Below are 144179 nucleotides of genomic sequence, written 5' to 3'. Positions count from 1 at the left end.
GATCAAATGGACATTCAGCAGATTAATTCAAGCAATCGGTAATAATATGGAGAGTTTGTCGGCAAGACAGGAAAACATTTTCAAATGAGGAACACTTACCTTGTCATCTGTCCACACAGGGATTACGAAACTTCAGGTGTGTTTCTTCAGTACGGTTTGGGCTACGCTAACTGCCTGCTGCTGTCGGGAGGAAAAGCTTCACTCTGTACCTCCACTTGTGTTGCTCTCTTCCATCCACCACATGTGCTGTGTTATCTACTCGGCTCCATGTTAGGACGGTTCAGGGAGCTAAACTCGTGGAAAACAATTCTTTTTTTTTTTCCCCCTCCTATTGTAAATTTTCTGAACAGGCTCACTCTGAGGTCAAACAAACGCTGGCAATAGGAGAACACATAGCTGGCAGTAAGACTCAGTTGATTGTATCATAAAACTATGCCCTACAGTTGATCACATGCTCACAGGGTTCAGCCAGCTCTGAGCAAATTCCACCAGTGACTCTCTGTGTTGAAAAGGATGAAACTGCTCCTACAAAATTGGCAACGTGTGCTCAAAAAGATGTGATGACCTCAGAAATGAGAAAAGGAACATAAGGTAGAACCTAACAGGTGTTTCTACAGCCAGAAAACATGCAGCAGGCTGTGGCTGATTATTTTATTTCTGCATCTGCTTGCCTCTGCTAAACCAAGGAGATCAAAATTGGAGAGAGCGAGAAGGAGGGGCAAGAAATAGATAAAATCCTGCCTAGGGAAGAGATTTTCAAAATGAAGGTGAATCAAGAAGTACTGTCCACACTATCACTATCTTAATTTTTGTAAGAAGAATGTGTAATGTTAAGGTCTGCATGTACAGTTTCCCCCCATCCAAAACAGCCCCTTTATGCCCCTGGAATCTGGTTGATGGGAAAAAGAGAACACACGCTAAATCACTAATGATTTAGTGAAAGACAAGATGATGGATGAGAGTTAAGAACTATCACTGAGATCTGTAACAAGGATAACTTTAGACATTTGTACCTGTGCTCTCCAGTTCACAGCCAGCTGACGTAATGCAACCTTGGTAACTGTGGCAGCAGGCAGTGCAATGTGAGACAGTTCTTAAATAGTTCCCCAGGATTTTGAGTTAGTTTTTTAAGCTTTTAATGAGCACCGTGTGCCTGTGGCTACACTACTGGCAATAGTCAAGCCAGTCAGGCAAGTCTGTACAAGCACACTCAGCTTCTGGTGGAATACTGCCAAGAAAACACAACCCTGATCTTAGGAGCACTGGATTAAGGAGAATGTTTTAAGGTAGTAGTAAGATCTCATATGCACAGAGCACGAGTCACTCATGTTCAAGAAAAATTCTTTCAAATTAGGAGAGGAGAAAAGAAAGGTCACCAAGATGAGGTAAAGGCTCTAAAGGCTATTTATTAAAAAATGACTGACAGAACTTGGCTGGTTTGATGTGGCAAAGTAAAGATAGAGACAGAAAATGGAACAGGAACTTACATGTCCCTGTAGAAGTAATGTATGTCTATAAATTCAAAAGAGAGCAAGCACTGCAAAGTCCAGTAGCTGTTTAGGTTAAGAAACAATGCTGGAGCAAAGGTTAGAGCAGGCAGAAGCAGAACGCAAAATCAAGCAGTAAACTAAAAGGATACTAAACATTGGAGTATCAAAATTTGGAGCAGACTTTCAATAGGATAAAAAAAACCCGCATAGGTACTTCTAGCATAGAGCCTGGCCAGTCTCTGAAAGGGATTATCAATTTGATTCATTCCATGTCATCTAACTTTAGAAATCTGGTTTAGGTCAGGATCTTAAGCTGCCCATATATTCAGCAGAGAAATATTCTTCTGTGGCTGATCTAGCAGCTCAGTAATTTAATTTCCAGAGTCTGGTTTACTTAGAAAAGTTTGTAGGCTTGGAGTCTGTTAAAAGAAACTATTAAACTCCAAACAGCAGTCCTTAACATCAACAGATTATTTATGGAAAGGAAGGTTTAGTAAATTAAAAGAGCAAGGGCCTAACTTTATTTTCAAGATAATGACATTTGTATCAGTATTACCTCACCAACCTCAGTGAAATTATTCTGCATTAGAGATCCACCAAACATATGACATTTAGGCAAAACAGAATTACACTGTAGAGCAGTATCAAAATAGGAGGCACACAGGGTTGGGAGAAAGGCAGGAAATAAGATACAAGTTGGAGGAACCAGTCAGAAGAAGCCATAAGATTTCAGGAGAGGGGTTTTCAGGTGAGAAAAATGCTAAAAGGAGCATGTCAGGCAGTGAGATTGGAAGGGCATAGAAGAGGAGACTGGAATCTGTCTCTTTCCCACAGCCATTATCTACCAAGAACCTCCACCATTTATCAGAGAAGTTTAGGTTGGAAAAGACCTTTAAAACCATCACGCCCAACCATTAACCTAACGCTACCACATCCACCACTAAACCATGTCCCTAAGGACCACATCTATGTGTCTTCTAAGCATCTCCAGGGATGGTGACTCCACCACTTCCCTGGGCTGCCTGTTCCAATGTTTAATAACCCATTTTTGTGAAGAAACTTTTCCTAATATCCAATCTAAACTTCCCTTGGTGCAACTTGAGGGCATTTCCTCTTGTTCCATTGCTTGTTTTTTGTGAAGAGACCAACCTTTCAGGTAGTTGTAGACAGTGATAAGGTCATTGCCCTTCTCTGAACTCTCTCCAGGACCGCAATGTCTTTCCTGTAGTGAGGGGCCCAAAACTGAGGTGCAGCCTCACCAGTGATGAGTACAGTGGCACGATCACTGACCTGGTCCCGCTGGCCACACTGTTCCTGATACAAGCCAGGATGCTGTTGGCCTTCTTGGCCACCTGGGCACACTGCTGGCTCATGTTCAGCTGCTTTCAATCAATACCCCCCAGGTCCTTTTCCTCCAGGCAGCTTTCCAGCCACTCTTCCCGAGCCTGTAGTGCTGCCTGGGGTTGTTGTGACCTGGCACTTGGCCTTGTTAAACCTCATACAGCTGGCCTCAGCCCATCGATCCAGCTGGTCCAGATCCCTCTGTAGAGCCTTCCTACCCTCCAGCAGATCAACACTCCCACCCAACTGTTGTCTGCAGATGAAAGCAAGCTGGGCAAGCCTTTGTTTTTAAGTGTAGAGGGAAGAACATGAGAAATAAAATAGGAATAAAATTCACAGAACTACAGAGAGAATGATATTCTGCTGCTGTCTGTTTTCCTTACCTTGACCTCCTCTGAAGAAGCAGCAGTGAAAACCCTCTGATGTGAGTCAGACAAAATGTACTTACATGACGTGTCATAGAAAAGAAGACATGGGAGGTGCCATGGCCACTCACTCACTCTCACATCACCCATGTGCCTTAAAAATTCTGCCCGTTTCCTCATCACACAGCAGATAAAGAAATACAGCAATGACCCCTAGGAGAAGGATGTCCTTAGCCCATGGTGGCCAGCATTTTGACAGAGCCATAGCCCCTGCTATCTGAAAACGGTGTATGATGGGCTGGCAGCTGAAACTATGCCTTCTCATTTACTCAGAAGTACTCCAAGGCCAGCAAGTCCAGGACATTTTGCATACACTCCATCTTATCAAAAATACAGCCCTTACCTGTTTCTGGAATAATGGTCATGGACAAAAAGCACTAACGCTTGTTTATTAAGAGCTGTTCTTAACACAGACCACATTTCCAGCCATTACATTTACATTTGTGAGTGTTTGCCACATATACCCTTTGCACCTCTCAAAAAAAGCCCATAATCACTTTAATAGCCAGGGCTGTGCACCACTGCAACCATTCTCCAGACCTGCACAGCAGTCTGCACTTAGGCCACCTTATTCTTGCACTCCTGTTCTTGGGATGTGTGAGACGATTGCCATTTGCTTTATCATTGTCTTTATCACCTTCAGACATGCTGACAGTCTTTCTATTAATACATAGTAGATGATCACACAATGAGATTTCAGTCAGTGTGACCTGTGTGCAAGGACCACACTGGCAAGCAGACATGGCTTCAGGAGCCAGTTGTTCATGGGAGATCATGCAGGTGTGACTGATGGCAGCAAAGCAGCAGCTGACATGAACAAAGGAAGGGAGCACTGCCTGGTCCGGAGGGACGTGACACTCTTCTGATGTAACACTGCCACGTGGCTGTGGCAGGCAGGACTTCTGCCAGAAATGAACCCACTTCTTATCTCGTGTGAAAGTTGTCCTTTAACTAGTCACAAAGTATCCCAGCTGCCACACTTGCTTATGCCAGCAGCCAGTGCAACTACTTACCTGCGTTGGTGTAATAGAGAAAACTGGGCTCCTACTACGTGAAGTACAACATGAAGACCTAACTAGCTCTAACTGTGCTGAAGAAAACCGAAAATCTTATCAGGTCTGAATGAACTAATGAACAAAGTAATTAATCATGTCTTCTAGTTTTACAGAAGTTGTTTCCATATGTTTATTGTTGTTTTGAAATGATGAACACACCTTTGATATTTATGTAACTATACAGAATATGTATTTTATCACTGAGACCTGTTCTTCAGGAACAAACTTTGTTGCGTGATGTCCAATACACATACAAAATACTTCGATATATTTTTAAGAAAGACTGAACATTAAGTGTAACTGTATCTAATTCAGCCTTGTATGACTTGCCCCCGTAAATTCATTTTCAGTTGTAAAAGGTTGGCATGTTCAGATGGGTTTATCTGTTGATTAAAAAAAAAAAAATTCTTGGATGGGATCATTGTACAATGTGGCAGCTTCCTACCTCATTAAGTCATGCTTGATCACTTGACTAACTCCTAAAGAAATTAGTGAAATGTAATAAACCCATAGCTTTCATGGATGCCTTCACTGAGCATCTCATTCTCTCACAGTTGGCACATAGTTTAATTATTATTATTATTAAAACAGAACTGGAACGTGGTGGAAGGAATGGGGATTACATGTACTATCTGTATTTCAATTCATTATTTCTTACAATGCTGTGTCAAAAACTTTTTCCCTCCAATACAATCATGCAGAGAAAGGGAAAAACAGTAAAGTCCATCTATTGTCTATAAATATGTTTTCTTCTCATGGCAACATTGATGAAATAAAGGTGATGTTCATCATGATTGACTTTTTTTGGTTAAATTGTGTACCATAACAGCTTGGTTGATGTGAACTGCACATACACAAACACTGGGTTAACAACACAGGACCTCAGTGACAAACCGATGCCATGAACACAAAGCAGCATTTACACACTAACATAGTCTCTCTCTACAAGTGGTAAGTGACAGACCAGCCAACCCTTTCAGAGTTTAACTGTTTTCATCTCTTTGATCCATTACTAAAGTTACACTATCACACAATGAGTAACTTCTGATTGGATGTATATTCTGTTACAAAAAGCCTACCTAAACCAAAATGCATTTCCACAAAACTCTACATCTAATTAACACAATATGTCGAACAGAATCTCATGTTATCTGAAAAGACAAATAGTAAAAGGGGTGGTAATAAAAGCAGACTTTCAAAGGACATGTCTCCTGGTTATTTACAACCTCTCTTAAATTGACTCAGTCTCCTAAAATATTCGAAGAAATGGTCTCATCCATTATTGTAGTGCATCATTTTAAAAGACACTAACAAATAATTAATTTCTAATTTACATGAATGCCATATGAGCATTAGCTGTAAAAATGTTATTACTTTTTTAGCCTCTCCAAAGACACAAGAGTTAGAACACTGTCTGGAGTCGTTCATTCCCTAAAACAATCAGAAATTCTTGAAGTAGATGACATGTACCTGAAATCAATAAAGTACGTAATATGTAAGAGTTAGAACTATGTAATGATGATGAGATTCCTCCTGATTCTGTAATCTGCTCAATTACAAACCTGGCCTAATGTACTTTTCCCTGCCATTCTACTGATGGCTATCAGTGTAAGCCCTGTGGCCAAAAACAGTGCCGCCTGAGTGATGTCTTTTCTGAAACGTGTTTCTTGCTCCAGAACAATTTCATGTCTCTGCTTGAACTTCTGGGCCTGACAGCTGTCATATCCAACAAAGGTGAAATATCCTTTGCCTTTTTACATTCTCCCTTAAGAATTATTTCCAATAAGTGTATAAAATCCATTAGGAAATAGAAAATAATGCTTAATCTAAAAAGAAATATATTGGTATTAAAAATAATTAAGAATAATACTGTTGTATGTTGGTGAGCAGTATTTCAGTGCCTATTGAGTATTCTTTATCTTAACAATAAAGCTGCTATATTTTGCCTCAGCTTGAATTGATGTGCTATAAAACAGAAATACATGTTTGCTTTATATTGTTCTATTTCCCAAGTAACATTTATTGGCCATGGTTGAAGAAGGGACAGTGAACCAGATGGACCTTTCATCCAAACCAGTATCACTGTTCTAACAGTACTTGGAAGAGTTTAAATCAAGAAATTACAACAAAAGGAAGTATGATGCATCTTTTCCTCCCACACATGCACATTCTTAAACCTCTTCCATGCGGTGAGCCTAAAGGAAGAGGTCTCTACCATCATTAACTATCTGATGTTTCAGAAACCAGTGAAAAAAACAGCTGGATCCCAAATAGGAAATTTGGAAATAGATCATCCCTGTCAAGGCTATCCAATTTTACACTTAATTATGTTCAACCAAATTAAATTATTACTTAGGATATTGGGGGGGACTGATTTACCTTTTGACCAGAATCATACTTTTTATTTAGAAGAAATCACATAAGGACCATCAGCATACTGAGAGCATTCTAGCTGATAAGTTTAATACTGACCTAATGACTAATGATTAACCTTTACTTAGCTATCCTTTTCTCTCTCTCCTCCCCTGCTCCTGCCCCCCTTCTTTGTGCACTATGAGTGATGGATGGATGGATGGATGGATGGATGGAAGGAAGGAAGGAAGGAAGGAAGGAAGGAAGGAAGGAAGGAAGGAAGGAAGGAAGGAAGGAAGGGGAAAGAGAGAGAAAGAGAGAGAAAGAGAGAGAGAAAGAGAGAGAGAAAGAGAGAGAAAGAGAGAAAGAGAGAGAGAAAGAGAGTGAGAAGGAGAGAAGGAGAGAAAGAAAGCGAGAAAGAAAGAAAGCGAGAAGGAAAGAAAGCAAGAAAGCAAGAAAGAAAGAAAAAAAGAAAGAAAGAAAGAAAGAAAACCACCACAACTTGTCCATAATGATAATTGTCTCTTTCCTTGGTAATTACAAACTTTTCTTCCTAAGATTCAATCAAGTTTTGTATGTGATAGTTTGTTAAGAAACAAATAGTTACCATGCCTAATGCATGTTTTTAACTGATTCTGCCCTACTGTAGTAGTTCAAAACTGGAAGAATGTTTTATTAGTAGGGTATCTCTATTTCAATTTTGAGCTTTTTTCTGTGTATTAATAAAAAGAACTAAATTCTGCAAAGACACAAAAACAGCTACACAGTAGAAAACTAACAATGAAAATGGCTGTGACAATTTTTTACAAGCCACAGACTGAAAAGAAAGAATTAACACATGGAACTTGTACAACGATATGACCTGAAGAGACAGATTCTAGAGACTGGAAGAAAGAGTAACTTTACATAATTTGCTCAAATTACTTGTGAGACACAACAGACTAATTAGAAAAACTTCCATGGAAAGAAAAATAAAAAATAAAGCATGTGGCAAAAACAAAGAGTATAATGTACACTCAGTGCAGTCTGACAAATAGAACTTGGATATGAATTATGTTTGTTTTCTTGGTACTTGAGTTTTAATATCCCAGTAAGACTGCCTATCTGCAGGGAGAGCAGCTGGTTTTTATATTTTATTGTTTTCTTTAGTCTAAAATAAGAATTTTTATTGAATGTACATGCCTTGCACTTTGTGCATAACAATAAATAGATTTTTCAACAGAAGTACATACTTGAAAAACCTTCATAAATACTTGCAAAATTCTGGGCAAAATTATTAAAAATACAAAGCCTTGTAAGATTATTTGTGAATCACTTTCACTTAGAAGCAAACAGAAAAAATAATGCTAATTTTGTCTGCTCATGTTGTTTCTCACGGAAGTATTCCTGACAAATAGTAAGGAACTACCGTCACAAAATTACAGAAAATGTAGTGCACAGAAAATAAAGTGTAAAGGTAGCAAAAGCAATTTCTTCAAATCAAATTATTGCTATACTCCCCTAAGGCTAAACAGGCTCTGCACAATTGAGGCACCCATTTGAGACACTGCTTCTCTAACAAATAAAATCTAAAATCAAACTCTGACCTTAGGAGCGGAATAATAGAGGATAACACCCTAATTTCTCATGAGTCAGTGGAGAGAGGTGCCATTGAGAATTACAAAGAAAGATATTTGAACAGTCCCTCTAGCTAAACCAATCCAGTGTTCAGCCACTCTCTCTTAGTTTTTTTTCCTAATGTCCAATCCAAATCTCCCTTGTTGCAACTTCTGATCACTGCCTGCTGCCCCTATACACTTTTTAGAAGATTGTGGACTTTTAAGCAGTCGAAGAATATAACCAGATCCTCCCTTAACCCTTTCATCTTCAGGCCAAACAAACCCTTTTCCATCAGCCTCTCCTTGTGCATCATACACTCCAATCCACTCACTGTCCTAGGGGCCCTCTGCTCCAGTTTGTTGACATTTCTCTTGTACTGGGGAACACAGCAGCACAGATGTGGTTATTAATACCTTCCCCCGAAACAGCACAATGTGTGGTTGCCTGTTTCGCAGTATGAGCACACTGTGTTCTTATATTCAACCCGGCATCCATTATAAATCCCAGGTCCTTTTCAACAGGGTTGCTACCCTGCCTGCTGGTTTGCAGCCTGTACTGATGTGTGAGGTTACTCCATCTTAGATGCAGAACTACACAAGCCTTCTTTTGGCCCACTCCTCAGGTTTATTAAGTATCCTCTGGGCTGAAACTCTGCCACTGGGTCCTCTCAGTCTGACCTCACCCCCTAATTTACTACCTTTTGTAAATTTGCTAATGCTGATGTGTCACCATCCAGGTCACTGATTGAAGTGTTTATGTTAGACCACCACTGGATGGTCAAGAAGTAAAACTAGCTCTGGAAAATGGGGTAAGAATGCTGCATTGTCTACTAATACCACCTGAGCTATAGATACTAGATGTTACCAACAGAAGAAAAAGTAATCTCTGCAGAACAAACACATCTAAACACAGTTGGGTGTGTGCAGCTACGTGCTGAGGGAACTTGTGGTGCTGAGGGTAAGCACCTACACATTAGGATGACGGAGAGTATATGGCCACACGCCCTGTCAGGATCTACATGAGCTTCAGGGGCTATTGTCCTAGTTTAGGCAAGAATCCAGCTGACAGTATTCCATTCAATGGGTATGAGGAGCTACAAAAATGATTCCCAGGTGCTCAGAGAAAGTGGCAGCATATAGAAACAAGTCATATGACCTGAAGAGGGTTTAGGTGCTCAACACCTGATAGAATTTGCATACAAACATGGAATTTCTATGGTAATAGTTCAAAACTGTATCTTATTATTATGCAGAATGTTTAGGTTTCTAGAACCGTAGTTTGCTGTTACAAAAGAAGATTTTTTTTTTTTGGTAAAGTTTATTTTCCTGAGAATGTTTCTTGTTTCTTCTTCTTTTTATAGCTTCTTACTTCAGGACGGTAAAGCTAACAGCCTAATAGCCTGATCTCGTTTACAACAGGTCTGTTGCATAGAAAGATTTTCTTCGTATGTATGTGAAAATGGCCAAGAAAAACAAATTATACTTATGTAGGGACACGCTCTTGTTTTCAAATAAAGTTTGGCATCTCAAGTTTCACTCTTCAGTGCCTGTCTATGGTAGGTTATGTTGCTTTTCCAGTTTTACATAATCTTTCATTATTGTGCAATCAGAAGCTTTCTTACAAAATAAGCAAGATTCCTTGCAAAAAGCTTGTCTGCTGCAGAAGGTGCTTTAGTTGTAGATAATTAAAATACTGGTTTCTTAGCAAAACCCTTTGTTGTTATTAGTTTGCTGACATGCACAGATAATTAAATGGAGAAAAATACATGAATGCGGTTTTGTGATAGGTTTGCTCTGGTGCTACAAACCAGAGCTTTACATTCAGAGTCTCTCAGTATTTTTGAAAGACTGCAACACGTTTTGTTCTCAGCACCCTTTAGAACAGACGTGCAGTATTTGACATATGCACACCAACCTAGTAGCAGAGAGATGACTAAATGAAGTTATTCATGTATGAAACTGGCTGCCTTCTCCTCTTACCCATATATAAAAGAGACAGGAAATGCCTTTGAAATGCAAGATGCAAGGCCAAATATATAGGCCAAATCACCTTGTGAGAGGAAATAAGGAGCTACCAAGCTTTTAGAGAATGCCCATTTTGTTTCTTGCTTTTTAAAGCAAAAAGTCAACCTATGGAATGGGGTAAAGTTTTTCATTTTACACAATTAAGCACAGAGCACAGCTCATATTCTAAGGTCCCTTTAAACCACTCTTCAGTTCTAAGGTATCATCAAGTATATCAAAGTAATTTATAAATAATATTTCTCTAACCTGTTCTCAAAGACATCTAGTAATAGAGGTTCTACATTTCCAAGCAATGTTGAAGACAGTTTTTCCCACTGTTCCTAAAAACACTTGCCTTTTACTATAACATTAAGGCACCTGATGCAGACAATTACAGTTGCAATTTTTTATTTTAATTATTCCACACAATACTTACATAGGTAGTCTACATATCCATCTATCTACGAAAGTAGTTACATGTCTATGTCGATTTGTAAATCTGCCTTTACAAGTGTAATATGAAGAGCACTCTGCAGAAAATGTGCATTTTTAACTATATAGAACTGCACTCCTTCATTGTGTATTAAATATATGAATTTATTCTCTGGAGTCATCTATTTTAAATGCCTCATAGAAGTAATGATTTGGAAAATATCCTTATGAGTTCATTTTCCTGCTAATAGACTAGACAGCAGTACCTCTCAAGCAAAGCACTACTTTGAGATATTTTAAAAATGTACAAAGACACACAGATTTTTCACTAGTTCCTTTCCTCTTTTCTGTACATGTTTTTAAAAATACTATTATTTTTTCTAACAGGAATGTAGAATGTCTATGCGAGATTCTCACAGAAGATGTATTTTTTCCCATAAATTCTGCTCATTTTGTTTTTCCCTTTCCCGGACAGGCTGTCTACAGTGACTATTTAATATATTGTTTTTCAGTCAATCATCTTGAATCATTTAAAAGGTTCCATGTAGCACCTTTGTTCTACATAGATTATGCTCAAACTACTTAATTTTCATTATGATAAAAATATTTATTTGCAAAACACATCAGATCATACTGATTGGAAAATACTTTAAAAACCAAACCCCCCAGAACAAGAATGGTTCTTTTCCTCAGGATGTAGGCCTCACATTTTGAATTTCTTTGACACATACTAGCTGAGAATTGTTTTATACTCCTAATGCATACCATTCCGTTTTCAAAAAAAAAAGCCAACTTTTAAAAACAGGATCTATATTAATAGAAATATTACGGTGAAATAACAGCGCCTTTTTGGACAATGAAACAGAGAAAATGAAGACCTTCTTGCTTCAATCAGTATTAAGTAGCTTACAACTTCTGCATACCAATACAGCCATCCTTGAATAAAAAAACTCCAAACAGGCCCTGCATAGAATTTTGCGTGAAACAATCCAAATACTGAATAAACATAGAGGAAAAACATAGATCTTGTAAAAAAAACAAGGATAAGGAGTACTGAAATACAAAGAAACACTAGAAAATATGTTGCAAAAATGAAGACATATAATACCCCTGCTCTTTTGCATACAGTCTAAGGTAACCAAAAACGTTCAGAATATTGCAAGTGGAATTCACTGCATTTCTGTGGACAACAGCACTTTTTGCTGCATTTTAATATAATGCAGATTTCCCTATTTTTTTTTCTTTAAGTCAAGACATTTCACATAGTTTACAGTAAATTTTAAGGCACAGTTTTACTGTATAATAAAAGGTTTGGGACTTGAAGTAATGGAGTATCTGTAAGTCTGTGCTGGATACTAGGAAGACCACAGGGTCTGAAAGTTGGCTACTGGCGAGCCTAGAAGGTTCAAACCAGCTCATGGAGAAATCAGTGAGACGGTAAGTTTGAACCAGATTAGTGAAGAGACTCATTTGTACTTGTGTGTCAGTGAGTGAAGCAGGGGGATCCAGCAGAAGCTGATTACTGACCTGCTACACTACTTACAAATGCAGAAATCCATGGGGCCAGATGGGATCCACCCAAGGGTACTGAAGAATCTGGCAGAGATGCTCACCAAGCCACTTTCAATTATTTATCAGCAGTCCTGGCTAATTGGCGAGGTTCCAGTTGACTGCAGGTAAGCAAATGCGATAACTGTCTGCAAGAAGGGCTGGAAGGAGGATCTGGAAAATTACAGGCCTGTCAGTCTGACCTTGGTGCCAGGGAAGGTCATGGAGCAGATCATCCTGAGTGCCACCATGCAGTATATACAAGACAACCAAGCTATCAGGCCCAGTCAGCACAGGTTTCTGAAAGGCAGGTCCTGCTTGACCAACTTGATCTCCTTCTATAATGAGGTGACTCACTTACTGGATGAGGGAGAGGCTGTGGATGTTGTGTACCTAGACTTTAGTAAAGCTTTGACACTGTTTCCCACAGCATTCTCTTGGAGAAACTGGCAGTTCATGGCCTGGGTGGATGCACTCGTTGCTGGATAAAGAACTGGCTGGGTGGCTGGGCCCAAAGAGTTGTGGTGAATGGAGTCAAATCCAGTTGGCGGCTGGTCACGAGTGGTGATCCCCAAGGCGCAGTATTTGGGCCAGTTCTGTTTAATCTCTTATCAACGATCTGGATTAAGGGATCGAGTGCATCCTTATTAAGTTTGCAGATGACACCAAGTTGTGTGGGAGTGTTGATCTGCTGGAGGGTAGGAAGGCCATACAGAGGGATCTGGACCAGCTAGATCGATGGGCTGAGGCCAATTGTATGAGGTTTAACAAGGCCAAATGCCAGATCCTGCACTTGGGTCACAACAACCCCAGGCAGCGCTACAGGCTCAGGGGAGAGTGGCTGGAAAGATGCCTGGTGGAAAAGGACCTGGGGGTGTTGGTCCACAGCAGCTGAACATGATCCAGCAGGGTGCTCAAGTGGCCAAAGAGGCCAACAGCATCCTGGTTTATACCAGAACTAGTGTGGCCAGCAGGACTGGGGAAGTGATCATCCCCCTGTATTCTGCACTTGGTGAGGTCAAACGTTGAATCCTGTGTTCAGTTTTGGGCCTCTCACTACAGGAAAGACATTGAGGTGCTGGAGAGAGTTCAGAGGAGGGAAGTGAAGCTGGTGAGGGGTCTGGAACACAAGTCTGATGAGGAGCAGCTGAGGGAACTGGGGCTGTTCAGCCTGGAGAAAAAGAGGCTAAGAGGAGACCTTATCGCTGTCTAAAACTACCTGAAAGGGGGTTGTTCACAGAAACGGGTGTCAGGCATTGGAACAGGCTGCCCAGGGAAGTCATTGAGTCACCATTCCTGGAGGTGTTTAAAAGATGCATAGATGTGGTGCTCAGGGACATGGCTTAGAGGTGGACTTGGCAGTGTTAATGACTGGACTGTTTGGACTTGATGACTCTAAAGGTCTTGTCCAACTAAATGATTCTAGGATTCTATTATTCTACTGTATATGCAGTGTATATCCCACAGTTGACTAGTGCGTTATACTGAGTCATACAACTGTACAATATCTTTCCATAGAAGTATTAGAGAAAATACCTCTAAGGAAAACTAGGTTTTAAGACATGAAACTTCAAGCTGTAAAAGAAAAGTTCTAAGATAAGGTATATAGCTCTACGTAACTGAGAACCCTTTCTTAAAAGGTTTAGCAGGGAAATGAAATTACAGAGATGTACTGTTCTTTAAATGGATGAGCAGCAAAAGTTCTGATTTTTGTAAAGAAAAACAATTTTAAGTTATTTCAAATAAAATGTTGGTAATCCACTTGGGCAGATGGCCTTTTTTAGTTAATCCAAGTGAAGACAACAGTGTAGAATCAAAGTGAAGAAGAGAAACAGTATTAAAGCAAAGTAGTTTTCTTTGACAGTCAGAGTGCCAAGCAGAGGTCACGTTTACAATATGAGATGCTGACCATCACATGTCCAGCTGACCTAGAAAGTGGATGGACCACACACGAGCAAAAAGTAGCATAGTGACAGTACCGTGACACTCAGTTTGAGCTGATAGGATCCACTTCTCTGCCTTCAAGTACTGAAAAATAGAAAGGTTTTACGCCAGTACTGCTGTTGAATTTAGAACTTTACCTTAAGAATCACTGCCAAATAGCATCAGAAACAGCCCTAAACCAGCATCTGCTCTAACTCCAATGCCAAAATGCTTTCTTATTCCTGAAGGATATTCTTCTAACCTAGTCTTAAGGATTCAGTGAAGGATTTCCACAATTTTCCAAGAAACCTACAAATCTTAATAAAAAAATCTGACTTCTCCATAACCTCTTTGAAACTCTTACTTAAAAGTCTTCCTAATCTCTCACCTAAATCACCTGTTCCGTGATTTGGAACTATTATTGTTTGCTCCGTGCAACACAGACAAAGAGAACAGATTAACCTGTTGCTTTTTGCAGCAGCTTTTAAGTATCTGAAAATTGTTATAATGTCCCTCTTCTCTCATCTTCCTATCTTATCTTCTCAAGATCAAAGATTTCAACTTTTTCCCCTGTCACAGATTTCTCTCATTTTCTGAAAAGGCTTGCTGTTTTGTCCTAGATTCTCTGAAATTATTTTACTTCTTCTTGAAGCAAAACACTCCAAAAATGAATGATGTACTTCAATTTAGTCATTAACATTACTGAAGAGTAGAAGGCAAAATACACATCTTATGAACTGTACTCCTCTTTGCATCCAACAGAATACTTGCCTGTATCTCACAAATTATAGCTCTTCCTAGCAAACCAGGAAGCAGCCATATGTCTAACTCAGATAAAACGTTTGTCTGCAAAGAACAGCTGAAACATATGGCAAAACAAAGTCTTTCTTTTGCAAACAAAGCATTATTTCAATGTGCAAATAAATTCTATATTTGGATACTTCAAGTGAAACACACCAAACCGTATTCAACAGGTTTAACTCTCTAGCTTGTGCTGTGCTATATTCTACAGTTCCTTTCATTTTTGCCAAATCAGTATTTAGTTGTTCCCCATCCTATTACTGTATGGCTATTTTTCCTACCTGAATTCATAAGTTTCCATCCTTTCTTGTTAAGTTATCTCTTGTTTTTTAATAATATTATTTCAATTTTTAAAGGCTCCACCACAACACACCAATTTCCTTTCACGTATTTTCTTTTAAGTTGATGTTTAAGGATGCTAATCAAAATCCTGAATAGTACTGGATACAGGACAGATGCATATAGAATTCCATTTGCTACAGACTTTTAATGCTGTACCATACATAACTACCTCCGGTTTGTTTTTCCAACTTGTTTTGTTTTCACCTTAACAGAAATTAATCTCGACCATGTTTCCCTGCTAGCTTATGAGAATGGCATGTGATACAGCAATGAAAGATTTATTAAAATCAAAATACCTAATATTCACAGTTTCTCTATCTACAAGGCCTGCTGTCCTCTCAGAGAAAGAAATGAAACTGGTTTGGCATAATTTGTTCATGACAAACCTGTTCAGTTACTCATGTCCTTGTTCCCCTCATTACATTTATAGGTAAATATTTTGATTACATTGTTATATTTCTCTCCTTCAGAATTAAACAGATACCATTATGACTCCCTTTTGGTATTAACAGCATTCAGCAGCTCATTGAAACAGACTTCTTTAATGAAAGCTAATTAAAATATTTGGCCTTTTTACTTGTTTACAGAAAGTACAATTAGCCTGCTATGAACTGATATAGCAGAGAATCAGTAGGATAATTAATACATATTAGTATGAAATAGTGTAGCTTCTTTGTGAAGGATGCAGAGGGGTAAAAAGGTGGTGTTTACTTTGACATTGGAAACAATGCAATCATCATTTGGAGGAAATGATCTGAAGCTTAAGTTGAAGGAGCAGAATTGTACACATGAACAACAGTGAAACAGGTGCACATTAGTTTGGAATGCATCAACCTATATAAACACACTGTCTGAAGAGACAGAAAGGAAGGCAGCCTCAGCATGCAAGAACTCATGAATTCTCTTCAGTCAAAATCCAACTTACGGAAAGCTTCCAGAAGCTTGTGATAGAACATTCTCATGCCCTGAAGCTCACTGTAATGGAAAGCTGTGAGACAGAGGCTGCAGTCCTGGATGAAAGAAAAATAAATTCAAATTAAAATGCAGTGGTGTAGGCACTAAAGAGAAATTGCATAAATGCAAAAGAACAAGGAAGGTACAGATCACAGACAACTCAAGAGGTCTACATTGTAATAAAACCAGCAGGTCTGAGTAATGCAGCAAAATCTGAATGGTTTAAAAATATTTTTAGTAGAAAAGAAACATAAAAGCACATTATATATGTATAATGAAGTACACAGTTGTATAAGAATTTCCCTAAATAATAAATAATTTCAAAAACATAAGCAAGAAACAGCTAGAGTTAAAAAAAAAACAACCACAAACAAAAAACAACAAAACCAAACCAAACCAAACCAAAACATGAAAAGGAAAGTAATTTGATCTGTATCTCTCAGTTAACCTCTCAATTAACGGTATGCTGCCTGCTTGCAGCATTAACTCTTCAGCGCAGAGATCTCTGTCTCTGCATGTCTAAAAAATTCATAAACTACATCAGTAAATTACACTTACATGTTTTTAAAGTGGTTGTTGATCTTGTGATGGAATCTTACAGCTCTTGAACGGGAAAAACTGCTATTTTTAAAGTTGTAGTTATTTTCCATTACAGATCTGCCAAAATGACTGGCCTAGAATAGAATTTTTTTACAGAAATATCTCCTGTAAGCTGATAGGTATCTATCCTTCGCTAAATACTGACTGGTATTAGCTACTACATTGCTTAATATTCACGTTGTTAATGTACAACTTTTCTAAAATAAGTGCTGCCAAAATTCAGAGGTCTTATTTTGTTTCCCAGTCAAGATTCTGCAGAGACTGTGATATGGTGCTCAACTACTGAGATGATGATGAAAACAAAACATTTCACAATGTATTTGCTAATATATCAGAATGCATCATGGGTAGGTAAAATCATTTGCACCCATTGAAAAAAAGTTTGTGTTGCATTTTTTTCTATATGCGCTAGTAGAAGTAGTTAATCTGATCCATGTTGAAGGTTGCAAATGGAATATATGAATTTCTTTTTTCCTCAGAACCTCAAGGTAGTGTAGAATTCAACAGAGATGACAATAGCACTGAAAGAGTGCACTTTAGTGTGATTTAAAACACATCACGTATTACTCAGGTGCTGATAAGATCACATTGAATTTTACATTATGAAACTACTACGTGTTAGCTGCAATGACTACATCCAGGCTTGTAAATCCAGGATCATGTGAACCTAGGAACATTCCTGAGTACTGGAATGTGATTGCCTACACTGTTAAATTTTTGGAATGGTCCCTGACACAGATTTGGTGTAAGTCATGTATTAGTCTCTCAAAGAACTGCAGATTTGAATACAAATCTGGTGCTTGCACAAGGGACTAATCCTAGTAGGCGGTCTGCATGCAACTACAGTGTTTTGGAGGGCAAGGCAATTTAAAAGTAGGGACATAGAGTATTTCACACCAGTTGGCCTCCAAGGCAGTATTCCTGGACATATTTAATTTACTGAAAAAGATGTAGCCATAGTGACTGCCTGGCAGAAAGGAATGCTGAAGCTTTTTAATATGCATAGGAAGCCTACTGATTTGTACTTAAAGTATACATAAAAAAGAATAAACAAGTATTTTACTTTCATAAGTATATCTTATGACTAGTAAGCTCTAAGTGGTGTTTTATATAACATCAAAGCTCCATATGCTAATAAAGTATGACAATCTATAAGACATGATACTTTACTGCCTGTTAGTTTACATATTTCGGTAATGTAAACTTCCTAGCTGTCCAAATGGTTAGCTGGTAAAACGGAGGTAAACAATTAAGAGGGCAGCAAAGAAAAGTGTCAGTGTTTGGTTTTGATTTCTTCCCCCTGTATGCTCAAGCAAAGTCTCTTTAATTCTAAAGCTGCAGAGGTGGGGGGTGGAGAGGAAGGGACTATTCCTTGAGCTTAATGTTCATTACTGCTATTTGCCGTATTTTCTGTGTACTAAAGGAATGGGATTAAGGGAATACCCTCAGAGTATAAAGTACTCTAATATGATTGAGCTAATAATCTGATTACAGAATGAGCTGTGCACTGCTCAAGACACACAGTGAATACAGTATGAATACAAACATGCATATACATGCATATCATCGTCCAAAAAAACTGTGTCACAGTACTTCTGATATCATTTATTGACAGCCTAATCCATTACTACTATAATTTTAATACCCTCTAAAAATACTTTGGGTCTGACAAACATACCACACTGTACACTGGATAAAGAAAAACAAGACCCTGAGTAATCCCATCTAATTATAGTCATGTAACACAGACATATCCATTCTAAGCATAAACTTTGCGACAGTGAAGTGGGCAAAATGCCTTCCCCAACTTCCTTTAAAATTGTTTCAAGCATCAAAACAATGTTCTTGGAGAGATTCAATATTTACAGTTATGTAAGGAAAATCTGACAAATTTCTCTTAGAAGAAAACAACACTTCCATGAATAGCCTACTTACTAATTATGCACCCCATTTAGGGTATTAAATAAAGTAACAACAGGAAAGGCTGTGGCAAGTGCCAGATGTATATGTAAAAGTGTTGGTCAGCCTATTAACAGCTTCAGTGTTGATGTAAACTGCTATCTGGGCTTCTTTGCCTACTTAATTGTGTCTCTAAGAGCTGAATTTTATGATATTTTGTAAAGGGAAAAAGATTTGGAATTGTATTTTATTTTGGCTCCTTATGATTTATTGAGGAAATCAGAAGTTCTTTTTTTTCCAGCTTAATGTTAAAGGTGTAATCATAGGTAGTCTCAAATGACACCTCAAATGATGGCATCACATGAGAGAAGACAATGAAAGTCAGGGAGCTGAAAGAAAATTTGTTTGCCTTTTGACATTAGAAGAGCTGGTGATTTTTAAAGAATCCCAGTCTGACGTATTAGCGGACATAAGGTAGACAACGTGTCATTTAACACGTATTAACTAATTAAGATAAACACCAGTGAGCTTCAGCTTCAACAAGATTACTTAAAAGGTTAAAGTATTTCTCAGTGGAGTCAAAACTTTCAATAAAGCCATCTTGGTTTGGATTAAAAAATCTCCCTTAATTCAAACTCTTATAGAATATAAATAGTTGCCTGAGACTGATTTATAGTTTTATTGAAGTAACTTCTTATTTCACCTGGAAAACATGGAAATAGAAAAATGCCTTTAAATTTATTGACACAGAGTCTAATCCAGATTGTGCACTAGAAATCTTAACCATTTTAGCTTGTTGGAATAGAAATGTAGAAAGATTACAAATACAAGATCTTGAGAGAAATTCAAACCAAATGCCAAACAAAGAAATAAAAAGGGAAATTTTGATTTTGGGTACTCATTGTACTTTCTTCATTTGTAGTCTATTTTTATATTTTTATTTGGGTGTTCAATTGTTCATAAACTTCTAGTATCTTAATATAGCCAAAATTAGAATAAACATGCACCTAAAATGTACACCACTGTCAAAAGTAAAAGAACAACAAAACCAATAAATGAGTTGTATATGCACATGGGAATTGGAGAAAGTTAGGTAACAGTTTCTACCTTAGAGAACCACTGCCACTAAGAGACAATTAGTCATAATTTAGTCATAAACAAAAGCTTATTTTGCCACCTGGCCTCTTCTAGGTTAAGCAGCTGGCAGTTAGTAAACTAGATTGAACCCGAAATGTAACAAGACAACGAGCATTTGCCACAGTGATTTATGACTTCTTAAATGAGACTGGAGAAGATAAAGGAAATAGCATAACAGCTTAAAGAAGTGAAACAACTGCTGAATTAAGTGAAAACATGACAGGCAAGAAACTGGAAAAATGACTGAAAGTGACCAGAAGAGCAAACCTGTGAACACTCAGAACAAAGAAAAGCTGAGTCTTGTTCTGAGTTACTAATTTCCAAGTTCCCCAGACTCCCAGGACATTATAGAGAACAGATATAAGATCTCATTAACAGGACTACACATCATGGGTGAGTTTTGCATAGTTATATATGTACAGCCAGTAAACCTTGTCCATTATGTTCTCATGGTCCTTTGGTCATTCTCTGCTCAGCTACCCAATGCCCAGAGTGACAGTTTGGACTACAGATTTGACATCCATGGTTGGGCTCAAGGGTTGAGTGAACCAAAGTAAGCTTTTGGATTGAAAGATGAAGACCTTTCAGCTCTCACTGATCTCAAAAGCTCTGCTTAATGGGGCCTATAGAGTAATTCTGTATGGTTAATTTGCTACCTTCTTCACAAACAACTCACTTTATCTTGGAAAGAATGACCCAGAAACATCAACTTACATGAATTCTTAGTTCAGCATGTTCTGTATGTAACAGTTTTCATTCACCCTTGAAGAATCATAGAATCATTTCGGTTGGAAGAGACCCTCAGGATCATCAAGTCCAACCATAACCTAACTCCAGCACTAAACCATGTCCCTGCAAACCTCGTCTAAACACCTTCTAAACACCGCCAGGGACAGTGACTCCGCCATTTCCCTGGGCAGCCTGTTCCAATGCCTGACAACCCCTTCTGTGAAGAATTTTTTCCTAATATCCAATCTAAACCTCCCCAAGCACAATTTGTGGCCATTTTCTCCCGTCCTATCACTACCTGGGAGAAGAGACCAACACTCTCCATGCTACAACCTCCTTTCAGGTAGTTGTAGACAGTGATAAGGTCTCCCCTCAGCCTCCTTTTCTCCAGGCTGAACAGCCCCAGTTCCCTCAGCTGCTCCTCATCAGACTTGTGCTCCAGACCCCTCACCAGCTTCACTGTCCTTCTCTTAACTCTTTCTAGTACCTCAATGTCTTAAGTAACATGCATGCAGTTTCTGGATAAGAGGTGGAATCAATGGGAACCAGGTCTAACGCGCTAGCATCATTGCAGACAAAGTTCCTGTTTGAATCACAGTGCAAGACACTAATGAATTCAGAAATTACAGTGCAAAAGACTCCAGCAAAATGAATGAGACTTTCTTTTTTTTTCTTTGCGGATCAAAGCCTCAGCTAGTCTAAAAAATTGTTTCTGTAAAAAACACACTACTTTTGCACAATGTCTGTAACCATCAATAGGGCCCAGGGATAGTCCCAGAAATAAAAGAAATTTATATCTTCTTTAATGCCTCAAGATAATTTTGTAGAAGTATTTAATTACACATAGCCACTGTTACCTAATCATAGTACTCTTTATTTTGCTAGCACAGTGGGGAAACTGGAATTGGAAATTACAAATATATAAGCAAATTAGATCCACTAAAAAAGCTTGCTCAACCAAAAGCCTAGCACCAAATGCAAACCCTGCATTCTCCACTAAATGCAATAAAAAATATTTTTCTGCAATGGAAATAAAAAATTCTAAATTACTGCTAGCCTACTGAAGTCATACCAAAGAAGAAATAGACAGACTAGTATAGAAAAGAATACCTGTGCATTTAAGAATTCAGTTGGGGAAGGAATTTTCCATGTCAGCTAAGCAGTTTGTGGGAAATAACCCTCTTTTATTTTACCATGGTTGTAATAGGAAATATTTATTTCTTTGTTATCTTTTACAGACTTTAACTCCTCCAAAAAAAGCAAAGGTGACACATGGTTTCAGAAACAAAATGCACTATAGGTCATCATAATCACAGGAAGAATATTTCCATGAGGTTTTTGTAATCTCTTACAGGTTTTGTAATTTTAGTCATCAGATTGGAGTCTGAAATCTCCTACTTATGATATCTCCTACTTAAGCTGGCATAACTGACAAAAGATTTTCTATCTCTGGTTTTGTTGTTGTTTTTTAAGGGACTAAATGATTTGGAAATAAATACCCCAAAATAAATTAAAATAATCCACTCAACAAAATACTAATAGCCTGTTTAGATGATTACTAAGCATAATAAAATACTTTTTTTCTGTTCTAATCTTTGCAATTTTGTAATATTTCAATTAGAATTTTTTTAGGAACACATCAGGAGGAGATTAAGATGACCTTCTAACTGCAGCAACTTGTGACACAGTGAGTTTATCTTAGACCTAAAAATTCTACATGTAGAATAATATCACCAGAGAATATGCTTTATTTAATAGGAAAAAAATTGTTTTTTCCTTGAATTCTTTTTAAACCTACTAGGGATAGTTAGGTTTTCCGTGTAGTTCCACATGTATTCATTAATTTCTCAGAAGAGTCTTTAGCCAGTTTACAGTAAAATTTACTAAGAGGTGAAGAAAAGCAAATATATGAGATCATTCTTAATTATAGTTAATTTCTCACCATTTTCACAGAACCAAAAACTACGGAATTGTATTCACACCACTGATAAAGCTCAATGTTTACATAAATAATATTTCAGGTATACCTTCTCAGTAACCTTTAATTATAAGACTTTATCAGAAGATCAGTTCATTGAAATTACCTAAAAATGGGGGATGCAAATATTGTAATTTAAAATGGATACAGAATATCACAAATCACACGTGAAATAAGTACTCATGTGAGCTAAGACACAGGCACACATCCTGATAGCAGAATAAGGAACTGCAAATTACAGCAAAATTAACTTCAGTTATTATATGTAGTGAAAAACACCTGTATTAAATCAGGAGATGACAGTTCACTTAATGAGTGGAACAAATCAGCAGTTTGACAGTGGTTGCTTCCTTACTTTTTCCCTGTTCCTATTGCTTTTGAGTCAGTTCCTTCCTTTTGACCCTCAGTAATGCAGTTCCCCCACCATGTCTCACTGTCAAGGACACAGTGTCCATTTGACCTCGAGACTAAAGATTTAATGAGTTAAAAGGCTTCTGTTTTTCCCAAATTAGTTTTCTGACATTTTAGTGAGAAGGCTATTCCCATGTGCAAGGTCAGCAACACATATTTGTGAGCAGAACTGGGGAAAGAGAAACAGGAGAGGGGATTTCTCATCCTGCCCTGGAAAGATTTTGGTGTGTGTACATCTATTTCTCGTAACCTTGTCCTATTAGCATATTTCAAATAGGATATATATTGTTCATTCATACAAAGCCCATACCAAATTTTTAGGCTCTATTAAAATCTGTGGGCAAAGAGAAATGAAGACAAAAGATTTTCTGTTCAATAAACGTAAAAAAGGCAAACCTGAAGATTTAGAGGAACCTGTAGTTGAAAGAAGTGATCCTAGAAGTACAGGCAACCAGAGCAAAACAGTCCACTCCAGCAAGTAAAATACGCACTGGAAAGGTCACTGTAACTTGCCCATCTTGGAACACAGAAGCACTGTTCCCTCTTTAATGTGACTGAGCTGAACTTTGAGTTGACTGTGCACTGCCTAGGAGATAATACTTTCAGAATGACAGATCAGGATTCACCTCACTTAGCCAGATGCTTATATCTGAGCTTGTAGCTGAGCTATATACGGTCCCTGTATGGTCAATGAAAAGAAACAGGCTCCTAGAGAATGTGACTCATCTTACCTTCTTTTAGGTAAAGAATAAGACAAACTTCTCTGAGAAATGCCTATTTTTTCACTGACTACGAGGAAGCAGGCTGTTCTAAGTATCCACATTTCGAAGAATTGCAATTGCTGTAACAAGTGAGACTCTTCTCCCCAACCAGCATAACAATAAAGGGAGAATCTTGATCATCTTGATGAACTTAAGATTTGGACCTAAAATCTGAATGAGATGTGGAGTTACACGTCCTTTTAATAAAATTGTAATGAAAGACTGAGGACGGCTAAAAGAAAAATACAAATCTAAAAGGAAATAAATACAAGCTGTAAGGCCAGCATGCCATAAAAATGATTTATGTGAGAGTCTTCAAAGAACACATAAGACAGAAAGGGAAGTTCAAAAGAAAATTAAAGAAATCACTGCTAGGCAATATTGTCTGATAAAATAATTTAACTACCCTTCAGTTCCCCCCTTACATAACATTTTATTGTTCATTATACCCTTAGGATGAATATTAAGATCTCTAAGACAACAAAAATACTGTGAATGCATCCACAGAACACCTACGCTATATGCCCAATTTGAACGCAATCTTGTTTTTGCTGCCAATTTTTATTAATAATTTTTGGTAACTTTCACAGTCTGTTCAATTTTGCTTCTCCAATTAAGTTCACAACCTGATACATGGAATGCACACACCTGGGGATGAAATGGCAACCCTGTTCTTTATGATTTAAAGGCTGGGAAACAATGAGGCAGAATACACCTGGGTTTAAAAGAAGCAGGTCAGCAAGCATGGAAGGCAGAACCAGTCTGAAAGTTCACATTTACTAATGTATAAATAAAACAAACCCTGACAGCAGGCACGCAGTATACTGGCACATGCCTTCATAATCTGTAAAAACAGTGTGTTTTTTTTTTTCTTCTAATCATGCTGATAAATGTTCTTCTAAATCACACTGACAGAAAAAATTATTTTGTATTATTAACTGTTTAAAATGTCATAAATGATACTTTTTATAAACTAAATATTAGTTAAGCTATTAATCCACTTAATATTCCTAACATAATCTCACTGATATGTGAAAAGAAATATTAAGAGCTTGCAGTTTAACTTCTCTTGTCAATCAGGTCAAGGTCAGGGATAAATATACTTGTGAAAAGAAACAGACAGGAGTGCTAAAGGAAAAGAAACATCAACCATTTTAATTCCCATGAGTGACTAAAACAAAGCTCTTGTTTTTGAGAAATTCTTATAATTGTTTTGCTTTAGACAACACCAATTTCCACTTTCTATTATAACTCTGCATGGAGAAACTTTCCTTACTATATACAGAGTACAATTTTATGTGAAAGATGGATGAATTGAATGTGCTGGCAGACTCTCTTAATTTTGTTTCCTGAAGTGCTTTAGAACAGAAATGATGGCTTTTTCATTATGTTAATGACATACAGATTTTTTGAAAAAGTGTAATTACATAAATTCTGGTTTTGACACAAGCAAAGGCTATTGCATTGTAATTGGGCATCTGTTTATAATGAAAATTCATGTAATTTGATTTCTTCTATCTCTGTCAAGATCTATTGTCTTGTATTGATGTTTTCTTTTGCTATGAAATAGAACAAAAAACACAATCAAAAAATCATTTTCTGAATGCCCTAACCTTTCCACTCAATAAAGAAAACAAAGCAAAATAACTTCCAGAAGGCTGTAATCAGGCTATATGAAAGGAAACTGTCCGCATGAACGTAAAGGGGGAGTTTCATGCATCCAGCACCTTTTTTTTTTCCAGATATTTTCAGTCTAAAATAACTAAACAGTGACTGTGTGGTTCATCATTACCTCAGATCTAAAGTAAGGATGCTAAATAAGCATGAAAATCAGAGTACCATTTAATGCAAACAGTCTCACACTCTCAGAAGAAATGGCTGCTACAATATCTAGAAAATCAGAGGAGGTTTAAAGTAGGATATTAATAAATATTTAGCAAAACAAATTCCTGCATTTCTCTCTAATATTTTGTGGAGTCCTTTTATCATTCAGTATTGGAAATCCTATTCTTTCATAGTCTTTGCAGTTTCTTGAAAGTGTAGAACAGTGGCTCGAGATACCAGGCAAAAAAATATAGAAACATGTATGATCTATTGCATAATTAGAGTTCTTAGTGCACCTAAAAAATAATATTAATTTTTCCCTACTATGCATTATGAAAATTGCATCCTTCTCCCACAAAACATACATCAATCCATAAGCATTTCATATTCATATCTATGTGCCTCTCCACTGAAACTTTAGAATTCTCATCTGTTTCCCATTAATGTTTGTATTTGCTTTTCTTTTTAATCTTACAGCAATAAAATATGGTGTAATTTTGTCTCGGAAATACTCAACTTTAAGACAGCAACATTATACTGTTTTTATTGTACCAGTGGAAGTGAAGGGCAAGTAAAAAAAATTAAAAAAAATATTTACTGGAATTGTTTTGTAGATATGAGAGAATTCAGTTTATTGGTTAGTTAACAATAAGGTCCCATTTAAACAGGGTATGGTAACTAAAAAAATGCTACCAAATGTATGAAAACACACAAGCACAAAAAAATTAGGAAGTAAAATGGAGGATGCAGAATGACTGGTTTTAAATTAGCTTAATAACATTGTACATATATAAATATACGGTGGAAGAAAAAGAGTAAGCGGAATGCTTATTGTGTTCAGTACACAAAACAGAGGAAAAAGTATTGTTTGCTCCAACAGAGGAGTAGTGTTCAAAGCTAAAATACCTGAAACAGATCAGATAAATAAGTTCAGTGCATTAAGAAGGAAAATGGGGTCAATATGGATTGGGATTCCTCATCTAAGCAGGCAAGCACAGGATTATTAAGACTGTTATAATGATGGTGGGACTAGGATGATGACAGTGACTGTGATGTACCGTGGGAGACCAGGAAACCTCAGAGCAAAAAGCAAGCAATATCATAAACCAGGAAAACTCCACAGAGGTACATTGCTGAGGCAAAAATTTATAATACTACAAAGGGTTATTTCAGACAATCCAGCCAGGAAATCCACAACAGGAGAAATAACTCTTGAGTTAGTCCTCCACAAAGTACAGGACATGATTCACAATTTTGTTAGTAAGGAGCTAATCTGTAACTGTGTCCACCACATTCTTAATTTCATGGACAAAGTAAGCAAAAAACAAACAAACAAACAAACAAACAAACAAATCCACCAATCTAGGGTTTAACTTAAAAAAACCCCCAGTAAATAACTTTTAAATGATTTGCCTTGTTGAAAGAAATTAAAAAGCAAATTTTAGATCTTATCTACTTGTAAGTGCCATGAAGACTTTACAGTGGCACCACAAGAGGGTTCAAAAAAACCCAAAAAAAGATGTTTTCCTTACAGGACACATACTGTTTCAAATGTTAGTGACAGTGGAAGACTTGGAGCAGAACAACAAAATGAACTGTCACAAATTGCCAAAACTAAATTTTCCCAAAATTAGTTTTCAAGGAACACACCTTCAAAGTAACTAAATTATTAGTGTAGATGTGCAACATATCTTAATTCCAGTGTTTTCCAAAGCAGGTTGCTAGTGTGCATGCGTGGGTTCCCCTCCTTTTGCCCTGAATATAAGCTAAGTACTAGTTCTGTTTCCCACTCATTTGCATTCTGACACTGCAAATGAATTCAATTCACTGTGGGAAAAGCTGCAGAATAGGACAGTCACAGCAGCAAGAGATAAGTCAATATCAAATGCCAACAAACAAAGAATTTTATTAAAATAACAATTATTATTGTAGTATCTGAGAAAAATAACAAATTACACCAAAAAAAGGAAAAAAACCTACAGAGAATCAATGGCATCCTGAGATTTAGTTATCTTACTCTCACAGATATTGCTTTTGCTCTTGGTTCAGACTGAATTAATGATCTTAAGGGTCTTTTTCAACTCAAATGACTCTATGATTCTAATATTGTGCCTCTTACTTAACTATTAGAATAAATCTAATAGCATTTCCTTTTTGCATCAATAACAATATTTGAATTGTATCACCTGTCACTACATTTGTGAGATGGAGCTTAGACAGCTTCATGAGTAATTTATACTTGTGAAGTAATCCACAGAATGGAACACAAGGAAGTCAAGAGAGACAAGGAACATAAACAAGAATCAAATAACCAGAAATAAGATACAGGTAGGAAACACAATGAACTGTCACAAAGAACATAATGTGTACTGTGACCTTTGGTCACTTAAAACTTCAAAACTGCAAAATGCACAGTATTCTAGGTCACAAAAATGGAAAAATTCAAAATACAAATATTTTTTAATTGATCGAAAAATGGGAAAATATGATAAACGTAACTGGACAAAGAATACAGAATTATTCTTTTAAAAAGCCAACAAGAAGTCACAATAATAAATACTAAATTTGTAACCAAAGATTATTTTATTAAATACACCTGTTTTTCATACCTAAGGAAGCAGAAGATTTTCTGCTAAGTATCTTCCAAAAACAGACATGCTTTTTGTAAGATTTTTTTAAACCCAACGGAACAGTTTGACTGCACTGACTCAAAATGACTTATGGTGATCTAATAACAGTTGAAAATCCAGACCAATAAATTTAGACTGTCTTCCAATAATATTCCTAGTTTGAAATGAACAATGAAAGTCAATACACTGAAGGGGCAAAACTTCAACACAACTGCAAATCCTATGTTCAGTGATCCTGGTATACTCATTCTTCCCTTAATAGCAGAGTTTTAACCATATCCTCTCAAGTCACATGGAGATACTCAAAATCAGGACCACAAACCGAAGTCTTTCTTCAGATAAAATAAAAATTACTCTTACTTTACATAATGTTCTGTAAAAGTTCGTTTTATATTATTAGACTCCATATGAACTGCAACTTATCACTACAGAATCCAATTACAAAGTGTAAGCAAATCAGTATGATCAGTAGATGGTTCATGCTTAAAGAAAAAAAAATCATCAAAACCCAATGAAGAGATTTCATGGTGACACAGGAACCCCTGAAGAGTCCTAAGAACATGAATCAGTTTTGAGTACCAGTTGGATGAGATGATCATTGTTGGTCCTTCCCAACTGAACTATTCTAGTCTTGTCTACTAAAGAATTACAGATCTTGAAAAACAAGCTTGTTAACATTTCTGCCCATGGATTGACAGAGATTTGCAGCCTGACATGGGATGAATGTCCTACCCAATTCCTTTTGTGATGGTACCACACAGAATAAATTTACTGCAGACATGCCAATAAGAAGAAAAATTAGATATCATTGAGAGGGAATTTTTAATTGGAATAAAATAATCAGAGACATTAGCACTCCAGTATGGGCAAGCAGATTTGAACACTATATATATATATTAAAAAAAGTAACAACCTAATAAAATGGATTAGTTTGAACACTACTATAAAAAAATTTTAACGACATGATAAAATGCATTTGAATATTTTTTAAAATCCTGACTGTCTGTTTGTGGCATTGCCAAAATGTCAGCGAAGTGATGGGCTATGTAAACCGAACCTTGTTAAGAAAATGTAATGCAGCAGAGTCACGTAGATTTGCCAAATTACATTAAAGGTTTATGTGAAGCTCACGTTGTCAGCAAAAGAGGAACTACATATGTAATACCTGCCATTCCTGAAGACCTAAACCTGTCCTAACCAGTTAAAGTTACTGTCTTAGCCAAAACTGAAGTCTGATACTTGAATGGATTTTTAGGAAAAGCATTTATTTAAGTTGCAGAAGTAAGGGTGTTGTTTTGGTTTTAGTTGGGTTTTGGGTTTGAGTTGTGTTGTTGTTGTTGTTGTTTTGTGTGTGTGTGTGTGTGTGTTGTTTGTTTGGTTTTGGTTGGTTGTTTTTTCTGCTGGCTTCTGCTGAAGCTTGCACATAACTATATTTTTAGCAGATTTAAAAGATAAGCAAGTTGAAAATTCCTGGAAAAAGTTCAAGGGGAATATTAAACCTGCAGTTAATTAATGCCCTCCTAAACAGTGTGAGACGTATAGAAAAGACCCAATAGCATAGGCTAAGGAATTGAACACTGCTTAAGATGGAAGCTGCAGTCCAGGAAATCCACAATACCAAAGACTCAAGAACATATCAGCCATCTGATTAAAGGGACCACTGGATGACAGAATCAGACAAATGAACAATAGCTTTGATCCAGTACAGCCATTTATAAGTTCTTGTGTCTGAAAGGACTCAGATCTCTTAAGGAAGCACAACAGCTTTGTGTTAGCAACCACATGCCTCAGTATAAATCCTGACCAAGAAGCACTGAAATAATAATCTCCTTGTACGTGAGTCTGTTAATACCCTTAAAAAACAGAACTGGTAATCCAATGATCCTCTCTGTGTTTTTCCCAGCCAACCTGAAGGTCTGTTAACAGGACGAATGTTATTACTTCCAAAATAATATTATACCTCTCAGTGGAATTATCACTAGTATTTACTCTGTTTTTACCAAGACTGCAGACTGGAAATGGAGACATTTGTTAGCAAATCAGTTGAAACTGCTTTCTATATTATTCTAGTAATAATTTTCTAAATTGGGCTCTATCACTTATAAATCTTTAAACTGAAACACTTTGTGCTTTAAATAAAAGTACTAATGAAAAACACACGTTTTGCATTGTTTCAATAAATAATCTGGAAAAGTGCACAATACTTATCAAGAGATCTTAAAACACAATAGGGACTGAGGCTTCTCTGAAGACCTCCTTTCTTGGGGTGAATTCTTAATGCTGAAATGATGAGGTAGGAAGTTATGCGTTGCTGGCAAGTATTACAGAGCAAGTTATTAAGCCAAACTACCTTGATTCTGAAATGAAACACTTTCCTTGTTATACAGACAGGAGACAGCTGTGAGAGCCACTCTTCCTCCAGTGCAGAGATACAGCTTCACAGTTCTGTACTCCTGCAGCAGCCTTCTTGCTCCCTGAAGATATGCACAGGCACCGCAGAAGGCACTCAGCTGCTACTTAGTACTTGAAAGCCATTTGCTACCTCCTGAAGAGGCAGTGAGCCATAGGGGAGCACTCTCAGGCACAGTCCGGCTTGTACACTGCTTGTTGGATCACACTAAGCCTCAGTAAAATTACCTTTAATCTGATTAACTACTGCTGCTGCCAAACAGTTTGAGTTTAGAGAGCATATGGATTCAAACATAATGATAACAGTCTTACAATTGAAGTTTTGGGTTGGTTCTCCATCTAAATTTAAACTGTGTTGTAAATCGAAAATCAGTATGTAAACCATACATACTAATGCAAAAAACACACAGTGAACTCGTTTTTAAAAGTATCTATAGATCTTAAAGCCTACTGCTGGGCATTTTTCTATTTGTTTGAGAAAAAAGACACATAATATAAATACCAAAGGAGCAAACAACAAAACATGCAGCAAAGTATGCAGAGGAATACAAAAATATTGATGTAAACATTTTGCATAACTTTCTATGTAACAAATATCAGTTAGTTTCAGGAAAACAGGACAATTAAGTTGCAAAAGCGTGAGATACTTTGGCTAGTTGTTAGAGCAGTACCCTCAATTTCTGTTAGGACTATCTATTGCTACCTATTACTGCAGTGATACAAATATACACACTACAAATGTCTTTAGTTGTCTTGTTCACAGATAGCTACTCTGGCTGACAGTCTGACTTAAAAATGATGGATGACAGTATATTGCTCTGTGTATGCATGTATATATATATATATATTTTTTTTTTTTTTTTAACTGCACACGTCTGTTAATATACCCACAAAAAAATCTGGATTTCGTAACTTTAACAAGTGTGTTCAAGTTTGAATGTTTCACTCATCAAAACCTGTTCAGAAAGTGATTTACGGCTACTAAGTTACCCTCACAAGAAACTTTAAAGTGCATAAGTCAGATGTTCAAAAGTAGATTAGGGAGAAAAAAAAAGCATCCAACCTACAGATTTGTATATATGTGTGGTGCACCAAACTGAAAAATTACAATAGAGTGAAAAAATAATACATTATAATTTATTCCAATAAACACATAATCTCATAACAACAATGGAATTAATGTACCATAATTTAAGGTGATATAATTCACATGCAAAGTATTTGAGAAGAACATAAGACTAAATAAATGTGACTTGGCACTTTACACTTTCATTTGTTTATGTTTAAACTACAGTTCTCTGTTCAGCTTTTTGACAATAGTAACCTAAATACTTCAGGTCTTCCGCAGCCTAATTTTTTTTCTGGGGTTTTGTTGTCAATATTAAACATATACCAAATATGAACCGTTCGATTTGGAAAAACTGTTCTTCCAGCTTATGGCACTGTGAATAGTAACATAAGATGAAAGATGAAGAAAAATTAGACCTAAGTGGAGTGCTGTAGGTCTAGTTCTGGATTCCCTCAAACTGGTACTACAAAATTAATCTGATTTCACAGGAATATGATTACTCTTGAATCCATGTCTGAATTTGATCAAATAAATTAAAACTCTTGGGTACAAAGCATTTAGAATAGATGTTACACCAGTGATTTAAAATGGAATGAGAAAATAATATTTGCCAGCATTTCACATGTCTTCTAAGAGATCTGCTACTCAAGTTGGAACACCTGGACACACGGGTTTGGGACATGCACGGGTGGTCCGCTGTAAATCCACAGCATCTGAAACGCCTTAGGCTTGGTATGCACGTACAGATCGGTTGCACAGCACATGCACAGGAAGGATGACATGTCCTGGATGCATCTAACTCACTCCATGAGCAGGTAAAGGATGATCTGCCTATTTGTCCACAAATAACCCAACTGAAGAGACTGCTGCTGCTCTGTCTGTTGTTCAGGGTTGCAGATTATCCCAGAAATTGGTAGGGTAGTAGATAACTTGCAGTAATTTACTGGCACACTGTTAAAGCAGTTGTTTGGGTTAAAAACAAAAAAAAGTTGGGTTCTACCTGTTGCTCCCTAAAGCAGTGATAGCTGGTCAAGGTCATTCATATTAGTGAGGTCTAGATTAAATATTAAATTTAATTCAAACCAAACGCCTTATAGAATCCAAACTATTTAATAAAAGCAAAGATTTTAGTTATTCAAAGGCAAAGAAAAATGACCATAAAGCTACAGATAGAAGACAGGCCAATAGAGAATAAAGACAGATGTATTTGTATAAAATCAGGAAAAAAGCAAGCAGGGAGAAAAGGTTCAACACACCGACAGTAAATTAGGAAAAGTATCCAGCTCTGCACTTGAACTTCAAAATCACTATTAGACCCATAAGGAATAAACGGAAGCATGAGAAGATGAAATGACATGTGAGACTAAAGGCACTAAATATGACAGTAGTATAAAACCACCTGAAAAGTGAAAGTAAAAATGGACAAGGAAAGAAAGAATGGGAACGGGAAACCTGTAGGGAGGCACAACACAATTCCTAATCCTTCTGTTTTGAATATGAATAGCCTGTTTCTCTAAGCATCTTTGGGTCACAGTGGACTTTTCTCCAGGGACTAAAGTCATGGGTTTTTAAGCTAACTGCTGCATGTATTCTAACAACTTTGATTATGCTCTTAAATACTTAAGCATTAAATATTTAAAGCACTGAATATACTCTCTTCTGTAAGATTTCTATTGCACATTTTACATACTTAAGATGACTGACATAATATTTAGCTCACAGAAGTGGCTGAGTCTTCCCTGTCCTTTTTGCTTCATTTCTTCCCCTGATGTGCTGATAGAAAATATTCTCAGGAGACTGGCAAGTCTCAGAAATGAAGCAATGAGATCAGGTCAGTTTCGGATTTCCTGAAAGGGTCTTAAACATGCTGCAAAAATTTCTGAACTCTCTTTAACAGGAAAAACCTTATACAAATAATTTTTCCGTAACTTAGATGAAATGGTAAAAACAGTAATTCTGAAGAAAAAAAAAATCAGGTATTTTAAACAATCAGATATAAAAAAGAAAGAAATGCAGAAGCACTCTGAAAAGAAGTCAGATGCCAGCAAAGAATGAACAAAATCTGACAAAGTCCATTGGCTTTGGCAGGTTTAGATTAACTTCTGCAGAGAAAAAAACAAACAAACAAAAACCCCTAAAACAAACAAAAAACCACCAAACATTAAAAAAAAACAACAAAACAAAACAAAAACCAAACCACACAACAATCACCACAATCACCACAAAAGCACCAAGAAAGAAAATAAATCACAAGATAACGTTAGAAACAAAATCATTATGATAATCAGATGTGTCTCGTTTTACAGTTTGCTCCAGTTCCTCTCTTCTCTGCACAAGACACGGGACAGTATCACTATTGGAAAAAGTTCATCTGGCATTATCTGCAGATAAACTAACACTGACTTTTTTTTTTTTTAAATGAGCATTTTACACCACAAGAGATACTGAAACAAGAAAAATACAATGGTTAATACATGCAGATTAAAACGTAGGGCTAATTAAGAAAGACATTTAATCACCTTTGATATGATGTGGCAACTTAAAAAAGCAAAGCACAATAAACTCCAGAGATTCTGCCAAAGCACGTCAAATGTAGTTGCTCATTTATTATTATTTATTATGAAGCTTCAACTAAAGTGTAACATTTTATTTTGCTTCAAAAACAAAAAGGAAAAATATTTTAAACAGAAAACAATAAACTTCTGACAGTAATGTAAACAACTTTTTCAACTTCTTTCCTCACCCAGCAAAAATCAATTAGGTGTTTTGCTCTTGCACTTATTTATCTCAGTTCCATTTGGATTTTTATTCTTTTATATACAAAAAACTGGGATGAAATAACATGTGTATGGTATGTTGCAGTGTGAGTTTACTTCAGTGACACACACATTAATTCTTCCTACTAAACAAGAAAACTGTGCTTGAAACTACTGACAACTATTCTGCATCTCAGGGTTCTATAAACTTTGTTTCTTATTACTGGGAAATTAACACATTTTATATAGTGGCATACTTGCGTGTGAATTTTAGCCTAATTACAAAGCTACAACAAAGATCAAAAAGACTTCCAGAGTTCATTATAGTTCAATTACCTCATTTCATAGCTTACAGAAAAACGTCACATTACTTTCTTTTCTATTATTTAATTTTATTTTATATAAACATTTTACTTACACAAACGGAGCCTTTTAATCCATCTAACTGGGAAATGCATTCACTTGTTAGAATAATCCAGGTCTGACATTTACATCAGGTATATTGCATGTATGTTTTTGCCTGTGCATATCTCCGTCACTCCTGAGGGACACCTGCACAGTGAAGAACAGACAGATCTTGTTGATCCCTGATAAGGTCACAGAGGCTTAGCTATAATATAGCCTTGCTTAATCCTCATTGGTTTTGCCTATTGAGCACAAGGCTGTTTCCTTGACAACACAGCTGCAGTTGCCACAGCATCCAGAGGCACATGTGATGTCCAGGTTTAGGGTATGGCCCAGATGAAAATCTATTATTCAGCGCTGTTTTCTACAAGTCATTGTAGGCTAAAAATAAAATCTGATACATTCTATTTCTTCTGTTAATATTAATCCCTTTGCTATTACTTACTTACAAACATATTTCCTATATGGCATAGGTACTTATAAAACTCGGATGATAGGACAATTCTTGTCTTGGTGAGCATGCAGTCTAAGGGTACGTTTTTTTCAAGGTGCGTTATTCACATGTGATACACAAGTAATAATCAACATCAGCCTGTGATGTAAGAAGACAGATGGAATTAGGAAACATACAAAAAATGCAGTAATAATATGGAAAGTTGAAATATGATGAATGACATCACAAAAAAGGGAGGCAATTTTTAAATATTTTTTTACTTTTTGAAATGTATGTTCCAAAAGTGACTGGCATTCATTATACCCAGTGAACTAGTTCTGAAGTTGAGAATCATATTTTTAAGCCTCACCTCACATCTTAACCAATGTAGTCAACTGTCTATCCTCTTGATGCTAATCAGAGATTGGGCATCTAACAGTATTGCTATAATGACTTTTTATTAAAATCATTTATCATCTTTCTCTGCTGAAATACCTAATGCATTAGCAAAAGTGACCCAGAGAAGTTCCTTTCTGTTGTTTTATTATCACTGAATTAGAGAGAGGTTATCCAATTTATAAATGCTCACAGTGTATTTACGGGTTACATGACATAGTAAGCTTGCCTAACTTGTGCTCCAAAATATTCCTGGAGCTCTTACCCATGACTGTAATTCATCCAGATTTAAGTACTTCCTGTAAATTTCATTGAGGTGTTGAAACTGCTAAGTGTATATGTACATAACTGCTGAAAACCATCTTGATTATCTCATGGAAAGTGGATGCTGGGTAGTACACAAACATTTTAAAGGAGTAGTATGATTAGGTCTCCAGTTAAAGCTGAAGGTAGGCAAATTCAGGGGAGCAGTTAAGACCCAGAATCTGGCATTCTCGCAGCCATGGTTCTCTAGCCCAGGGCTCTGGGGACCCCTGAACCCATCTTTGGTATTGAAGACTAAGGCAAAGAAAGCATTAAATGTGGCAGCTTTGTCTATGTTCCTCTTTATGAGGTGACCATGCTCTTATCAGTCTAAACAGCAGGACCAAATAACTTCTACTGAATTCAGAGCTAATATGAAAACTAGTATCTTTCACGCATAGGAAATAACAACAATAGTGGCCTACAGTGTTTAGCTGCAACCAGAAATCCCCAAACGAATTAGTCTGATGGAACTGCAAACTGAGAAACAAACAAAAAATTTAAACTTAGAAACACATTATTTGCACAAGGAGAAGCCAGAAATCCTCCATTATTTCATAAGTCTCTGTGCAAATTAGTGCCCTAAGTCATGATTGATCAGTTGAATCATCTCCAGCAAAGTAAGTTAAGAATTCCAAACTAGCCTGGAATATGATGATTTCACAGGAATATATATACAGGTCTCTTTCTGAGGAGGAGGAGCATTACTGCTACTGTAAATTAATAGGCCTTTTATATTTGTCCTAAAAATATTTCAGAACATGTATGGAGTAAGGGTCAGCAAAAAGTAGTTGAGATTGTGACAGCTCATCTATAAAGCTACTTGTACTACCTGAAAATATACAGCTGTGAATAATGTATGAAATATATAAAATTAAGAACTACATGGAAAGGCCGAAAGATAATGGTTAATGCCCGATGAGTACACAGCCATACAGCACTAACTGATAAGTGCAAGATGTTGCAGGCTGTAGTTTATAACGTTCCATCAGTTTCAGCTGACTTGATACATTTTGGATCTTCTCTGGCTATGTGAGTTGTTCCAAATGGTTAGATTTAGATATTGGATTAAAATTCTAGTTTCACATAAATCAAGAGCAAAACTACTATGAAAGACTAGAAATCGATACAGACAGGTGAGGAAGAAGGAAACAATGAATACAGTGATCAGTATTACAGGCTGTAATCTCAGCAAAACCTTGATCAGATCATTATGAACTTTGTGCAGCTAACAGAGCAAAAGTGATAGTAAGAAGCCATGGGATATAAGGAGATTACTGACTGTTCACACAAATGCCCATCAAGTGGGAAAGAACATGAGAGAAAGCAAAAAAATTACCATTTAAAAATTTAACAAGTGGGCAATAAGGGCTGGCACGGAAAGTGAGGGAGCATTGAGAGTCCGAAAAGAAAGGTTTAGGAACAAGTTTAAAGGTCCGTATACAAATGAGACAGTGGTAAACTACACTCTGATATTAGATAAATACACATAGAATAAGACTACATTTTTCAAACATCAGAAAAAGGATTTACGATTATTAGGATAAATGGTGAAACAAGAAAACAAATGTATCAGTTCTTTAGCTGAATAAGGAAGGTTCTACTTTAGAAATACACTTCAGCAAGCATAGGCAAAATTAAATTATACAGTAAGTCCTGCCAGATAGTTGCTTGTACTATATCAAAGGTATGCAATACTACAATGCATAGAATAGATCCTCTGTAGACCTAATTTATTGGTTTAAATTTGTTCAAACAATGCTGACAGGGTAACTTTCTAGTGGCAGATTTTTTGTCTGACCACATTTCAACTATATCAATATAAAACCAAAAAGTATAAAAACCTTTTCTTGTGTGCACTGGCTCATTTGAGAGAAATGCACTGTGTGCCCACATGTGTTTTAACCCAACTTGTGCTGGATAAATTCAGGACTAACGACTGTGGAAAAAGAATGGGCTGAAGATGGCATCCAGACTCCAGTATGATGTGACAGATGCATTTCCAGGATCAAGGCAAGAAAACAGGAGAGGGAGGGAAGTCTGGAGAAACAGGAAGAGTTTTGTTTTGTCCCTTGTTGAACTGGAACTTCACACCAGATGTTCACAGAGAGATGTCGGAGTGATTTTAGTTTAGATGGAGCAAGACTGAAGTAAAGAAGCAGATAATAGCTTGACGTCATGGTTAATGGATTTGAGAAGCCCGAGCCTGAATAAGGCATTGCAATGTACCTTGTTGCAAAAATACTGAGAAGGATTTAATCAATTGAGAACATAGTAGTTTGTTTCTTAGCAACACAGGTCACCAAGAATACATCACTTCACTAATGTAATTGTTTTCTTACTGAATATAGTTAAATTTTTCCATTTTTCCTTTCAAATATCTCAAGTATACAAGCTGACATGATAGAAAGGATCAGGTTAGTACAACTACAAACACAGCCTCCTATGACAATGACCTCCTGCCTTCAAGAACTGTAGAGCTGAAAATGCAAAGAAAGTTATTGTGGGATTTGGGAGATTTTGAGGGGTGTTTTGTTTGGCTTTTAAACACTCAATACAAAACAGAAAGTGTTCTCCATCTGTCTGGCCCATATTTGTCAATTTAGCCCTGGGAAGTCAGAAAAACTACGAATTCTATCACTTCCAGAAGAAAATGTAGAATGTATAATCTGACTTATTTTCCTATGGATGACATATCAAATAACTAATAAAAAAACCTGAGACCATTGAAAGAATGCGGTAAGAGAGACAGTATCAATTTTCTAAGATACTAATATAGGACAGTGACAAGTGAGATATGGTAGGCCTGGTAAAATAACCACAGTTAAAGTAAAAGCATTTTGGTGAATACTGTCTGTATCCTCATGTTTCATAAGTTAGAAAAAGGCTAAACCCCCAAATTTTCTGTAAACTTGTGAAAACTTATTTTGAATAAAATATTCCCCATGCAAAACTGTTGATAATTATCTACTCATTTCAGTTCTGAAAAAGCTATTTAAAGTATTGCTAAGAAGACTGTTCTGTCTGTAAAGGCTATGAGCACCCTGCATTATCAATGCTGTGAAATCACTTTAAAAAATATTTTACACATTTAAAAGTAATGTTAATACACAATCGAATCATTAATTAGCCATTCCAAGCCTTAATGACACAGAAGCATCAGTCTCATCTAGGAGTGAGACTTTTATAAGAAATACAACTACATTTAGAAAGACATCTAACATTACTAGACAAAGAAGTAGCTATAGGAAAGCCCCAGAGTTAATAATTAGAAATTCTGAAACAGATGACAACTGCAAACATGGTTTCATTTGCATCATGTATTTTACATCCATAATAGGCAAAAAAATCTATACTTAGGAAATTAATTTTAATAACAACCTTTAAAAATCAGCTGAAAATCACAGCAAATAATAACTACAAATACTTAAAAAAATAATTACTAATGTGCTGAATAAAAATTTTAAATTATTTAAAAAGAGTGACTAGTGAATAGAAAAGGCTTCAAGTTCACTCGTTTTGGAGGCTGGCACATATTGGGCAAGATAAAAGCAAGAGCAAAGTTAAGTGGATATAAGGCTTTCTGCAACAGAAGTAGGAATAAAAAGGAGAAAAAGACAGTAATTAATGGAAAAGAACACAAGCATACTCAGGGTTAGTTCATGTTTAACACAGTTCTTACATGGTAGTTCATGTTTACACCCACTTCAGAAGAACCCTGAATCCCTAAGTTCTTACAATAATATTCACTTAAGAATGAAGATACAAATTATGTTAAAATACATTTATGCTACGTTTAACGTATGTAAAACAATGCTAAAAAACAATTTACAAATAAAATAAGATGCTGATCACAACTGCTATTTTATTACAGTGAATGGCTTTCCTAGCGTCCTGGTTCAGCTGAGATTGAGTTAATTTTATTCCTAACAGCTGGTATAGTGCTGTGTTTTGGATTTATTATGAGAAGAACGTTGATAACACACTGATATTTTAGTTGTTCCTGAGCAGAGCTTACACAGAATTAAGGCCTTTTCTGCTCCTCACACCACCCCACCAGCGAGTAGGCTGGGGCTGCACAAGAAGTTGGGAGGGGACAGATGATCCCAGCTGACCAAAGGCATATTGCATGCCACATGACCTCACACTCAGTATATAAGCTGAGAAAGAAGAAGGAAGGGGAGAACATTTGGAGTGATGGCCTTTGTCTTCCCAACTAACCATAACGTGTGATGGAGCCCGCCTTTCCTGGAGATCGCTGAACACCTGCCTGTTGATGGGAAGTAGTAAATGAATTCCTTGTTTTGCTTTGCCCATGTGTGTGGCTTTTGCTTTACCTCTTAAACTGTTTTTACCTCAATCCATGAGTTTTCTCCCTTTCACTCTTCTGATTCTTGACCCATCCCATGGGAGGCAGTGAGGAGGCACTGAGTGAGTAGCTGCATAATGCTTATTTGCCAGCTAGGGTTAAGCCATGACAGGTGGTAAAATGTATCTTGCCAGCTAACTGAACGATGCAAGAGCTCTGAACACCATTTAAATATGAGCTACTCAGGATTCCCAATCCATTCCCCTCTTCTAGTCTTTAAACAATGTATTTATGTCCTCTTTAAGGCAGAATGAGCTATACCATCCTAGCTCGCCAAGAAATTCCTCTGAAAATTCTATTTATTTCCCTAAGCTATTATGAATGTACATTAATCAGATTGTAAAATAGATCAGCTGAAAGATGCTGATATTCTACTTGCAAGGCAGACTCTCTTCTAAATACTGCATTAATATGGACATTGGACTGAAACTTGTCAGACTTTTCCAGTTCACACAGAGAATTAAGTGTTTCTTTTCTCCTAAGAACTCTCTATTTGATATTTCCCTATATTCTCCATGTTTTATAGCTCAGAACTTGTTTCATGAGATTACTTATTTTGTTAAATCCACTAGTGAATAGAATGCTTCCCAGATCATTGGGACTTAAACACTGAAATCATAATTCAACAGCTCCATAAAAATGAATGATGTATACCACAATTGAGCACATAACAAGATGATAAAACTGCAGCCAATAACACTTACTTGCTAAACAGATATATATATATAATGCTCAAAACATTGTAAAACCATTAAGTAACAATCAGCAGTCTCACATACGTCAGGCTTAGGTCAGTTGAAATTATTTGTGAAAGAATTACAAATATAATTAAGAGTTTTAGCTTGAAAGTAATCACAGAATACCAAGTTGGAAGGGACCAGAAGGATCATCAGGTCCAAGCTTAATGCAGTAAGGTTTCATTTTATAATTTTTTCAAAACAGCTTTACTGTACTAAACTAACTTCAATTTTAAAACAAAATATTCACCACATGGGTAGGGAATTTAACAAAAACTAAGCATTCCTAAAAATCCAGAAAATAGTGAATTTTCATCATCTACAAAGGAAAAATCAGAAATAAAATGGTTAAATAACTTGCATCATGTTGCATAATCAGGAGCTCAAGCAGGAGAAGGACTTGTTTCACGCTTCTTGTTTCAAAAACTCTATAGATTCTTTCAGTTTCCAGTACCTGAAAGGAGAGATTATGTACAGGTTAAAAAGGGAGCAGCAGGACAGGTGCTAAAATCAGACAGAAGATTTTTCATTTCCTAAAAACTACCGTAGCTTTCAGCATTAAAGAATATATTCTTTAATATGATGGTGACAGGCTTTTTGTAATACTTAATGATGTCTTGTCAAGTGTGTTCAGTTAATTACCAGAAGTCTAATAGCAAACTGAAACAACTCAAATTGCCAACATCTGTCATACAAGTTTTCAATCACTGCAGCTCCAATTTCAATTTTTGTATCATAATTATCCCTCATTACAGCAGCAATGTTAAGACATGAAAGTAATTTCCACCAATCTTAATTGCTTTACAGTAGTAATTCATGTTTAACTACCTGTCTCTATATTCCTTGTTTATACTTTTCCTACATGACAATATTTTTTTGATTGCATAGTTATAAAGCATTGCATAATTTATCCCTTTTCGTTAACAGAATGAAGTCTTAAGATGTGGCCAGCACACCGTACAAGGAAACACAGACGTCTAGTGACATCTTTTGATCTCATCTTTCTCCTGGTAAAGTAAATCTTCTAAAAACAGTGCTAGCAGAGTCTCAAACTCTTCAATGATGGTATATGCCATCTAAAATTTGTAAAATTTCAGCATCCCTCCAGATAGAAATGGAGAACTAAAATCTACACAAAGTCTTACATAGTCTCTAAAGTGTAACAGATCAAGTGTTCTTCTCTGGTTGATGGAATTAATCATTTCAGAAAACATTACTAATATTATAATTCAACTGATTTAAAACAAAATATTTATACAATGAACACATTTCAACACAGTGCAACAAATATATTACAATTTCTTATTAACAAATGAGAAATTTTCAACAGTACCTAACATCTTTTATCTTTTTTTCTTTTTTCATAGTTAACACAACAGAATTCCATGCCAGGAAATTTATTCTTATAGAAATTTCAGTGCTCCTAACTCAAAAAGGTTCTTTCGAGATTATGAGTTAAGCAACATCCAATGTCTGGATAGCCCAGGAATACAGTGTTATATGAATCAACCAACTCTCTTTACAAGGTAGTAGTATTATGACCTGAATACAGTCAAAGAACTGTGTATTAGAACTGAAGAATTAGTCATAGTCATATAGAACAGAATATTCATAGTCATAAAGAACGGAATATCAGTCATAGCAAATTTGAGGACAAAGTCTGCCAAAAAGATCAATACTGAGAAGAAAGAAGGAAAAAGAAGGAAAAAGAAGGAAAAAGAAGGAAAAAGAAGGAAAAAGAAGGAAAAAGAAGGAAAAAGAAGGAAAAAGAAGGAAAAAGAAGGAAAAAGAAGGAAAAAGAAGGAAAGAAGGAAAGAAGGAAAGAAGGAAAGAAGAAGGAAAGAAGGAAAGACTATGTGGGTTTTTATTTCTTTTTTAATTCTTGAAATGTTAAGCAAAAATAACTAGTAGCTTGATAATTATTTGACAATCACTGAAAATGTGTTTGCTGGTCAGAAGCTTTCACATTAGTTGCAATGATAAATAAAATATATCACCAGGAATGGAAAATACTTTAAAAGAACTATTTTAGATTATATTCTGCTCATTTTCCAGAATTCTTAGACTGGTAAACCAGTTTATTAACTGCACATCACTTTATACAGTCCAGCCTTTCAACAAGCAGTGACAGCTGATACAACTCAGTGGTTGTTCACTTCCATTTACTAACAACCAACCAACAACTGTTCCTCTAGCTTTTTGTATATTTCTACATTTCTGTGTATTATTGCCTGCTAGGTTCTGTGCTACTTCCCTTTCAGTTTTTCAGAAATGTCAAAGTTCTCATTAACAGATTACATAGTTCAATGATCTTAAATGATATAAAAGACTTCATAATGAAAAATATAAGTCAACATGAATGCTTAAAATGAACAAACATACCCATTTTTTTTTTTTAAATTTTACAGAGTGTGTAGCAACTGGATTTTTTTTTAATCTTGAGGTTGTTACTGTCTATAAAATTCCAGTAGTGACAGATCAGAAAGACTGGAGCTAAGGTATCTTTCAACAATGCACTTGTTTCCTACTTCAGTCTTCTGAATGTTATTAGATAGAGCAGATCACCTTTACCTAAGCAGAGGAATAAAAATACTATCAACTGCTCAGTAACCTGCTCATCTATAAGAAGTTTGGTGGGCCTAAAGGCAAGACTCATAATGATAAAATACACGATGTAATAAGAAATTACAGTTTTCTTAACATGAGTGAAAAATTAAATTTTAAGGATATTTAGGGAAAATAAAATCTTATTACTCCTATAAGTTAATCACAGTGGGGCAATCATAAGGAAATACATTATTTTCAGAGTCTCTTTGCCTAGATGGTTTAATTTCAGTCTCCACAACCAATACAAAACTGTCTCTTATCCCTTTCCTCTGTTCTTCTACCTTAGTTATTGTTGTTTACATCCTTTCAATCTGTCTAGCAAACCCTAGCTTCCCCGTTCTTTCAACTTTTATCAGTGCTGCCACTTTCTCAAACCAAGTGACTCTCTACCACCCTCTGGCTTGTTTCCTGTCCCCTGTAACCCTACCCTCCTCATTCACTCTGTTCTCAAGCATGAAATAATCTTCCCAGTTGCATGGAACCTTTTTTTTTTTTCCAGACAAAAATGCTATGCTTTTAAGGGAAAATGGCTTAACTTTCACTTTTTAAAGTGGCAGTGTCCCTCCTGCCTTATACATTAATTTTCGTATGTGCAGTATATACTGTCTGACTACCCATCCATTTTGTATTTTTTCTTCGTCATTTAATAGTAAGTGAGGAAGTTAAGTTTTTAACAGGCCTGAATTTTGCAAAGGCTTGCAGCAACGTCCAAGTCAACAAAACTGCACTTCTAGAAGTATGTAAAGAGGTGGCTTCCCTGTCACAGGGATCAATTTACTGGAATTACTGTGCCTATCTTGGAGGAGGGATGGAAAATGTGAACAGAAAAGGATACATTGATTAAAAAAACTCACACACATACACACACACACACAAAGAAGATGCAAGAAAGGAACAAACTGTTCCCCAGACACCTTCTTTGTGAAGGGTACAAAACAGATTATTTGCCATTTCTGGTTGCTGCAAAAAGTGTTTAATAATTTATCATGCTACAACATATCTTGGGGTTTCTACCTCCCTGGGATGGCTAACAGCCAAATCCCTATCCCAGTCATACACTTGGAAGTATAACAGTGACTAATCTACTGTGTAATCCACGCAAAAACTGTCATTCTTTGTTTGTCTATTATGGTATAATTATGAATACAAAGACAAAGTTGTACAGTTTTTCTCATTCTTGTCCCAAAGACAGTACATGCTTAAGCAAACCAGAATTCAATGGACCATAAAGAATCAAAAATTTTGTGATTACATGTGCAAAACCTTTGTTTACTCTGGCTGGTGCAGAAAATCTTTGCTGCATCTCAAGATTCAGCTGCTTGCATGGCTGAAGGAGCTTCCCTTCTTTTAACCATCCACCATCCACAGTTCCTCTGGAGAAATGATATAGGGATTTGAAGTATATCCACCCTACCAGACCTCATAGTAACTGAGCTTTCCACATTTACGATATCGGCTTTCAAACAACCACGCTCAGTAATTTGGTAGGCTGTGTTGGCAGCCAAATAAAAAAAAAAAAGTTTAAGCAATTCTACTGCCTTGCAGTTCAGTCCTCAATAACTTTTCACAAAAAAAAAGCACACAAATGTAGATTTCCATGAAAATCTTGTTATCTCACTCAAGCTTTCTTTTTGGCTCCCTATACTTAGGCCCCTATTTATAGTCAATTTCCTAAACTCTGAAAAGTTGATGTTCTATATTCTCAATAAATACTCTTGCAAAATATTGTCCAGATTTTATCTATCAGCAACTGGTTAAAGAATTTTCAATTGTACTTATTCAACTCCTGTGTTATTATACAACACATTAAGTAATGATGCCTGCAAATTATACATGTTGTTTTGCTTGAGATGTTACTATTAATTTCTACTATCTTGAGGCAAGACAGGCATGCCAAGTGGGTTACTGCAAAAAGTAAGGAAAATAATAATAGAATTAATGTGATTACATGAATAGCTGCACTAGATAAATAAAGAGCTCTGGAAAAATTAGGCCAGGCACAAGGTAAGATCTAGAATACAGCCAAGACAAGATAAGTTGGAAAATACTTTGTAGAGATGCAGAGAAGCTTAATCATTTCAAATGGCAGAATAACAGAGATGATGGAAAAGGTGCAGCTCTTTGTTTTATAAGCAAATCTATCACTAAATCAGTTAAAGATTTAAAATAATATGAACCAGTTCTAAGCTTAACTGCCACAAGGTTTTATCCCAATTGATATCTGAAGAGAAACTGGCATTATCTGCAGACCACTACTGATATGATTAGCATATCAATAACTAAAATTGCTGGAGAGGATTAGGTGAATTATACAAATGCTACATGTTCCATTGTTGGTTCTGTTGTTACTCCAAGTAGGCTTAAAGAAGACAAAAGGAAGGAGTTGAACACAGGAAGAAAGCTATAGTTATACAAAGCAAACTCTATATCTTACATAGAACGCACATCATATATACCAAAATCATTGCTGGTTTTACACACACCTATTCGGGCTTTCATTGTTCATAAAATAAACCTTTCTTGGTACATTCAGTTCATCATCTAGATGATACTCCATAATCCTTTGTAAGTCTCCAGAGGCAGCTGCTCAAGACATAGTGTACCCATATTTTGCTATATCTCTTTAAACTCCAGATCATATACTTCAGGCACTGAGATCATAATCGTGATGCTTTCCTATTTTCAAGTTTGTTTTTGACTATACAATTGCAGAGATAACTTCTTCAGCTCACTGAATCTCAGCTGATTCCAAGAACAACTTCTGACTCATCACATACAGTGAACGTTTGAACCCCAGCAGCAAATCTCCTCTTACTGGTCTATACTTTATTCACACACCCAGAACTGGCTAGTGATGCTCTACTATCAGTTATGAACAATCCCATCTTAATCATGAGTTCTATACGTTTACATACATACATATACAGATACACATAACAATAGATATATTCACTAAACTTTATTCTGAAATATAAGAAAAAAAAATACATGATCCATCAGTGTTTAGAAAATCCCCACCACAATGCAAATACAAATTTGCCTTTATAATCATATCACCTTCTTCCAGAATTTAAAGTTACCTCACACACAATAACGAACAGCAAAAGTACAGGCTGTATAATGAAAAAATCAACTTTTCAGGCTTACTTTTCTGGTGTCAAAGTGAGAAACAGATAATACACAAGAAGAGAAAAAACAGGAGAGCACTAGACTGATAATTTCTCTTACAGTTTAATTTCTTTTAAGAAAATCTTACAGTCTAATGTAGAATTATAGAATATTGCTTTAAAAGACTGTAATACCAGATCCACTTTCAATGCTGTAAGCCGTACGCCAATTTAATATAAAATATTCAGAAGATGTGCTTGAATTAAGAAAACTTGACATTCACTGTATCTAGCAGAAAGGACAAACACATTACAATAAAGTTAAGACTAAAGAACAGCTTGTTGGGCAAGACCAGCAAAGCAGTACAGTTGAGGTAGCAAGAAATCAGGTCTACATCTGCTAGTCTAAGCTGTAGTGATTTCCAGACATTGTCTTTCAGTTAAATGAGAGACTACATGATGTTTTCATAGGGACAATAAAATCAGTGGACAGCTCAGTATCCAGCACTGGATAGCACACTGAGAATTGGTCCCAAGTTATATTAACTGATGAGCTGCTACAAATAAAACACGTTGAACATCAAATGCTAAACTAAAGAAAGAAGAAAAAAAGTCCCAAACTACAAAAGATGTAGTTTTTAATCTTCACCTCATACATGTTCTCAGGATTTCTGAGTCATGGTGAGGCAATAAACAGTAATTACTGGCAGTAATTACAACACATGATTTTCTGTTCCATTTAAACATATAGTCTGCCTACACAAGCCATCAAAAGCACCACACCTGTCACAAATGAGATCCAGTATATTGATGATACTGTCAAGTCAGACTGTTTCCTAATGATTTAGCAGTAGGCATTTTGTTGTGAGGACTAGTGTTTTGTGTCCAAAAATTTGACTTTATTTTCACTAAATATATGCATAAAATGGATCTACCACAAACTGAATTAAACAACAAACAAGTTCCCAAAATAGGGGGAGAAAAAAAAAAAAAATCAACCTATACCTAAGTTGAAATTGTGAATGAAAAGTACAAAGCTGTGTAAGAACAGAAATGAAACCATTCACATACATGAAAAAAAATCCCAAGTTTACAACTTCATTGAAAGTAAATATTTAAATTAAAAAATTAGTGGTATAGTACTCTATCCAAACTATTAAAGGAAAAAATAATCCTAGATCCTTTGAGTGGATTGTGTTGTATCTCAACAACAAATTACTATACACCTGTTCCGACCAGGAGCTATAACAGTATAAACAGGTGTCTTACTGGGGCATAAAAGACATAGGCAAGTTAAACCTCTATGTGTGTGTGACTGGGATAGATAAAAGGTAAACTTAGTCATCTTTCCATTAAGTATTACTCATCATTAAATACTTCCTTAGATTTTTTAGATAACTAACATTATAAGGGTTGAACAAGGAAATATACCAACATGTTCCAGCTAAGCAAATAGCTCCCACTTTCTTTTAATTCTCTTTTCTCTCTCAAAACACTTCATTTTCTTATCACTTATGAATGGACTCTGAATTGAAAGATCTGTGCTTCATTTGTTTTATTATTCTACTGATTTGTTTGTTCTACAACTTCACACTTAAGATTCTAGTCAAAACAGTCATAAAACAAAATGTAATGTAACGTAGCGTAGCATAACGTAACGTAATGTAGCGTAGCATAGCGTAACATAACGTAACAAACATAACCTCTTTCTCTAAATTTTGCACATTCAAGTTTACTAGTTATTGCTTGCATTCTTTGGGAGAAAGGTGTTCTATAAAGTATGGCCTATCCACAAAAATTGCTTGAATGAGAATTGCTTCAGTAATGCAATCACCCCATCCCCAGGTTGGATGGGGCTTTGAGCAACCTGGTCTAGTGGAAGGTGTTCCTGCCCATGGCAGGGGGGCTTGAACTAGATGATCTTTAAGGTCCCTTCCAACCCAAACTGTTCTATGATTCATTATTCTATCAATGATTGTGTAAGCTCTCTCCAGAACCTGGTTATTAATGATTTTATCTTACTGCTTTACATACTTGCTAGCTTGAAGGTCTTGAAATACTTGCAGGCTTTCAATATGCTAGCAATACAGCATGCATATGTTTCATACTACATAATGAAAGTGTTTATCATACATCAGTAGTTTATGAGAACACTGTGATAAATCCAGGTTAAGTAATCCATTTGCTAGCAGGTTTCTGTTTATCCTAACAAAATTCTATGTTAACAAAGTATGCGGTCATGATACACATGCCTTTTTAAGCTTTTAAGCTTTAAGTTATATCTTGCTCAGTAATGACAATAATTCACAAAATCGCCTGTGATAAAGATGACATTTTAGGGCCTTCATCTGAATTTCTTCAGTCACAAAGTTAAAACTTACACATATTTTTTCTACGTAAACCTATTATTTTCTTCTGGCTGCTGTAAATCAGCAGATTGTTAAAGAGCTGCTGACTTGCTTGACTTGTCTTCTTAAAGCTGGGGCAAAATTATTTCCTTTAAACTCACACATTCTCTTTCATTCGTGGTAGTATCCTATAAATTCACATTAGGAGTTTTACTTAGATTTACTGACATTAGTGACGTGAACTCATAATACAAAACATTTGTGGAAAAATAATGACTTTTACAGACTAGTTAAAATGCAGAAGAATTTTAAACCTTCTAGAACAATTCTTCTAGAAGGCTTAAAATACACCATTTAAAATTCAGAAAAAAAAAAGTGATTACTTAATTTTCATTCAAATATGTAACTATATGGGAAAGAAACTACTTCGCAGCAGTAAATTTATTACTAATTTGAAACAGTGAATTTTGCGTTTGCAAAAGAGCTTTCAAAATCATTGGATGGTATAAAAAAAATTAAAAGCATACACATGTGTGCTTGCACATCCACAGACAACCTATACATAGTTTTTCTGATGAACCTTAGAGATTTCTGTAAAGCTGGGTGTCACAAGGCAGATAGCATAGAGTTTCACTTCCTAAAAAACTCCTTTAATTTTCTCCCCAAATTGCTTTGTGATGGTTGTGACTACCAAAATCCACTCCCACCAGTAAGGTGTTTCCATATTAACATTCCAGAGCAAAGCAACTTAATTCCTTAGCTTTAGGCAAAAAGGATAACGAAATCTTGAAAAAGTTGAATCAAAATTCATATGAATGTAACTCCTGCACTGTCTGATTTTCTTTTAACGAATGTCTGGGTCTTCAATAAATGAATTACAATGTCACAATTTATCTTGTTTGCTTTTTGGTTATGTTTGCCATTCCTGGGATTTCCATATCTGGTTCCCCTCTTACCATGGAACAGAAATGGTTAAAAACATTGCTCAAAAGGGTTTGTTGAACAGAGATTCTCAAGGCAGCTAATCACAGGGAGCAGTTGTATAATTCCAGAAACAGAATTATATGCATCTTAAGTTCCATGTATCATATTAAGCAGTAAACTATTACATTTTATTTGCATGGCCTATTCATATCAATTAGGTTAATTTGATGCCATATAAGCAGTAAAGTCTGTCAGGTACAGTTATTTCTTGTTTTGAAATTAAAACTATTTTTCTGTGCTTCACCTGGCCTATTCAAATATTGTCATGCATTAATTTGTAAAAAAAAAAAATAATAAAAATTCAAACCAAAGGATAGAGTTTATTTGATCTAAAAACCTTAATAAACAGCATGCTGCCCTTGCTTTTTATAGTCTTGGGCCTTTGCTTATTCCAAATATGATGAAAGATAATTATAAGCCCTTAGAAAACAAAAATTTACACCTAAATTTTAGAGAGGTACCTTTCTCTAAATGAAGGATATGGACAACTCTGTTTCTATAAGATTATTCTGATGTGTGCAGAATATTTGTATTATGTTTCTGCAGCAGGTATGAGCTTTAGTGAAAGAATTTTCTGCTGTTCTCCAATGGTGAACTGACCAAAAGACATAAAAAGTTGCTTCCTTTATGTATTTTTTTATCTAACATGTAGGTGAATTCTTGTCACAGAAAATGTGTCAATTTTCATTTTTAAGACGGAAATGAAAGGAGAATTTATTAAATTGCTATGAGCAGCACAGATTCTGTTCAAGGTTATACTAAATCTTTAAATCCTCTAATGAATATAATTTCAAAAAAAAAAAAAGGGAAGAAATTCTACTGTTGATTTAGTACTTGTGTAAGAAAACATTAAATATCAGTAAGTTTCCACTCTTACAACTGAAGCTGAAATAGCTCTTTTGAATAATGCAGCCTGAGCATCTGTATTTGGTATTGCAAAAGAGCATTTAACAGTATGGTGAGAGATAAAACATGAGAAAGGACAGAATGAGATTTACTGTCAGAAATTATTAGTGAGAAGAAGAGAAACAGTGATGTGGCATATCACATCTTTACTGACACTCAAAACAGGCCTACCTGAGTATATAGCTAGACTAGCACTACTTCAAACTCAGATTTTCAGAAGAGGCAGGAAGAAAACGGTACATTCTGGATATTGTTAATGATTCAGTCTGACATATGCTGCTGCTATGATGTTAAAAAGGAATTTGTCATTGATATAGTTTATTCGGGAGTATTAATTCTGAATAAAATGCTAAACACACTGAGAACTAGCTGATCCTAGGGGAAGTAAGCAGCTCTTGAAACCCAAGGGCAGAAAAAGATGTGCCAGACTTAGAACATAAATTGCGTAAAATGAATTAGAGCTTACGTCATAGGTTCAGAATAAGACATATACATGAACAGAGGCATAATTATGTAAACTTGAGGATACACAATCAATGGTTCCCCAAGATACTTGGGAAACAGATATTCTGACTAGTCTCAGGTCCCTTCTAAAAGTAGCATATTCACCAACTGGTTTTGTGCATAACTGACAGTCCAAACACAATTTTCCTTGGTTTTAATTTTAAATCTCATTCATACAACATTTCTCTGGGATGCAGCAGGATACCTACCATCCTTCTGGGGAAGGAATTTCAAATCTGTAGTTTGCAAAGACATTAAGCTGTCTAGATCAGCATGTGCCAAACACCCATATGCCAAATAGCTTACAAAGTACTTGTACAAAAGGAATAGCTGAAGGATTTTTTGGCCTAGTGTTCTCCCCATGTTTTAAATGGCCAAAACAGGCAAACTCTTGCCATTGAACCTACAAAGTCATTCTACCAGTTTCTACCATCACTCTGGAGAATGAGGAGAAAAGAGAATGATCAGAGTTGTTATAGTGAAAATGTGACATAACATATAATTCAGAATGTGTATGTACTCAGAAAACAAAACGCACTACGATCCGTGGTAGGAAAGAAGGATTAAGGCAGTAGATGTAAATGCAAAGAAAGACACATCATCAAGTGTGAAGACCTGAGGAATATGAGGAAGGAAATAAATAGAAATATATGGGTAAGAGTAATTTTGATTGCAGAAGAAAATAAGAATCAATGGAGCAAAAGGAGTTGGAAATGAGAATAAGTGGTAGGACAGCTCGAGAAATTCAGAGGCAGAGTAGCACATTATTTTAGAGTCTTGCTACTGGTTTGACCATAGCTTTTTACGTTGTTATATAATTTGAAGTCAACTATCAGTAATAGTAAGGCAGTCATTGCTCCACCACATTAAGTGTCTAACAGTTATAATTTTTGTCACTTCTTTAAAATGTTTATTTGTGCCACAAATTAAAGTGCAAACAGTTGGATGAGTTTTTTCGATCTTTCACTAGCGTCTGTATTCAGTCATTCTACACAAAATGAAACTTTTCTACAGAATTTCACCTATTTTAAGGCAGAATGTGTATTCCTGTGAATTTTATAGTCAGATTGCATGTAGTCAACAAACTGTTTCTGAATAAGCCAAAGACATTGTTAAACAAAATTGTATTTCAGTAGCCATTTGTTCCTCATGTTGGAAGCATTTTGTCCTGTTTCTTCTTCATAGTGTCAAAACTTCTCTGCAATTCTCTTCCTTTAAACTTGTCTAGAAATTTACTGAGATTTATTCAAGTTGAACCTACATAATAATCCATTTTGCAGTACAGAAACAATGTACCCAGTTACAATACTTCCCTGCACACAGCATACCTGGTGCTGTTTAGATTGGAGAAAGAGGTGAGGGGAGACATGGAAGGTGTTGGTCTCCTCTCTCAAATAACAAGCAATAGGATGAGAGGAAATGTCCTCAAGTTGTGCCAGGGGAGGTTTAGATTGGATATTAGGAAAAATTTCTTTATGTATAGGGTTGCCAGGCATTGGAACAGGAACCAGTTGAGTCAACATCCCTGAAGGTGTTTAAAAGACACGCAGATATTGCACTTAGGGACTTGGTTTAGAGGCAGACTTAGCACTGTTAGGTTAACGGTTGGACCTGATGATCTTAAACGTCTTGTCCAAGCAAAATGATTCTATGATTCTATACATTCTTATCAGTATTTGAGCACAGGCAACACACTTGCTTAAAATCTGAAGAAGACACCTTATATAAAGAGTAGTAACTGCTGTTCTTGGATATATATTGTATGTAGCCACATCAGCATTGCCAAGTGTTTTTTCTACAACTACTTACATGGGGGACTTTTTTTCACAGTACTTGTACAGCACACTCACACCTGGCATTCTTCATGCAGATAATAAAAAGAGCAGAATAAGCCACAGGAACCAGCTGTTGAGAGACACAACACCCTAACCACAAAACAGGGAAGGAGAATAGAGATAGACAGTAAACGTACATATAAAATCCACCTATTATACAGCTATTGGAAGCAAGACAGCACTTGAACCATCAGTTCAGCCTGCAAGTCAGATTACTAATGTTGTTGTTTAAAAATAACAGAACTAGAGTGCTGAAACCAATAAGCAGAGAATGCAACTTCAAAATATACAAAGCATAATGAAGAGTAATATAATATATTCATATAAAGCCAGGTTAAGCTATGGAACTCCTTACAGAGACCACTGCCAATGTTAAACACATAGATTCAAAACTGCAGGTGTTCATGGAATCAAAAGTTAATTGTACTAGCTTCTGTGGATGCAGAAAGTCCTTCGCCACAACTCCCATAACTGGGAGAATGTTCTGTAGGGCATTTTAGTGTATGCTAACAGGTCATAGTATATGCTTTCCCCTGGTTTCTTCCCAATAATTTGTTATTGATCATTAGAAGCAGAAGACTGGACTAAACAAACATATGGTCTGAATCAACATAGCTGTTGTCTTCTGGCAACAGTGAAGACTGAGGTAGAAGTTGGGACAGGGTTCCAGAGTTGTGGTGTTCTAAATGTCATTACGGGCAATGGAACTGAGAGATGTAGCTAGAAAACAGCCACGGAAACCTGTGGTGAGCACAAACCTCAAGGTCATGACTTTTTGTTTAGGGCTTAATCCTCTTCTGTCCTCAGCACAGACAGGAGGATCCAAAGGTAACGGAAGGAGAGTATTTCTGCAGGATGTATAATAAGTAACATTATGTAAAATGAATAACCAAATTAGAGAGGGAAAAGTGGAAAAGAAGCCCTGTGAGAAGTGGAGACTATTTAGACTCATTGTAACTTTCCAGGAAAGAGACAAGACCTGCAAACATAAAAAACAAAAAAATCATACTTGAGTACGTTTATAAACAATCTTAGCAACAAATTCCAGTGCAAAAAAAGGAAACTCACGAACCTACACACTGTTTACTCTGTTATCAGTTTAGTGCTATTACTAAATACAATTTAAGAATTCAGGTGCTTCTCCATTTGACTTTCTTAATCTTGGTTGTATTAAGATGACATCATTCCTCCTAATTAGCTCCCCCTTCCATTTAGTGTCTTGAACATTTAAATGTATTTTGATTGTCCTTTTGTGATAAAAAATTAAGTTTATTGATACTGCCCTTTTATACTTTATATATAGCACTATTATGTCCATGTTATTCAAAACTAACATCCACAAAAGCTTGATTGTGGCATAAGTTCTTCTTTTGTTCTTCATAAATGCAGTTTCTTTCAGAAGGGCAAAAGGAATTAAATGTAACAGATAATCCCTGGCACAATTTCTGTGATCAACAGGTTACTGTTTGATGTCTTCCATTTCTTTGACCACTATAAAGACAACCTACAGACAATTCTCTCCTCTTTCAAAGCAAGTCCACAGGAAGAGACATTAAGTTTAAAATAAACACAGAGTTTTAGATGAAAAATTCAGATGCATTTCGCAGCCCAGTATCAGTATCTAAAAGCTACATTATGCAAATTACAGTGTTCTGTGTAAAATCAGTTTGGCATTTCCAGGACATTCTCACTGTCATTCCTATAAGACAAGTACAAAATTAGCAGAACACACAATAAATAACCTTATTATTTAAAAATACTGGTGTTTTCATCAAGGGTACAACTGGGGAAACAGTTACCTTACTTGTCTGTAAGTATTTTCCTTCAAACATTCTCTGGACTCAGCTTTCACAGTGCAGAACACAGACATCTTTCCAAGTTCTTCAATTCAGGGAAAGAATGAAGTAAAAATTGATTACTACATTATTCCATCACTACTCAGAATTCTGTAAGGAAGCTATATTACTTTGTTAAGAGCTAAAACAGATGAAACAGCAACCCACTACTGAATTTAAATACCAGAGAAATTCCACATTTTTCTCACAATTCTACCTTATCTGAGTACGATTTTATTATGTCCATTTCAGCAGATAGAAAAAACAATGATTTTTTAAACAAAATTAGGTGTCTAGAAATCCATTGAATATGATAACGAACTTGAAGGAATACATTCCATACAAAATTCTAAAATTACAAGTAGTACCTGCTTTTGGAAGTCAGAGGTGACATGGAAAGAAGCTCTGGTTTGCACCTTTTAAATCAACATAATCTTCTGTTAATGACTACTTACAGCAACATTTAAGTATATGTAAACAGATACAGATTGATTTCTGGAGGTCAGGCAAAAATTCCATGATAATGCTAAAGTAGATTTGTTCTTTGCACTCTGATATACCAGAAACACACTGCCAGTAGATACTTCTACTGCAAATGTTGTCGTAAAAAAAACTCAGACATGGGATTTTCTTCCCCTAAGGTATGGGTATTTTTATAACCTAAAATATGCACACACACACAAAAAAAGGAGAAATCTTTAAATGATAGAAATAGTGATTTGAACATCAGCCTTGAAAATACCTTCCCTCTTTTGAAGTTTCCCGTTACTTGATTCATTCACATGCCACTAATTCTACAATGACCTTCTGAAGATATAAATGACACACTTACTCTTAAAACAACTCAGTAATTTATTTTGATTTAAAGCACAGTCTTTGTAGAAACACAGGGATTTAACGTGAAGACTTTTAGTGGATCAGATTCTACAATATTAGAAGTTGTTTATGTCTACTGTTAATCATTGTCCCTTTCGTAAATTATGGTTAGTTTGTTGTCTGACTGTCATTAACCACTAGATCCTCTTGTTTCTGTCTTTTCTAGATGAAATAATCCTTCAGGATTCTGTATCACACTTAAATGTACTTGAAAACTTAATTAAATCAACCATAAATCTTCTCCAGAAGAAGAAACTCGCCAATTTAAATTCCCATGGTGTACAGAAGTAGTCCTCTTCTCTGTGGTCCACATATTTGCAACATGCTTTTGCAAATGTGGGCACTGACCCTATGCATGATTATTTCAGTGTGATTCTAAAACAAAGATGACCTAATACCAACAAAAGGAGAGCAAAACCGCGTATCAGTGAGGCCCCTTTCAGTCCAAGCTTGGATCCCCAGACTGGCTTACTACAGAGTCACACAAGCAGACATACGGGTGCACAAATGCTTCTGAGTCTTCTCACACAAACACCAATGTTGAAAAACACCCTTATAAATGTCTAGGACACATACAAACTGGCAGACCCTTTTCCGGCAGTTTTTGCACTCCTTCCGCCTTTCACACGGTGCCAACGCGTCAGTTTGTGCTGTTGTGTGAAGTGATTTGGGAAAATTACCCTGTATTAACTTATTCTCATTTTTCTTTTTCCTGCCGGGTTGTTACTCAGCCTAAGAGCCCTCTGCCTTACACAACCTGCGCTACAACATGAACAAATTCAGCAACGAGCCGCGTAAGGTCGTCCTGGAACGAGGAAGCGGTGATTTAAACACACACTAAATGAGCTGGTAGACAGGCGGCCGCGCAGCCGTGGGGGCTGGGGCAGGCGGGGGTAGGGCTGGGCAGGGCTGGGCCGGCAGCCCCCGCGCCGCCACCCAGCGCTGACAGACCTCACAAAAAACTGCAGGGGGTCACCGAACGGGACGCCTGTGGCCAGAAGGGCCCTGCCGCTCCCCGGCCGCGAGCTCCCTCGCGCCCGGCCGCCCCTCCTCAGCCCACGGCAGCCCCGCGCTCGCCGCTCAAGGCCGGGCGGTTGGGGCGAACCAACGCCCCGCAGCGCGCTCACCTTCCTCCGCGCATCCCCGCCCCGGCCAAACGCGCGGCCCCGCCCCACCTGGGCCGCATGCGCAGCCTCCGCGCGGAGCCGCGCGCGCTCGTGGGTCTCGGCCGCGGCGGTGGGCGGGGAGGGGAAACACCACCTCCCAACTCCACTGCGCATGCGCCAGGCGCGGTCGTCTTGGCAACGGGACGCCGTGCCGGCAGGGGGTGAGGGCAGCTACCGCCGGCTGTCATGTCGGCGATTTTGTGCGAGTGGCTTAACGAGGAGGTGAAGCTCTCCCGGAGCGTGGGTGAGTGGGGGCCCCGCTGCGTGCGGAGGGGGCTGGGCCTCGGGGCAGCAGGCTGGCCTGTCAGCGCGGGGCGCAGCCGCAGGGTCAGGCCTTCGTCCCGCCGCGGGATGGCGGGGCCTCACGGGGCGAGCCCCCCCTCAGCTATCCAGAAGACCTCCCGCTTCCTCGTGTCCGGGTACAAAGCCTCCTCAGATACATTTTCATTATTCTTCATGCGCAAGACAGTCATTTTCCTCAAGGCGCAAGTCCTCTCAGGAGGTATGAGGAGCTCAAGCTTCATCTGCTAACAAGGACTCCAGGGGATAAAAATATTTTAATATGTTTGCAAAGTCCTACTTTACTTTGAATGTTAAGTGTCATGATGGCTTTGGAGAAACATTTGTTCTATCAGGAGGGAGCAACTTTCCATGGATGAGAAGCACATTAGATATAGGGTTTTTGGTTAGCATTTTTTTACAGGTAATTTAGTAATTATCATTTATAAATATTGCTGTGATCTTAATAACAATTACCACAATGCTTACTTTTTAACACTGCGAATGACAATTAAATGACTACCCGAAGTTTATGTTGCAAAATGATTACACTGAAAGCTAATTCATTTGTGACTTGAAAACTAGTTACTGCTAGATTAATCTCCTAAAATTCCTTTAAATTATGTAATAAAGTTTGGACTTAGTTTTGTTATAAACATTTTTTTTTTTTTTTTTTTTTTTAACCAACCAACCAACCAAACCTCCAGGTTCAGGGTCATTTTCAGAGGAATTTTCTACTGGCTACCTCCTAGGAGAACTCCTATACAAATATGGTCTTCAGGATGACTTTAATCAATTTTCACAGAGCAGGTTAGTACGTATATGTAACGTGTCTCTTACAGAAATTAGAGAAAATATTTATTTTTCAGTTAGAATTTGCTAATGCAGGGTGGGAAAGATATCTAGCAGTTATCAAGATTTGCTATACTTATCAGTTAGTCACAAGCTACCTGTATTTGATGCACAGATTAGCTTTGTTTTTCCAGAGAGATTGATTGTACTGCTTCATGAAAATTATGCATTTTGATTGTAACTAAGATAGTTACAGTAGCAGGGTAGACCAAAAGCTCAACAAGCTCAAGGATGTCTCTACGATTGTAGATACGGACCCTGTCCCTATGAGATGTGTAGATACAGGAATCCAGAGGTGTGGTGTGACCATTACATCTTCACTAAAATGAAAATGGTGGAGATTCATTGTGAGGCTCTGAGGGAAACCCAGCCAGAAGATTATATGAGAATTCATAACTTAAAAGTAAGCTGATTTAATATCCGCAGTGAAGAAGAAAAACTAACAGGAGGTTGAAAAATCTTCTGCAGATCTATGAGTCTTGGTATGTTCATGAGGCAGTTCTTGGGGTTCCTTGGCTCCATTTTGGCAAAACATAGAACTTGGTGCACATGTATCTCAAGCATGCTAGTGTGTACATGGTCTTCCTGTTTCTTCTGAACTTCTTTTTTATGTTTTTTATGCTTCTTATTTTTAACACTCTTTCTTACCCAAGTCTCACCAACTTGTAGGAGAGCAGCTTGAGCACAGCCAACAAACACACAGACAACTTGCACAGCAGTTTTTGGGCTCTCCTTCTAGGACTTCAAGATCTTTCAGGAATCTCTGGGGTCATTGGAGAACTCCTGGTGACTCTTCAAGGAATTTTAGGGTGCCTACTGTTGCTGGGAAAGAATATCTTCAGGAAGCTGTAACTTCTAGTGAGCTCTAGCAGCTTCTAACAAGTGCTGTCAACTCTTCCTGATAAAATTGTGCTTTGAGCTCTTGTTTCCAGCTGACTTCCTATTAGGGAGGTGCAATTTGTGAAGACACACTTCAGCAGGTGCAAGGAGAGGTTACAAAACTCTGCCGAGACTGTGCATTCATTTTTAGCAAAGGTGATGTATGACAGGATGTGATCCCCAATACTCACAGGAGCAACTAGTCAGAATGTCGGAGGCCTCAACTCAGATAGCTTTGTAGACAAAGGAGGCAATTCTCCTTGTCTTAGGCTGTAGGAAATGCCTAGAGTCTTTACTGAGCCTTGGGCAGGGGAAGGTGATTTCTTTGTCTGCAGAGATGTGTGCTTGTGGAGGATCTGTGTCACCAAGTAAAGCTGCTCCAGAAGGAGGTCAGTAGACTTTGAACCTGAACCCACAGCTGTACTGAGGAGATGCAGTCAGAATCTGTGCTTGTTGGGCTGGGAAAAGGAAATGACTGACAGCTTGGGACTTCTGGCAAGAAAAGGAAGGTTCCTGCTCCACCTGCTGATCCACAGCTGCATGAGATTCTTTGCCTTGGTAGCAGATGAAGGGCTGCTGCCCCCGTGCAACAAAGCATCTAAGCTGTCTAAGTCTGAACCAGACAGGAGCACCAGGAATAAAAGGTGAGTTATAATAGTGGGACACTTTCTCCTGCAGAAGGTAGAGGCCCCTAACTGCTGACCTCACATGCTAGCTAGGGAGGTCTGCTGCTTTCTGGAGGCTCAGGTCCAAGTCTGTGGAGGCTTCTCCAGCGTTTGCAATGTTATCACTGCTGCTCTTCTACATGGGCACCAAGGATACTTCCAGAGAGACCTGGAGCATATCAAGTGTAGCTGTGTGGCTCTGGAGACAAAAGTCAAAGGCATGGGAGCTCAAGGAGTATTTTCTTCAATTCTGCTAATGAAGTGGAAGATCTCAAGGAGTGAAAATATTCTGCAGGTCAACAAGCGGTTGTGCAGCAGCTGTACAGAAAGAATGTGTTTTTTGTAATTGTGGGATCTACTGTGAAGTTGGAGGACTGCTAGGAGGAGATGAGATCTACCTGACCAAGTTGGGCAAAAGCATCTTTGCCAATGGGCTGGCTAACCTGGTGAGGATAGCTTTATACTAGGAATGAGGAGAGAGGGAGATACTGACTCTCAAACAGGTGAGAAAGTGATGGCCTAGACTGGCAAGCAACAGGTCGAAGGTGATGTGAATAAGAGGGGCAAAACAGTGCAGAAGGCTGCCCCCCACCTTGAAACTTATGTATGCAATTAATGAAGTGCGGAAAAGACAGCACTGTGGGAGAAGCACTCACGCTTTTTCTGGCAAATCAACACAACTGGCTGCCTCTCTGAAGTGCCTGTGCATGGGGAACAAACAGGAGGAACTGGAGGCCTGTGTGCAGCAGGACTACAGTATCATTGGTGTTACAGAGAGGTGGTGGGATAGCTCACGCAGCTGGAGTGCTGCCATGGCTGGACTTTTAGGCTCCTTAGGAAGGACAGGCCAGGGAGATGAGGAGAAGGATTTGCCCTTTACTTGAGAGAGCAGAGAAAATACATGGATCTCTGCCTTAGGATGGATCATGAACCAGTTAAGATTTTGTGGGTTAGGATTAGAAGAAAGACCAAACTGGGTGATACGGTGGTGACTGTTTGCCACAGACTACCTAAGGTTTTCTTGAGACAACTGGCAGAATTCTCATTTTCACAGATCTTAGTCTAAATAGGAAACATCAATCAGCTTGGTATCTGCTGGAAGAGTGACACTGTCAGGTGCAAGCAATCCCAGTTACTGGAGTGCATTGATGATAACTTCCTGAGAAACATGACTGAGCAGGTGAAGAGGGGAGATGTTCTACTAGCCTAGTATGTACAGACAAGGAAGGTTGAGGGCAGCATTGACTGCAGTGACCATGAGATGGATGAGTTCATGATCTTGAGAGGAGTGAACAAGCTAAATAGCAGCATTACAACCCTACACTTCAGGAGAGCAGACTTCGGTTTGTTCAAGGGTTTGCTTAGAAGAAACCTAAGAAAAATCCTAATTAAAATGGTCCTGGAGAGAAGAAGGGTCCAGGACAGGGGACGGATATTTTATCTTTTTTTTTTTTTCCCCAAGGATCACCTCCTCCAAGCTCAAGATTGGTCCATCTCAATGAATAAGGCACTACTGAGAAAACTAAAATGTTAAAAGAAAGCATACAAGATGTGGAAACATGGTCAGAAGACCCAAGCGGAACTCAGACACACTGGCTGAATGTGTAGGGATGGCTTTAGGAAAGCCAGTACCCATTAGGAATCAAAACTGATGAGGGAGATGGAAGGCAACCTGAAGGTGTTTTGTAGGTATCTCCACAGCAAAAGGAAGGCTAGAGAAAACATGAGCCTACTGCTGACTGAAGCACAGGACCCACTAAAAACAAAAATGCAGAAGGCTGAGAAACTGAATGCTTTCTCTGTCTTGATCTCTGTTGGTAAAACTCACACTCAGGAATACAAAGCCTCTGAGACTAGCAGGATAGTCTTCATCAAGAAAGACTTAGCCTTGGTGCAGGAGGATCAGCTTAAGGAACAATTATTAATAAATAAACTGGAAATACTCAAGTCCGTGGGACCTGATGGCATTTACCCACTCATGCTGAGGGAACTGGCCAATATCATTGCAAAGCCACTCTCAAAAATCTTTAAAAGGTCATGGTGACTGTGGGAGATTCCCTAGGCCTCGAAGAATGCAACAATCACTCTTGTCTTCAGGGAAAGCAAGGAGGCGGCACAGGGAATGTACAAGCCCTTCAGCCTCATCTCAGTCCCTGAGAACTGATGAAGCAAATAAGCATGGAAATCATGTCAAGCATATTAAGGGCAAGAAGATGACTGGAGGTTGTCAGCAGAGGGGAAATAAAGGGGAAATCATGCCTGACTAACCTCACAGCCTTCTACAATGAGGTGGCTGCCTAAGTGTTTGAGAGAAGATTGGTATATTCTGTTTATCCAGTTTTTTGACACTGTTTTCTTAACATCGTCACAGACAAACTGAAGAAGTACAGACAAGTGTAAGTAAGAACTGGTGTGGACTGAAACCTCACTGAACTACCAGGCTCAAGGTGTTGTAATCAGCAGTGTGAAGTGCAGCTGAGGGCCACCGTTGAGTGGTGTAGTCCAATGGCTAATTCTGAGACAAATACTGTTTAACATCTTGATTAATGATCTGCCTGATGAGAGAGTCTGCACCCCTCAGCAAGTCTGCAGACAGTACAAAACTGGAAGTAATGTTTGATACACAGATGGTTGTGCTGCCATTCAGAGGGACCTTGATGGGCTGAAGAAAAAGTCTGACAGGAATCTCATGAAGTTTAGCAAAGGGAAATGCAAAGTTCTTCATCTTGAGAGGAAAACCCCTTACCTGACTACCAGCTGGAGGCCAATTGTCTTTAAAGCATCTTTGCAGAGAGAAGCTTGGAGAAATTGGAGGAGAAAAGTTGACCATGAGCCAACAATATGCCCTTGCAACAAAGAAGGCCAGTAGCATCTTGGACTATATTAAGAAGATATGGCCCTGGTGAGACCATATCTGGGGTACTGTGTCCATGTCAAGACTCCCCACTGCAAGAAAGGCAGGGAAATGTTGGAGCAAGTCCAGAGAAAGGCCCTGATGAATATTAGTGTCTTGGAATATCTAGTATATGAGAGGGAGGAGGACTGTGTGTGATATTCTTTACCATGGTGCTCCATGACTTCATAATCTGATGTTTTCACCTTTCTTCATTATTTCCTTTTCTAATTATTAGTGACATTGATCTTTTGACAACTATTGAGAATTGAGGCACGGTTTTCTTAACTCCAAGATTTTTCTCCTGCACATTAAAAGCAATTATTACTGTGTATTAGTCATTGTATTGTTCTGGAATCCTTCATGAAGCTGTGCCTGCCTAATCTTACCTAATACTTATAAATGAATGCTTTTGAAATTTGCAGTGTGCTGTTAAGGAAAACGCTATTAATCATGGATCATTTAGTTAGCTGGTGCCACTTTAATGTATTTTAGCACAGCCCAAGGCAAAACAGTACCTATTGGGGTGATGGTGGGAGAAACGTAGATTCCTCTTTTAGGATGGATAACTCTAATCCAGAAGGCACTAACAGAAAAGAACGTGGGGCCATTGTGACTAACTAGTCAAGGCCTACTTAGCTATATTAGCTGCTTATGTTACACAGTTCTTGGACATGTAAGCAAGGTAATAACTGATAAAGTGATACTATTTTAAAAGGAATACTACTGGAAAACTTCTTGTAGTTTGGCTGTCCATATTTGAAAAATGATATGTTGAAGTTTTCCCTGAATTCTTACAGTGATCTTGAAATAAGATTTACAACGTTTTTGGATTATGAGTCGGCTTTAAAAAGTTCAATCTGTTTTTAATACAGAATAAAATATTAAGAGGTGATATCAACACTGTTTCTCAATGAGTGTGAGGTGATTTCTGACAATAGGGCTTACCTCGATCTTGAATTAATGGCAGAAAAATGTTCAATAATTGCAAGCTGCAGTTATATAATTGTGTAATAGATAAGGCAGGGAGTATTATGGTGCAAATAATGAGCTCCTGGACTGTTTCATCTTGGAATAACGTAAATACTGTGGCACCAGAAGGTCTTAAGGCAAAACTGGGCATTTTTGTAGAATTATGCTGTACCTTGGCTGATCTTGAAAGCTTATTGGTTCATGTGAAGGAACCATTGTGAGCTCCAGTGACAGAGCAGTACAGAAAGCATGATGTTCTGAGACCGCCTGAAATTATGGATTTGTTGGTTGAAATTTGATGCGCTAATTGTGATACAGTGACAATTTATTGTTACTGGATTTTGGCTTGTAAATCTGCTGATCTTGAGTCCTTTCACAGGAGAATCTACATACCAGAGAAACATTAAACTGCAATCCATTATCTCAGTTTTGAATGTAAATTTTACTTATTAAGACCGTAGCCTTTGTTTTCAACACTACTCCAAGTTGTGTGTCTATTTTTATTGGCAAATAAATATGACAAGGTGTTCTGAGGGTTAATAGACTATATAGATTCCTTTCTAAATATAATTTCTTGTATTTTGGCTGGTTAGAGCTCAAGTGGATTGATGTAGTTAATACAGAAACTTCATTCTAATTCTTTATACTTTCTGTGGATGGTATACAATTAGCTGTAATTGGGAGTAACCTTCTGCTGTCAGATGCACTTTGTGTGTGTGTGTATATTAGGATTTATATAAGCCAATGTCATCTCTACTTTTTCCAACAGTTATGCCTAGTAGACCAATCCAGTTACATGTACTGTGGTATAAAAGTAAGCCAAAGTGTGTATCACATTACTTTAAGAAGGTCCTCCCTCTTTGTATTTTCCCTCTCCTATATTGGTATGAGATAAATGTCATGAGCATGCTCAATGTAGCAAGTAGGAATTGAAAATAAGTTTATGTCCTGATGTTTTGTTGTTGTTTTTTTTAATCATATAGGGTTGCAAATGCAAAACTTAACAATTTTACTCGCCTGGAGCCCACGCTTCGCCTCCTTGGTGTACAGTTTAATGAGAATGTTGCCCAAGACATAATGACAGGACGGCATGGGGCTGCCACAAAGCTTTTATATGAATTGTATGTTGCTTTAGGAAAAAAGCAAAAGGCAAAACTCACCGGAGTAGCCATGGAAGCAATGAGACCTGCAGCAACTACAAAGCTTAAGTCTATTGAAAGTGTTTTGTATCGAGAGGTAAATAACTACACCTATTTTATATAAATATATAGGAAAAAGGGTATCATACTTACATGTGCATCTCAGGCATGTTGCATGTTTCCTCTTCCCACTTGTTAAGTCTCTTATTTAAAAACCAATAGTTTTAGGGAAAATAAGTGGCCCTGTGCTTTGTCTTGTACATAGACAATGGAATTACATTGTTTTTCTGTGACTTATGAGGATAATGATCATCTCTGGTTAGTGTTCCTTTGTTTTGGCTCCTTCTATGTTACCTCCTCTCTTTTGAATCTTTTTCATAGGCTTAAAATACGTATAGAAACAAGGCTAGTAGTTGTTCAGGAGCTGCCGTGTTACTCATTGGAGTAGTACAGATTGCAGATTGCATTGCAGTCTAGGTAACAACTTAGACTAATTTCTTCTCCAGGAAAGTTATTTATAAATGTGTTGAGCTTCGTGTCACAGTGGTTTGATCCCTTCTGTTGCATGTCTCTCCATATATTTATACAACATTTCAGACTCCAATAACCATATGCTAAATGATGTGAAGAGGGAAAAACAAAGGGGAAGGAAGAGTATCTAAAAGGAAGTCAGTGTCAAAGTAGTAGATTCTGTTAAGGATGTTCTTGTCTTCAACAGTAATGTTCAATGTGCAGATCGCAATTTATTATCAGGATGAGCAATCTTAAAGAAGCTACATAGCATGAATCAAATTCAGCTAGGTGAAATTTCACTTTTTCTGGCATAATTCCTGAAAAATAGTCTTCAGGCAGAAATTTTACTAACAAGTGCAAGTTAAAAAAGGACACTTGGAAAATCACTTCAATAACATATGGATAGCATAAAGAAGATAAAGCAACTGGAAGTACCTCCTGTCAATAGATTCAAAGTGACACCTGAATCATAGAATAGTTGAAGTGGAAGGAGCCTCTAGAGGTCACTTAATCCATCCCTCTGCTCTAAGCAAAGTCAGCTAGAGCAAGTTGCTAGGACCTTGTTCAGCTGCGTTTTGAATATCTCCAAAGATGGAGACTTCACAGCCTGTCTGGGCAAATTATCATCCTCTAAATAATATTATTTTTTGTTATGTTTGAATTGAATTTCCTGTATTTCAATTTGAATAGAATATTTCAGTTGGCGTGGACTACACTGATCACCTAGTCAGACAGCTTGACCAGTTCAGGGCTGACCAGAAGCTACAGCAGGTTGTTAAGGGCCTTTTCCAAATGCCCCTTAAGCACTGACAGGCTTGGGGCATCAACTACCTCTCCAGGAAGCCTGTTCCAGTGTTTGACCACCCCATTGGTAAAGAAATGCTGCCTCATGTCCAATCTGAACCTCCCTTATCTAGCTTTGAATGTTTCCCACGTGTCCTGTCACTGAATCCCAGGGAGAGGAGCTCAGCACCTCCCTCTCCACTTGCCCTCCTCAGCAAGCTGCAGAGAGCAACAAAGTCACCCCTCAGCCTCCTTTTTTTTCCAACCTAGACAAAGATTTTCAAGTTCAATCTATGTTCTTTTCAAAGGAGCTAGTCCTGTTTTCCTGGAAAATGATCCACCATATTTAGGTGTCGTTGTGTACACATTAACACAGGAAAATGCAGTTTGAAATGACTATTGCAAAATTATCGTATTTAAATATGTTTCTTAGTGTTTCTGACTTCATTATTTGGCATTTAATTCTAGCGTTTGAAAAATTTAGTGCCACGTCAGACTGATTTGCAACTACAGCAGATTTCAGATCATTTTGAAATAAAATCTAAGCCAGTAGCAGATAAAATAGCTCGTATACATATTGCAGAACAACAGAAATTTCAGAAGATCCAAGAGGAACAAATAGCCCAAGACACTGAAAAGGTGACTACTTACTTTTTATAGACTTCTGAAAAAATATTTTCTTAAGGTCTTGTGCATAATCATTTAGTTAAAGCTCCTGTGAATGCTTGTTAATTTTATGCTACGCACTCAAGTTTATACAAAATCAAAGAAAAGGAGTATGCATGGCAGACAGTAATATGTAAAGCCAGTGTACTGTTATAAGACCCTTAAGAACATTAATATTTAAAAAAAATTTAATATTAAAGTAAGAGTATTTGCATATTGTCATGTGTGGAAAATATTTATCGATTTGAAGACAAAGTGTAAGTTTCACAACTTTATGTGTTCAAGGTGTCCTTGTAAAAGAGGTTTGGGATAGTCTTCATTTGTGAAGAAAAATGAAGCATTGTTCAAAAGCAGGAAAAAGACAGAGGGTAGGGGACCTATAGTGAGTGTGGCTTTAGAACATCTTGTAGCCCTGTGTAGCTGTTCTGATGTAATAAAGAGGAGGAACTAATTTCATCAGATATGGGAACACTTACCCAAAGTACAGTCTGTAGTTTATATAGAGGAACTGTCCACCTATCCAAGGGGTGTTGAACCACAATGAAAATGAAGTAGTCTAGTTTGAGATGCATTATGTATGGCTTATTAAGGGATGAGAGTCTTGCTATGGTTATTTAGCTATTCTATTGCCACTGCATGAATAAGAATAAAAAAGGATCCCTTCACGCATCTAGAAAAGAAAATGAAAGCAGTATGCAAAATATTTTCAAAATAAATTAAAAGAAAAATTTTAACATCTTATTTGATATATTACATATTTATTTTTAACTTTCTTTGACTCTTTGTAAAAAAAATGGTTTTTTTTTTTTAAAAAATGATTTTTTTCCATGCAATTCCACCTTTAACTGCATGCATCTGTCGTACACTTTAACTAGTGTAATTTAAATGACTTACTTCTTGATCATCTCAGACTCATCATTCAGCAGTAATATTACCTAATGGTATTCTTAGTTTCTGTAGCGGGAGTTTGGTATTCTCAGTTTCTGTGCTGAATCCCAACCTGAAAATACAAGCCCTTAAATGCCTATTAGGCACTGAACATAAACTGTTTTTCTTTATGGATGTGCTTCTATTGCACCATGCTATTTGTTAATGCAGATGTGGCATATATAGATATACCATTTTCTGATAATTGTACATAAAAAATAGATCTTCATCCTCAAATATTGAGAACATATACTAGCATAGTACTGAGCTGTCAAATTATTCAGAATGTAGAATGATACTTTAATCTTAAACACATTTTAAAACATCTATTTCTTGATATAAAATGGTAATTTATGAGCACAGTGTCTGAGAATATTCTTAAGATAACATTTGACTGTGGATAGAAGATAATTTTTTGCTTTCATGGTATTTTAGTGATCCACTTTAAAAACAGATAAGTCATGTGCTCAAGCATGGAGCCTGATGTGATCTTTCTTCCTAGAAGGTTTTTTCGTTATGACTCAACTACATTTACTTCATAGATACATAGGTAGTATATTAGAGCTATATGATGTATTTTGTTTCAACTCAAGTATCTGAACACATGATGTTGAATATTCAGCATAACATAGGAAGAAGGAGACAAAATGAAATAATGGCCAAGATTCAAGCAGCCGTTATACAGGTTCCAAAGCCACCACCAAAGCGCATTGTAAAAGCTATTGAAGCCAAAGCGTTCTTAAAGAAGAAAAGAGAGGCAGAGGTAATTATCACTCATTTTCCTTTAATGTTAAAAGATATGAACTTGCAAAATATATGATATTCTAGGAGCACTTACACTACAAATACTGTACTTGTAACTTCAAAAGTGGCTGATATGATATGACATAGTAGACTCAACCAGTGAAAGTTGGGTTAAATATGGATATTATTATGATTCTGCATTTCTTACTTAGCAAAAATTTGTTTTGATGTGAAAGTTCTTATTGCATAAATACCATAGATAGGTACAAATTTAATTGCTGTCAGTATTTTAACTTTTAGTCTACTGAGTAGAACATGCAAAATAAAAGCACTCCTGTTTCCTTCTCATTTGTGCATGTTGAAGTCTTGCACCATAATGTATGAACTCTTCTATAATACACTATAAAAATCTTTGCTCTGTCAAAAGTGTTAGTAACAGTTAAAATTGACAACAGTCTCAGATCAAATCTAGAGATGATGACAATGCAGCAATTGAAAAACCAATCTGTATTTTCTAGTCCTGAAGAGTACTTGGATTGTAATCTTGCAGTTGTGGATCATATTGTCACCAAGAGTCCAAATATTACCAGTTTTTTCAACTGCACAATCATGGCAGATACATTTAAATGTAGAGTGATGTAGAGTGTAGGAACATAGTGGCTTGAGTAACTACCAGGAGTAAATTCAAGCTGCTAAATCTAAAGCAGATCATTGCCCAGAATATCTTGTTTCAAATTCTTGAATGGTGCGGTGCAAGAGTCCTATGTAAAATCAGAATTATCCTGCAAAATGAACAGCTGCAGAAACTCATGATTTTCTATCTGGTGGAAAATCAGCTGAGAAAAGGAGGGAGGGAAGGAAACAAAACGTAAATGAAGAAAATAGTTTTGCCTTTTTTTTTCTTGATCTAGCTAATTCTTAATACATTTTTCAGTGTAAACATTTCTGTTATACTATTACGGCATAAATATAATTCCCTAATACTCTGATGAACCTTCATTATGATGCTTTGTGAAAAGAAAAGAAACATTACATTTTATGTTATTCCTTCAGGACACTTACAAGGAGATTAAAAAATTTGAGAATTCTATGGCAGGAAATCCCTTTGCGGTACACAACCAAGTCACTGACAGGTAATATTTGTATATTAGATTGTTAAGCCTAGACAGGATCCTACCTCAAGTGTCTACTATCTATGTAGATAGCTACTTGAAGAAAATATAATTGCTTGTTTAGCTTAAACTGTGATTTTCCTTTGAGTGATTGTTCCTCTAGCACTGCAAATATTCCAACACGAGCACTGTTACAGTGTTTTTACCTTACCTATAGTTGTAGTAGGGGTGGCTCAAGCTTCCTTCTCTCCTTTTTGCCATATATGCAGCAAAAAGGGCACAGTGTGCATCTCTCCTCCGTTCATTTCAGTCATGGATTCTTTACAGACAGAAGAGAATGGTTGTGGATGTGCATACACAATAACACATTTCAATGAAAATAAAGAGAAGTAGCCTTTTTTCCTTAGAGCTATGTTATCTGTAGGTTGATTTATTTCTGAATAATTTTAAGTAATAGTCATTCTGTCCCTTCTAGTGATATGTGTACCATATTCAGAAGAGGTGGTAATCACACATCACTGGTAATCTCTGTGGATACTTCTGTGTATAAATAACCTGTGATGAATAACACACTAGAGTGTATGGATATGTTGAAGAATAACCCATCTTTCTTTGATATACTGTGGGCCATCTTAATTTCCTGTTTCTGCAGGCTTCATATTAGCAAATGAACTAATTGACAGTTGGCTCAAGACAGTACTGGACCTCTCCTCTAGGCTTAGTGGTGATTGTGAGGCACAAGGGCATCAAGAAGTAGCCACAATGCCTGTGAAGAGTGCTGGTTAAAATAATTCTCTTGTGCATTTGTTAGACTTGCACATAATTATATAGCAATCTGTATGAAAACACCTGTAAGAACTATAATTTCTATAAAGTCAGTGATCTTCTGCTTAATCTTTTCAATCAGTGATATACAAGAATTATTGCAAGCAATAACCCTTGAAAGTACAACACAGACAGCAACTGAGCTGTTAAATATTTATTCAGATGATGAATATATACGAAAAATTCAAAAACGTTTGGAGGAAGATACTTTTGCTAGAGAACAACGAGAAAAGAGACGAAGAAGAATGCTAATGGAGCAGTTAATAGCACATGAAGCACAAGAGGTGAGAAAATGTATGCTGAAATATATAATCCATGCACAATTAGTAATTTAAAAATTTGCTTAAAATGTAAAAGAACAGTATTTATGGAGGGTTAAATAAAATTTGGGAGTTATATACACTTATTTCTAAAAATAACTTTTATACCAACTGTTGTCTTTCCTTGATAAAAATGAAAGGCTGTCCATTCTTTTTTGCCACTTGTGTCTCATACTTTATTTAAATCATAAAAGATCAGTTGAAGGCAGCAGAGCTAAGATTATTAAAAATCAGTTGAAGACTTACCTTCTATTTCCTACAGCCACTACACCCCACCCAAGCTAAAGTTTAAACTATCAAAATGTGTTCTAGTTTTGAAGAAGGTACTAATTAAGAAATAACGAACATGGCATTCCTCATTTGAAATTTGTATTTACAAATATGTAATCTGAAGTTTTATATCTGGACTGGTTGAATTCTGAAATGGTTGTGCTGTGTGATGCAAAGAAGCAAAAGACTTATTTTGCAAATCAGAGCTTTGATTTTTGATATGTAATGGCAGATGTGTCTTGGGAGGATGTCTATGTTGCGTCCAAGAAGAGATGTTGCAGGTTATTCCATTTGAATCCTGTCCTGTAAAGCATCTTTTTAGTAATAATTGTATCAAACAGAACCTTGTAGCTTACTGGGTTTCTGTGATTTCTAGTTATCTTTTGATTTAGTATTGCACTATGAGCCATCACCTTAGATCAGGTGTTGAATCCCAGCATATCTGAGCCTGTCTCCACTGCTGTTGTGTAAGAATAGCACTTAAGATGTGTGGCATCTCTGAAAAGGAAAATTATGAAATTATCTATGTACATACAGATGTATAATTTTATGCATTGGCATGTAATGTCTGGAGATGTCTTTGAAGTTGTTAAAGAAAAATTAAGTTTGTCAGGGTAGGGATCTAGAAATCAGATGACTTCTCAATATCTACCCCAGACATACATTCTATGAAAAACTAAGAATACCTGTAGTGTCTTAGACCAACAGTCCATGTATCCATGTAACCTGTCTCTGAGCTCTCACTCAAAGAGATTCTGTGTAAAGTTCTTGTTGGTATGCATAGGCCATGAAGAAGTTTTGCAACCCAGTTGTCTGAAATCACTGTAATACAAAAACATGTTCATAACCTGCTATCAGCTGGTACAGCGCAACCCCAGCAGCCTGGACTAGTGGTTCCAATAGCCATAGCTACCAGCTGATGGCCATGTGGCCAGCAGCAATCACTGGGGCATTTGGTGGATATGTCAGCTCTAAGCCATCCAATGCTGTCAAGGAGATCAAGCAGCCAGTCGACCTGCAGTTGTAGTAGAAGACTTGCCAGTTTGAAGATGTTGCAATGTACTGCCAATCAGACTGGCTCCAATCAGACACCAAAGCAAGGCAAAAGTTACAGTAGTTTTCCTAACTTCCCAGGAAGAAAAATCAGCATTGATATAGCAAGAAGAGAAGTCACATACTGTGGAAATTAGAAGGAAAGACAAGTAAGCAGTTGACTGGAATCTATTTAGTGCTAATTTGGTTCTAACTTAGCAGAGGAGGAGGTGACCAGTTGGAATTCTGCGAGATTTCGGAAATTAAATGTTGCTTGACTTAGAGAAGTTTTAAGCAAATTGAGGTTAGAATATATATATACACACACACATAATATAAAGTAGTTGAAAATTGCTTTCTCCCTCCTTTATTGAACCAAAAATTATTTTTAGGCTGAAATTGTAGCTTTCTTGTGGACGTTAGGGTCATATTTTCACCTATGCTGCATAAAACTTGAACACATAGCATGGGATCATTCAGAGTTGAATGAACTTAATCTCTTCAGAGTGCTTTATTGTGCTCCATGTCCATATATATAAACCTCTGTTAAAATAATCTTGTTCCAGTTTTTCAGTTTTGGCAAATTACAAGTGGAACACATGGTGATACCAGTCAGATTTTCATAGACAGGAGTTGAAAGTGTTTGACAGTAACATGACTTCATCCCAATTAAATCTTTATCTCCACCATTTCAACAACTTTTTTTTTTTTTTTTCTAAGTACTTGTTATTTTTAAATGCTATATTCAGATTTTATCTCTCTGAATTTATAAAGTTAGCAGGGAGAAGTTACAGTCAGCAATAAATTTAGATGAAAATGGGAGGGGAAATGAATTTTTACCACCGAATAGGTTTGGGTCATAAAACTTATGACTACACAAAAGAACAGAATTGTTTCATTTGTATTTAAATTAAATAAGGAAATAGAAAAATTAAAATGTGATATCGTAATTATGTATGAATAAATGAAACATAAGCGCATTAATGCTTGGCCACTGGATGCCACTGTTGTCTCAAGTAGATAAACTGATTAAAAGTATATATGCATTATGCTTTCTCAGTAGTAGTTTTTCAAATTATTACTAAAATGTCCCATTTATAATATTTATCATTTCTTCAGACATTTCACAGTCTTCTATGAAAAAAGTGATATAAAATATTAGATTTAAAAATTATACTACAATTTTTATTCTGTCTTCTAGTATCACCGGAAGTTTCAAACTTTTTCAGCATTAGGTTTTAGTACTTTGTCCATGCCTGTTTGTGTGAAAGACAGTTAACAATTCAACAGTTAGCTATCCAACAAGCACACAATTTGAAATGATGCTTGGTATTCTGAATCCTATTGTATCCATTATGTAGTGGGTTGCCTTTTCAGATATTCTTGTTCCTCAAAAATATTCTGCTGTCTCTTTTTAGGCTTACTCAGCATATCCAAATATTTGATTATCTGAAGTATCAAAGTTCTCTACGCTTCAGCTAACAAAGAAAAGGTTGCTTTTGGGTGCTCTGAAGCATTCTAAAGGAGTGTCTTCGTATTCCCTTTATAAAGAGTGCTTTCACCTAGATGAGGTGCTTTCATTTCTCACTGGGCCAACTGTTTGCACCGTATGGTTGATGATTTGAGTATGACAAATGATTACTCTATTAATGTTGTTCCTTTAGCAGCCCTCTGTGAAATGGGAAGAGCCATTTTCCTCCAGTGGAGTACTTTTTGCTGTACTAATCCATAGTTGGGGATAAGCAGTTACAACTAAAGATAACAGTGGATATTTACTTGTAATAGGAGACAAAGAAAGTGCTTCTAACAGTCTTTGAAATCTTAATGAAATACTGAGTCCAAAGAAGAAGTGAATACAACTGAGGCAGTAAAGGTCATTGTGTCTCCTCTTATTGCTGTTAAGGATGTTTCTTTTCCTCACGTTTCGTGTAGCAGAGACTCAGACGTGGATTCCAGAAGTTCTTCTTAAATAAATAATTTGTTTGCAAGGTTCAGTGTTGAGCAGCTTGAGCTGGGTGCCTCCTGAAGAGGAATTTCCAGCCAAAACAAACTTGGACAATTATACCCCACAATCAAAGACCCCACCTCACATGCATCACTGTGGGCCAACTGCAAAATTAGAGTCTGGGTTCTCGTTGCATATCTTCATTTTTCGTTGCATATCTTCATTTTCATCAGGCAGGCCATGAAACTCCTGACCTTCAGTTGCTATTTTGCACCTGCTCCTGTAGAAAAATAAGTTCTTGTCAAAACCAAAACATCGTTCTGTTTAGTCTTCTTTTAGATCCCTTTCTGTTCCTTTACTTATCTTCAGGGATGCAACTCCCCTTAACTTCTAGCTGAAGATTCTGAGGCCTTTTTTTCTTAATGAGGCAAAAAGTTCGGAAGTTCCCAGCTTGCAGGAGTTATGCTAAGCAAACTTACTTATGCTAAGCAAATTCTATATAATCAGTTCCTAAACAAGTTCTACAAGAAGCAGTATACCAAATAAGGCAGTCTATTCCCTAAAAATTGCCTTGATTTGATGAATGTGAAAGACCAGTGGACAGATGAACTCTTCGGTAGATAGTGCTATTGGAGAATTTTGTCCCCTGAACTGAATCAAATGACATATAGCATTAATATTAATAGAATATGCATATCAAAATGTCACTATTGCAGTTTTCTATTTCAGTTGCATGCGTGATGGTAATTCTGTGCATAGAAAAATAGTGTGCAGACAGTGCACTAAAAATAGATTACAAAAATATATTCAAAATCAGATTGTCGTTTTGTGGTAAGCTTTGTAAGGAGACAATAATATGTGCAGGTGAAGCACTGTGGGATTAAAACCTGAAATGATTGCATCTTTGCCATTAGAAGTATCATGCAGTGTCATGAGATTCAGTGCTAGGAAAGGGGAGTTCAAAGCTCACATTTCTGAAATAAGTAAAATGTTGAGGGATTTTTGTATCAGGTTAGAACTTTCTAATTATCAGTATTTCATTGGAATGTATTTTATTCTTAGCAGTTACAAAGGCAAAGGAACTTAAAACTGTGGAAAGAGGTGTGCTTGGGTTGGTTTTTTTTTTTAATGTTTGCTTCTCCTTAGCATCAACATTAAAGATATAAATTTATTAGAAAGGTATTGTTCTTACTGTTGCAATTAAAATAGCCAAGTTTTATAGCTTTGTGTTGAAGTCTATTACATATGTCTTGGTTGCAATGTGTAGCACAGATCCAGACCTCTTTGTAGAGTTCTTTCTTTTATAACAGTATGATAATATGTAACAAAGTTTGATTTTTCATTTATAGTTGAATTTATGTAATGTGTTCTGCCCTATCTCAGGTACAGATATCTGATAGAAAACAAACAAGATTAAAAGAAAATAGAAGTGATACTTGATTTTGGTTTGGTTTTCATACTACTACTAGCTAGCTTTAGCTGTTCCTCTGGTCTTAGGAAAAGTAATATGAGCTCTTCAGATCAATTCCCAATTTAAGTCCTCAAATTTGAACTTACATTTCATAACAGTTTTGCTGCATCTGAAACAAATGTCCAGGGAATCAGAAATTTCCACTAAGATTCTTCTGTAGAAGTAGTGTCTGGCAATGGGGCTTGAAAGGCAAGCTGATGCTTTTGCTTAGAACTCAGAAGTAATTCTGGGCTGTGAAAGCAGCGATGCAAAACTTCAGGTTGGGTTAAGCATTAGTTTAGATAACAAGAACAGTATAGGGAAGTGTATCAGTGAGAAGATACTATAAAGTTTTGTCAAGTACTTTGATAAGTAATAGTCTACCGTCTTCAAAGTGTCTCTGCACACCGACCATGCTTCAAGCAATAGTTCAAAATTATTGTCTTGTACTACTGAATAGGGGATTCTATTAATGTCACTGTGAGAACAGTAAAACTGTTACCCAGAAGTCTTATATTTTCCTCCATTCTGAATGCTTCCCCACATTCCCAGTCTCCTCAGTGGAGGAGACTCAAATCCCAAGAAAGAAGGAAAAAGTTCGAACCTGTAGAAGAACAGACAAATCATGGGTCCAGCAGTGTATGGCTGAGAATGAGTACTGCTGGAGAGCCGGGATAAATAAGGGAAATTATGACCCGTTAATGATTTGAGGAAAGGATATGTTGTTACATTCGGAAGCAACTGTTTCAAATATGCTGCAGTTTCTTTGCACACTGGAAATACTGAAGTTAAAATTCAGTTAATTTGAAGTAAAATGTATTTTTACTGAATATCTCAGTTAAAACATATTTAGAATTCACTTCCATAGTTCTATGTTTCTGTATAGTTTACAAAAATGGTACTCATAAATAGATAGGTATGTTGTTCTGGATTTATCAGAAGAGAAGGTAAATGCTGTTATATGACTCCCTTCATATTTCTCATATGAGACACTGATGAGTTGTCTATGAAATAGTTTATAAGCTGTGCTTAAGACAAATATTTGTTATCTTTTAGGAGGCTTATCGGGAAGAGCAACTTATTCACAGACTAATGAGACAATCTCAGCAGGAGCGGAGGATTGCTGTTCAACTCATGCATGTTCGACATGAAAAAGAGGTGTTAAGACAGAATAGAATTTTCAGGGAAAAACAATATGAAGAAAGAAGAGAGAAAGAGTTCCAAGAAGCTCTTGATAGAGAAGCGGTAAAAGATTACTTACTCCCTGAATTGCTGTAGGACTGTTACAGTACCTTCCTGTTATAAAATGGAATTTGTATTGTCAACTGTTAGAATTTAGGACTTTTCCAGGAACAGAGTGATTTCACAATGAGTATATTGCTTTTATCTAGGTTCAAAGTTACAACTAAGTTCATAAGGTATAAAACTGAGCAACTTAAAGTCTAATTTTGATCTTTTCTGCCAAACTAATTTTATCTTTGTGGGAAACACTCTGTATGCGGAGGTTAAAAGGCACAGTCTTACAGAGACAAAATGACAAAAGACAATGACATAAAATCTTGTTTCAAGAGTCATGTTTTTCACTTCCTTTAGATGTAATCTGTTAACATCCATTTTTCACAACTGCTGGAGAAGGTTCACTCATGAGCGCTAATTTCTACCTGGGAGCTTGGATCTGATTAATAAATTAAAAGAATTCATAATCCTATGGCAAACTGCCAAGTGCTCTGCCTGTAGTAGGCTATAATGTGAAGGTAGCAATCTTAATTTGCTCCTGCCAAAACCAATTAGCAGCTCCGAATCTTCCAACACAGCTGGTGTCCTATGTCATCAGCAGCTATAGCTATTAATTACAGCATCGTTTTCTGTATGCTTTTGGCCAAAATTAACACTCCTCACAGGAAATAATGATAGGTTTTTTGCCATAACCAGAGATCCTTCTCAAAGTCCAAACAGCAAGAATATTATCAAATTGTTTGCAGATCAGAATAGTTGAAGTTTAAGTGTTTGTCACATATTCTGAAAAAGCATTCCTTTGTGGGCTTTGGTGAAACAAAGCCTTTGCCAACACATCTGCGTAGTTGTTCCTCAGGAAGAGTAGACAGCATCATTTTATGTTTTCCTGCCTCGCCAAGTGCTGAGTGTGCTCTTAATCTGTTTTGCATGGAAGAAGTAATATGTTTTTCCTTTACTTAATTACATTTTAGCAGTTAGAAAACAAACAAACTGGAACTTACAGAACAAATAGAATTTTTTAGATTTCTGTACATGTTAATCCACTTGCTGTCTATTCAACTCTGGTGAGAATCTAGCTGTTTTCATTACTTGATTTAAACAAGCAAGTTCATTTTTGTTTCCAGGGCTATGTACTTCTGCACTCTCAATTTGTTTGCAATCTAAAATTTACTCTTTAAAAAAAAATTCTAGGCTCTGGCAAAGCAAGAAAAAATTGATTATGAAGAACAAACCATCAAAGAAAGAGAACGTCATGAGAAAATTGCCGTTGAAAGAGCTCAGGCTCGTTATAAAAAGCATTATGCTATATGTTGGGAAGTGATTGACCAAATAATTGATTTGTCAACAAAAGTAGGAGAATATCGTCTGCTGACTAACAAGTGAGTATGGTAGTTGTTAGGAAAAACTAGTATCTGTTAGGTAACTGTTAGGCTTCATTATTCAGATTGGTTTAAGCACCAGAAACCTCTTATGTAGCTTCCCCAGTATGTTACTGGACAGCTCCAATTTGTTTGCATGGGAAAATACTGATATCACTTTAATGTGAGGATTCACTGATATGTAGTACAGGGTAAACTAACAGTACAGCTTTAGCATAATTTCTTGAAAACTTGAATCCTTCAGAGACCAAGATTCATTACTTCTACCACTTCCTTTTTTATGAATAAAATCCTTAGTTTAAAAGTTAAAAACTGTGTGATGCTCATCTCATTCTAGATTGCTCCACATGCTTCCCACATGTAATATAAACAGAATGAATTTCCTAAGATACATCAACCTGCCCAGATGGGGCTAAGAATAGCAACTCAGTCCAAAATCATCTGAGTCTTAGATGCTGTGATTCCCTCTTCTGACATTCCTTAATTGAACAGCATTTCTGAGAAGGTTCTAAAAAGGCAGCAGCATCCAAGTGCTTGTGCTGTAGGAGTGTTTCCCAAACATGGAGTGCAGTGTAGTTGCTGTTGTTCTTACAGTAGTATTCAGTGATGAAACTATGGGGTAAGGTTTACGGCATTAGGAAGTATACCAAAATCCTCTTTGCCTTTTAGTGTAATTGTGTGTTAAAATAATAAGTGTATAACCATATGAAATACGCATTATTATATTTTATGGAAATTATATAAATTTAGGCCTGGTAGGTAGCTGATAAAATACTCAGCATAGACACTGTTCAGTGATGGTTTAATGATTTCCTTGTCTGAGACAGTCATGGTTCTGGTTTAAGCTAGTGTCATGTTTGCTTGTACTGAGTGGTGCACAACAATATGTACAGATATCTGAAATATCTTTCCAAATTATGCATATCAAGGTTGTATCTGGATATACTGCCACTGAAAGTATGTTTTCGATGTGTTTCTGTGCATTTCATTGTGCAGGATGCATACAATGTTTGTTCAATTATTTTTGCACAGCACATGCTGTTTATTTAAAGCTGAACATTCAACTGTCCACAATTATTACTGAAAAAAAATATTAAAAGTCCAAATGGATGTAATCTTAAGAAATAATAAAAGCCTCAATTTTGAGCATATTTAGCCATCGCAGAATTCTAATATGACATATGTTAACATCCTGTTTGTATTTAGCTTGCTACTATATGCAGTTTTTCTTGTTTTGTATGAATATTTTTCCTTTCTAAAAGAAAAAAAAATAGTTTAGTGGCTCATATAATCCTAAATTAATTTCAGCTTCTGGTTTCTGGTGAGGGAAGGCCTTACCCCACAAAAGGGAAGAATATTTTAGAGTAGGGAAAAATAGCTATAGCAAAATAGTTACTACACAGCTCTGTCAGCCAAATGCAGTGTGATGACCCATTTGTGAAAATACTGAAGCCTACAAGTGCCTACTGCTGTCACATTCTTCTTCTTTTTATTCTGCAGCAAAATTCCATTAAAACTGATGTGTGATTGGAAGGAATTTTTCTTTAATGGAAAACCAATATATGGGCAAACCTCAATTCAACCTTTGCCAAATGAACCAAGTCAAGAACTTGAAGAGCTGAATAAAATGAATTTGTTAGATGAAAAGGATTATGGTGAATACAAGGTACATCAAACTGATAAGACATAATGGAAGATAATACACCTTGACTTTTCGAAAACATAAACATTTTGTTGTGATGTTTCATTTTTTTCTTTTACTAGTTTCTGGTATCAGAATTTTACAAGCATTTCCATTTTGTTGCATGGGGTTCTATGTGAAATATACGGCTACATTTTATCTTATTAGCACTAGAGAGCTGGTGCAATTTTGAAACAGTTATAATTTCACTCTTGTATATAACATTGATACATTTCTCTCTTGAGTTCATAAGAGCAACATGTAAATTGCAATGCAATTAATTTTTAGATAACTGGAAGTGTGGTTAATGCTACCATGTTTGAAAATTCAACAGAAAGCAAGCAAAAGCAAGTGAAGTGAAATACTGTGTCTGTTACAAAACCTGATAGTCTTAATTTCAAAGATTCTGAGTGAAAGCTTTCTAGCAAGATTTATTGGTTTGGATGATCCAGTTGTTTTAACACAGTAACATTTGTGAAAATTACTAAAAATGGCTGACATTTTTGTTTGTGTTCTAACCTTCTGTTAGAATACAAGTAACCTTTTTTTCAGGACGCTTTAAAACTTTTCTTCAACTGTACAATACATTATGTAATTTCACAAGTGAAAGATGAAGAATGAATGTTTCCCTGTTAAAATATATTGTACAGTTTTTTCCAAATTCCATTAATGCTGCTTTTCTTTGGAAAAAAAAAAATCCACTATGTATTTAATCTTTTCAAATAATCTGTTTGACTAGAATATGGCAAAATCATTGCAAATAGTTACTATATACATAAATGTCTTTACCCACATCCTGAACCAATTGTTACATTTTCTTTTGCAATTAATATAAACTTTTGTCATGAGTTTCTGTGATTAATGCCTGTCGGTTCATTTTACTCTGATTTCGATCTTAACATACGTTTTTCTGATTTAGCTTTTTATAAGGACCTTGTTCAGACCATATAAACTCATGCAATGAGTTTCATGAGCACTGTCTCGAGGTGAAAAAAAAAAGGCATATGTTGTATAAGACCAACAGTGAGGACATAAAGGATAGACAGGCAGTAATCAGTTACTGGGGAGCACTAATGAAAAATTAAGTTTTTCAGTCATATTGGTTTTTTTTCTAACAAAGCAGCAGTAGTCCTCTCTAAATGTAAAGGCACTGGAGGCACTAAATATTTAATGACACATTTTAAGCCTATTTTTCACTACCAGGCTTTTTCAAATGCACATTACTGCATTTTTTCCAGATTTTTTGGTCTTATGCCTTTCTGCATCAATATTCATCAAATGCTTGTATCATACAACATGTAAAATTGTAGGCACCAATTCATACTTATGTCTTCTAAAAACCAAAGTGAACAGCTACTACCCCCAAAGTATTGCTTCTAGATAAAAGTGTATTGTCAGGGCATTCTGGCAAAGTTCATGCTCATTTTCTTAACCCTGAAGAAGAAAAGACCAGCACAGGCAATTTGACATCTCTCAAGAATCATAAGTTTATGTTAGGAATGCTGACTAAAAGTGTTAAATACGTTTGATAAAATATAAGAACAAAAGTGCTATTGGTCAGTTGCACATTTCACATTCGATTGACATTGAAAATATTTGGAAACTATTACATCATTAGTTGTGTCAAATCGTTTAATAAACTAATGAAATCACCCCAAACAAGTGTAACAATAGACGCTGCTCAAAATATCAAATAATTTCAAGTTTTGATCAAGAATGTTGACCAAGAGTTATGTAACTCTGAGCTGGATACCTGAAAACTTGTTTCTGACAAGTAAGCTATTTTAATTCAAGACAGGTACAGTCTAACAATCTTCTGATTAAAAGAGCAAGAAATATGAAGTGTGAGTACTACAAATGGGGAGCCCATTCCCTTTGGCATTCATTCTTCCTACAGGCTGGGTAGAATTTAAAACAACTGATTCATCTCTACTTACATGTTTAAGGAAAAATGGTTCAGATAGGACAAGGATTTGATTTTTTTTTTAGCGTGTCTTCAATTACCTATTAAAAAATAAGTTTTCTGAGGTATATCTGAGAGAGGATATTGTGCAATTGAAAAATATTTTTGCTTGATTTTGCTGATTAAGAATAGGTGTTGTTTTCATTTAGACTGATAATAAGTTACATTGTGTTACTCTAATGGAATATGTTTGAAGTCAGCACTGATCAAGTTCTGTTTGTAGAATGTATGATGTGGCAATATATCATTCATGATAGTAAGATCGGAAAAAGATTGCATATTCTACTTAGAACATTAACTCAAAACATTATCCTTCAGTAGAACTTAGAATGAAACTGTTTGCTTCTGTTGATCGTGATAAAATGTTTACTTTAGAGGATAATACAATTTTTTTATGTTGAAAAGCATGTGGAGGTCATTTAATTCAACCTATTTGCTCAAAGCAGGGCCAACTTCTGAGTCAGATAAAGTTGCTCAGCACCTTGTCTGGTCAGCTTTCAAATATTCCCAAGGATAGAGATTCCACGGATTCTCTGTGCAACCTGTTCCTGTGTTTAACCACTCTCATTGTGAACAATTTTCTTCTTCATTTTTTTCGTAGTTGGAATTTCTCTTGCTGAAATATTTGACTTTGCCTCTCTTTATTATGCAGCCTGAATGAGGTGATAAGCTAGAATCTGCCTGGGAATATTACTAGTCCATGTGTATTCCAAACAGCTGTTCAGTAGCCTGCAACCAAATAAATAATACATGACTGGTATTATCCTCCATACTAAAATGCGCTCGTTTAGCTTCTCATAGCATGAGCTGCACATTAGGACTCTCCTGGTGTTATAAGATCCAATACTGGTAGAGGATATATTACAGTAGCGAAAACACAATTTTGTGTTCAGTTCTGACTACATCCTTCCATTCTCATATTTCTCCCAGTGTGCTTGTCAGTAAAAGTATCTTTACTAGCAAAACTTCTTTAAGCTGTACACTGGTAACGCATACCAGTGTTAACATTAATATTGGTTTCAGAGTAGATGAACTGGAAGTTTCTACTCAGTATTTCCTTCCCTTAAAAAGTCTTGAATTCTAAGGTGGTTTGTTTGTTTTGTGGTGTTGATTTTTCTTCTTTATTGAATGTGTGTTAGGCAGACATTTATTTGAAATCTTTGTTTGAAAAAATTTTCAAAGATGTATGTTTCATACTGGGCAATAACGTTGCCCAGTTTTTAGAATGGTGAATGCTAGGATGCTGGGCCTCTGCTCCAAAAATCTGCTACTGTTTCATTCTGTGGTACTGGTGAAATTACTTTTCATGTTCAGGAATTAGAAAAATTATTCTAGCACTCTGAAAATGGTTGTAGGAGTTCTTGTCTCTCTCAACAAAGTATTAATGAATATCAATAAATACTTAATGGTTATGGCATAATTATAACTTTTAACAATTATTTATTCTAAAAAACGTTATTTAGTACTATTCAGATTTAGTTGTTGTATATGTGTTTATGTATAAATACATATATTGAAAAATATGAAAGAAAAGACATATTGACAAATTATTTGGTAATATGTCATTCATACAGAGTATGACAGGGGAATGGTGCCCATCTGAAGACAACAGTGAAAACAAACCTCCTCTTAATAATAACATATTGGGTCATGTGCTTCATAGACTGATGGAGATTTTCTATCCTCCAAAACCCAAATCTTCACCACCTGCATTTCCTGAATTTCCCATCAAGGGATGTATTTTGGGGAAACATTTTAGTGGAAAAACTACCTGCGTAAAGTTTCTTGGAAAAGGTAGACTTTTTTTTTTTTTTCCCCTCAGCTAAAATTCTTAAAAATGCTTATTTGTGTTACAATTCCATTCTGACAATGAAAATCATTTGGGCAAATCCTTGCATTACTCATCCTTGAGCCTCAGATGCATCTGTATTTTGCAGAGGTTGCTTGCAAGTCATTAATTCATTATCTTCCAAACTAAGATTAAGAACATCTGAACTTAAATGTAGTGTTAATATAGTATTACTTCTGTATTGAGAATTTAAAAATGCTTTTGGTAAACTTCTCTGGGGATGTTAGTTATAGAAGAGACTATCAAGATAACTAAGTAATTGTGGATACACACTGTGAAGTGGTTACCAAGAAGAGATAGTGGAAACAACTTACATCAAAAGTCCAAATGAAAGGAACTGTGCTTTGCTCTGCATGTAATAATGCTGTCTTCCCATCATTAATTTAATTGCCATTAATTGTATGTATGTTCTGCTCAAACTGTAAAGTTATTTAATTTTTTTGTGTATTAGTTTGCAATATTCAGGTACTATCTGTTGATACTCTGGTTCAGGAGGCCATCCAAGCTTATCTTAAAAATGAAATGAAAAGTGAACATGATGTGATTTCACAGGAAACAGAATGTTCTGAGAAAGAAAATGAGGTAAGCATTTTTATTAATTTTAGGTTTGGCTCTCACGGGGAGGCAAGAGTGAAGTGTGTAAGGGAGAAAGCATGCATATTTCAATTCTGTACTCAATTTCAAACTTAATTCTGAGTTTTGGCTTACAAGACTTCAAGATTCAGCTTCAATTGACAGGCTTGTTTTTCCTGTAATACATAGTTTCCTTTCTAATCCATTTCCTTCCTTAATTGATACAAGGTCCAAAATAACTTATCAAAATCACCAGCAAAAGTTCTAGAGGAACTCAAAACAGAAACATCTATCAATGGAACCAATGGTATGTATATATTTTATTTATATGTGTATGTATATTTATAACATCTAATTTAAATTCTTATTAGATTTGAATGGCAATTCCTCTTGTACTTTTGAGGTAGTATCCATGACATCTGAGTTTTCACAGTAGTTTCCATTATGAATTTCCCATTTCCACACGTTCCTAGTGTCTGGGAGCAGCAAGTGCAGGCTGCTCTGTGAAGGAAGGTGAGCAAGGTGACAAGGGCGGTAGCAAAGCAGGAAGTGCCAACATTCATCAAGAGTGACAATATTGAAGTCAGGGTCATTATGAGGTTGAGAGACACTGATCAGCATGAGCCTTGGTCTGGTGATAACTGAGCAATTCTGCTGATGAAGCAAGTCTGAAGTGAAGCTAGGAACTCAAGTCAGCAAGTGTGGATCAGGGTAGAATCAAGAAGATAGAATACAGGGTGCAAACGTGGCTACTACACAGCTGTAATGTACAATGGATGGGGTGCAGGATGAGAGCTTTAGCTTTCAAGGGAAGGGCAAGCCCTTGCCTCCCCTCACTTTTCTTTACAACAGATCTTATAAACAAGGGAATTGACACTGGTCTCAGCCACCTGAACTCAGAATCACAGAGACACTGAGGGTAGAAGAGACCTCTGGAGATCATCTAGTCCAGTCGTCCTCCTCAAAGCAGGGTCACTACTGCAGGTTGTTCAAGACCATGTTCAGCTGCATGCTGAACATCTCCAAAGATGGAGACTCCACAGCCTCACTGAGCAACATGTTTCAATATTATGTAACCCTTCTGCAAGGGTTTAGAATTTCTATGTTTAAATGGAATTTCCTATGTTTCAGGTTGTGTCTGTTGCCTTTCGTCATTTTACTTGACACCACTAAGTAGAGTCTGGCTTCTTTAGTTCTCCCACAATGCCCCAGATATTTCTATGAATTGAAATCAGGTTCAGGCCTTCTCCAGACTGAACAGTCCCAGCTGTCTCACCCTCTTCTTGTATATCAGGTAGTCCAAGACCTTAGTATTCATCAGGGTTGTTCTGTGGACCTGATCCAATATATCCATTTCTTCCTTGCACTGGCTGACTCCCAAAATGGATGCAGTACTGCATATGTGGTCTCACCAATGCCATACCTTTTTAATGTAGTCAAGGAGGATGTGGGCATTCATTGCTGCAGGGGCACATTGCTGACTCACAGTCAGCTTCTCCTCCAGGGTCTCCAGGTCCTTCTCTGCAAAGCTGCTTTCAAGACAGTTGGCCACCAGCTGGTACTGAAGGCATGGGGACACTGAACCTGCCAGCCCATTGTAGAAGGCTGTGAGGTTAGTCAGGCATGGTTTCCCCTTTATTTCCCCTCTGCTGACAACCTCCAATCATCTTCTTGCCCTTAATATGCTGGACATGATTTCCATGCTTATTTGCTCCATCAGTTCTCAGGGACTGAGATGAGGCTGAAGGGCTTGTACATCCCCTGTGCCGCCTCCTTGCTTTCCCTGAAGACAAGAGTGATTGTTGCATTCTTCGAGGCCTAGGGAATCTCCCACAGTCACCATGACCTTTTAAAGATTTTTGAGAGGGCTTTTGCAATGACATCGGCCAGCTCTCTCAGCGCATGTGGGTAAATGCCATTAGGTCCAATGGACTTGTGTATTTCCAGTTTATTTATTAATAAATATTCCTTAAACTGATCCTCCTCCACCAAGGCTAAGTCTTTCTTGATTAAGACTATCCTGCTAGTCTCAGGGGCTTTGGGATCCTGAGTGTGAGTTTTACCAGTAGAGACCAAGACAGAGAAGGCATTAAGTACCTCGGCTGTGTGCGTATGTCTTTCAGCAGGTCCACATTTTCCCTGCCCTTCTCCTTTTGCTGTGGTGATACCTGTAAGAGCCCTTCTTGTTCCTATTTTGACCACACATAAGACAAGGCCTTTTCCACATGAGAAACATCAAGTATTGAAACAGATTGCCTGGAGAAGTAGTATAGTCTCCATCTTTGGAGGTTTTCAGCATCACACTAGGTAAACATGTGAGCAACTTGGTCTGAGCTTTTAATTGCTGACACTTTGAGGAGAAGGTTGAACTTGAACAAGGTGACCTTCAGAAATGCTTCCAAACTGAATTAACCAATGTTCCTTTCATTTTAACAATCGCATATACCTTCTGTATTGATTTGTTCAGAGAACAAGGCATATACTTTTATTATTTATCTATGGTAATAATATGGTAATAAAATTGTCAAACTTCATAATATACCTGTTTTAGGTAACTGTCCTGTCAAAGAGGATCTGTCTGGGCAAGAATTCAAATCCGACGACAGTCAGAATGACCTATCCAAGGTTTGTAGTCCAATTTTAGCTTCTGCTTGATAAAGATGCATTAGTTAAAATGGATACATCATTCTGAATTCATTTATTGACCTCACTGCTTTTTCTGTATGAAATATAAAAAGACTTTATTATGAAAATCTATTGCTGTGTATGTTAGAGTTGTGCGTACTGTTAAAAGTTTTTTATCTTCTTGTTAAATCTCACATCTGCCTAAGATATGCAACTTTTGATGTAGTTTCCAAGTTAGCAAAAATGTGTTCCTGATCTTGCTGCTGCCAAGTGGATCATTCATCCCATGACAAGGTTTCTTTTCTTTATGTTCAAAAATACTTAATTCTACGGTGATTTTCTTGACATTATTGCTCTCACTGGAAAATAACTACTCCTACATTTATACAGTCCTAAAATTACATTCGGCCCTTTGAAGGCAACTGTGAGGCTGATGTAGCCCCTGGCCAAAATGAGTTTGACACCCCTGCTTTAAACCTACTGAAGTTAAATGCTTTGTTTCTCAACTTAGTTTCTGTCTGGCATTTTTATAGGTGTAATGATGGAAATCAGTTGGAGATGTCAATGAAATTAGGCCTTTTTTACATCAGTTGAAATTTTCTCCTTAAAAAATAACATTAAATATTAAAATAAATAAATAACACAATAAACATTTGATTAAAATAAATAAATAAACAATATAATACATAAAGTAGAATATTTTTCAGTGTTGTGAACATTCTGAGCATATTAGTCTTACACTGCACTCTTCCACAGCTGTCTGTACGTGCCCAACTTGGCGCCGCATCACAGAAATTGTTGAAGAAAGGAAAAAGTATTCCCGATGAATTACTGATTGACATTCTGTTGGAAGCAATTAAGTATGAAATTGTGTAACTTTTTTTCTTCATTATTTAGTACGTAATTATCCAGCTTATAGTCCAGATTCAGCCGTTTCTCTATATTAAGGTATTTTTTTGAACACTGGAGTCTTCTACATGGAAAGTGGAGCTACTTAGTAAAGTTAGTTAATGCTTATTTTTATGGTAGCAGTAGAGACTAGCCCTAAATTATGCAGATGTTATTGTACACTACTGAAAGTAAGTAAAAACAGAGACGACTATCACCTAGTCATTAAATATAATTTTGTTTATCAGTTAAAAGCTATTCAGCATTAGTATTTTTTCTTTTAGATTTTGTGAGATGCATAATCATACTTCAGCTTACTTATTTTTGTCTAGTCTGGTTTGAGAGAAAATTGTCTCAACTACATTGATGTGAAATTAGCACTTAAGTTCCCATATGAGTATAATTTAAAGTTATATATGAATATATTTTAAAGTTAGAAAACAGATTTTTCTGTTTGTCACTTCAGTGCAAAGGTTAGTAGAGAAAATAGCAAAATTCCACCTCTGATCATAAAATCATAGAACCATGTAGGTTGGAAAAGACCATTAGGATCATCAAGTCCAACTGTTAACCTAACATTGCCAAGTCCATCACTAAACCATGTCACTAAGCACCAAGTCTGCACAACTTTTAAACACCTTCAGGGATGGTGACTCCACCACTTCCCTGAGCAGCCTGGCGTTCCAATGCTTAATAACCCTTTCTGTGAAGAAATTTTTTCTAATATCCAATCTAAACCTTCCCTGGTGCAACCTGAGGACATTTCCTCTCAGTCTATCACTAGTTACTTGGGATAAGAAACCAACACCTCTCTACAACCTCCTTTCAGGTAGTTGCACACAGTGATAAGTTCTCCCCTCAGCCTCCTTTTCTCCAGGCTGAACAGCTCCAGTTCCCTCAGCTGCTCCTCATCAGACTTGTGCTCCAGACCCCTCACCAGCTTCATTCTCCGAACTCTCTCCAGCACCTCAATGTCTTTCTTGTAGTGACGGGCCCAAAACTGAACACAGGATTCCAGGTGTGGCCTCACCAGCGCCAAGTACAGGGGGTCAATCACTTCCTCAGTCTTTCTGGCTACACTATTCCTGATACATGCCAGGATGCTGCTGGCCTTTTTGGCCACCTGGGCACACTGCTATCTCGTGGCCAGCTGGCTGTCAATCAACACCACCAGATCCTTTTCCACTGAGCAACTTTCCAGCCACTCTTCCCCGAGCCTGTAGTGCTGCCTGGGGTTGTTGTGACACAAGTGCAGGACCCAGCACTTGGCCTCGTTAAATCTCAAACAATTGTCCACAGCCCACTGATCCAGCTGGTCCAGATCCCTCTGTAATGGCCTTCCTACCCTCCAGCAGATCAACACTCCCACCCAACTTGGTGTCATCTGCAAACTTACTAAGGGTGCACTTGATCCCCTCCTCCAGATCACTGATAAGAGATTAAACAGAACTGGACCCAGTACTGAGTCCTGGGGTAATACCACTCATGACTGGCCACCAACTGGATTGAATTCATAGTCTGAATAGAGTTTGTTTTTGAAAAGCTGATTTGTCAAGACAGCATAAATAGTTTTGGTTTTGCTTTTTTTCCCCCCACACTTTTAGTAAGGCTTGATGTTGTTTTCTGGTTTAAAATCCACTGCTTTACAGGTTGAGTTTTAATGGTGTCTGTCACATTCTGAATTCATCAGGATATTTAATATATTGAATTCTGAATGAAAGACTGGTGGATCAAGCACTTCTTTAGGTGTTATTACTATGTTATCAATTCACTATATAATTCTGGTTCTTCATTTACTTTTAGCAAAACACCACCTGAGAAGGGATGGATTGTGGATGGGTTTCCAAAGACAGTTAATCAGGCAAAGCTATTTGAAAAAGCCTATACAGGGATTGATCCAGAACAAGAAGATGCAAACTCTGGAAGACTCTTACTTGCTACAGATCCCAGAGCCCCTAAGCCTCCTGTTTCCCCACCTGCATTTGATGTTTCTGTATTATTGGATATTTCAGACACCACGGTACTGAAACGTGTGGCTAAATCGGAGTGTAAGTTTCCAACTACTTTTAACAAAGTCAAATGACAAGCAGATTCTGATGTATGGGGAATGTTAAAATTGTTATAATACTGAGATTACTAAATTCTGAGTACTTTGCAACATAATAGCATGTTGCATATATTAATTAAAGATAATTAATTATATAATGTCTAGATTTTCCTCTGTAAGTATGAAATTAAAATTGTTTCAATTTGACAGCTTTCTTCTCTGTTTGTAAGGCCCATCTCAACTCTAGCTGCCTAAAAGTGCATGGCTAGGTATAAGTAATACCTTAATTCCAAATATTGTTTACTAGATATACCTTTATGTTATCAGCATGAATACTTCCAGATTTTTTCAGTCGAAGGCAGATCAGAAGTGTGCGAGTGCATGTGTATATGCTTTTTTGTATTTGTACTGAATTCTCACTGGAGCGGAGATACCACAGTGACTGGTGTTAGATATCACCTAAAACAGCAACTGGAAAAAACACAATTTACAACAGATGCAGAAATATGCCTCATTACAAAGGAGTATGTGTTGATATTACTGTTAATCCAGGAGACGTATTTGAAAAGAGATGAAGGATAAGCAAAGGGATGTGCCCACATTCATTCCCTGTTGATTGTCTTTAGTTAGTCAGTGAGCAATCAGAAGTAGTAAATTTTGGCAAAAATTGTGAAGGCATCAAAGGCTTTTTGTGGGCCATTTCACTTCCAGACCACACATTTTTTACTGCCCTTACTCACCTTGACAAAACGTTAAAGTTATTTTCAGAAATGTACCCCATGTTGTACAAATTATAAGGAGATTCCTCCTCAGTGTTTTCACTGCAGCACTTGCATGGCACATGGCTTGAATTAAAGCACCATTTGCCTTTAGTTTGTATATGTTGGTAGGACTGAGGATGAGGAAAATTCATTAGAGCTTTTACCAACAGTGCAGTGAAGATAAACCTGTAAACACTTGGAATTCTTGTTAATTTGAAGACTTTGTGTTGCCAAACACTTTGAAAATGTGGTAATACAGGGGGTAATCTTAGAAATCCAAACAGAATGTATTTGATAACATGTAATACAAGAAAAAGTCAAAAGAACAATAAAATAGTCAGAAATCTAGAAAAAATGGGTTTTTTCTATTCAATTAAAGTCATTAAAATCTAGAGAAGACTCAAAGAGAGAGAATACCTTGTGTTCAGATGCGGTGGAATATCTGCCATTGTTTCGAAAACGAGTACTAACTTCAAGGAGGATTCAGATTAGACTGGGAAAATACCTTTGAATTGTTAGAACAGATAAGCCTGAAACAATCTGCCCACAGGAACACTGTCTCTACAACTGGAGATATTTCTATGACTGCAAAGTATCCATCAGAAAATGTTAGTGCTCTAATTGGCTCTGCATTTAAACATAGGAAGAGTCAAGACACTGTCTTCAGGTCCTTTCCAACTTTATTTTATAGTCTTATGATTTTCTCTGACATTTCCTTTCTTGTAGGAAGTTTGGCACCCAATTTTTAAATAAAAAATGTAAGATCAAAGAACACTGAAATTTCCCTTTTAATCAGTATCTTACTTAGGGTGAATAACTACCTCCATAATTACCTTTTTCAGCATATCCTCATATATGCTGTTTTCCACGCAGCAGATAAATCAAAGTCATCTCAAACTGAAGAGGAGGACAACAATCAAAATTCAGATGCTCAAGTCCTAAAAGAGAAGAATGATTTAGCTAGGGACCAGGTGCTACACAGGTATGTTATAAGAAATACAAAAAAAAACGCTTTAGCTAGATGTTTAGGCATGTATTTGATCTGAACCTCATATATGATCCATGATAGGACTGAGATGCCCGATGTTAAGATTTTACTTAGGACTTTCTCTAATGAGGAGCCTGAATAAGTACTTTAACTTTTGAGACAATATAATAAACCTATAAAGTAAGAAATTAATGTGTTTTGCTTATTCAAGGTATTCTTCTAAGGAGAATTTCTTCTTCAGATATATATTGCGTGAACCATACATACAGATATACCTGTATACATGTATCTATACATAGATATATCTGAGGTTATGTCATGTATCATGTGACTGCCCTTGAGTGAAATGCACTTGGCTTGAGTTACAGATTTTCTAAAATGGTATCTTACACTTTTATAAGATGAATTAGTGTATATTTTGTTGAATCTTTAGTTGTTTATATAAATAGCAAAATCAGGAACAGGTTTTGTTTCTAAATATTTGATACCACTAACTGGCTTAGAATATTATATTATTGACTATTACTGTTTTAGTTGTGATACAAGAAAGCATAGGTTTAGCCTGTGACAACAAAGACCAAGAAATATGTAAGATTAGTTAACAGTAGGATTTTGAAAATTTTCCTATGTTGAAAATGAGGGGGGCTGATGTGGATGGAGTAGATGGAGTATTATTTTTTTAAAAATATTGCTTGGATTTATTTTAGCATTGAATTAGATGTTCTGTTCTTTCTTTTGTTTGTTAATTTGGGAAAATGTTTTATTTTCCAGTAGATATATTTTAATTCTATATATTAATATGATTTTTGTAGAATTTCAGGCTTTCTAGACACATGGCCAAAATTAGAGAAATGGTTTTCAGTCCATCAAAATATTCTAGTGAAAGTCAATGCAGAGACAGAAGAAAGTCTTATGTGTGAAACAGTGAAGGAAATTATAATGGAAGAAATTGCCAAGAAGCAGAATAGAAGTAAGTTTTCCTGTTGCTGTTTTTTACAATTCAGGAAGAAAAGACTTTATGCTTTATAATTAACTCTTATAGTTAATTTATAAAACTATGTAGAAACATCTGTTTTCACTGCCTTTCAAAGCTTTGGGGATTTGTGAGTTAGTGAAGCAGAACTCTGAACTTTTCTGTTATGTTTTTACCTTTTCAGAGGATATGGATCAATTTCACATAGTTGCAAAGATTATTTGAGAAGAATTTAAAAATATTTAAAATAAAATGTCTATTTGATTTATTTAAATTCCCTGAAGTAAAGGATTACTAAATTAAGTCTTTTCTTCCTGGTTTAAATATTACAGCTAGTGTTTTCACCACATGAGATAGCATAATGTTACAGGAAAGACTAAGTCACCATTATCAACAAATATTAATTTATCATCAGCAACTTAAAAACATGGGTAACTCAGAGTGGTTTTGACATCCATTTTGGTGCATCTTCATTCCATTTTTCCTCTTAATCACCCAAAAGGAAAGAATCAATTAAAAATAAGAAAGGAAAAAGATGAAATATTCAAGGGAAATGATGCATCAAGTAAACCAGGATTAGTAAACTAGAGAAAAAGTCTACATGATTAGTAGAAAAAAATGGTTATTCATAATTATTAGAAGAAAGTCTGATGTGTCTTCTAATGACAACAGTTAAAAAACATATAGCTTGAAAAGCACTCTTAACAGTAAAAATTTAGACCTCTACTCCTACACTATGTTTCAAGTTCACGAAAAATTATTGGAAATATCACACTTGACAGAAAATTGGGTGGTGTGTTTTCGAAGAACTTCCTGGTTGGAATGGGGTTTTTTATGTGCTTCATAGAATTCATAGCCTCGCTGGAGTCAACAGCAAAGGTCGTTTACTCCATATAGGGAAATAATCACTGTGTCAGTTAATGTCTAATTTCATATTTATGTTGATAGATTCCAAGCTGTCCTTCACTATTAGGTTAAGATGAGCAGAACAGATATGAGGTATGAGGATGAGGTATGAGAATGAGGTATGAGAATGTATATGAATTATTCAGACATCAGTAACATTCTGAGAGTGGCATGGCAAAGCAAACTTCAGAGATCAGTTCTCAAAATATTTAGCAGAAGCTGTAGTAGCTGGAATATTCTATGTGGCCAACAGTTTTGTGGTTTTTATAAGCTGAAATCAGGAGAATGATAGCAGTTATTCCATTGGAGCACCTAGCAAGACTGTTTTTCACAAGCAGATTTGTCATACTTAAAGAAAAACAGAACACATCTATTCTTTAAATGCTAAGCTTTCAAACATAAAGTCAACACTGTTACAATGCAAGCCTGTTTTCAAATCCACAGCAAAGCTGGCCAGAATGCATGTACATGATTCTGAGCAGTTAATCAATGTTGTTGTAGGGTCCTTCTATTTTTACTGAGACACTGATTTCTTTCCAGAGGTTAATTCAGATCCTAGGGTTGAATCATGCTGTGAAGCTGCTAGCTACATTTGGTATTTTAATATACTAGAGGTTAGCAGCATTTTTCACTTGCTTCTTTCTCTATGCATGATCTTTTCTCTTCCTTTCTTTTTTTTTTTTTTCCCAACCATCATCTTTCATACTTCTCAGCTTCTCCTCAGAGTACCGTATGTTTTCCATGTTAGGCCAGATTTAGCTCAGTTTATCTGTTTGTTTCTTCCTGAGTGTTTACAACTGTTCTTTAATTAAGCAGGGAGTCTTTGAAATCATGATAGTTACAGTGAATCTCAGAGTCTAATCAACACCGCTGGCCTTGGTTTACCTGTTAAAGAATTTATCTCATATATGTACACACTAATTCATTATCTTCCTGTTTCTCTCACAGTGTGGTCTTAGGAAAGAATCCATCCTCCAAAAGATAAGATTAATTGGAAAGTGATTTTATAACTGTGGCATCACTGATTTTATTAGTATATATTTGGATGAACGACACCTAAGTAATGAAATATTCAATCTGTTTCATTATTTTGAATTTGTCAGAGTAGCATAGATGTGTACTTCTGTTTATTGATACTTAAAATACATTCAAAGGTAATATACATATACAAGGGTCTGTTGAAGAAGAATCACCAGGAAAAAAACTTTCACCAGTTGCATCTGGAGATCTGCTTCCTCCAGTTCCTGTGACAGCACCACCAATCAAACCAGGATCAGATGAATGGATTTATGTAGATGAACCAATTCCCCAGGTACGATCATTCATGATTAAAAGTCTTAGATGTCAAATTAGGTTTTTTTCTTAGTATTCTATGCATGTTCTACCTAAAGCTTTTATCTCATTGAAAAATATTGAAGAGGACTATGTACAATGAAAGACACACTTGTACTGTATTATAAATATTTAAAAAAAACCTCGAATAAAAGCTGCTACTGAAATATATAAGGAAATATACTTTAAAATGTTTGTTATTGTTTTTTTTTCTTAATTCTACACAATGATGACAAAGAATACCACATAGATTCCAAAATAATATTACTTTTTAATATTATGAAATACAAGCATAGACTTACTACTGAGTTGGTTTTCTGTCTTTCACAAAGGCCAGTTGTGGATCTTGTAGAAAGAATTTAAGAACAGGGAGACTGTGCACTGATCTTTCAGCTAGGATACTTTTTTCTAATGTGTTTTTCTCAAAGACATCTTCCTAGCTCCCAGTGATCTGAAATTTAGGGGTTTCCTGAGGTAACTTTGCATCTGCATCTTCATGTTTAGTAGCTCTCTATAAACTTTTCTTCCATGATTATGTCTAGTTGCCTTTTTTACTTTTTGGTCTCTGTGATAGAGCCTGCATAATTAAGGTCTTTCTGAAAAGCAAACAAACGAACAAAAACAAAAACAACAACGACAACAACAAAAACAAAACCAAAACAAAACAAACAAAAAAAAAACAACAAAAAAACTTTTCTGTCTCTTTGCTTTAAACATGTTGTTTGTGTCAGTTGATGACCCTAGTTCTTGTATTGTGAGATACAATGAATAATAATTCCATAATCACCCTCTGAAGGTATAGAAAATGTGACAGGCATCTATTACACCTTCTTCATTTTGCTCAATGTTGCTTTGCTTCTCCAATCCAGTCATAATCTGTTTATCTCTCCTCATGTAGGACAGTTCAATATGTTCAATCATGGTTCTTACTCTTCTGTCTGTGTTCTGGTTCTACTGTAAATTTATTGAGACGGGGGGCTGGGACTGCACGCAGTGTTCGAGATGTAGATTTGAACGGTGCATAATGATGCATTGAATTTTGTTCTGTAATTCCTTTCTTAATATTTACCAGTTTTGCCTTCATGACTTCAATTAGCTTGCATATGCTGTGAATCCTTTCTGAGTGTCTAAAGCCCATAGCTCAATATGTTTGGTTTCCTGTGGCCATGGGCTTTGTTTTGAATTTCATGACAGCCAGTCAGTCCGATGTCACTTTTGCAACACTAGACAGCTTATATTTTTACCAGCTTGACCAGTTGTGTACCACTAAATTTTGATACTTAAGGACTCATTCTTCTTCACTTAGTTCCTGAGTATATCAAAAACCACAGATACTGGAGTAATCTGCTGGAATTTCCCTTTCATTTTGAGTACTGCCACTTCTCTACAAAGAAATGCACAGGATAAACTATATCTTAGAATTATAGAACAGTTTGGGTTGGAAGGGACCTTCAAAACTCATTTAGTCCAACTTCCCTGCCATGAACAGGGACATCTTCAACTAGATCAGGTTGCTCAGAGCCCCGTCCAGCCTGGCCTGGAATGTCTCCAGGGATAGGGCATCAACCACCTCTCTGGGCAACCCAGGCGAGTGTTTTACCACCCGCATTGTAAAATTTTTTTTCCTTATGTCTAACCTGGAACTCCCCTCTTTTAGTTTAACCTCTTGCCTTTTTGCAACAAGTCGTGCTAAAAAGTCTGTCCCCATCTTTCCTGTAGCCCCCTTTTAAGTATGGAAAGGCCAGAATAAGCTCTGCCTGGAGCCTTCTCCAGGATGAACAACCCCAATTTTCTAGGCTTGTCCTCACAGCAGAGCTGTTCCAGTCCTCTGATCATTTTTGTGACCTCATCTGGACCCCCTCCAACAGGCCCATGTCTTCCTGTGCTGAGGACTACACAGCTAGACACAACATATGTTGTAAATAGTTGTAAATCAAAATAAATTCATAGGGAAAAAAGTCAATAATATGATTTAATGAAATAATCTTTCTTATATTTGCTAATGCTACAGCTAAATGAGTTACCAAGAAATGTGCCAATTAATTTTGCTGTTTTTAAAAAATTAACAGGAGATACCTGGTTTTTTAGTACCTTACTGGGAAATGGTAGAAAATGCGTATGTGAATACCATCAAAACTATACTTAGATGCCTAAGGGATGAACAACACTCTGTGATATATTACTTAGCAGATATTAGGTGAGTAGAAATTGTAGCTTATTACATTAATATTATTTTGTATTTTTCCTGTGGCATTGTATGTCTTTTAACACCACAATTATTCATACTATAATTACAGAAAAAAATTCCAAGATTATTTGAAGCGTCCAGATCTTAAGCAGGATTTTGTATCTCAGTGGCAGTTGGATTTTAATTCAGTTGCTGATGACCTGCGGGAAGATGAGGAAACAAAAGCAGAACTACACCAAAGAGTTACTGTAAGTGAATGGCAAAAGTTATACTATAACCTAAAGTCTATACAAGCTTAATGTAACATGAATCATATTACTTTTTACTTTTTTTTTTTCCTTTTTACCACTCCTCTTAAGCTATTTCACTTCCACTTGTGCATAATTATTTCTCGTTTTTTTGGCCTATCTTATGCCATGCTTCTTTTTTTTTTTTTTTTTTTTTTTTGTTATTGTATTGTATTAGATTTATGTGTCGAGTTTTTGGTAGCATGGGGGCTGCAGAGGTAGCTTCTGTGAGAAGACAGCAGGGACTGCCTCTGTATCGGGCAGAGCCACTGTCAGGTGGCTCCAAGACAGACCTGCTGCTGGCAAAAGCTGAGTCCATCAGTGATGTTGGTGGTGTGTCTGCAATAGCATATTTAAGAAAGGGTAAAAAACCACTGCATGACAGCTGTGACAGAGGAGTGAGAATATGTGAGAAACAACTATACAGTTACCTAAGTCGTTGAAGAAGGAGGGGGAGGTGTTCCAGGTGCCAGAGCAAAGATTGCCGTGCAGTTAGTGGAGAAGGCCATGGTGATGCAGGTTGTACCCCTGCAGGCCTTAGTAGACCACAATGAAGCAGATATCTGCCCTGCAGCCCATGGAGGACTCTGTACCACAGCAGATGAATGTACCCTGAAGAGAGATGTCACCTGTGGAGATCCCACAACAAAGCAGGCTCCTGGCAGCAACTGCGGGCTGTAGAGAGGAGTCCACAGAAGAGCAACTGTTCCGGCAGGACCTGTGGCCTGTGGGGGACCCAGGCTGGAGCAGTCTGTTCCTGAAGGACTGCAGCCTGTAGAAAAGACCCATGCTGGAACAGTTTGTGAAGAACTGCAGCCTGTGGGAAAGCCCCATGTTGGAGAAGACCATGGAGGACTGTATACCTTAGGAGGGAACCCACCCTGGGGCAGCAGAAGACCGTGAGGAAGAAGAACCAGCAGAGACAAAGTGTTATGAACTGACTACAACCCCCATACCCCATCCTCCCTGCACTGCTTGGCGATGGAGGAGGTAGAAGAGTCAGGAGTGAAGTTGAGCCTAGGAAGAAGAGGGGATGGGTCAAAGGTGTTTTTACTTTTGCTTCTCACTATTCTGCTCTGTTATTAATTGGCAATAAATTAAATCAATTTCCTCAAGTTGAGTCTGTTTTGCATAGGATGGTAATGAGTGAGTGATCTCCCTGTCTTTATCTTGACCCATGAGCTTTTCTATCATATTTTTTTTCTCCTTGTCCACTTGAGAAGGGGGAGTGATAGAGCAGCTTGGTGGACACCTGGCAACCAGCGAAGGTCATCCCACCACTGCAAAAGATATAAGTTGTATGCTTGTATCTTTTTTTATTCGGTAGCATATCCTTATGTGTATATCCTACAGTGCTGGGCCAGCCATGAGTATCTGATAGCCTTCACCTTGGCTACCTACTATCTATGTCATCACTGATGTGTTATGTAGCTCAGGGACTACTCATTTGTCAGATTCTCTGTGGCTTTTGTCCAACAGAGGACAACTGGATTTGTCTGAAGACTTTGGACACGGGGAGAGAAAGAGGATCTGATATATTAGCTATAGGATGAAAAGAAATGGCCTCAAGTTCCCCCAAGGGAGATTTAGATTGGATATTAAGAAAAAGTTCTTCGTGGAAGGGGTTGTCAAAGATTGGAACAGGCTAACCAGGGAAGTGGTTGAGTCACCATCCCTGGGGGTGCATAAAAGACATGTAACTGTGTTTCTTAGGGACCTGGTTTACTGGTGGATTTCACAGTGTTAGGTTAATGGTTGGATCTGATGATCCTAAAAGCTTTTTACAACCTAAATGATTCTATGATTCTCTGATACTAGGCTGAGACCAAGATATGGTCAATCAGGAATCACTTATCACCTGAAACCTAAGCTTCTCAGTGCAGGGCTGGTAGTCTGGAATGCCACTTCTATTTATTACAAACAAGTCAGGTGGTGTAGACTTTATTGGGGCCTGAGAGACAGCTGATTTTAGCTTACCTTAGCACTGCATTTAGTAGCACTCTTCCCATCTCCTCTTATTACATAAAGGCCTGTCACGCTATTTCCATGCAGATATGGCAATGGGGAAGTGTTTGCATGCATGTTGTTGTATGCTTAGTAGGTCCTCAATCCCATCAGTTATGTGCTTATATCAGATGTATCAGCTATCAGATATAGTCACTAGTTGAAGAGCCCTCAGTTATAAAGAACCATCCACGTTAAAGAAAAATGGAAAGGAGCTATGCAAATTGGAAGAATATTTGAACTCTGACATAATTTTCTTAGAATTTTTCATATTGCACATACCCTTAGAGTATTCTTCTCATAGCTGTATTTGTTAGCAAACCATTCAAGGGGAAAGTTGGTGCAGAGTTTAACTATTCATATTCTCCTATCTGTGTCTAGTTTAGATAGGTCTCTCTGCCCGGGGAAAGCAAGGCAGCCTAGCGTTGTCCTCTTCCTATACATTGATCTCATACTTTTGAATCCTTCTGTCTGGCATATTTCCCAAGCTACTTTCTGTCAGCTCCCTGTAAGCACATAACTTTTTGACCAAGCTTTGACATTTATAGCAATGAAGAAAAAGATCCAAAGGGGAAGATTCCCTAGGCACAAGCAATATATATGATTTTTAATAATAAACATTAAAAAATACATTTATGTTTTCTTTCATAGTTATTTCTCATATTTGATTTTGTGTTTTAGGACCTAAGGGATTTTCTCTGGGATATCTGTGATAGCAGAAGGGAAGAAGCTGAGCAGGAACGTACTGATATCATGAATGATGGCTGGTTACCAGATCGTAGGGGGATTGCGATGAACCATTTCTTTTCGCTCATGCAGGTATGGCTCTACTACGGAGTCTGCAATAGAAGGGGACAACAAAACAGATTTGGAGGACAGTAAGCCTCAGAGGAATTTCATACAGTTGGTTCCGAATAAGTGAAGGATGAATAATTAGTTAAGCAGATATTCATGCCTCTTCTGAATTTATCTAGAAAGTTAGAGATTAGAAGTAGATGGCATTCAATAAATTTAACTGGTTTTGCAGGCAGGCATGGTTATTTTTCAGCTTTCAATCTGCAATATATATTGGTAGTCCTTGTGGTTTTATCAGCCAAGTGAATAATCTGATTTTTGTAATACAAATCTTAGAGCTGTTTATCCTTCTGTGATAATTTTGACATCTGCTCTTAAGTTTCGAACTACATAATTAACTGCTGCTGTAGACTCACTTGCTGTTCAGGTTGTTGTGTATTTCACATAAAATTATTTCATTTGTTACATCACCAGTGCAGCTTGAAATGTTTCCTTCAGACTGAAAAAGAAAAATGTTTTTTGAAAATGCAGTGTCATTTGTTGCTATTGAGAAAATCCATTCAAATATGACCCAACTTTCAAACACCTAACTTTAAAGTTTTCAAGAGACTGTCTTCAGTTAGTTGGCTTTCCTCTGGTCCACCTTAAGCCTTTCTTCTTATTCAGCCACACTATTAATTACTTCAGTTGCTGAAGTAAAGTAAAATTTCCCTGTGACTGCTGTTCTAGGTGGATACATGTTTTTTTATGTCAGGGCTGGAATAGACTGGGCTAGAGCAGGTTACATTAGACAGGCTTTTCTGAATGACCATTCTGTGAAAGTTTTGGCGACTGTAAGGGAGACAATGAAGACGATGTTTTAAACATGTGCCATGTGATGATAATTTGGCTGAAAAATCAGGCCGAAGCAGCTTAGGCTGGGCTTCTTGCCCTTTAGTTCTCTGTTTTATTTCTATGTGCTTACTAAACATGGGAACCACACTCTTATGAGACATGAGTGTTGTGGTGATTTAAGTAAAGCTTGTGAAGTAGTCAGTTGCTATATTAAGTTAATTATTAACTCTGTTAAATTATTAACTCAAGAGAGAGGTCTGAATATGGTTGTATATATGCCAGATTTGGTTGTACTGTATGGGGGACTTGATGATTCTTGTGGATCCCATACAATATTCTATGGTTCTATGATTTTATATTCTATGGTAAATGTAGAGTAACTGCTGACTAACTGAAAAAGTACTATATTTATATAGTACTATATACTATAGTACTATGTACTATATTTAAATAAGGATATTTATATTTAAAATTTTAAAAATATATTTAAAAATATATCTTAAATTATATGCATAAGGGAGACAAATTAAAGTAATATTGCTAAGCTTATATCTTCTATTTTTCTCCTTTTGTATGCATGTATAACTTTGCAACCCTAATTGTTTTCTGGCAGAATTTCATGGACAGGTATGATGCAATCCAGAGGAGATTCACTATGAGTCTGATTTGATGTGTCTTATGTGGATATGCAGAATGGCAATTTAAATTACAAATACATGTATTACCCATAATAAGCTTTTTTTTTCCCTAAGGAAAAATGCAACATTTTTACTTCCTTTACTTAGTATATACTCCCTAAAAAAATTAATTATTGATGCTAAAACTACAGAATGAAAAATATAATAACTATATATTTATGTTATGGCTTTGTTTGAGAAACAGCTAAAAATAGGCTGCTTCGGTCTTGAATTTTCTGTGGGTTTTCTGTGGGAAGTTACATATATTCCCCAGGTGGCTCTTTTACTATATAAACATACAAATTTGTATAAATGCTGTTTATCAGATTTCTTTCCTGCCATTCTGTGTACACACTGTTATACAATAAGATATTTTCTCCTTATCTTATGGATATGTGTTGGTTTATACCACAAAGGTTTTATCCTTCATTTTGTGAATGTGGTTTTGTGCATTTTCCCATGAATATTTAGTACTGTTTTTTCAGTTAGAAGCTAACACCATCCTGTATCAATAAATCAAAACATGACAGGTGTTAAATGTTTTTTGAACCATACTGGATTTCTTCCAAGACAATTCACACAAAAAGATCTTCAAGATACTTGGGTGTGGAAAGTCTGTTGATTTCTTTGGTCCAAAAAAAACGCATGGCTTGTAAAATTTTCTGCTTCACTTTTAACTCTTTTTATTTTGTGCTATTAAGGGTTTTAATTATTTTGAACCAAAAGATGCCTATGAAATGTTGGTACTGGTATGCGTCTAGTATGGAAATACATATACAGCAAAATATATTATAACTGAATTTAATGCATCAACTATTATTTATTGTAAATAATTTTTCCTATTCTAACAACTAAGAATTTTATTAAACCTTAGAAATATCTCTGTGAAGACATTATAGATGCAAGAAGAAGTATGCATTAAATACACTGCAAATTTTCAAACAAATATGGTTATGGTCATTGTTCTCCCTCAAACTCTTACGGTTTAGATCACTTTGCTATCATGTATTTAAAAACATAACAGAAATTTGTTCTGTCCTGTTTCGAATTACAATCTTTCTGTTCTTTCTTCTTGAGGTTGAAGTGGATCGTTTCCAAGATACAAAGAGACTTCTTCATGACTATTATAGGGCAATGGAAGGAAAAATCCCAACAGAGGACAGTCAAGATTTTACTAGAATCCCATTGTTAAATATTATTGATGTAAAGCAGAAAGAAGATCAAAATGAATCAAGAAGGTAGAAATGCACTGAATTATACAAATACAAATATATACAATGTATTGTTAGCTTTGTGGGTGTATGTGAAAATACATATGTGTATATTTCAAATGACAGGTAAATAGGAATTTTTAACCAGACATTATATTCAAATAATGAATCTTGAATCATCTCACAGTTTTAATTTATCCCTGTTTTTTTACTGACTTACCTATATAATTTTCACTAATACATTTCTGAATTATAAAACATTTAAAAAGCTGAGTTAGAAAGGAATCTGCTGTAGAAATGTTTACTGCTTCCCTCTGTGTTGCTGACAGTTTCAAGCACAATCTTCACATAACTAAGTTAAATATTATTATGGAACATCAACAGGTTTAAAATTTGCACAGACAAACAAAATTAAAAGGGATATATAACAGCAAGTATAAGTCAAAGCAACAATGAAAGACGCACAGAACTGAATGCCATTTTAAAGAGATATCATCAATTAAATTCACAATATCAAAAATGCTGTCAATAATGGTAGCTGCTTTTTTAAATACAGTTCACTTAGAAACCATCTGAGTAATGAGACTGTACTTCTAGCCCTTGTGGAATGTATCAGCAGATCACACTGTCTCTTAATGTACTTTTATTCATCTATTATTATTCCTTATCTTCTTTAGTTAACAAACCATTTTTCTAGTCATCCATTTTATCACCTTTGGTCGTAAGGAAAGTTCATCCCTTTTCTGTTGCTATGGCAAGTTTTGAAAATAGTACTCTCATTCTCTTACTATATTGTCCGATATAGCTATAAATTAACACTTTTTATAAAGAGGTGCACAAATTATGCCTTATGTTATATTTTTAAGGATTCCTCTAGTTTCTTGGAAACTGCCTTCATCAGAAACAAGTGTTACCAAGTCAAAAAGTAAGACAGCTCTACAGAAGAGTGCTAAGGATGAGAATTCTTCTGAAAGTGGAAAGGCCACTTTTGGGAAAGATGAAAATCTTATTACTGATACATGTCAAGCAGCAGTAACAGCAGTATCAAATATGGTAAGGAACGTTATATTTACTTAAACATTTCTGGATCGGACAAAGCCTCCCATTCAGTGTGCAGTCAAAATGCACAGCCTTTGCACAGTGTGTCTCAATTTCATGCCTCTTGCTCTGCCACTGATATTTCCATTGAATAAGTTTGTGTTTCTATGAGGAAAATGTTGGAATCCATGTATTATCAGTTCTCCAGCACCTCTGTATTTACAACTGACTCTTTTGTTCAGTTACTGAGACAAATAATTTTAATGTTGACTCTATATATCTACTTCTTCCATGATAAGCAAACCCCTTATCCCTTACAGAAGTATGAGAAGAGGGAAAAATTTTATCCTGTAATGCAATGTTTGCTCAAAGCTTTCATAACTTCAAAAACTATTGTTACATTCTTTTCTATATATAGAGGAAAGTAAATTAGGTGGTCTTTTGAAAAGGCTGGTTCGTAGGTTCACTTTTTCTTTTTGAGCATTTAAAAATAAGTTAAGTTCTGCACTCTTATGGTGGAACTGTAGTCTTGCTTTGCATACTGTTGATTCTTACGTTTCTCACGTTCTTCAAGATTACACATGATGGGCTACAACAATTAAAACCATTATTTTCCCATCTTGCATTTTTGCTGTAGAATTTTGTGGTTTATAAATAATCAAAACGTAATCAATGTACTTAGTTAAAATATCTCCTTTATTTTATTTTATTTTATTTTATTTTATTTTATTTTATTTTATTTTATTTTATTTTATTTTATTTTATTTTATTTTATTTTATTTTATTTTATTTTATTTTATTTTATTTTATGTGTCTATGTCTCAGCAAGTACTTCCAGTAAGTATAGGCTGTTTAAACTGTAGTTGCACAGTATTGATACTATGTGCTTTACTATGTGTGACTATGGTGCCAAGGTAACCACTGAAATACGGTCTAAAGAAATTGAGGAAGAAGAAGAACGTCAGCAGCTGGAAGACCTGAAATCATCACAGAAAAATTCAGGCAAAGCTACTGGGAAAGGTGCCAAATCAGCTACTAAAAAGAAAGGTATTTGAAATTCAGGCTTTGGTTTAGCAGTGCTTGAAATTACTGAAATGTAAATGTCAGTAATACAGGAAAGAGTAAGTGAAGACATTTGATTTGGTTTTAATTCCTCCTTTTCAATTTCAAGTGTGACATATCAGTATGAAAAGTTGGTAGTAATAAAGGAGTGTGGAGGCTTTTGAATAGCCATTGCATTTTTTTAATCATATGTGGTGTTGTTGTTATTACATAGGAATAAATATTCTAAACAGAACCTAGAAAGTAATTAGTAATATTTCTCCTTGCGCTGTTTTGGAATTGAAGACTTAGAACTAGTTTATGAAATAAAATTAAATAAAATTCCGTTACATTCTGCCTGCTTTCCAGCCATACGTCAAAATATTTCAAATATTAAAATAAAAGTACTGGAATAGAATGGATAAATTTTCCAATACCCCAAGGTGTTTTGGAAATAATTAATCAGCCTGATAGTAGCATGGATCTATCAAGGTCCATAATTTTTACATATAACTGTAACACAGTGTGAATAAAGAACATAAAATCTAATGGCACACATAGTCCTAAAAAAGAGCGGACTCATATTGAGATAGGTGTTGCACATAGGCCTGGCAAGAATCTGTCCAAACAGATAAGAATACAAAATTTATTTGCAAAAGTGAATCAGACCTAGAGAACCCTATCTCTTTAGCACAGCAGTTCAGGCAGTCTGCTGGGAGGAATCTTGACATGCAATGCTCTTCATACATTTTTTCATAAATACTTCCTTGAGCAGGTAGTGGTTTAAGTAACTTCCCCTTCTTTCTGCAAAATGTCAGAGCTTCAGCAGGAAGCGAGGCTGGCAGCCTACGCCTCGTGCCTTTTGTAAAGACATTCCACATAGTAAGAGAGGGGCTCAAGACCTGCAGGTGTGAGGGTAGCCTGAAATTCAGGTACTGCATTTCCAAGTGAGAAAGCTGTAACTGCAGAGTTATTATGTGTAAAGCAGCTGGTTTGTTTGTTTTTTTTTTTTCTTTGAGCGACATTTTGTTTGCACTGTAGTCAATGGTCTCTCTCCGGTTGATTCTGCTTATAGCAGAGTGAAGTAGAATAGCCCTGCAAATAGCGACATGGACACCTCACTTGTGAGCCTCAGGGAGCCTCGTGTGTGTGCTTAGCTCATCAATCCAGCCAAGACAGTAGCAGGTTTTCAGATTTCTGGAAAAGCTTTGTGATGAAAAATCAGCAGCTATAACCTATCATATACGAGGTGGCTAGGTTGGAGTTTGTGAATTGCTTCTTGGAACCGAGTTTTGGTTCAGATCTGGTACTAGATGACTTACCTGAAGTCACAAAACTGTAAAGTGACAGAATGGCAAATAGAACTCAGCTGTGCATTCCTCATGGTAGAAGATGAATTATAAACTGATGTATCTGTAACTGAAGTATGAACATAGTGCCAAATACAGTGTTACTGTAGTCCTGTGACAGAATAATTCCCTAAGGTACAGCTGTAGGCTGTGCAGTGATACAGATTAAACAGTGATACAAATTAACAGATGTAATGTTATCACTTCCAGATTGGACCATTTGCTTTATGTTGACCTTACATATCATGCAGATGTCATTATTTATTTCCATAACAGCTCCATCTACTCTTCTAGGTCAAAGCAGTTACAAATATTTTAATATTTTTGAGTAGTAGTCAAAGTGTTGTGACTAAAGAATTTCATGCAATCTTTAAAAACAAGAAAAAATCCTTTACAATGTCTGTTCATAGGTATGTAAGGTAAAACAAGCTGAAAATCATCTAGCAGAATGGTTTAGAAAGGCATGAAATTATATAACTCTTTTTTTTTTTGTCTCACATATTCTGATTTTTTAAAATAGTATTATTGTTCTTTTCACTGCTTTGATGATAACCAATCATATTTACTACCACAGCATTTTTACTATGGTTTCCTAAACTTGAATTTGCTCCAGAAGGAACAGTTACCTTTCAAAATAAATTTGTGTACTTTTAGGGTCAAAGAGGACATTTTGACCATCTGGCATCACAACAGAGGCACATCTATTCAGTCATGATTTTCCATTCAGAAATACATTTTAGGATGTTATTTAACTAATTTTAATACAGTTGTATATGCTGGATTAATTTTATGTGTGTTAATTTTAGCATGTCTTGCATATGCAAATCACATTTGAAGAAATCTAAGTATGTTGAAATAAGACACTTGAGTAATCACTTTTGTAGTCTCATTAACGGTTACATCAAGTAAGGTGGAAAGTGCCATTTCCCATGTGACAAAATGTGCTGTCTTGTGAGGGAGCGCATATACAGATCCACAAACTTCTGAGCAAAACCCAAAGACTGTGAGAGGTCTGTTTTCCTGCAGGCCCGCCTTCTACAATTGAAGATGGCTCAGTCTCTATATCCCCAGAAGAATTAAAGAAACAAGAACTGATGGTTAAAATAAAGAAAGAATATTTCAGTGCCTTGAAACATGAGGGTATGTTACTATTCGGTTACTTATATTGTCGGGGTGATTTAGGCAGTGTAATAATCAAAAAACTAGCCAGAAACTTTTCCTGGGAAAATGGATACAATTATGGAAAAGGAAGTGTCTGGAGAAATCACTGAATTCTTTAGGATGGTAGTCATCAGTGATTTTGTAGTAATATATTTAAATATAAAATATATTTAAAACAGAAATGAGTTTGTCATTCTTTTTATTCTCTTCTATTTCATTTTATTTGATTTTGTTTTCCGTGACTAAGCAAATATTCGTCATGAGAGAATAAGTTTCACATAGGTGGTTAGCCACTCTTCACTGCTCAATAGAATTTAATCGGTATTTGAAATATATTGATCTGGGAAAGAATTTGTTCACAATTATATGTTTCATTGATGCTCTTCTTTCTAATTTCCTGTTCCTCAGGCTCCATGGGATTCAAGCAGCAAGACACAGATTTTATTTTTATTCTTACAAACCCCTTTTCAGACAGACTCTTCCAAAAACTATGTGTTGTTCAGACTTTGTCTCTTTGTCTTACCCAGTAACTTCCAAGCCAACTAGTCAATTTCAGCCCAAAGCAGAAGTCCTTTCTTTTTTTTTCAAGATGGGTTTAGACTAGAAGAAAAAGACCTCTTTCTCACTAAAGGGAAGCTAGAACCCAGCCCTTAGATATACTGGTTGTCAACAGTTGGCAAGCCCATCATCGTCTATGTTACCTCCTTGGCAGGGCTAACTTTTTTTTTTTGCATAGTATATATCTAGAAGAGTAGAGGGCAAACAGCAGTTAATGAACAAAACACAAATTCATAAGGCTTCTCTAGGTCCACACCAGACCAAACGCTTGTACACCTACCACTTTCAATGCGGTTTAATCCAAAAACACCTTAGGAATCAATATTCTAAGATTTTGGGATAATCAGAAGAGGAATGGTAGTGACTTTGAAGATCTTAATAGCATGAAGACAAATTTTAGTGATTAATTGTCACGTCTTGTTTTCTTTAGGTTGCTTCATTTTTGTCTTATATTTAACAAAAAAAACCCAAGAATCTAAGGAAGACTAGACACTTGAGCTACACTTTGTATTTCACAGACACATAGCTAGTACATTTGAGGATCATAGTTTCATTTGCAGCTATGGTAACTGGATGCTTGTGCTTTTGGTTATAAAGATATAGGTGCAAAGTCACTAGTTGTGGGCACTTGCTAAATTGTTAAGGTTGATTTTATATTCCATTTCTCTGTTACATCAATAAGTCTTTTACTCTGCTACTGTTAAGAGAGCAGTTTCATCAGTGGACTGCACAGTACCTGCTTCTGAAAATGCAGGGAGACAAAAATTGTCATACACCTATCTTTGTAGCATGCTGACAGCACTACTCAAACTGTAAAGAGGTCATAAAAAAGGCAGCCTTGAACTGTAGTAAAGAAATGTAACTAGACAAGCACAAAGCATCATCTAAAATACTTTCAGTTGCTAAGAACCTTTACTCTTACATCTTTGCCATCAAATAAAATAACTGTCTGTGAGACTCGATCAGTTCTATGTTTAAAATTTGGAATGTCAACTCTTTCTTTCTCAAAACAGAAAGTGTGCAGTGTTGCATTGTACTGTTGCTGAGAAATAACATTAAAAGGACATGCCTCATATTTTTGCAGTTCCATCTTTCTACATTGATTGCCTAAAGAATGTTTTAGCCTCAAACCTAAGTATTTTGAAAACTTAGTAGCCTATGGAGTGATTATAATATAAATATTTTTGCAGTCTTTGAATTCCCTGTACCAATTGCTAAATAATATTAACTGTTTCAAAGATTCTGCAGTACAGAATGTTAAATGTGAAGAAAAATCAAGTTGAACACTAAATTTGCCTTCAGGATTGAAAATAATCTCTAGCTACTTGTCTTCTTTTCTCGCTTTTCTTTTGTAAGGCTTTAAACGTCTTTCAGTGCCTTTTTCCTGTGTCTCTCAATACATTACTTCAGGTGTCTTTTTGTCTGGTTGGCATCCTTTTCACTTTGGACATTGCTGACCTGCCCCAATTTCTTGTCTTTTTAGCTGCCTATTTTATTTTATTTTATTTTATTTTATTTTATTTTATTTTATTTTATTTTATTTTATTTTATTTTATTTTATTTTATTTTATTTTATTTTATTTTATTTTATTTATTTTATTTTATTTATTATGTATTAGCTTCTCAATGAAAAAGTGATCATTTTTTTAGTCTATGCATAATTTTGGTAGGGGTGAATTATTTTCTTAGTGCTTACTAACCAAACTCTTTTAGAATAAAACCTGACTTTTAGGGTATAAAACAGTCATGTGTAGAAAGCTTGGAGCAAACCCAGTGAGGTTAGTTTTAAAGGGCTGGAGGTTAGAAGCAGTAAAGCAAACTTGTATTGTGATTAACAAAATGATTTAGATGTGTTTCCTTTAATATTTACCCACAACAGGATACTCAGACTTGCATAATTAAGCTTTTAGATTTGATGCTGTGTAGTATTAATTTAGTTCTATGTCACTGTCTACTGAAAAATCCCCTGCACCACTGTATTAGTTTTATTAAGATATTTATTACATTGTGAATTCTGCTGCTTATAGAAGACACATTTTTCTAAAATACATGGTGCATTGGGGGTGACTCTGAAAAACAATTTGTTCAATAATGTGAGAAATTAAATAAATATTTTTCTGCCTAAACACAGGTTAACATGCTAAACTTTAGGTCCTTAAGACTGAGAATTTTCCTCAAATTTTATAAATAATAATTATTATGACATTACTATTTAAACAGAGATAGCCACAATATCTCGACTAGAGCTTCTAAAAGAAAAAGCTTTAGCATTTCTTGAAGAGCTAACAATGAAAGCAGAAGCAGCTTATAAAGATATGGAAAAGTGGCTTGGATCTAGATTCCTGGCAGAAACATCCAGGTAATGTATATCCAGTTTTAAACAGGAACTTTTTTTTTTTTTTTTAGCTATGCTAATACAGATAGTTTTTTATACAGAAGCAAATAATTTGGAAAAAAAATATAGAAAATAATAATTTCATTTCATAATCTGGAATTTACTTTGATCTTAAATACCTGAGTATCACTTCTTGGATGATTAGAAGGTTCAGCTGGCAATAGTAATCATGCTGTTTTTCTAGACCACAGTTTTAGCAGATATATGAACATCAGCAGACAACCAGTTATTCCATTTAGTAGAAGCCTCTGTATCACTTTAGTGGCTTCTGTGACTTTGGATTGTGAGGTTATTTTTTCCCATGTCTTACGCATGCTGCAAAATTCCACCTACTGTTGTTACCACCATGTATAAAATTTCTCAAAATTATTTCAAAGTCCATTAAAAAAAAAAAAATCTGTTCTAGTAAATAAAATGTGCTTGGGACCACTCTGTGACACAAAGACCATCTGATATAGAATGGTCTATGTCCATATCATTAAAATATTTTCCTTTCCAAGAGAAAGGGGTTGCTTTGCCTTGTTTCTGGCCTGTACTAAGTTTTGAAGGATACATGGGACAGTACTAGTTGGTCCATGTCAGGGCAAGCCCAAGAGAAGAGACAGCAATGTAGGATGTGAAGACTCTAGTAGGCAATAGCTCAAAGAAAATGCGCTCTGCCTGACAGACAGTTTTATTGGCTCTCCTGACAACAACAGCTACCAAAGACACAACATTTACAGAACATCATGCCCTTTGACCTGACACCCCAACTGTGTCTAACTGAACATTATAGACAGCTGATTTCTTTCACTGTATGGATTGTACTCATTACACTTGAAACAGGAGAACATATGTCCCTCCACAATGTTACTCTAGAAAATGCTCTGTACATCTAGAATGTATGGACAGAGCAGAAGGCAAGACATTAAGATGGAGTAAAGGATGATCACAGCTGGAACATGTATGCTCCAACCCTATACAATTTATAGAATAAAGAAAGTATCATCCTTTCATATTTTTCCATCAGGTGTCTTCTGTGGCTTAGATCTGCCTTTATATAAATTTCTTACTACAGTCAGAAGATTTGTTGCTGCCAAAAGAGCAGTACACATCTTAATGATATTGCTGAGTACATAATTCACACAAAGGATTTGTAATTCTTCAGGAAGGTTCTCAGAGTGTAATCACATTAAAACTTTAACCTAAGTTATTAACATTGTGTGTTAAAAGTACTCATTGTTTTCTGCATTTCCATTTGCACAGTGTTGAAAAGCTGATTGAGGTTGCACGACACCATATTGAGAATTCTAGCAAAATCCAATATGAAATGACTTTAGAAGAAACAGATTTCTTCATCAGCAGTGATGTAAAAATGATGCCTGACCCTGTCCCTTTACCACATGCTCCTCATGTAGAGACCTCTGGAAGTGGTACTCTAACTATTTCACAACTTACTACACTTCATAAACAGTTTCTACAGGTGGCACCTAGAGGTAAGAAAAAATTTTGCTTTTCATTTCTGAAGCACTGTTAGTTACCAACTTAAAAGTAACTGCTGGGAGCTACTAAACATTAGTTACCTGTATTATTAAAGATCATACTACAACTAATGATTGTGCTACATACAAAAGGAAAGTCATAGTGCAGAATATTAAAAATGTGAAATACCAAACCATTTGAAAGGTTTAGTCTCTTTGCTATGGGCTTTATATCCTCAAGATCACATACTTAATATTCATCTAACAGGTGTCTCTGCGATATATTTTCAACAGGGATTAGTATCATGCTTATTTTTCTTAAAAATAATTTCAAATGCAAGTCTTTAACTCATTTACTAATTTAGAGCTCAGTGAACACTGAAGCTATATTATTTTAAAACACATTTCTAAAGAAATCATTATTTTAATGCAACTGTTGTATGGAGGCTATAATACCTATGAACGATTACATTCTTCAAATCAATGTGTGCCAGCAGTTTTGGGTTATTTGCAAGTGTTAACTCAGATATGTACATTTTTTTTTTTCTTTTATGAGTGCATTTATTGTGTCCCTGTGCTCTAACTATGGGAACCTTAGGCTCAGGAAGCTTGAAAAAGACTCTCTTACTAAACTTCATTCTGTTGTATAAATGTTATAAAATAATTTAGGTAAGGCAGTTTTAAACTGAGATGGAAAATAGTTAAACATATATTTGCTGAGAGATATATTACTATCAGTGTTCCGTATTATAATTATGATTGCCACTAAGATCATTAAATACAATGTATAAACATATACTTACAAATTTTGATCCAACTCTTCCGATATAATAAGTCAACAAAAGTACAATGAAATTGAATTTAATTCTTTACTCAGAAATGCTTTTCATGTGTATTTATGAAGAAATTCCAGTTAGCTTTTGAGCATGAACTCATTTTAGGCAGAAAAATGTTTACAGTTTTCCTTTATAGAGATCTGTATCATCTTATCTATAGTTTAGGAGTGTGTGTCTGTGTAAGCAATCCAAACTCTTCTATAGAGACTGAAGTAGCAGATACTATTGCATATATAATGCCATGTGAAACTAAAAATGTGTACATTTGTAATCATTAGATAGTGCCATAGAGGTGAAACACAGACACTAGATTGACTGGTCATTCCACTTAAAAGGTTTTCTTTTGTTTTTAAATAATTTGTTCATTAAGATATTTAAGACTAAGCAATTTTGTCTAATGAAAACTCTAATAGTCTTGACATGTTTAAGACAGAATAAGTATTTTGCTTGTAATAACTAGCAGAATGACAATTGAAATATTTATATTTCTACAATACCGTCTTTTTTACAATACTATATTCACTTAAATGATCCAAGATGACTCCCACAGCCATCCAAAAAGGTAAGTATCGTGACTTAATATTCACCAGACAGTAGCAGAATGCTGTTGTGTGTTCTCTGGGACAATGGTACAGAATTACTGTTTAAAATAATGTCCCTTGCCTTTTTGAATAGCTGAATTAGGATGGGAAGCAAAAGCCATGCAAGTCATCTTTAAAGCACTTTCTCCCATTCTCTTACACACTTTAAAATGGGTTTATTTTCTGTAGCATTATGGAGATTGCATGAAGAAGAATTTTTCCCAGAAAAGCAACCAAAACAAAGAGCATCACAGGAGGAATAATTATATTGGAAAAAATAAAACATGTAAAAAGTTTTCTCAAAGGTTATTTGGCAAATGTCAAGAGGATATCTTTTCAAGATATGTTCAGCAAGTTGCCAAAATGAAGCAAAAAATGGGAGTGCCAATATACTTTAAAATTATTTGCTATTTACAAAAGAAATCTTATAAAAATTGTAAACAGTTTTGTGTTTCCTAGGAATTTAAAGTTTTCAAGAACTGCCGATTCATCATAGACAACTTTGTTCTATCCTACATGCTTGGTTCTCCGTGGAAACACATTACTCACCATTCTAAGCACCGACGGACAAAAAATACAACTTCTGCTGGACCTTCCTACCTACTGTCACAGTCATTTCATAAGGAAATTTTTTTTTTTTTAAATTATTATTATTAGCCCAAGTGTCATTGCCCAAACTCAAGGTGGCTGTGCAATATTTGTTAATTTCACTAACTCCTCTGTTCAATTTATTAACAGTGCTTTAATATATTGCCTCAGGAATGTGCTTCTTTTTTACAGGAAGAACTGTGACAGGTCTTAAAAGGAGTTACTAACACTGGCTTATTTCTCTTTTCTACAGTCTCTTCTGCTGTGTTTTGTTCTTATCAACAAAAGTGAACTAACCATCTATTAGATCTCATCCCCTTTGATTCCCTTTAGCACTATATTATTCCTGTGACCACATCTGTTGTCAATTCAATTAGCATACAACTGGAATTTCTCAATTTTCTTCTCAAGGTGTTTCAGAGAATGCAATTTTGGTAATGCTTTGCATTACCAAATGAATCAAAATAGATTTTATCCCAGACTTTTTTTTCTCTATCTTCTGACCGAATTACACAATGGAATTCTAAATTTTGTTCATTTTTTTCACAGTCATGATCGTCATGAACGATTCCAGTTTGAATTATGTCAGTCTGTTCATCAGAAATAAACTTCAGTCAGGCTTTAAACACTTCTATGTTGAATATACAGAAAATGTTTAAAAGTAATATTTTAAAAAAACTATACAAGTGTCTGCTAAGACATGAACTGAGCCTAGTAATTCTGCCTAATCTGATTCCAGATTTTGCAAACATTGAGAATAGTCAATGATCAAATTTTATTGCTGTTTCATTTAAGTTGTAGACCTGTCAGTTGAGTTTTACTCTTGTTGCCAGATTTGAAACAGATAGGCATATTAAAATGTGCATCTAGTCCAATTGAACTTTTCCCTCTTTAATACAACGTTTAGTTGAGTACAACAGTCAGAATTATATGATAACCATGAGTAATGTCTATGGGTTATGCTATCTCTTCCCAAACACTTTTGTAGAAACAGTTGAAGAGCTTGCAATAGTAACCCAAATTATCTGACTTTGATGTGAATAGGGAGTGAAGTTCATATGTGAGAACAGAAGTTCATAATCTCTAACTTCCATATTTTCTAAGACTATATTTCTTTTCAATGTGCTTTTTTCAAAACTTGAAAATCAAAAAAGGCTATGTTTGTGGTCAGAGGAAGTTTCTTGTATTAGACAAATGACATAGATAGAAAGTGCCTAAGCTTTTGGGATATAAAGCCCTTAATCAGAGATCCAAAATAGATACAATACCTCTCCCTACAGATAATGGAAAAAGTGGTGATTCTACTGACGTAGTTTTACTCACACCTCCTGTTAGGTCTATTACTAAATCTTGTATGTTATTTAATTTGAGAAACCTGTGACTGTTTCCCTGCAGTGTTTAAAATATTTTTATCCAATTACTTTTCTGAAACGTATTTAACATGTTTGTATATGCTTCTGTGGGCTTATATATATTATCCAGGTATTAAAATCTCTCCTCTCATTGCACCTGTGCAGAAACAGCCATACCTTACTCTGTGTGATTCTAAATTTAAAATCCCAACTCTTGCTAATATCAGGCATGCCCCACTGTAGCCCAAGATGCATTGCTTAGCCAGAGCCCCATGGGTACTCAGCAGAAATTAACATTAAGCAATGAGTGTAAACTTGACAAAGTTATAGCAGCACCTCGGGTTGGTAAATGATGCATAACTTGCATATGTCATCATCCAAATGTCTAGTCAGAAATTGCTATGGAAACCTTTTTCTCAGTGAAAATGGAGGGGAATAGGAATAATTTAAAATGTTTTGTTAAAATTTGATGAAAATGGAATAAAAGTTTAATGTAATTCTTATCTCTATCTTAGGTTTACAATCTCTTCATATCTTGTTACCATATTCTGTGTAAAATTATAATATGTATCTTTCCTATAGTTCCTCACTTTAGGGAAATACTTTCATATAGCACCTTTACATGCCATGCACATGGAGGACAGGGAGGTGATTCGAGACAGTCAACATGGCTTCACAAAGGTCAAGTCCTGACTGACCAACCTAGCGGCCTTCTGTGGTGGAGTGACTACATCAGTGGACAAGGGAAGAGCTATGGATGTTGTCTATCTGGGCTTCTGTAAAGCCTTTGATGCTGTCCCCCACAACATCCTTCTCTCTAATTTGGAGAGTTGTGGATATGATGGGTGAACTGTTCAGTGAATAAAGAATTGGCTGGATGGTCACATCCAGAAAGTAGTGGTCAATGGCTTGGTGGCTGGATGGAGATGTGATGAGTGGTGTCCCTCAGGGGTCTGTACTAGGACCAGTGCTGTTCAATATCTTCATCAATGACATAGATAGAGCAATTGAATGCACCCTCAGCAAGTTTGCAGATGACACCAAGCTGAGTGGTGCAGTTGACACTCCTGAGGGACAGGATGCCATCCAGAAGGACCTGGACGAGCTTGAGAAGTGGGTCCATGTGAACCTCATGAGGTTCAACAAGGCCAAGTGCAAGGTCCTGCACCTGGATCAGGGCCACCCCCAGTATCAGTACAGGCTGGGGGATGAAAGGATTGAGAGCAGCCTTGCCAAGAAGGATTTGAGGGTGCTGGCGGATGAAAAGCTGGACATGAGCCGACAATGTGCGCTTGCAGCCCAGAAGACCAATTATGTCTTGGGCTGTATCAAAAGGAGCATGTCCAGCAGGTTGAGGGAGGTGATTCTGCCCCTCTGCTCTGCTCTGGTGAGACTCCACCTGGAGTCCTGTGTCCAGCTCTGGAGCCCTCAGCACAGGAAAGACATGGACCTGTTGGAGGGGGCCAGAGGAGCCACAAAAATGATCAGAGGGCTGGAACAGCTCTGCTGTGAGGACAGGCTGAGAGAGCTGGGGTTGTTCAGCCTGGAGAAGAAAAGGCTCCAGGGAGACTTTATTGTGGCCTTTCAGTACCTAAAAGGAGCCTATGAGAAAGATGGGGACAGACTTTTTAGCAGGGCCTGTTGTGACAGGACAGGAAGTAATGGTTTTAAACTGATAGAAGGGAGATTCAGCCTAGATATAAGGAAGAAATTTTTTACTGTGATGGTGCTGACACACTGGTCCAGGTTGCCCAGAGAGGTGGTTGATGCCCCATCCCTGGAGACATTCAAGGCCAGTCTGGACGGGGCTCTGAGCAACCTGATCTAGTTGAAGATGTCTATGCTTATTGCAGGGGGTTGGGCTAGGTGATCTTTGAAGGTCCCTTCAACCCAAACTATTCTATTATTCTATATACGAAAATATTCTGCTGACTCGTGTATCATTAAGAAATAGTCTCTTGTGTGTGCTATCTGTGTGTTATAGCTGTGACATGATGATTCTTACATCCCTTTAAAATGACACAATCCTGGTTCACAGACTTACACATCTAGTGAACACTTGCATTGCTATCATTTTTAGTGCTCCCTTTTGAATGTTTATTTTTCTGTTTTCAGTTTTACTTCAGGTCATAATCTTAATTTATTTTCTAATGAATTTTTTGCATTTGTTTATTATGTTTCTGCACTGTTTCTTGAAACATTCTTACATCCTTGTCAGTGTCACCTGTGTATCACTGAATGATACTGACTTTAAAAAGGATTTTAATGAAAAACAATTCTACCTTGTGCAGCTTTTTCTACATTACTTTTCCTTTTGATTTCATTTATGATAAACTTTTATATGAAAAAACTTTGCTTTGTAAGTAGTATAGGATGGCTTCCTTTTGTTTCCTGTGTTCTTTCTCTAGTACCACTGTAACAAATACCACCTTCTCCCAGTTTCCTCCCACTAGCGAATCTCCTGTTCCTTTCCATGTCTGTTAGCCTCATTAAAAAAAAACAAACAAGAACATACACACAAAAAACCCAAACAAGCAAAAATCAAAAACTACCCCCCCAACCAAAAAAACCCACCTTGTTGTCTTTCTTCCTTGTCCTTTTTTCTACAGATTTTGCTTGTACAGCTATGGCCACTATGGATGCACTTGATGTTATTTGTGTTCTGGAACTGAGTTTAGGTTGGCTGGCACCTCTTGGGCACAGAGTGGATAAAAGCTGGCCATCTCCCTGCTTTTTCCTCCGTAAAGTGTTACGAGAATCTTTCTCCTGTACCTTGGAACAGATTTGAAAGAAATTTGTAAGGCCTCCAGAACTCTACCCCATTAACAAACTTGGTTCAAATTGGCCATTCTTAAATTATCGATGAGGGGGAACTGTTAGACAGACAAATTGATGTAGAGATATACAGGCAACACAACTGCATGACCTTCATTTCCCTAGGTAAGCATGGTAAGAATACACTAGAGGGACAATTTGTAATGAGTCATCATAGTTGAAAACTTGAAAAATGTTGGTAAGATTGAAGATCCATCTTATGGGGAATCTTATCTCTGACAGTGGCTCACAGAACCTGCTCTGATCCCCATCTTTTTTATCAGCAGGAAATTTCTACAGGTGCCCATATACCTCAAGAAGCAGTAGGCACCACAGAGGTGTTACAACCATTTTATCCCTTCCATCTGCAGCTGCAGAACTGTTAATCCTGCCTATGATCTCTTTTTCACGTGGTTTTGTGGCTGCCTGATGTTTGGGAAGGTTTTTAATCTTCAGTGTGTGTTAAGAATGTTTCTCATCCTCTCTTTTTGGTCTTGGATATGGTACTTGGGTATATATCAGAAAAAGCTTCTGTGGAGGTGTGGTTGTTTTGCTGTCCATGTGGATCACAGCTGCCAGCTCAGATTTACAGTTTTCATGTGCTATCAATAGTTCTTTTAAAAAAATCACTTATAAGAGAAAGATATTTAAACTGTATGTTCCTAACATTGTTTAATATTATGACCTCTCAGGATAAACAGAATTGGGTGGAGCATTTTTATGACAATGGGAACAAACAGTTCTCACAAAATGTATAATCCATGTAAGAAAATTTGTCCCTTCTTGTAAAATAGAAAAGGGTGAGGTACAAGGACTCTTTCTTAAGACTTTTGAAAGCACAAGAAATAGCATTTATTTCTGTGATTATCTTTATGTAATAATTAATTATGCCTCTTGACATACACACCACTGCAAGGAAGGTGGGGAGTCAGATTGTTCTTAAGTAATTTCCCCAGTGCTTCACTTCCCAATGAATAGATTTCAAGTCTTATTGCCTCAGCTCTGCATGGAACTATTTGACTGCTTTCTTTTCAGAGTCATGAACTTATGGCAACAATATACTACGAGAATCATTATCTTACTAGCTGAAAAGTGAGAGATTTACAATCTCTAGAGATAGATTTTTCAGAAATGTCAGCTTATGGCATTTGCTCCTACAAAATATATGAATGATCATCTTGACAACAATTTGGAAGACTAATATTGAGAACAAACTCAATGCTTTTAAGAATGTTTCCATTCTGAGAACAAAATTTGAAGCTTATGCAGTTCATCTCTCTCAAAGCAGTAATAAAAACAGTCTACAGATAAATATATTTTAAGAAGATCAGGTCAGCTACAAGTGCTGCAGAACAGCTTATGCATTCTGTATCAGGTATGTGATTATGTACTTACAAACTTGCTCCAAATTAACTACTAGGTGTAGTGGGCATTGTAAAAGGTTTGTGACCTCAGTAGTATCTGGAAACATATTGCTTGAAATACCATTCTGAATTCCACTCTCTGTGTTTTTATCTTATTTCAAAATTGTATAGATGCTGCTGCACTTTACTGGTTGCAGATTCTGACAGACTTCTGGTAGTCAAAAAGAAATTGGAGTCAAAACCGAACCTTCAATACATGGGTTCTAGATAGTTTCCCAGTTATTTAAGAATAGATCTCAGTTTTCCTTATTCCATTTTATGTGGATGAAAAAAGAAAAAAAAATACAATCAATAATTTATGAAATGAAAACTATTCTATATTCGATTCTTTCTTTTTAAATTATAGCCATAAGAGCACTGAAGCAATTTAAAAGCAAGAATAATTCTTCTAGCAAGCAAGAAGTTGGTGACAGAGAGAAAGAGAAGAAAGATTTGGAATATCAGAGAACAAAGAGAAATCGCCAGTTTCCAAAAATATGGCTAACAAAATATTCCTGGTTAAAATATGATGATGAAAGGGGAATAATGTTTTGTGCACTATGTCGTAAGCATAATGTGGATTTGGGGGAAAACATTCATAATTTTTGTTCAGGCACTGATGACTTCAAACTTGAATTTATAAATACACACCAGAGTAGTGAAGCTCATGCCTGGGCTACCTGCATGGAAGCTGCCAGTACTTCTTCACCAAATACAGCTTCTGCTGAGCAGATGTTGAAGAGCATGAACTCCATAACATTAGGAAGGGTAGAAAATATTTTTAGAACATGCCATGCTATTGCTAAATCTGGTCGCCCCTTTACAGACCTTGACTGGATGTGCAAACTAGATGATATGAAAGGAGTGGATGTTGGTTCTGTGTTTAGAAATGACAAGTCAGCAAGAATGTTCATACATTTTATTGCTGAAGCAGAAAGAAGAGCTTTGAAAGAGAAACTGGAGAAATGTAAATTCTTCTCTGTCATTAGTGATGGAGTCATAGACAGTATACTGCAAGCAGCTGCAGTTGTCTACGTACGCTTCGCAAATGAAGGAAAAGTCCATTGCCAGATTGTTGGCATTCAGCCTGTTCACAAAACTGATGCTCCAACTATAAAAAATGCAATTGAGGAAACATTACAAATAAATCTTCATCTCTGTCTGGCAAGTCAAGACTGGTCAAGAAAATTAGTTGGGTTTGGAAGTGATGCGACAGATGTCATGGTAGGAGAAAACAGAGAAGTAGCTAAACTTCTGAGGGAAATTCAACCTTGTGTACAATCTGTGCATTGTTTTGCTCACCGGCTAAAGCTGGCTTACAAAGGAGCACTGAAAAATATTCAGCTGTACAAAATCTTAAGCAGTGTCTTGAGAAATATGTATTACTTTTATCATAACTCACCTCTAAATAAGAATAATCTCAAAGCCACATATGAAGCCATCAAGTTACGTCCAGCTATTCCTTCTCGCACTGGAGGCTCCCAGTGGCTTCCTCGTCTACAAAAAGCTCTACAAATTCTCCTTAAAGGTTATCCTGCAATTATTCTACATCTGAGTAAGGTAAATTATTTAAAATTTGCATGTAACTTCCTGAAAAAAATAATTGCTATGGCTAATTTTTGTCCACATACCTAACACTTTCTTTTTCTGTATTGATTTACAGATTGAAAGAGATTCAAGAGCTTCAAAGCAGCAGAATGTCAAAGGCCTTTTACACGTCCTTCTGAAAATGGAGATAGTCAAATTTTCACACTTCTTGTTGGATGTCATCAATGTTCTCAACATTCTGTCACGTATTGTTCTGGATCATAATTCCTCCATTGCAGATATATTTGCAACCGTGCAATCAACTCTCAAAACACTCCATATGTATCAAACAAGGTCTGGCGTTTCTAACAATTGAACCGTGATCTCTTAGAGTATAATCAAAGAGTATTATATATTGAGATATTGTTGTGTATTCTATGTCTTTCAGAGCTGGACCAAAGGAACGCCTGATGGAAACCATGCAGCACTTTCATGGTTACCAGCTTGTTGGAAATGGAAATATTTCAGCAGCACGAACCAAAGTACTAAGTAATTTGATGAAGAAGCTTCATGATTGTTTTTGTGATGCAAGTCAAGATGTTTTGAGAGCAACTGCTATCGGAAGTTTTAAACTGTGGCCTGAAAAAATGAAACAAGGTATAGAACTGTGATAATGTCTCCTTGAAGTGCACATTCAAAATTTTTTTAAAAGCATAAAATACTTTCTTTTTGCCTCTGTTACAGAATTTGGTGAAAAGGAAGTGTCTGTCTTGACTAAACATTATGAAGTCATACTAGAAGCTGCTAGTGTGAAAATAGGTGAAGTAGAAACTGAATGGAGCATGTTGAAATTAGAGCTATATAACAGGTAATAAGAAAACTACATTTGTGTCTGTCTATTGATTTACTGAAAAGGATTATGAAAATACATTTCCTGATAGTTATAACTATACTTTTTACCATGCTATTTAGATTTCAGAACGTCCAGACCTTGACATGGGATTCAGTGAACTCAGATTATTCAAAGAAGTATCCCAACATCCTGACACTGGTAGATTTGATCCTAACTCTGCCAGCAAGTTCAGCTGAAACAGAACGAGGCTTCAGTCAGATGAAACTCACCATGATGCGTTTACATTCTAAACTAATGTTTGAAAGTGTAACAGATCTTATGATAATTCAGATGAACTCTCCAGATATAAAAAAATTTGACCCCAAGAAAGCTATTCGTTTGTGGAATGCTACTTGGAAGAGAAATAGATTACAGGGAGGTGATATGACAAATGAAAGATCAAATTACTCCTCTGAGTTTGATTTGGAGAATCTCCATGGAAGTTACTAGATGAAAATTGTTAGCTTTTATTTTGAGTCGTCTTGTACTATACATGTGCACTTTAACATAATACCTTGCAGGGTTAATGAGTGTAAAATTTATATTTTTTTTTCATAGTGTGTTACAATGTTAAAATATGGGTTTTCTTTATGTTCACTGTTGAATTGCCAGTAGATGTTTGCATTTGCCTTTCTGTACCTGACTTCTAGAAATACGAAGAAAACAAAAATAATGGAGTACATTGTTACCTTGGTGACATGCGGACAGGGGGATGACTCATAACTTCTGATTGTTTATTGCATTTACCCGATTTATAATACTTTATAACTACTGGACTTAACTGTCATCTTACTATCAGTCTTTAATTGTTCAAGAAGCTTCACTGATTGTGAAAATTCTGATAGTATTTTTATAAATATGTGTGAAAATCAGTGCATTATTTGTGTTAAATGACTGCTTGATCTCTGTAGCCTGTGAATTTTGGGTCATACCTTCTTTCAATATCTGTATGTGTTGCTACTTTTTATTTCTTCTGAATGAGGTTTAACATAAACTTCCCCAGATTTTTGTCAGACTTGTCCCTCAGAAGACTTCCCTACAGAGGCAGAACAGAACAACTTTCCATTGCTGATTATTAATTGCACAAATGAGTCTTCCCATAGCAAATACTCTTACAGCTACGATATAAGTAATATACTACACCGCTTGAACCATTTTTTTTCCTATAAAAATGCTTCAGGGAAGGTTGAATAAAAATGCTGTATCTTGATTTTTGATCTAGGAGCCAAGAGTGAGAATTGTTCAGAGATGCTTCTGATTTGTAATTTCAAACTTCTAAATGTTTTAAATGCAACTTTATACTTGATAATTTCCAATCAAGGAAAAACATACCAGCAGAATATATTTCAACCATCAAGCTAATTAGCAATTTATATCAAAAGAAAGCCAAAGTGAAATCATTAATGACCCTATTTCAGTCACGAAGATCAACTAGAAATAATTTAGATAAATGAATTTGAGCTCATGCACCTTTAAATCAGCCCTTTTCCAAAATCATTATCAACTCTCTACTGTCAATATGAAACATGTCTAGGAATTGCTGAAGGTATACTATAAATATATACACACAATATGCACACACACACACATACATATATAATCATTGTTGTGTCTCTTGCATATATATTCATGCTACTTCTAGGTCTAAATAGTATATCAGAAGCGATTAAGCTATGTTAGTCCACTGAAGTAGAGTTAATCTATAGGGATCAGAAAAAGAGATCAGTGCTGTGCATTATATAGTTGATTATAAAAGATACATCATTGAAATGTCTTCATTTGTGATTTCTCAGATAACAAAGAAGTTTAGTTATACTTTACCTAATAAGCAACAGGGTATGTACTATACGGGGTACCTTATTAGATATGTGGCATGGGTAATTCTAAGGATTTTCTCTTAAACCTCATAACACCAAGTTTTCCCCTCAAAGTTTTCAAATGGGAAGATGATTATTAACTATTATTAACTATGATGAGATTAGGGGAAAAAAAAAAAAAAAAGAAAATAAGAGAAAAAGAAAATGTGTCCCCGGAATGTTCAACAGCAGAAGACAAAAAGCAAAGTAACAAAAGTATATTTTGGATCTGTAGCACTGAAGTAACTTCTGTGATATGCGGGGGGAAGCATCGCATTTTTAATATTAGGACTGAAGATAATTAATGCATTGCCCTTGGAAAAATACTAGTAAAATCGTAGTATTATAACAAGTAGTTGGATATCAAGAAGTCATCTATGACTAAAAATGAGTTCAAGTGTAGTCAGACAACTATGTCCAATATTTGCCCCTCATTCTTTTTTGATAAGCTTTTAAAATGGTCCAGTGTAGAATCAGTGTGGTTTGTTTTCCTTAGTGCTTTGGTGTCCTTCTGATTACATGTTTTTCACGGCTATCTGAAATATTTTTGCTGCAAATAAACTTAATTTCCTATTATTCTTCCTAGTTGCAGCTATGAAGAGGGGCTTATCCCCATGCTCCTTGTAGTATTTGTTTTTAACTGATAAACTACTTCTATATTTTCTCATAATTTTCCTTTCATAAATTAAACTAGCAGAATTCCTTCAACCTTGCCTCTCAGGATGTGGTTTCTAACCCTGTGAAGATTCTTTCAGCTTTCTTCTGGGCACTCTTTAGTTGCTATACATCCTTCTAGATCTGCAAATTCCAAAATTGTATGCCAGCAGAAGCCTTAACAGCTGAAGAGAATGCAAATATTATTTCCAGTGTCTTCCTGTGTACTTTTTGGTGATGATGTAATCTGCCATAATCCCTAGAACATTTTTTACAGAAATTTTACTTTGGCAGTAAGATTCCCACTGTCACTTTTATGCAGTTCATTATTTCAGTCCATTGTGGCACTTGACATTTATTCTTATGCGATATAGTTTCCTTTTTATCCCAGACTGTATCTCCAATTTGTAAAGTACACTTTGAATTCTGATTCTGTTCTCCAATGTGCTTGAAGTCCTTTCTTGATTGTTTTTATCTGCAATGTAATGGATGTATTAATTTGTGCAGTCTGTTTACTTAAAGCACTGTTCTGTTCTGTTTCCAATGAGGTTTACTTATTAATCTTGACCATCTCTCTAGTTTTTAAAAATCTCTTTGAATTCTGATTCTTCTTCCAAAATGCTTGCTATCTCTTCTAATGAAATGTGTAGAACCACATTTAATGAGTTCTTTTTTTCTGTTCAGTCTCCTATATCATTCAATAAAAAAGTGTTTGGTTTGTTTGGTATGGTTTGGGTTTTGGTTTGGGTTTTTTTTTGACTTAACAAAAAGATTTTGTAAAGAGCATTCCTGTTTTGAAACCAGTCTTGTTAGATGGACAACGTCCAGAGAATATTATTTCCTTGCACTTGCAGAGCCCCGTTTGCAGACGCCAATATTCTTTCCTCAGCACTATCTACGTAGCTGTCCACTCATCTCTCCATTAATATAAAACAGTTCTGTGGCATTGGCAACCACTGAATTAAATTGATGAATCATCTTTTGTTTTGTAATATAATCCAATATTAAAAAACAGTTCAATGCTCTACAGCGTAATTCCAGATACACTATATCTAGACAAAATATCTAAAAACACACTGAGGAAAGGAATTTGATATCTTTTTTATATGCTTGCGAGGGATCTCCCCTCTTCCTCTGAGACCACCTTGTTCCTTCTAGATACGTCAGGAGGAGGAATTAACTCATACTACGTTTGAGGGTTTTAAACTATTATAACTTTTTGAAGACACCTCGAAATTGTCCCACATAAGGTTTTTCAGGAGGAGGTAGTAAAAGAAATTATCCTGCAGACATCAGCAATTCTATAATTAACAGACAGAAAGTAGCTTAGCTCTGAATGAGTATTGTTGCTTTATGTTTAGCACAGAGTAAGAAAAACAGGTAGACACTGCAGATCACCTGACAGAGCTTAAATATCTCACAATAATTCGTGCTTGTTATTACCTTACATCAACTAATGTAAAATTTACCTTAAAACTATGTTCTAGCGTGTTCTACAATCCAATCAAAGTTCTGTAAATAGTGGTTACTATTTTAGATGCCAATCCTTTAATCTCATTTCAGATGTTATCTCTTGATTCAAGTTCTTTAATTTCCTTGCCCCTGAAATACTTTTCAGGTATGTTTCTGAAGTCATGCAGCCTCACAAAAAGTGAGGTGAGGTTATTAGTATCCTTTTAGAATTCTGTACAGAAGACAAAATTCAATTAGTTTTTAGGATACCAGAAACTCAGAGGAAATGTAGGAACATCATTTTTTATTTTCATATCAGGAAATCGTAGTAGAAATTGAACAGTTTAAACCATGAGATAATGTGAGAGGAAGAAGTTAAATTGCCAGAATATGGTGGATCAGATGCGGAAAGGGAAATCACCAGTAAAATATGAAATAAAAATTATTATAGATGGGTGAAGCACCAGACATTTTGAGACTGTAAATAAGTTGTAAAAAACTTTTCATTATTTTAATATTAATTTTTCACTGGCTCCTTAGTGAACCATAGCCCGTTCTCCCCATGAACCAGTAAAAAGTTACCTGTTTCAATGAATCTTCAATTAAGCCTCCCAATAATGATACTTCTATGATGGGGGCTTTATTGTGCCTTATGGAAATCAACTGATTCTTGTGACTTCAAATTCTCATCAAAATAAAAGTTTCTGGTTACCTTAAAATTATTAAATCAGCAATCCACGGTGCTTCAGTAAACAGCTTAAATCATGTTTTTTACAAGGTATTCTTTTGCAAAGTAAATAACTCAAAAACCTTCAAGAAGTGACATCAGAACACTGTTATCAGTCTGTTATCAGTCTGCTCGTATTTTTTCCCAGCTTTTGCTTTCATGCTGACATTTATGGTAAGACATAAGGCTTAAAGTGCAGATGTTTCTACCTTCCTTCTTTCTCTCTGAACAGACCTCAAGCTTCTAAAATATTATTATTATTATTATTTTTTCCTCTGCTCTCCAAGCTTATATATGTGAAGTGTTTCTCTGCTGTGTTAAGATGTGCTGAGGGCATTACTCATGATTTTCTGATTGGAGGCGAACAGGTCTAGAGAGATTGTAGATCTATTAATTCAAATTGGCAACTTGATTTTGTAGGTTGACATTATGAGATTTATATTAAAACACATTCTTAATATTTGTACCACTTAAATCTTAACAAATTTCACTTCATTATTCCACTTCAAAGAAAAAAGCTTGCTAGCCATAGAATGTGCACAAGTGTGCCTTTTCAAAAGGACAAGAAGTTTGGCTGTTAAAAGTAAATTATCAAATTCTTCTGGTATTTCACTCATTGTGTTTGCTTTTCAAAGTAATCTAAAAACCTGATGTTTTGACACTATGGAAGTGATCGTAATCTGACCAAATCAGTTTTGTCTCTTAAAATTCAGACAATTTGAAACTTATTTTACATTTTTTGTCTTTACTGCAGGGATTTTGCAGTGAATCCTCACTGAGCCAGCAAAGTCCATTTCTGGATGGACAGACCTGTATCTGTCTGCTAAATTTTGGAATACAATTCTTTGTGTTTTAATACTGTGCATGAAGTATGAAGTTTCTATTTGTTTATAAGCAAATCCATGCCTATTTTAGAAAACAAATAGGTTTTGCACTTATTTACTTTTATCTTATAATTTCTTTAAAGTAAAATTTAAGGAGCTATTTATAACCCCCTCAAGCCAATCCTGAGAAGCTTTCTAAGCAATTCAATTGTTTTCAAAATTTTAACAAAGAGTGTTCTGTTTTCCATCTTATTCTCTTAGCATACACTTGCTTTCAAGAATAGAGATAGATTTATCATTTACTAAAATAGACAACAGTGAAAGAAATGGCTAGTAGGTATTCAATGGACAGAATATGTGTGTGATTGGTATTTGTGAAGTACTCACTGTCAGACTGTGTGAGGATGTGTTAGTGATCACAATGCGAATCAGGACAAATATCAAAAGAATTGCAGTGTATTGGAATATTTGATGCTTACTCTTAGACAGGGGACACATGATTTACTTTTAATGAGAAAATTTTATGTTTGGCTCAAAAGATATTATTACTATCAATAGTACATTATAGCAAAAGAAGTAATTTTCCATATGGCCACTAAATAAAATAGATTTCCTCTAGCATTGATAACTGTTTAAAATGTAAATATATAATATATATATCTTGATTTTTTATTAGGTTTTATACAAAAGAAAGAATTTATTGACATTTTTTCTGGCTTGATTAATTTGAATCTCGGAACAAATTGCCTTCCTGATACATGGATGAACTTAACGCTTCCAGATGTAAGTTAACCCTTATTTTCATTTCAGCTTAAGTACTGAATTATGTAGATGGTGTAGCATTGTCCTTACTATGACAAAGTCAAGAGAATTACTATCATAGGGCATAATCAGTTTTTCCTTAAAATTATTCTATTTCACTAGAGAAAGAATCTGGAAGCCAATGTGCTAAAAAATAGAGAATTATGTCAGCCCTATATTTATTTACAATTTTCAGATTATATCAGTTTCTTAGACACCATTGAAAATTCACTTCCAAGAGTTAAAATAAGGTTATGTTCATTTTTTCCAAGGCAGGAGAATAAAATTCATGGCTGTGTGACCTTAAACTTATTTATTCAATATTTTCTGATTTAGGAACATGAAAAAATATAATTTAGTCTTTCCAAATCTTCCATCACTGAATTCTCTGCTTAATTTTACTTTCAGATGTTGCTGGTAATGCTAGGGGATGAAAGGGTTTAAATCTTTTAGCATATTTTGATAATTATTTCTGACAGTAAGCCATGATTCACATCAAGTGTTTAATTGGATTTAACATGAGGGAAACAGCTTTATTCAAATATTCTTTACACAGATTAATGCATGACTAAACTATTTTAAGGTTTATGAAGGGTGGATTTCCACTGAATTTAGTGAAAAACAGGGATGGCTGTCATCATCAGTGTATAAAAATCTAATCTTAGCACAGGAAATTAATTATACGGGGAAAACTATGATTCAAACATTCGGTTTATTAATGGAACACATGTGCATGTGTATTCCATGTTCTTTTTTCTTTGAGAACTTTCAGTGCTTATAAGTACTATTTTAATTTTAAGAACAGATTTTCCTTTCCATAAAAGCACCCTTTTAAAATTAGACATTTAAATTTATATTGAAAGCAGGAAATGCATGAAGCATAAGCTAAGATATATGTTTATTCTGCACAAGCTATTTTGAACTGAATTCACAGTTTCATTCTTGCATTGACTGAGTAATAGAATTTCAAATAAGTTTTCAAATTATAGTAGGCGTTACTGTACCAGCCAAAGTTAGGGCAGATGGTATTTACAATATTATCAAATTATCTCTGTGTTGCTGCAAGCCCTTATTCCTGTAAACACATCATTGCTTTCTTCTAGAACTCCAGTCTGGAGCAAACCAGGCACTTCCCTTGACAAGGTGGGTTCTCACTGCACCAGTAGTACAGAAAAGAACTGTGCCAATTTTCTTCCCTCCATTTGATACATCCTTCCCAATGCTCTGTCAGGGGATCTTACATATATTCCCCTACGTGTTCTGCACACATACTACATCTTGTGTGGGAAAAAGACACATGCGACAAGCTGGACACCTGTAAATGTAGGAAAAATAAGACCAAGGCACAGGCACAGGCATTTACTAGGGTTTGTACTCTTGTGACGAAATTGTCAGTTCAATTCCTAGCGCTCTCCCAGATGAAGCATTGGTCAGGGGTTAGCACATACTAAGGACTGTTATCTCTTAGGCGGCTTAGATATAGACCCCTATTAAGGGCATCAGAGTACTTATTTAGGCAGATACCAACTGCACGTGCCAACTGGCCTCACGGACCGGCAGTGCTCTGTGTCCTGTTCTATTTAGTGATAGGTGTCCTTTACACATCTTTGAAATCTCACTGCAGAACCTTGTCCATGCTAAACAGGAAAAAGATCTAAGCATACAGAGTATATGGAAAGTGTGTGTTTATGCATGTATGTTTGACAATATTTATTATTTTATTTTTATAGTTACAAAATCTGGCATCTGCAGTCACAGCGAACTCAGACCTTGCTGACTGGCGGAGATTCTTACTAGCAGCAGCACAGCCTTGGCCAGTGCCATCTGTGACACAGCTTCTCAAAACTCTGTATAACTTCAAGTCTGTTGATGTAGCTGGATCAGGCTTTATTACACAGGAATCCTATATGCAGGTCCTAATTATTTTATTTTTTGAATAATATTCTTTTGTTGAACTGTCTGAATTGAATGATGTCTTGTTGGGTTTACTCACATTCCGAAACTCAGTCTGAATTTTAAATGTTTTGCTTTTTAAGAGTGCTTTCTAGGCAAAATTGAAGACCTAGTATCTACCTTATCCATAGTTCCACAAATCAGGATAATTAAGCTTACTTTCTACTTCCATTTCCTACTTCCCCCCTAAATTAATTTAAAGTGAAAATGCTTCTTGTTCTAGAGAAACTATTATGTGAGCACTACTGTTAACTTGTTTGACACTGTACCTATAGGACAAAGAGGTTGCCCCCAAACAGAAATAAGTTTCTTAGTTTGGGCTCACCAGCTCCACTTTAAATATTTCTAGAATTAAGCTGAGTATTAAGAATACATCTTTCGTCTTTTAGCAAAGTCCTCCTGATTCTGCTCATTAAATTTTCACCCTGGTTTCTGAGTCTACTTAGGATGACTACTGGTTCACTCTTTTAATGTGTACTAGCTGTACATAGATATATATGTGTGTGCATGTAAACACAAAAGGCCTACAGGTCTGTCAGCTTGTATATGTTCGGTGATACTAAAATACTTTTTAAAGTGTTTTAAATAAATTTAATACCACCTTTATTGCATTTGGTTTTCAGATCATCTAGTATTAGTTTTCTTCAAAAATTAAATAGAGGCTGTGTTATTCCAGAAGCCTTTCCATTTCAGACCTACCTTGATTAATTTAAAACTTCCAGCAATGCCTGCCAACCCCTACTCCACTCCAGACTGGCAAAGAAACTAATCTACAAAGCCAGAAAACCCACAAAATGTGCAGGTCTATCCACATCTATTTGTTTATTCATGTGATAATATTTTACTGAAGTGTGAGTTTAAAAATAAACTAACAGTTGCAAGACACGCACACTGTGAATGTACTTTTTAAACACAGAATCCTAGTTGAAAAACTGCATTAACTAAGCAATTCATTTACTCACTTCAGGATCAGATTTAGCTCACATTCAGTCAATGAGAGTGAATATACAATGGTGTACACTCATTTGCTTAGAGACTTGCTCCTCTTAGTTCTACAAAACTCCCATGAGAGTGATGACTCTGAAGCTGCCGTCTTATGTATTTCCTTAAAGACTAAAAAGTACCAAAAAATTTATAAACATACAGGTAACGCCACAGCTGAAGATCCTTTTTCAGAAGAGAAATATATGTAGGTCAGCACACAAATTAGGTGCTCAAGAAAAGGTTTTAGGAACCTCCAGATTATTCAAAGTAACCCGCTTCAGCAGGCTGCATTGCTCTGAGGATTTTGGTCTAAAACCAATTCATATTGCAGATAGAAGCTGTAGTGTCTGTCACACCTATTTCATGTTTGGAAATATTACCAAACTTTCTTCCCTTAAAAACCTTATGAAAACCCTGTTTACTTGCTGTGTATGAGGTCCTGCAGTTCATATTACTGACAGTGCCGTTGTTTGGATTTTTTGCTTGTACTGTTATGAGAAGAACAGAAACAGAGTTTTTCAGACTTAAGTAAACTTTAGTCATCTAATTTCAAATTTATTGATTAGGAACATCTGGATTGTTTTTATTAAAAAGTTTGTTGTATCCTTTTGGAGTAATTCATAGCAAATTTTATAAGGTAAATACCTGTTTAATTTCTTTCTTATTCATTTCTTTCCTGAAAAAATAATGATTCACATTCTGGGGAACATGGTGCACTAGAGAACTAATGAGTCAGGGCAGCCCATAAAATTAAGGGAAGAATATTAGCAGACAGCTAGTAAAAGAATTATTCATCAGTTGTTGTCATTTATATTGCAATTATATCATCTAGAGCAAACCATCTGATACGTCTCTAGTAAAGGATCTCAAAGACAACATAACGTCTGTTTTCTTGCTATTAATTTCCTCAGTTTTCCCAAATAATTCACATTGCGAAAAAGCAGAAAACTAGCTTTGCTAATTAATTTTCCTATCTGAAAATCTCTTGGAACTTCCTGCTTTGTCCTATTTCATTGTCTGGCTTTGTAAAGAAAACACATACTAATAACAATGCAGTATTTTATATAATTAAGAATGCAGTAATTCACCTGAAATGTGGAAAAGGATGTTGCTAATGAAATTAGATCTTTGTTACAAAGTTTTAACTTAATACCTATACTGAAATACTGTTGCGTCTCTCATTAACATCTGTGACTCATGAAGATTTGCAACTATTTGGAATCTTCCATATTAGACTGTTAATCTAATAGGGAATAAGCTGACTTTTTTTAATGTTAACATTTTCCAATAAAAACAGAAACAAACTTTATTCTCTGCTTACTACATGCATGCATACTTACATGCATTCAAAATGTCATGAAATTTTGTTTATTTTACTGTCTTAAGAAGAAACAATGACAAGCAACATTCAGTGAGAGTAGAACCTTCCACTGGGAATATGAGATGCCTCAGCTGGCCCCTCTACATGCATCTGTACTAGTAAACTGCACAGTGCTAGCGAATCTCCCCAGGGAATGGTACTGAATACTGTGACATTGCACAACCTGGCATGGTTTGCCATGGGCCACTTCCAAGCAAGCGAGTTTTTCTGTAGGCAGCCTTGTCCTGCCATCCTGTTCTAGAAGATGAGATCTAGCTGATGTGAGATGTTTCCTGTGTTGGGCCTAGTACTGGAGAGTTGACTCGGAACACTTTTAATTTACAGTTGTAGATACAGCTCTCTAGGCATTACAGGACACTTAGTTTAGTTATTGGGAGCAGGCAGGCATGGGAAGAGCTGTTTGTGGACAGTTGCTTCCAAAAGAACCGTTAGGACAAAAGCTATGGGCTAGCAAAGAATGCCCTAATAGGAAGAAACAAGAACACACAGGGAGACTCTGCATCATGTTCTGTTTCTTGTGCAGCTTATGTTTACAGATAAATAGTTCATTTTCACTTTTTTAAAGAGCATAGATTCACTTCATATCCCACTTCATTTTCAGTAATTCCCAACGTACCTGCTACAAAGTACAGACAGCTACTTAATTATTCTGATGTCATTGTATATGAATAACAATTTCACCTTGATTAAACACAAGTAGTAAGATTTTAGTAATCTGTCTGTTGAACAATTATAGAGCATAAAGACCACTTCATTTTCAGGTGTGATTTTTTTTTTTTTTTTTTTTTTTTAAATCAGGTTGGCTTATGGTTTAATGGAAATGAAGAACATCTAAGCATGCCAAAAAGTTACACAGACACTTTTCCTTTAGATAGGCTACGACATCTCATAAAGGTAACTTTTAAAATGTACGTGTTTTGACAAGACCACTCACTACTACCTGAAAGGTCTCATTCTAGTTTCTTGGGTCTCTTTTTTTCCATAACTGCTGCAATATTTCAGTGGGTTTTGAGGTCAGATGGTGCTTCAGAATATGATTTCCATGTATAAAAAGCCTTAAAGTTTGAATTAATATAGAAAGAAATCAAGGAGTTGTCCTTCACTATTCTAAATCATAGTCTACCCAGAAAGTCATAATTGTTCAATTTTTCCTTTGAACCACATTGATTTTGCTGCACAGTAACCAGCCTTGTAAAGAATGAGAGGCAAGTGATACCTGCATCTAAGCTTCTGGAATTCTTCACGGAAGAGGGAGATAATAGTGTGATCTGAATACAATAAAGTGGTTTGGACCTCTTTTTCATGATACAGGATTTTATGACTTTCTGCACATTCTGTGAAAGTCCTCGCTGTAGAAAAGAAAATACTGTAATTTGTTTCCTTGAGTGACTCAGACACGCCTCTGATGTATCTTGATTTACACAGCATAAAAACATTTTAAAAGATGAGATCACTTATCAGCAGTCATTACTTTATTTCACCCTTCCCTTTTCCCTACAGCCTTTGATTTGTATTTGATTAAATGCCACTTGTAGAAATTAATTTACATATTTCTGTCCTTTTATAGTTTTTCTTCAGTTTATTTGCTGATACAAGAAAAGTTCCTGCTCTGCTCAGCTATACTGAGATGCTACTTTATTTTGCCTGCCACCCTGATCCTGTTGAAGGTGTTTACAGAGCACTTAGCATTGCTAGTGGAACATATATTCATAGAAAACAAGAAGCTTCTTTTCCATGTGCGGTAAAGTTTTACAGTAAAATATTAGAGAATAGTAATGGTGCTTGCAAATTATAAATTAACTATATTTCTGTATATTTTCTTATACTGGGTAGCTCCAGTCCTTACAAGTAGTGCCACTGACTGCATGAGAACTCTGCACATAATTCCGCTGACCTTGCTAGTCATACTTAGAGGAATTTTTCCAAAAGTCTGGAAATTTGCTTGCCAAATAATGATGGAAGTTTAAGATATGTACTGGTAACTACCCTTTGTACTGTGGTACAGATGAACAGATCACACTCTAGACAATTAAGACCAGCTATCAGTCCCCAGGAACTAAGACTATAGTGTGACATGCTATTGTCGTCCAAAGACACAAAACCTGATCTTATTACTTTTCTTACTTTCTTTCCCACTATGTTTCTGTGGGCTATTTGGAAAGATATACATCTTTGTTATTATTTTCAAGTGTTTCAGTTTACCTGTAAGTCATAAGGATCAATAATTTACAATCAGTTATTTTTAAATTGTTTTTACAGTCATGATGAATGTATTTGCACATCAAATGAAGCTGGACTTTTAAACATTGTTAGTATTTCTGGAATATATTGTTATTTTTCAAGACTCAAAACTGCCATTAGTGCACTGCATGCATCAGTGACTTATTACTGAAGTATTAAATAATTTTTTTACATATAAAATATACATCTGTACGTACACCTTGGAAAGAGCTCACTCATCTAGATAATAAAGCGTTTCACTGGGCTGTCACAGCCACAGTGACTCTAGCTTATTTGCCTAACACTTAAAATAGAGCTATGCTTTACAGAAACAGTATAGAGAGGCCTTTATTTTACCACACAGTGTAAGCCTATACATCACTTTAAATGACAAAATATATTATTATACTGCCTTGTGTCTGCTTTTATTTAGCACAGCACAGTTGTTGAAAGGGAACACAGCTGTGAAGTGAGAGAAGAATTAGTTCCAATTGATGGGGGAGAGGGGTGTTAATAGAAGTTTTAATTGTCCATAGGAGACACTAAATAAAACAATTTCCCTTGCACATTTCATAGAAAGAAGGAGAGTACAGAATGTTCCCAATTCGATACAGTAGATCTGAACTTAGTTTCCCATATTTCAGTGGAAGGTTCTTTCAGGTCATTGGATATAAAGCAACACGACCTGCTCTCCTGCTTACTGTTTACTGCTTGGTTTGATCTCTTTGCTCTGGACTTCTGTAAGATTGTTAGTGACTGCACTGGCATTATCACCTTTGTGTCAATGACTTGGTAAGGCCATGAGTGGAGGGAAGCATCTCCCTTCAATTTAGAATTAACAAAGTGTCTCTGAAGAGCAAGAGTTATGCCCCATCCAACCTGACAATTTCCTCATGCTTAGTTTCTCAGTCAATATATTGGCTCTGTCAATCTGTGCTATGTCCGATCTGATTCACAATGTATTACATAGACAGTTTACACGCCTAATTCATCTTGAGAAGTCCCCATGAAACCTAGAAATATCTAAGAATTGGATGCTAAATGAACATCTTGCATGTTTGGACTATCTTTGGCTTTATATTCGTCTTTTACAGGTTGGTGGTTACAATTGCAGGGCTGGTAGAACACCATTTTAGTATTTCTTTCTTCTTATTTCTTTTGTGTCATAATTCTACACTTTAACAATAAAGCTGAATACAGAAAAAAAGAGACTGAATAAAATCCTGTTCCACTGAAGTGAATGAGAGTTTTCACCTTTGACTTCTATAGGGCCTGCATTTCGTGCAGAATATTCAGCTACCACAAGGGGGCAAAAAGTAAATTATGAGATTGTATCATTTCATATTTGAGTCACACTCCATCAAATAGAAAGACATAAATCTTTGAAAACTACCAAAATTATTTCCAGATCAAATTAATAACCTAAACCATTGTCCACCATTGGCTATTTACATGTGATCTAAAACTTCTCATTACAGGTACTGGAAATCTAGTAAATATCATCAGTGAAATACTGGTCAATGGAAAGAGCTATCCAGCTCATCTCAAAGGAGTTTTGTAATACACCTTAGACAGTCAGCTTGTCAGTAGGCACTTACACAGTGGTGCCTAATTTAATTTGCCTCCTCTCTTTTTCTTGCTCTGTGCTGATAGTTGTGATGACTTATGAATGGTAGTTGCCTACAGAAACACATCTGAAACTTCAATGATGTTAGTAGAAGATCAAGCAAACACTTTACTAACTTCATAGCAAAGACCCTCTCATTTAGAATGCTTAACTTTTAGGTCTCAATAATTTTGTTACTGGTTGTGCAGATCTTACAGCTAAATGTAGAGGTTCATGGGAGATAGAAGAATCTCAGTGTTGATATTTGTGTACTCTCCACTGTTGAGTGTTAAAAAGACTAGATCAATGACTCTGCTCCTCCTATGTTGAAAAATACATATATTAAGGCCTGAGACAGGTAGCACAAGTGTGACTGAATGCCAGCACTCTTCCTTTCCTGGTGAAGAAAGAAATGGGATGTTAAATTAAATACAATTTCTTCTTGTTGCTAATGGTTAGTCTACACGGATTAGCCTAAGCTAGTCAAAGCTTTGTGCACCTATGTGAGGTCCTTTTTTATCTTTGTGCTCGGAAGTCTGTGCAGTGGAATTCTTTTCCTCTTTGTCCATCTCTAATCACCCCAAAGATACTTTATTGTTTGTTTATATTAAATTTCTTTTTTTTTATTTTTTTTTCTGCATAAAGCCTTTTACATCTTTTTCTGTGCAAAGCTGGTGAGCCTATGTTAACTGTTAGCCAAAATAAAATTCTTGCAGTGACTCCTTGATTTGGACTAGAAAATTAATGCTGGTTTTCATGTGAACATCCAGAATTCCCAGGTTTACTCCTTGTATAAACAAGAGAGTCCTTGGTACAATATTGTACTTTGTCCTAATAAGTATTTGTATGTTTTGTTGGTCTGAAGAATATGAATTTCTCAGTGGAATGTTGGCCACATTCCTGGAAAAAGCTGTTTATTAAATTTCTGGTAATATCAATGATATGGATATTTCTGAACTCTGAGGATCCATTCCTTTATCCTCTAGTTCAGTGGATAATTTTGTGTGAATTGATGATTTTTGTTTTGTAAGAACTGAGGTTTGGAAGAATAATCCACTTAATGATGTCTAAATGAAACAGATAACTTGCTGACAGACTATTTATCACCAAATATTATACATGCGCTTTGTTTTCTTAGGATTTTCCTGATACCATCATAGTAACAACTAGGAAAAGTTTGATAGATGCATATGAAAACGTGGTCTTGGATTACATGGACGAAGGAATCATTTCAGTGGCAACTCTACTCAAAGTGTTTCATACTGGAGAAAGTAAAGACGAAGATAATAATAGATTTAATAATCTGGAGAAGGAAGGCAGCTATGAGAAGGTAGGCTATTTGCCTCAAAGAGCATTTTGTATCTTGTGTTTTATGTTAAATAAATATGTGCTGCAATCTTTATTTGACCCCAGATTTTTTTAAGACTTAATAAATTCAACTTTCTTTTTTCTTTTTTTTTTTTTTTTTCTTAAAGCACTTCATCAAAATATACAAGGAATTGGGCAGTGAAGATCTGACACCCATTCCAGTTGTACTCCTTTTGAAGCATCCTTTCATTCAAGACTTAATCAACAGGTGCCAACTTTACAAGATTCCTGTAAGTATTGCTTTCTAGAATGAAGAATTTTGTAATTACACATACTGAAAATTGCATTATCCCTGACAAGTAAATGTAGTTAATTTAGATACTGCCACTTTGAAATGTAGACCAGATATACAGCATATCAGGTTGTAGATTTCATTAGTTAGTTTTCCTTGAAAACTCTGTCCATAGAAGACTGCACTACTTTCTGGCTTATTTTTTATACCTGTCTCGCTGGCCGATAGCTGCCTACTGTTTTTCTACCACCTTGCCACATAGAATCATAGAATCCTTTAAGTTGGAAAAGAACTTTAAGATCATCAAGTCCAACCGTTAATGTAACGCTGCCAACTCCACCACTAAACCATGTCCCTAAGCACCATATCTACATGTCTTTTAAACACCGCCAGGGATGGTGACTCCACCACTTCCCTGGGCAGCATCTTACAACGCTTAATAACCCTTTCTTTGAAGAAATTTTTCCTAGTATCCAATCTGAACCTCCTGTGGTGCAACTTGAGGCCATTTCGTCTCATTCTATCATTTCCTACATGAGAAAAGAGACTGACACCCACCTCACTACGACCTCCTTTCAGGTAGTTGTAGAGCCTATAGAGTCTGTAGAGCCTTCCTAACCTCCAGCAGATCAACACTCCCACCCAACTTGATGTTGTCTGCAAACTTATATGTGGCATTTCATTTTCCCCCACCCACAGAAAGGAGCTTGATTGAATTGTCTTTCCAACAGGATCTTACTGAGAGACGTTTCGGGATGTGCAGTAGAATTTATTCCAACCTAGGCCAACCAGGCTGCAGAAAAAGGTGTGCAGAAGTAGTACAGGTTCAAATGTTCTTCTGCAACATACTGTAGAACTGCCCTGTTACCTGCATTTGATTAAATACTCTGCAATTTACAAGGAGAGGGACTTCTTTTGAAAATCTTTTCAGACTAACCAACAGCTGAATATCAAGAGCACAGCACCTATTCTTAATCAAATTTCTAGTCTTCCAGTACCACTTTCAGGAGAAACTATGTTATATAGCTTGAATAATAGATTGTAGTATAAATTTAAAATTTATTAGCTATCATAAATCAGCTATGTTATTTATGATTGGTAGCATATGTGCAGGACAGCACAGTTATAAAAATTGTCAGTCTATGAGAAAAGGTGTTGATGAGAAAACATTGTATATGAATCTTGGCAGTAGCTGAGGGTTTCAGACCACATGCTCTCTCAAAGTGTTTCCACAGCTTGTCTACCAGAGACATATTGGTACCATTGCATTCAACTAATACATTTTTGTACCTATTTGGCAGATTGATTTGATGCCTGTATCTCCTGGCTTTACAGTTAAGATGATGCAGAGCTTCAGTTTCGATTTGTAATACTTAGAATTTCCTCTTGCAAGACTTTATACTGACTACATCTCAAATTCAGTACTCTATGGTTTCTGTATTTTAAAATAAAATATATTCATTGACTATACTGGTAAATACAGACTGTTGTTTTATGCATGAAGTCAACACTTCACAGTCTTACTTTCAAATTCTGACTAAGGGAGAGCGAAGACCACAGGTTCTTGCTCCACATTACAGCAGATTATTGTATTCACCACCAAACATGCGTAGACACCAAGTGGCAATTGTTCTATGTAGGTTAGGATTCTGGTCAAAAATATATGTGCTTTAGGAACAGTTTTCTTCTGACAGTTCTTCAAAGAATTATATTTAGTAAACAGGTGAACTTTTTTCTTCCCAAAGCATTTCCAAAATTAGTAAACAATACTTTTAGCATCAATTATTTTTTTCATAAATTCTCTTGAGACTATAAAAGTCTCTATAAAAATGAAATTCAACCACACTGCTGTTATTTTGAGATCTTTCGTGAGATAAATACAGCAAGTTAGGGTGTGGTTTCTAAGGTTGAAATTTTTCTACTACTGCAGTCATAAACAGTGGAAAATAAAACATTTGGCTGAAAACTATAAATGGAATATCTAGCCTACAGTTTTTTAAATTTCAGTTAGGGAATCAGATTCCTGTGGCCTCTCAATATCCTGTTCAGTTTTAACCAATACTCTCTGATAAAAATATTATCTCCAGGTGAGATGTATTCTTGTCTTTTGAAGGGAATTTGTTTCCTCAGTTCATATACCAGTGGGCTGGTAACATCCTACAGGACAATGACCTTTCTGTTATCCTTGTACAAATGCCAACTAGTGAATAAGCCTGGAAATTCTATTACTTTTTAATCTGATCATTTCTATCTTGATTAGCAGTCTTTCTAGTCCTGACTAGAACTTGCAAGTAGTCTGTGATTATCAACTCAGTATTTTCACTTATCAGGTGAAATGTAATCCTTTAAAATATCTAGACCACACCTATATATAAGTGTGTGTTTATGTACATACTTAATTACATTCTGAATGAAATTATCTTTGAATACATTTAATAATAAATTAGAAAATATTTTTATTAGACCAAGTGATTCATCTGGAAACAAGCAATTCTGCTTTTTCCACTGCATAAGCTGTTCTGTTAAGGTTGGTCTATTAAGAGGTCTTCTTCAGGCCTGGTATTATTTCTTGTTACAAATTTTGCCTTCTGTCCGAAGTTGGTCATAGATATGGTAATACAGAAACAACACCACATTTTAGTAATTCTGTATTTTGATTGTGATACATTTAAAGAAAGAGTCTGAGATATATTCTACTCCTATAATTATTAACACCTGCATTAATCTGTTATTTTGAGTAGACTACATTGTTGTAATTACTGAGGATAACAAGTACTTTAATCATATAATCATTCAGGTTGGAAAAGACAGGATTCAAGTTGCGGCCCCACCAGTGCTGAGTACAGGGGGATGATCACTGACCTGGTCCTGCTGGCCACACTAGTTCAGACACAAGCTAGGATGCTGTTGGCCTTCTTGGCCACCTGGGCACACTGCTGGGTTATGCTCAGCTGGTTGTCAACCAACATCCCCATAATAACTGGCATTTTGTTTGTTGATATGAAAATTAGTATGTGTTTGATAATGTTATGTTACATTTTAATCTTGCATTCAATTCCTGAATAATCCTTTTTAAAAAACTCTAGTTGTGAAGAAAAGAATATGACATTGTATTTCCATATGCCTGTATATTGAATACGTTTAATACAGACTGTTCCTTCAAGCTTGTTCCTTCAAAATTAATTGTCATATATTACTGCTGTTATTTTGTTGGTTTTATTAATAATTTCAGTAAAAGTACTCAGATATTAATTGAAACTGGAATTCCATTGAGACAGAATCACTAATAATGCGGAGTTAACATGTCTTTATCAAAACCCATTTATTTGTTTGTTGAACAATAACCACAAAACCTGCTTATACTCACAACAGATATTTAATATGACACAACTCAAGAAATATTCAGAACTCCATGTATCATTTAACAAAGTAAAAATGTTTTCTTTCTAGTGAGAGTTCATACAGATCCTATTCAGTAAGGCTTATGAGACAGATCATATAGTTCTTAGGCAATACTTGATGTTTTGACAGAAAAAAGCACTGCTGAATCACTGCCTACCTAGGCAGTAGCTGTAATACTTATGAAACTTGAGAATCCTTTTTCATGTGGTGTTTTAAATGTCCCAATGTGCAAGAGAAGGAAAATTGAACTTAGTGTTTAAATACTAGTTTAAAATAGAGACCTATGTTATGCTTCTCTTTATCTTTTTTTTTTTTTTTTTTAATAGGATGTAAATATACCTGGCAAACACTGTTTCTTACATTTAAAAATTATAGATCTATTCATATAACAGAAACATTAAGTTTGTTTCATTAAACACGGACATAGAAAATCTGTTGGGGTATGATTTCTCCAGTGTTTCGAGGTTATTTAGTTTTGGTTTCCTTTGCAAAACTAGTAGTTACATAAATAAAATCTATCCAGAGGAAACTTTTTCTCATTCTCAAAATGCTGTTCTTTCACGCTCTTTTCTGCATCAGGTTATGCTTTTCAATCACACCATTCTTGCTTTTAGACTGACATCAAACATATATTTCCACTTCCCACACACATGAACACAATGACAGTGTTGGACGTGTCTCTCTGTATAATTTGCTTTGAAATGATCAGCAGTAGCTTTATCAACTTATTATTTACAGGAACATAGGTTTGTACTTTATATTCAGAACTTTCCTAGTAAAATTCACATTCTATAGTGCCAGAAGCACTACAGTTTACTGAGATCCTCATCTGCTTCATGTGGTAAAGATAAGTACTGATAATGAACTTGCTCAAGGTTCCACTTGCTAACATTTACTTTTGTCGAACCAGAATTGAAACTTCTTTTTCTGACTCAATGTGCTGAAAAAGGCCTCCTAAAACTAAAGTATTTCTTAGAGCCAGAGAGAAACGTTAGCACTACCTTCTAAAACAAAGCACTGGTAAAGTTATCTTTCGACATGGTTCTTTTGTATTCATTGAAATGCTCCTAAATTTTGCAAGGCATATGAGGCATCATTACATACAGGCATTTTCTGCTTTTGAAAAAAGGTTGTATGTTCAAAATATGTGCAAAATACATATTGGATTATGTATTTGAATTTTAAATATTTTTTAATAAAAATTCTGACTGTTAATTACTCTCCTAAAGGAAAACTATGTGTACTGGCAATGCTAGAAAATGCTAGAAGTTAAACTATTACATATCTTTGTGTTAAACATTCAGAATACTTTTTTAAATCACAAAGTCCTTGTTCATCCTACTTAGACAACAGATAGTCTTGCTGAAGTTGGAAACAGAGAATATTGTGCTAATACAAAATTATTGAAAATTAACAAATCAAACAATGTGTTATAAAGAATGCAGAAGTGCACAAAAAGTTAACTCTATGATGTCTAAATGTATTACTCCAAATATTGCAGTTATTTTCTTCTATTCCCATTTGCTTGAGGTGTTTAAGTTCAGACTGAAATATGACATAAAAAAAGAAACTTGAAGAATATGTCTCAATGTTCTGAATAATATTTGCTGGTTTAAACAACATTCTGAATACCTGTCTTTACTGATAAGTTTAAGTGTATGCTTAAGACCTCTGCTTAATTTAAGAATCACATTTTAAAACACTGTAGTTTTGTAAAACCACTGAATGCAAAGAGGTTGTGTGATAAGATGAAAACCTCATTTCTGTGATGTAACTCTTAGAATTTGCCATAAAGAATGTGCCTTCTGCAATTGCCACTGAATGTTCATGTTTTCATTAGTGCACTGAGCATAGTGCTGAAGCTGAATGACAATGCTATTCTGAGTGCCTTTCTGGAAGATATCTAATGTAGCCCGGGGAAAGTGTAATTTATCATAATATATCTCTGCTGAAGTTAGTTTTTCATCAAATTCTTCCAGTCACTAGTTAGAAAGCTCACCCCATGGAAAGACAGGCTTTACTTTTAAAAGTTTTAAGGTATATCAGTCTGCTACATTAAATGACGTGTTAACTTTTCATTTTCTTTTCATAGGATATTAAAATCTTTCTCCGAAGAGCTGAACAAGCACAGTCAACTGATGGACAAAATACCACATGTGAAGAACAACAACATATGAAAGATTGTAGTTCTTGACCATTAAGAGACTTTTTAAAAAAAGTTTATTAAAGTTTAAAGAAATGTGTCCAATCCTCCCTTCCATGGGAAATAATTATTTATTGTTGTGAGAGAAAAATGCGACAGCAATTATAAATTTTCTATCACTTTAAAAAAGGCAAAAACCCCAGTGAAAGATATGGTTACTTCATATTAAATAACCTGATGATACTTCTAAATAAAATGAAACTTGTTTCTGAACTTAAGTAGACTTGATAGTGTGTTCATTAGTAATTGGTATAAGAACAGAGCATATCCAGTTCTTGTAAGTGAGCTAAGATATGTCTGGTCACCTTTTGTTAGTGTGTCTAATTTATTAATTGACTGATTTTTAATGAACTAAATGTTGTAATTAATTAATTTTTAGAAACATTTTGGAACTTATAGCTAATAGAATAAATAGATGAAAACAGAGTTTTCTCTAATGTCTGGGTAAACTACAAAAGAACATCATGTACAGGAAAATGGAGTGCTTGTTGTTAGTGGAGATAATGAATCTTTTTTATCCAGACTTTCTACAGGGTCTTTCAAAAAGATGGACCCAAAACACCTTGTGTTGTGATTTCCAGTTGGGTCCATCTTTTTAAAACACCCTGTATTTCTAACCTTCCATTGCAGCTTGACCCTGCTACCACCTACTAAAAATCTGCAGGCTCTTTTCCCAGTGCAGCAGCACAGACAGCCCAGGGGTGTGGGTGGCACAGGATGCTGCTCCCCAGCAACCTCCCCTCTGCCGTGTAGCACAGAGCAGGCCCCACATGAAGCAG

General features: G+C 36.1%; 1 protein-coding gene across 1 annotated transcript; it reads left to right on the top strand.

Annotated features, from left to right (window-relative positions):
* The first annotated feature begins 57424 nt into the window (after positions 1–57424).
* On the top strand, positions 57425–113645 carry SPEF2 (sperm flagellar 2). The gene is made up of 29 exons (XM_082074898.1): positions 57425–57523; positions 58266–58368; positions 64803–65055; positions 66723–66893; positions 68470–68610; positions 69645–69724; positions 70611–70812; positions 76602–76790; positions 77973–78160; positions 79661–79826; positions 83379–83598; positions 84105–84235; positions 84455–84533; positions 86778–86851; positions 87608–87711; positions 89543–89787; positions 91421–91529; positions 92348–92505; positions 94587–94726; positions 96816–96943; positions 97044–97182; positions 99907–100044; positions 102609–102769; positions 103609–103795; positions 104695–104827; positions 107197–107310; positions 110110–110248; positions 111530–111759; positions 113606–113645. Exons 1-29 carry the CDS (start codon positions 57466–57468, stop codon positions 113626–113628), a joined length of 4203 nt encoding a protein of 1400 aa, XP_081931024.1. The 5' UTR covers positions 57425–57465; the 3' UTR covers positions 113629–113645.
* The last annotated feature ends 30534 nt before the right edge of the window (positions 113646–144179 follow it).

This window comes from Streptopelia decaocto, assembly GCF_964273445.1.
Source record: "Streptopelia decaocto genome assembly, chromosome: Z".
Classification (NCBI taxonomy): domain Eukaryota; kingdom Metazoa; phylum Chordata; class Aves; order Columbiformes; family Columbidae; genus Streptopelia; species Streptopelia decaocto.
Note: the sequence above shows the minus strand (reverse complement) of the source record. Positions and strands in the feature narration are given on the sequence as shown.

What these genes read in the sequence shown, in the direction of transcription:
- SPEF2 (XM_082074898.1), top strand. Translation starts at nt 57,466, where the DNA reads ATGTCGGCGATTTTGTGCGAGTGGCTTAACGAGGAGGTGAAGCTCTCC. An exon ending in CACAACCAAGTCACTGACAG is followed by an intron (nt 69,725 to 70,610) that starts GTAATATTTGTA and finishes CTTTTCAATCAG; the next exon opens with TGATATACAAGAATTATTGC. An exon ending in TAGCACATGAAGCACAAGAG is followed by an intron (nt 70,813 to 76,601) that starts GTGAGAAAATGT and finishes GTTATCTTTTAG; the next exon opens with GAGGCTTATCGGGAAGAGCA.